The 137325-nt window shown below is 44.1% G+C and overlaps 5 protein-coding genes and 1 pseudogene across 6 annotated transcripts; all 6 read right to left on the bottom strand.

Moving 5' to 3' along the window:
- Positions 1-4283: 4283 nt before the first annotated feature.
- LOC115193587 (catechol O-methyltransferase domain-containing protein 1-like) lies at positions 4284-10923 on the bottom strand (annotated as a pseudogene).
- An 11030-nt stretch (positions 10924-21953) lies between these two features.
- LOC115193452 (mucin-2-like) lies at positions 21954-31152 on the bottom strand. Its single transcript, XM_029752140.1, has 7 exons — positions 29879-31152; positions 29489-29613; positions 27505-29001; positions 26422-27378; positions 25168-25455; positions 24215-25125; positions 21954-24088 (listed from the first exon to the last, which is right to left on the bottom strand). Exons 1-7 carry the CDS (start codon positions 30905-30907, stop codon positions 22608-22610), a joined length of 6288 nt encoding a protein of 2095 aa, XP_029608000.1. The 5' UTR covers positions 30908-31152; the 3' UTR covers positions 21954-22607.
- A 5585-nt stretch (positions 31153-36737) lies between these two features.
- LOC115193583 (catechol O-methyltransferase domain-containing protein 1) lies at positions 36738-43658 on the bottom strand. The gene is made up of 7 exons (XM_029752367.1): positions 43545-43658; positions 41410-41531; positions 38840-38945; positions 38557-38675; positions 37986-38040; positions 37766-37899; positions 36738-37038 (listed from the first exon to the last, which is right to left on the bottom strand). Exons 1-7 carry the CDS (start codon positions 43597-43599, stop codon positions 36886-36888), a joined length of 744 nt encoding a protein of 247 aa, XP_029608227.1. The 5' UTR covers positions 43600-43658; the 3' UTR covers positions 36738-36885.
- A 3004-nt stretch (positions 43659-46662) lies between these two features.
- LOC115193451 (neurofilament heavy polypeptide-like) lies at positions 46663-76564 on the bottom strand. The gene is made up of 5 exons (XM_029752139.1): positions 75391-76564; positions 75001-75125; positions 73017-74513; positions 71967-72890; positions 46663-49131 (listed from the first exon to the last, which is right to left on the bottom strand). Exons 1-5 carry the CDS (start codon positions 76417-76419, stop codon positions 47175-47177), a joined length of 5532 nt encoding a protein of 1843 aa, XP_029607999.1. The 5' UTR covers positions 76420-76564; the 3' UTR covers positions 46663-47174.
- LOC115193584 (catechol O-methyltransferase domain-containing protein 1) lies at positions 59557-66668 on the bottom strand. The gene is made up of 7 exons (XM_029752368.1): positions 66555-66668; positions 64437-64558; positions 61870-61975; positions 61587-61705; positions 61016-61070; positions 60796-60929; positions 59557-59857 (listed from the first exon to the last, which is right to left on the bottom strand). Exons 1-7 carry the CDS (start codon positions 66607-66609, stop codon positions 59705-59707), a joined length of 744 nt encoding a protein of 247 aa, XP_029608228.1. The 5' UTR covers positions 66610-66668; the 3' UTR covers positions 59557-59704.
- Positions 76565-82475: 5911 nt separating the features above from the next.
- On the bottom strand, positions 82476-91910 carry LOC115193586 (catechol O-methyltransferase domain-containing protein 1-like). 2 transcript variants are annotated; one of them, XM_029752370.1, is made up of 7 exons: positions 91841-91910; positions 89651-89772; positions 87502-87607; positions 87219-87337; positions 84986-85040; positions 84157-84290; positions 82476-82775 (listed from the first exon to the last, which is right to left on the bottom strand). In XM_029752370.1, exons 1-7 carry the CDS (start codon positions 91893-91895, stop codon positions 82623-82625), a joined length of 744 nt encoding a protein of 247 aa, XP_029608230.1. In that variant the 5' UTR covers positions 91896-91910; the 3' UTR covers positions 82476-82622. The 2 variants fall into 2 exon arrangements, with proteins under 2 accessions (XP_029608230.1, XP_029608229.1); XM_029752369.1 differs by lacking the exons at positions 82476-82775; positions 84157-84290 and adding an exon at positions 84378-84899.
- Between the last annotated feature and the right edge of the window lie 45415 nt (positions 91911-137325).

Below are 137325 nucleotides of genomic sequence, written 5' to 3'. Positions count from 1 at the left end.
ACACGTCGATCCAGAGCATCCCAAACGTGCTCAATGGTTGGCATGTCTGGTGGGTATGCAGGCCATGAAGAACTGGGACAATTTTAAATTCCAGAAATTGTGTACAGATCCTTGCGACATGGGGCCGTGCATTATCATGCTGAAACATGAGTTGATGAATGGCACGATAATGGTCCTCAGGATGTCATCAAAGTATCTCTGTGCAATCAAATTCCCATAAATTAAATGCAATTGTGTTTGTTGTAGTCCGTAGCTTATGCCTGCCCATACCATAACCACACCACCACCATGGGGCTCTCTCTCTCACTTGCCCTCACGACACCGTACACGCTGTTTGGAATCTGCCCGGTAAGGTCAGCATTTAACCACTGAAGTAGATTACGTCGCCATACTGTAGTCAGGTCAAGACCCTTGTGAGGACGACGAGCACGCAGATAAGCTTCCCTGAGACTGTTTCTGACAGTTTGTGCAGAAATTCTTCAGTTGTGCAAACCCATAGTTTCCTCAGCTGTCCGGGTGGCTGTTCTCAAACGATCCCGCTGGTGGAAAAAAAAGGATGTGGAGGTCTGGGGCTGACGTGGTTACACGTGGTCTGCGGTTGTTGGGCCAGTTGGAGGTACTGCCAAATTCTCTAAAACGATGTTGGAGGCGGCTTGCGGTAAATAACTTAACATTCACTTATCTGGCAACAGCTCTGGTAGGAGTTCCTGCAGTCAGCATGCCAATTGCACGCTCCCAAAAAACTTGAGACATCTGTGGCATTGTCGTGTGTAAGCTAAGCTGTGAATGGTCCTGGCGTACCAAGAAAAAGTGTCAAGGGAAGCCAGTTTGGATTTGGCTTCCCTCCTATCACATCACATCGAGAGCAATACATCATTGACAAAACATCTTTAATTGTTGCATCTCTGTTGTGTTGTTGTGGCTAGCTAGCTAAAATTGACCCTTTCCTAAATTAGCCATGGATGGAGATAGGGGTTTGGACTTGTGGTTTTACTTAATTCTAATACTGGTCAATGATTATAACGGTGATTCTGATCTGACCATAAATTCATACATTGTTGTGCTAGGCTGTAGCTAGATTTTTAGCCAGGTAGCCTAGGACAACAAAAATACAAGTGTGTACTGTATGATAGACTCATAATCCGTTTTGTCAACATGAAAGAAAGGATGCCATTGACGTTTCTCTACAAGTAGATTGAGTCAACATGTTTTTTCAACTTGCACGAACGTTACGCACACACGCACGCACGCACGAACGAACGAACACACACGCACGAACACACCCACACACACACACACACCCACACACACACACACACACACACACACACACACACACACACACACACACACACACACACACACACACACACACACACACACACACACACACAGAGAAATCAGAACCAGGGACAGCCACCTCATATGTAGCTTACATTGATTGGACTAAATCGTTTTTGGTATATTTTAGTTGTCACTGTATTAGATTAAGCAATGTGATTTGAGGATGTTGAAATGTTTCAGTTGAAGTGGAGCTGGAACCAATTGGCCCAGCGTCGTCCGGGTTTGTCTCATCGCGCACTAGCGACTCCTCTGGCGGGCCGGGCACAGTGCATGCTGACCAGCTCGCCAGGTATACGGTGTTTCCTCCGACACATTGGTGCGGCTGGCTTCCGGGTTGGATGTGCATTGTGTCAAGAAGCAGTGCGGCTTGGTTGGGTTATAGTGCAAACAATGCAATTATCACAACACATAGGTTGTAATATGGCTTTCTTTTCTGTTGTGATAATTGTGTTGTTTGCTCTATAACCAGTGATTTTACCAACACAACTCTGCTGTTTACACAGTCTATTGCTCGAAGGAAACTGTGCAGACACAGTGATCTGAGCTATATGATTGGCTACCGGTAGGCATATAGGCGTTATTGATTTGCTCTCTGGGCCTGTCGGATAGGTGGAGTTGTACCTTCAGACACATGAAATGGTTAAAAATGTGATCACTTTGCCTTCCCGGTGCTTGGGCTGCTGAACCAAGTGCACCTACCCCCAACAGCAACAAAAACATAGAAAAATAAAGAACCGAAGGCTTTATCCTTGGGTTTTTTACAGAATTGTTTGGTGATCGACTAGGAATGCCTTGGAGATCGACGGGTTGGTGACCACTGCTATACTTGAAATGTAGTTAGGAAATTTCAGTCAGTAAGGCTGGTCTGAATGGATCGTCATTTCATTCACCTTGTAAACTCTATTATTCACATTGCTTGCTTCCTATCTCACTAGTCAGCATAGCAGGAATTTGTATGTAGTGTTTTTATTGACACCTCATCAGGATAGCCTCACATCTCTCTTCCTCTTTACCATTAGCAAGCGGGTGGAATGTCCTTCACCTATTAACTTCCGCCAATGAGCATGGCACACTAAGGCATTTCCACCATGCATGCTGATTAACCTATGGACTCACTCGTGCAATAATCACTTCCCTTTCTGTCAACCAATGGGCATAAATCCAGGGGAATATGTCAACTCACCCCTTGTGTCTCACTTGATATTTTGGAGCAAAAGTCTTCCAAAGACCTCCCACCTCTCCACCAGCATGTAACCTGGAGAGCCGTCATCGGATCCCTCTTCTCCCAGCTGGAGGGTTTCGATGCCAGCTGTCCAGCATAGGGCAATCTGTTATCAGCATCTGGTTCTTTGGAGCATTCCTCTGAGACGAGGCCTACCCCAAAACTACCATATGGTATTCTGTTGTCATTCAGTTAAGCTGTCTGGGCTAGGGGGCAGTATTTTCACGGCCGAATGAAAAACGTACCCAATTTAAACAGGTTACTACTCTGGCCCAGAAACTAGGATATGCATATTATTAGTAGATCTGGATAGAAAACACTCTGAAGTTTCTAAAACTGTTTGAATGGTGTCTGTGAGTATAACAGAACTCATATGGCAGCAAAATCCTGAGAAAAAGTCAACCAGGAAGTGGAGGATCTGAGAATTGTAGTTCTTCTTTCTAGTCCCTTTCGAAACTACAGTATCTGTGGGGTGATGTTGCACTTCCTAAGGCTTCCATTGGCTGTCAAAAGCCTTCAGAAAGTTGTTTCAGCCTTCTCCTGTTACTGGGCAGATAATAGGAGCTCAGTTACTGAGTGGACTGCCTGTGGAATTATCGCAATTTTATGTTAAAAATACCATAAAGATTGATTTTAAACAGCGTTTGACATGCTTCTAAGTACGGTAATGGAGCATTTAGACTTTTCGTCTCTGGTACCGCGCTCGCGCATTATGCCTTTGGATAGTGCTCTGAGCGCACGAACAAAACTGAGGTATTTGGACATAAATATGTATTATTTCGAACAAAAACAACATTTCTTGTGGAAGTAGCATTCCTGGGAGTGCATTCTGATGAAGATCAGCAAAGGTAAGAGAATATTTCTAATACTAATTCTGAGTTTAGGTTGCCCCGAACTTGGCGGGTGTCTGTATAGCTCTTTGTGATGGCTGAGCTATGTACTCAGAATATTGAAAAATGTGCTTTCTCCGTAAAGCTATTTTAATATCTGACAAAGCGGTTGCATCCAGGAGTAGTCTATCTATAATTATTTAAATAACTGTTGTATATTTTGTCAACATTTATGATGAGTATTTTTGTAAATTGATGTGCACATTCACCAGACGTTTTGGTGGGAATACATTTTCTGAACATCACGCGCCAATGTAAAATGCTGTTTCTGGATATAAATATGAACTTTATCGAACAAAACATACATGTATTGTGTAACATAATGTCCTAGGAGTGTCATCTGATGAAGATCGTCAAAGGTTAGTGCTTCATTTAGCAGTGTTTTGGGTTTTATTGACACATGTCCTTGCTTGGAAAATGGCTGTGTGATTATATTTGTCTATGTACTCTCCTAACATAATCTAATGTTTTGCTTTCGCTGTAAAGCCTTTTTGAAATTGGACAATGTGGTTACATCAAGGAGAAGTGCATCTTTAAAATGGTGTAAAATAGTTGTATGTTTGAGAAAGTTGAATTATGACATTTTGTTGTTTTTGAATTTGCAGCCCTGATATGTCACTGGCTGTGTCCCGCAGGTGGGACGCTAGCGTCCCATGTAGCCCATAGAAGTTAAGCCTGTACTCAATTGAAATCGAATAAAAATGATTTTAGTCCCACCCTGAAAAAGTAAAATCTCTGCGAGTCAAAGGTAGTGATTTAGCTCTTACTGAGACAGAGGCTGACATGCTTTCGAATTTCAAGTAGAAGCTGAATCTCACTCGTACACGTACAGTACTTGTTGAAAATAACATCTATTTAGTCCAGCCCTTCATGTTTACTACATCTCAAATAAATCCCCAATAAATCACAGTGGGGTTGGAGTAAGCATGCATTAAGCATGAGTCATCACGGGTTAGTATGAGTTAGCATGGGTTATCGTTAGCGTTTGATGGCCAGGGTGAGTCCGTCGCCCACAGTGAGCATGCTCAGATCGATCCTCTGGTCCATGTGGAGTTTCTTGTTGAGCTTGTCCAGAGTCTGGGAGGTCAGGTCATCAGGAGCAGGGTCCACCCATTTACCACTCCAGAGTACCTGGGGGGAGAAGGTGGGGGGGATCAGAGATACAGGTGAGGTGTGTGAGGTGAGGACACTGTGTTAACTAACCTCCAGACAAGCTTCAATGCCATACAACTCTTCTTCTATGGCCTCCAACTGTTCTTAAATGCAAGTAAAACTAAATGCATACTCTTCAACCGATCACTGCCTGCACCTGATCGCCCGTCCAGACTCACTACTCTGGACGGTTCTGACTTAGAATATGTGGATAACTACAAATACCTAGGTGTCTGGCTAGACTGTAAACTCTCCTTCCAGACTCACATTAAGCATCTCCAATCTAGAATCGGCTTCCTATTTCGCAACAAAGCATCCTTCACTCATGCAGCCAAACATACCCTCGTAAAACTGACCATCCTACCAATCCTCGACTTCGGCGATGTCATCTACAAAATAGCCTCCAACACTCTACTCAACAAATTTGATGCAGTTTATCACAGTGCCATCCGTTTTGTCACCAAAGCCCCATATATTACCCACCACTGTGACCTGTACACTCTCGTTGGCTGCCCATCGCTTCATACTCGTCTCCAAACCCACTGGTCATCTACAAGCCTCTGCTAGGTAAAGTCCCCGCCTTGTCTCAGCTCACTGGTCACCATAGCAGCACCCACTCGTAGCACGTGCTCCAGCAGGTATATCTCACTGGTCACCCCCAAAGCCAATTCCTCCTTTGGCCGCCTATCCTTCCAGTTCTCTGCTGTCAATGACTGGAACGAACTGCAAAAATCTCTGAAGCTGGAGACTCTTACCTCCCTCACTAGATTTAAGCACCAGCTGTCAGAGCAGCTCACAGATCACTGCACCTGTACATAGCTCATCTGTAATTAGCCCATCCAATCTACCTCATCCCCATACTGTATTTATTTATCTTGCTCCTTTGCACCCCAGTATCTCTACTTGCACATTCATCTTCGGTACATCCTACCATTCCAGTGTTTAATTGCTATATTGTAATTACTTTGCCACCATGGCCTATTTATTGCCTTACCTCTCTTATCCTACCTAATTTGCACATGCTGTATATAGATTTTTCTACTGTATTCTTGACTGTATGTTTGTTTATTCCATGTGTAACTCTGTGTTGTTGTATGTGTCAAACTTCTTTGCTTTTTCTTGGCCAGGTCGCAGTTGCAAATGAGAACTTGTTCTCAACTAGCCTACCTGGTTAAATAAAGTTGAAAATAAAAAATAAATACAAAATATTTCTCTGTGTTTTATATGTAGGCCTATATTTTCATGCATCTTTACCTCAGTTAGCTTATTAGATCAAATCGATTGCATGCTGGCATTATTCAAATCGTTTTCAAAATCACGACTCGCTTGTAGGAATACAATTTTGGGCATAGGCTACTCACATTATTGATGGCAATGATGCCCCCTTGTCTCACAAGCTCAAGAGACTTCTCATAATATCTGTCATAGTTCCGTTTATCCGCATCGATGAACACAAAGTCATAGGTTCCAGCTTCCCCAGCAGCTATCAACTCATCTAGGACAAACAAAAGATCACGTTGAAAAGGATTTACCCGTTTCACAACGGAATCGTGTTTGGGTTCTTTAAAATCAGTCACCGACCCAGTGTTTTTATACACATTGAAGATGGACATTAATTTTATCCTCGACTCCAGCCTAGAAAAGAGAAAGAATGACAAGGGTAGTTAGTTACATGTCTTTCATTGTCTAGGCATTTTCTGTCACAATGGTTGACCTGTGTTGTGTACAGTAGTATTTCTACTGTTGGGGTTTGGAGGGGGCATTAAGTTCATTGTAGGGATTCTCTGCTGCTAGGCTTTGCACCTTTCGTAGACACTTTCTTCTGAGCAGACGGCCTCACTACTCCACCCACAGCACTTTGTGAAGTCTGACTGACAGATGTTAGATACTGAATATGCTGTATTGAAGCTTTTGGGGAGACAATCGATGTTTCTGAATTCCAATGAGTTGAATGGGTTTAGATGTTGTATTGGGGTTGAATACTGGACAAACAGATCTAATTCCTGTCTAGAGGAATATTGGAGCAAGTAAACTAGCTGAACGACAAGCGGAATGTTGATCTGACCTCTTTAAAGAAAGGTTTAGCAATGTTCACGTATTCGTCGTCTATTTCACATGCTACCACTTGACCCTTCTCTGGTACAACCAACGCCATGTTCAGGGTGTTGTACATCCCTGGAGAGAAGGAAAATATTAACATTAGTCTCTTCTGATATTAGAATGAGGGAAGTTAATTCAGAATTAGTGAATGTTGAAAAGATTGGCACAATGAAATATATTCCAAATAATATAGTAACATTAAATGTTTTCAGTATTAAGCTTGTTTTATCATTACATACCAATTTCAATGGTTTTGCTGGCATGGATCAGTTTGGCCAGATTTGCCATCAGTTGTGCTTGTTCACTAGCAACCAGCATGATGCTCCATGGGTCCTCAAGGGTTTTCTGCAACATGAAGGAAGGAGAATTTTTATTTTATTCAACCTTTATTTAACTAGGTAAATCAGTTAAGAACAAATTCAATGACGGCCTATCAAAAGACAAAAGGTCTCCTGCGGAGACGGGGGCTGGGATTAACGTTTTATTTATTTTTTAATTTTTTAAATATAGGACAAAACACACATCACGACAAGAGAGACACCACATCACTGCATACAGAGAGACCTAAGACAACAACATAGGAAGGCAGCAGCACATGACAACACAGCATAGTAGCAACACATCATGACAACAACATGGTAGCAACACAACATGGTAGTAGCACAAAACATGGTACAAATATTATTGGGCACAGACAACAGCACAAAGGGCAAGAAGGTAAAGACAACAATACATCACGCAAAGCATCCACAACTGTCAGTAAGAGTGTCCATGATTGAGTCTTTGAATGAAGAGATTGAGATAAAACTGTTTAGTTGCAGCTCGTTCCAGTCGCTAGCTGCAGCGAACTGAAAGACGAGCAACCCAGGGATTTGTGTGCTTTGGGGACCTTTAACAGAATGTGACTGGCAGAATGGGTGTTGTATGTGGAGGATGAGGGCTGCAGTAGATATCTCAGATAGAGGGGAGTGAGGCCTAAGAGGGTTTTATAAATAAGCATCAACCAGTGGGTCTTGCGACGGGTATACAGAGATGACCGGTTTACAGAGGAGTATAGAGTGCAGTGATGTGTCCTATAAGGAGCATTGGTGGCACATCTGATGGCCGAATGGTAAAGAACATCTAGCGAGAGCACCCTTACCTGCCGATCTAGAAATTACATCTCCATAATCTAGCATGGGTAGGATGGTCATCTGAATCAGGGTTAGTTTGGCAGCTGGGGTGAAAGAGGAGCGATTACGATAGAGGAAACAAAGTCTAGATTTAACTTTAGCCTGCAGCTTTGATTTGTGCTGAGAGAAGGACAGTGTACCGTCTTGTCATACATGACCTTTGTTTTGGAGGTGTTCAGAACAAGGTTAAGGGTTTAGAAAGCTTGTTGGACACTAAGAAAGCTTTGTTATAGAGCTTTTAACTCAAACTTTGATTTCAAACATCGACAAATAAAGACTAAAACATGACTTTTTTTATGACATAATCTAATCAAACAATGTAATTACGCCGTGTTGCTGACTGCAGCGTCTCAGCACAGTGTTTGTATAGTACTGTGATGACCTCTAGTGGTTATAGTAGCCTATTTAACTGTCATGATAATGTAGAAAACCAGTATCTTTCTGTATCTATCTGGTTTATATGTACAGTACATTCCTGCTTTTCATCTCATAAACACCCTGGTTCTCCCCAGTCTTACCAGTCCAACCCCAACCCTAGTTTCATGTCCTCATCCCAGTTCAACATTAACACTAGCCTCAACCTCAACCCTAACCCTGGCTCTAACCCAGTCCAGTCTTACCAGTCCAACCCCAACCCTAGTTTCATGTCCTCATCCCAGTTCAACCCTAACACTAGTCTCAACCTCAACCCTAACCCTGGCCCTAACCCAGTCCAGCCTTACCAGTCCAACCCTAACTCTAGTTTCATGTCCTCATCCCAGTTCAACCCTAACACTAGTCTCAACCTCAACCCTAACCCTGGCTCTAACCCAGTCCAGTCTTACCAGTCTGAGTTTGGTCATGACAGGATGTTCTCTCAGTGAGTTGTTCACGACATACTGCAGCACTGGGTCATTCTTCCCTCCACTGTGGCTCTTACCTGGCAGGGCAGATCCTATTCCTGTGCCTGACCAAAAAAACATCAGTTACAAATTTAGTTTTGCATGGTCATTTTAAAGGTCATTTTGATTGTCAGCCCCAAAGCCGTGTTCGCAGCCATGGCAAATATTGATTACAGCGTGTTCAGGATTTAGCAAGTTAACCTTTGTAAAGAATTCTTTACTGTCAACATCAGGATAAGAAATTGAAGTGCTTAAAGATGTTAAAAAGATGGATATTCTCTGAGTCTGTGCCCTCGTTTGGCCTGTAAGGAAAAAAACAGAATGGTGTGGGCTTACTGGTCAAAAACAGCTGATTTTGCCAGCTCAGCCAATGAGATGTGCATGCACTTGGATATTCAAATGATCTACCAACTCAGAGTTCCATGTGGGGACAAACTGCTCTGGCTGCCCCTGATGTCCAGCATGCAGACTTGCCTTTGCAGCTTGTAAACCACCTTGTGTGGAGGCTCTGTTTAGCCACTCTTTCTTGTTGGCTAGCAATCTATCTATGTTTGCAGCGATTGCTAGGGTACTAACTAAGTGTTTCTTAACAGCCAACTCTTATTAACCACATCATTTGAAAAAAGTGACTTTCGAGATTGTTGTTGCAATTCTGGCGTCTCATTTATAACCATTGAGTAAATTGCACACTAAAATTGGTGCATGGCATACATATGTATGTTTCGTGGCTATCTGACAGACAAAAAGTTTATGAAAGACAAAAACAAAGGCAAATAGCTGTGGACCTGTAAACAGACCGTTTGAATTCAATAGGACCTATCGTTTTGCGTTTACTTTTTCTCCAACCTACGCTGCTGCACTGAGCGAATTCTAGAACATTGTCTACTCACAGTGATGGCCATAACTTACACACTTCAATGCAAAATGTCATATGTCTGTTCACCTGTCAAATTCTACTGTATGTTATAAACCAGCTTTCTTTCTGGTGCATAGAGCAAAATACTTGAATTAATAGCATATCTAATAGGCCCAGTTAAATGAGAGATGTGCATGGTAATTGTTTGTAGTCTGTGGCTACTTCGGGAATATGAACCCATCATGGCCCAAGTAGTTTAAGAATTTATTCTGCAATGGTTCTGAAAATATGTATTATGTGTATAAATGCAATATTTTCTACTTGAGAAATGTCAAATTAGAGTATTCAGACGAAAGCTTCAGAAGTAACCTACAACCATCTGTGCCACTGTTAATAAACTGTGCTCTGGATCTGAGCTCTGGATCAGATGGTTTAGAGCAAAATAACTTGTTGATTTACTACTATGAAGTGGGTGCAATTAAATGAGATATGCGACAAATAGTATACAGTACTTGTTCTAGGTCTATGTGCTAGCAACCTGGTTAGTATGAAACCATCACAGAAAAGGTGAGGAATTTATAATGCAATGATCATGGAAATTAAATAAATAATAGCCTAGAAAATAGATGCCTATTTCTAATTATGTTAAAATGCTAACGGCAAATGATTGCATCTTATTAACTTGTTTATTGTTATGAACAAGCGTGTCCAGTATATCCCCCATATGCACAACACACTAATCTACTTGCCTGCTTGCAATGCAAAACTTCAACCACTAGAAAGTGCATACACAGTCTAAAGTTTGCTGGAAGGTGAGCACATTTTCAAGTCAAGTTCAGTTTTTATAAATTCAAACTTTTGTGTGAAATGTGTGCACGCACATTTTGGGGTATATTCTGTATGTATGTAAATGTTTTTAAATGAGGCCCCTGAGCCTAAGTCTCCCCCCTAGTCAGCAGGTACTGTAGCCTAGTGGTTAGAGCCGAAAGGTTGCTGGATCGAATCCCCGAGCTGACAAGGTCAAAATCTATCATTCTGCCCCTGAACAAGGCAGTTAACCCACTGTCCCCCGGTAGGCTGTCTTTGTAAATAAGAATTTGTTCTCAACTGACTTGCCTAGTTAAACAAAGGTTAAATAAAAACATTAGTCTCCTCTCTAATGGAAAAATTGCACAGTGAGATATTTACCTGTTAGTGCAAGAACAAGCTGAATGCAGAAATACATCTTGATGTCTGGAGCCATTTTGGAAGTGTGTCTATTCAGCTATATAGAGTGAACACCAAAGAGACTGTATTGAGGGAATGTGGGTCTACAATTTATACAGAGTGGATGGGAAAGTCCACTGGCCTCCATGTGTGTTTGTTTTGGACTATCCTTTTAGGGTGAGGGACAATATATCGACAACTCTGTATGTAGATGTTTCACAAGAACACTTTCCTCACAATGTGTTTTCCAGACACCACCCCATGATCCCCATGATGTAACAGTGGGGTTTTCAAGGTGTCAGCCATAGGGAACCACTGTTTAAAGCTCACTGTATGCAGTACAGAGGGTCAAATAATACATACAAATACTAGATGTGTAACGCAGACACTAGGAGTTAGGAAGCAAGTACAGGGGGTCAAATAATACATACAAATACTAGATGTGTAACGCAGACACTAGGTGTTAGGAAGCAAGTACAGGGGGTCAAATAATACATACAAATACTGGATGTGTAACGCAGACACTAGGAGTTAGGAAGCAAGTACAGGGGGTCAAATAATACATACAAATACTAGATGTGTAACGCAGACACTAGGAGTTAGGAAGCAAGTACAGGGGTGAATTTTAGAATAAATAGAACAATCCAAAACAAGAGTTTAGCATCTGGACATGAGAAAGATAACTAATACTGCCCGGGGAAACAGCCAAAGGGAATGATAGATATAGTGGAGGTAATCAGAAGTGATGGAGTCCAAGTGAGTCTCCTGAGGCGCATAATGATGGTGGCAGGTGTGCGTAATAATAAGTAAACTGGCGACAATGAGTGCCAGAGAGTGGGAGCAGGAGTAAACGTGACAAGATGTACCATGCATTGCCCCCCGGTGGCATAACATTGGGGTTGAGTATGAGCAACACTGTTCAGTCAAACTGGGCAGAAAGCCCAATTAAGGATCGGAACCTTTTTTCAATTTCCGGCTAAAATACCCAAATCTAACTGCCTGTAGCTCAGGACCTGAAGCAAGGATATGCATATTCTTGATACTGTGGGCGAGCGGTTTGCTGATGTCAACGTTGGAAACAGAGTGCCCCATGGTGGCGGTGGGGTTATGGTATGGGCAGGCATAAGCTATGGACAATGAACACAAATGCATTTTATCAATGGCAATTTGAATGCACAGAGATATCGTGACGAGATCAAGGAGATGTGTCGCACTGCCTGAGGCAAAAATTGGTCACACCAGGTACTGACTGGTTTTCTGATCCACACCTGTAACTTTTTTGTTAAGGTATCAAATCAAATCACATTTTATTTGTCACATGCGCCGAATACAACAAGTGCTTACTTACAAGCCCTTAACCAACAATGCCGTTTTAAGAAAATACCTACAAAAAAAGTGCTGTAGCAGAGAGACCAGTCTATGACTAGGGTGGCTGGAGTCTGACAATTTTTAGGGCCTTCCTCTTACTCTGCCTGGTATAGAGGTCCTGGATGGCAGGAAGCTTGGCCCCAGTGATATACTGGGCCGTACGCACTGCCTTCTGTAGTGCCTTGCGGTCGGAGGCCGAGCAGTTTTCATACCAGGCAGTGATGCAACACGTCAGGATGGTCTCGATGGGGCCGCTGTAAAACCTTTTGAGGATATGAGGACCCACGCCAAATCTTTTCAGTCTCCTGAGGGGTAATAGGTTTTGTCGTGCCCTCTTCAGGACTTTCTTGGTGTGCTTGGACCATGTTAGTGTAACAGGGTTGGTTATGTTTCCACTTGCCTCTAAAGCAATGTGTACTTAATGTTCAAGCATTCGTATTGGTTGGTTCAACTGATGACAATAAGGTGTGTTGTGATTGGCCCCGCTTGCAGATAGGGGGAGATCGCGAACGTCAGGTCTTCCCAGTATGAAAATGTGATGCAAGGGGTAGGTCACGTTCTGAATACTGTTTTATATTTTATATTTTACAATGTGTACAAGTTTGCTGTACGTTACTGATTTATACATGTGTGGGTATATGGTACCTGTTAGGGATTGAGGGGCTTTATGGAATGTGCTTTGGCATATGATTGCTGTAGATAAGTGTTAGCTAGCATACACCGTTGTAATGGTCACATAAGCCCACTGCTAACACAGTTGTCTTCATGCTACAGCTTTTGCCATCGACAGCCATCAGTATCATTAAGCCCTGCACAACTACCGTGCTGTTTCTCATTTAACAACAGGTATTTACACATGTTATATTTTGTATTGTATTTTTGTATTTTGTGGCCCAGTATGAAAATGTGATGCAAGGGCTTTTGCCATCGACAGCCATCAGTATCATTAAGCCCTGCACAACTACCGTGCTGTTTCTCATTTAACAACAGGAATAAATGATGCTCAACTGGGACCACTGGCTGATGTGATTTATTAGGAGAAAACACAACGCAAGGAGAGTACGATATACATCTGTTACACTGGTGCCGTGACTCGTCTTCTTGTCTTTGCCGGACGTCACGTGGAGGGATCTGAGACCCGGCTTCAAGAAGTACTGCGGTTGCTGATGCACGCCAGAGGCCTAGGTTTCGCAGTCTACACAAGTGGAATTCTCAGGGAGCTCCTGGTAGCATGAGTGAGTGGGGGGAAATATAATGTACTGGTTATTACTTGTATGTGGTGATGCTATGATTATTTAGTGATGTAATTGTGCTGTTATGCTAGTAACCTTCTGAAGCCAATTAACGTGAGGGCAACGCCATTTTCTACCACACGGTGGCGACAAATATTTATGATGGCGTTTCTTGTTACTTTTCTGTGTTGATTCTTGGTCTTGTTAGACATCTACTACTGAACGTTTGTTTTGAGTGGATTATGTTCATTTTGATTTGATAGAATTGTTCATATTGATTGTGATTTAAAAAAAATATATATATATATATTTTTTTTTGTCTAAATATTTACATAAAAAAAGAACAATTTTATTTTTATTTTATTTTAAAAATGGAAGGTTTTGGGAGAGGTAGGGGAGTTTTCATGTTTAACCCTTCACCGCCAGTGGGTAGGGGGGCAGCTATTTCTCCAGTTACTTCCACACCTCTGGCCAGGCCAACTGCACAGGCAAGTGTGCGCTTTCCACATGATTTAGAGCTACCTCAACTCAGTGCATTCGAGCCAGTTTCACCTAGTCCTAGGAAGGAGGATGTCTCTATGGATTTCCTGGCAGACATTGTTAAAAAGCAGATAGGTCACTCCATAGGTGAAAATATTGCCTCTTGTTTGGAATCAAAGGCTATGGGAGATGGGGTAGGACAGAAGGTCGATTATGTTGGTGGTACCATGGCTGGGGCCAGCTCTAGTCTAAATGTAGTGGTGAAAAATGATGTCAGGGAACCAGTGTGTTTCAGGGGGGATGGTTCAGAGAAATGCACAGTGCATGAGTGGGAGGAGACCCTGTTGGCGTACATGCAGAGGAAGGGCTATGATGGGCAGGAGAGGTCAGATGAAGTTTTGGGTAAACTGTCAGGGCGGGCACGTGACGTGGTAAGAGTGAGCCTTCGCAGTAACCCAGTTGACTTAAGCCAGGGCCCTAGACCAGTTTTTGACATTCTGAAGCGTCACTTTAGCGACACAGTCAACTCCGACATGCCCCTAGCTGATGTTTATTCTACGTTGCCGATGGAAGGGGAGACTCCATTTGACTACTGGATCAGACTGAACAGGGCCATAGAGGTGGCAGAGGACTGTTTGAAGAGGCAGAACAAGGAGCTAGACAATCCATCACGTGTTCTGACTGTCATGTTCATCAAGCACTGTCCGAACCCAGAGCTGTCATTGATATTCATGTGCAAGCCATTGCATGAGTGGACGGTTGCGGAGGTCCATGGCAGGCTGGAGGAGTACCAGAGGAAGTGCAAGGCTCCACGTCCCTTGCGGCTGGCCCCACTGGTCACCACACTGACGCAGGAAGTAAGTAGGCCAGGGTCAGCTGTTGCAAACTGTCCGGACCCCTTGCAGCAGCCCACAACTGGCTCATCCGAGGCATTGGATCGGGTGATTGGCATGCTTGAACGGGTCTTGGAGCAGAGGCCACAGCAACCTGTAGGCGGCTATGATAACCGTTTCCAGGGGAGGCCCAGGAGAAGGGTGAACCCGTCTTTGCAATGCAAAGTGTGTGGTGATGCGAATCACAGCACAATGGATCATTGTTATTCTAACCACCTATGCTTCCTCTGTTATGCAGCTGGGCACTCACGTCAAGAATGCCCTCGCACTTCATCGGTAACTCCCGTCGCTCCATCAAACAGCGACACGACACAGCGGCAGGAAAACTAGCTGGCCCGCACGGGATGGGGGGAAGTGCTGGGCCTTGTGAGGTGCCCCAATCAGTTAGTGGTGTAGATCTAGAGTCAGTATATTCAAATGTTTGTGATGAAGTCAAGTCGAACGAAAAAGTTGTTATGCAAAATACACAGAGAGTGCTCCACAACGATGAACTCTTCTATACTAGTGTGTTACTGGGGGATGTTATAGAGGTGAGCGCTATGATTGACAGCGTTTCTTTGGCATGCACATTGAGCTCAACAGTGGTGCCACGCCTTGAGAAAGCAGGTGTGCTCAAGAGTGGCTCCCTCAGTCCAACTGAAGTGGTGTTGGTTGGCTGCGGGGGGTTGAAGACCAAGCCTGTAGGTGTGTGTGAATTGAATCTGTCTGTGTATGGCAGCAGTGTCTCTGTCCCTGTTCTAGTAGTGGATGGCCAACGTGATGAGCTTATCCTGGGCAGCAACGTGATTAAACACCTCATCAGGGAGCTGAAGACGACTGGTGACTTCTGGGAGAAGATGTCATCATCTGAACACAATGGAGATGACAAACTGTTCCGTCTGCTGGCTAATGTAGAGAGATGGAAAGGGACTGAAGTGCCAGAAAGAGTGGGCACAGTAAGGCTGAAGCGGGCGGTCACATTGGAGCCTATGCAGGAACATTTAGTCTGGGGCCGGCTGTGTACGCCTCAAAATGTATCCGCAGGCAGTGCTGTCGTTATTGAGCCTACGAGGGCACGCTCAAGGCCAAAAAACATTCTAGTGGGGAGAACAGTAGCGACATTGTGGAGCGATGGCTGGGTCCCTGTCAAAGTTATCAACCCCTCACCAAAGCCAGTAACGGTGAGACGGAATGCCAAGATAGCGGATGTTTTTCCTTGCATGGCATTAGAGGACTTTGACACTGACTATATGGATGGGCCCACTGTCAAACCGGTCCCCCTGGTGCAGCAGGTACACAAAATGGATGACAATCCAGACTTTGACAATGGTAGCGGAGATAGCTTGACCGTTGACAGTACCGTCAACCCGCACAGAGTGACAAGTGAGGTGTTGCACGAGTTAGGGTTAGGTGACATTGACATTGAGTCCACTCAGTTGTCGCAACAGTGTAAGGCCAGGCTAGTTCAGCTTATAGCCCGCTACGAGTCTATCTTCTCCCGACACAAACTAGATTGCGGGAAGGCTACGGGATATGTCCATCGCATCAGACTCAGTGACACTAAGCCTTTTAGGCTACCTTACCGTAGGCTCTCCCCTAACCATTATGACAAACTCAGGCAGGCCTTGGATGAGATGGAAGAGCGAGAGATAATCAGGAAATCCAGCAGTGAGTATGCCTCCCCACTCGTCCTGGTCTGGAAGAAGTCTGGTGATCTGAGACTGTGTACAGACTTCCGATGGCTCAATGCTCGCACCGTAAAGGATGCCCACCCTCTACCTCACCAAGCTGATGCTCTGGCGGCCCTGGGTGGCAATGCCTTCTTCTCTACAATGGATTTGACCTCCGGCTACTACAATGTGGAGGTGCATGAAGACGACAAGAAGTTTACAGCCTTCACTTCTCCTTTTGGGTTATATGAATATAACCGTCTTCCACAAGGACTATGCAACAGCCCAGCTACATTCATGAGGATGATGTTGAGCATTTTTGGGGATCAAAAGTTTTCTAGCCTCCTATGCTACCTGGACGATGTGCTGGTTTTTGCCCCGACTGAAGAACTTGGATTGCAACGCTTGGAGTCAGTTTTTGAGCGTCTCAAAGCCCATAATCTGAAATTGTCTCCAAAGAAATGCCATTTCATGAAGAGGTCAGTGCGGTTCTTGGGGCATGTCATCAGTGAAGGAGGTGTGGCCACAGACCCAGAAAAAGTGACGGCTATTACAGGGATGACAGAGAAGGATCTCATGGAGGATAACACGGACGTGCCTTCCCAGGGGAAGATTCGGTCCTTTCTCGGAATGATAGTCTATTACCAGCAGTTCATTGAGGGGTGCTCCACCATCGCTAAGCCGCTGCATGGGCTGACAACGGGGACGAAGGCACCACGCCACGGGAAAGGCAAGAGGAAAAGAGGAATACATAGGAAACTCACAGCAGCAGACTGGACTGGTGAGTGCAAACAGGCCTTTAGTCAGTTGAAACAAGCTCTCCTCGATCAGGTCATGCTAGCCCACCCTGATTTTAGTAGACCTTTCTTGCTGTCTGTAGACGCATCTAGTAATGGATTAGGTGCTGTCCTTTCCCAGGTGCCAGAGGATGGGTCTGCAGCCAGACCGGTAGCATTCGCTAGCAAATCACTTACTTATGCACAGTCAAAGTATCCTGCCCATAGGTTAGAGTTTTTTGCTTTACGGTGGGCTGTCTGTGAGAAATTTAGTCATTGGCTAAGGGGCAAGCCTTTTACTGTATGGACAGACAACAACCCATTAACGTACATCCTGTCCAAGCCCAAATTGGACGCCTGTGACCAGAGATGGGTTGCTAAACTTGCTCCATTCGAGTTTGACATCAAGTACATTCCCGGTCCCAAAAATGTCATTGCTGATGCACTCAGTAGACAGCCATTTGTGCAGCCGAGTGCTCTCCACCGCATCACAAGGGTTCCATACAAGGCCTTGCTGGAAGAAGCTGCGGGAGTACGTGCTGAGAAGGTGCAAGATGTGCTCCGCTGGTCGACCCACCCATTCGACCTCGAAAGCTGCTCACCGTCAATTGAGGCAGATGCCTGTGAAATTGTCATGGACTGCCAAACCTCCTCCTATCCTTCTCCTGGTTCTCTTTCAAAGGAAGCGGTGTCAGCAGTCCTGAGGTCGCAAGGGGAGGCTGGTCTACAGAACTGTGCGCTGCTACTGCCTCAGCTCACTCAGTCACTGGTGCCGTCTGAGATGTCAGATGTGAGAGTGCTATCCCGTGACGACCTGATATCAAAGCAGCGCCAGGATGACGCTCTCGCCAGAGTTGTCTTCTACGTGGACAGGGGCCGTAGACCTTCTAGGAGGGAACGTGGCCATGAACCACTCGAGGCTCTGCGGATTCTGAAGACCTGGGAGAAGCTCACTCTGAAAATGGGTGTACTGTATCGCGTTACCAAAAGTTTGCTGTCAAAGAAGAAGACGTACCAGTATGTAGTACCCACCTCAATGAGGTCGACAGTTTTGAAGGGTGTCCATGATGAAGCCGGTCATCAGGGGCAACAGCGGACGTTGTACTTGACGAGACAGAGGTTCTTCTGGCATGGTCTGGAGTCGGATGTCAGAGAGTATGTCAAGACCTGCAAGAGGTGTGTGTTCAGTAAGGCCCCCGAGCCAGAGGCCAGAGCTCCACTGGAGAACATCATCACGACTGAGCCCCTCGAGTTGGTGTGCGTGGACTTCTGGTCTGCTGAAGACTCCAACAACAAGTCCTTGGATGTCCTGGTCGTCACTGACCATTTTACTAAGATGGCCCATGCCTTCTTGTGTCCGAACCAATCAGCTAAAGCAGTGGCCCTTCAGCTATGGAACAACATCTTCTGTGTGTATGGTTTTCCTCGTCGTATCCACTCTGACCAAGGGGCCAACTTTGAAAGTAAATTGATTGCTGAGTTGTTGAGTGCTGCAGGAGTCCAGAAGTCGCACACAACTCCCTACCATCCAATGGGGAACGGGGGAGTCGAAAGGTTCAATAGAACGCTGGGAAACATGATCAGGGCTTTACCTACAAGAGCGAAGCACAGGTGGCCCCAGAAGCTGAAGTCATTGACCTTTGCCTACAACTGTACGGTCCATGAAACCACGGGCTACGCCCCTTTCCAGTTGATGTTTGGGAGAACCCCACGTCTGCCTGTCGACATGATGTTTGGTACGGTGCTGCAAGACTCAGAGGTTGTAGACTATGACGAGTACATAAAGTCCCTGACGAGAGACCTGAGGGAGGCCATGGAGACGGTACAGGTGTCGGCAACCAAACAGCTGAAGAGGCATGCGGGCCTCTACAACAGGAAGATCAGAGGGGCTCCAGTGGAGGTCGGTGATCGGGTGCTGCTGGCGAATAAGGGTGAACGTGGAAAGAGGAAGCTGGCGGATCGTTGGGAGAACAACCTCTATATTGTTACGGAGAAGAATAGCGACATCCACATCTTCAATATACAGAACATGTCGACTGGCCAGGAGAAAACGGTCCACCGTAATCTGATAATGCCTGTAAACTTCTTGCCTCTACCTGACACTGCCTTGGAGACACCTAATATGGGAGACCGTGAGGATCCGAGTGAGGAGATGGAGGACTCATCCGTGAACGATATACCAGAAATGGACATTGGTGAGAGGACTAGTGTGTGGGTATCAGAACAGACCTCGGGGGAAGGACAGCCGGAGCACTCTGAAAAAGAAACCCCAGATGTGCTGGAAGATGGGCCACTGGCGAGGGACCCTCAGAACTCACCACATTCTGAGGGTGCCACTGGTGGCACAAGCGTGTCAGAGCTAACCTTTGGAGAAGAAATGTCCGAACCCTCTGAAGAAGAAAGGCATTCTGAAGACAGTCACAGAACAACAGTCACAGAACCCTTGACCTTGACTATCCACCGACTGTGGAAAGTGACCCACCAGTGGTGGTTGTAGGTGAACAGGTTAAACGTAATAACTCTGTTAGGCCTGTCAGGTCAGCGGCTGCTCGGGTTAAGAAACGCCCAGTGAGACTCATAGAGACTATGCAGACACAGAGGGTTTTTCATACAGAATTCATTAGAATACCTGTGTGGGTGTAGGATTAGAATCCAAGTCTGTAGCCCATTTCATTTTTTTTTTCTCATTCAAGAGACCCCATGGAGGTCATGGGTCAGAGGTCAAGTAGACCAAGGTTTTTCTGTGAGGTTCTCATTGTCACTGAGTGTACTGAACATGTAACAGGCATGTTTTCCTACGGGGTCTTTGAATTCCCCTAATTCTCTTTGGAGAATAGTCTTTGCACTGGAATATTTGGTGACATATGTATTGCAAGGTATTGCATACCTCATTTTGTTTCTTTATAGTGTGCAAGTGTAATTCAGCAGGGGAGAATGTAACAGGGTTGGTTATGTTTCCACTTGCCTCTAAAGCAATGTGTACTTAATGTTCAAGCATTCGTATTGGTTGGTTCAACTGATGACAATAAGGTGTGTTGTGATTGGCCCCGCTTGCAGATAGAGGGAGATCGCGAACGTCAGGTCTTCCCAGTATGAAAATGTGATGCAAGGGGTAGGTCACGTTCTGAATACTGTTTTATATTTTATATTTTACAATGTGTACAAGTTTGCTGTACGTTACTGATTTATACATGTGTGGGTATATGGTACCTGTTAGGGATTGAGGGGCTTTATGGAATGTGCTTTGGCATATGATTGCTGTAGATAAGTGTTAACTAGCATACACCGTTGTAATGGTCACATAAGCCCACTGCTAACACAGTTGTCTTCATGCTACAGCTTTTGCCATCGACAGCCATCAGTATCATTAAGCCCTGCACAACTTCCGTGCTGTTTCTCATTTAACAACAGGTATTTACACATGTTATATTTTGTATTGTATTTTTGTATTTTGTGGCCCAGTATGAAAATGTGATGCAAGGGCTTTTGCCATCGACAGCCATCAGTATCATTAAGCCCTGCACAACTACCGTGCTGTTTCTCATTTAACAACAGGAATAAATGATGCTCAACTGGGACCACTGGCTGATGTGATTTATTAGGAGAAAACACAACGCAAGGAGAGTACGATATACATCTGTTACATTAGTTTGTTGGTGATGTGGAAGCCAAGGAACTTGAAGCTACCCTTACCCTTCAGGAAGTCCAGGATCCAGTTGCAGAGGGAGGCGTTCAGTCCCAGGGTCCTTAGCTTAGTGATCAGCTTTGAAGGCATTATGGTGTTGAATGCTGAGCTGTAGTCAATGGATAGCGTTCTCACTGTAGGTGTTTCTTTTGTCCAGGCGTGAAAGGGCAGTGTAGAGTGCAACAGAGATTGCATCATCTGTGGATCTGTTGGTGTGGTATGCAAATTGGACTGGATCTAGGGTTTCTGGGATAATGATGTTGATGTTAGCCATGACCAACCTTTCAAAGTATTTCATGGCTACAGACGTGAGTGCCAAGGGTCGGTAATCATTTAGGCAGGTTACAATAGTGTTCGTGGGGACAGGAACTATGGTGGTCTACTTGAAACATGTTGGTAATACAGACTCAGATAGGGATAGGTTGAAAATGTCAGTGCAGACACTTGCCAGTTGGTCAGCGCGGCCTTGTTAATGTTGACCTGTTTAAAGGTCTTACTCACATCGGCTGCGGAGAGCGTGATCATACAGTCGTCAGGAACAACTGATTCTCTCATGCATGTTTCAGTGTAACTTGTCTCTAAGCGAGCATAGAAGTTATTTAGCTCATCTGGTAGGCTCGTGTGACTGGGCAGCTCTCGGCTGTGCTTCCCTTCGTAGTCTGTAATAGTTTGCGAGCCCTGCCCCACCCGATGAGCGTTGGAGCCGGTGTAGCGACCAACAGATGCATATCTGTATTCCCAGTCATGTGAAATCCATAGATTAGGGCCTAATACATTTATTTCAATTGATTGATTTCCTTATATGAACTGTAACTCAATATGTTGCATTTATATTTTTGTTCAATATAAAGGGCTCAACCATGAGTCTCTGGCATGCTTTGGGGAAATAGGATGCGGGTGAAGGGGAGATTTATTTTGAATTCAACCTAGTGCTGTTGGAATTCACCTTGCTTCTGCATAGGGGAGAAACTCTGACAAATTCTATATGTGATACCATCTTATCAGGTGAAATACAGCACAGTTTGTAAGAATAGCTGGAAACAGAAGTGCTCTTCAAATAGCATTTATTGCTCAGCACATTCAGGCATGATCAAATCACATTATCAACCGTTCTCATTATCATCCCTATGTACATTTTCATCCATTGGTCAGAAGTAAATAGATAGAGCAAAATAGAGCTTTTGATTTGTTACATTCAATATGACAGTACATCTCTCTTGCAGGAGTTCATTAATTGTGCCTCATAATCTGGGGCGCAACTTTGATTTTGGAAGTGGGGGGGACGTTATTATTATTGTAAATAAATAAAAATATCCAGTCGGATGAACACTCCAAACAGCCTACCCGACCACTCGGTGGCATCCACATGGTCCAAAAGCACACCTATGCCTCGGTTTGTAACACATTCCATGATAAAATGATATGATAAAACTGGGGGAGACATAAATACAATTTCAGAATGTGGGAGGGGGACATATTTTAAGGCGGAGCAGTTCTCATATTGCTTTAAAGGCTTGCACTAACCATGCAGTTTTACAGAAAACCTCTACTGACCTCTAAATCTAGTCATTCAAAAAATAGGTTAAGTCCCAAGTTTTAGGTTTAGCTTGCTTCTCTGCGATTGGCTCAGCAGCTTGTCCTGTTCGCAGTTTTGTCATCTTTGCTCTCTCCATCACCACCTGTAAAGCAGTTCTCGTCTATTTAAAATTGCTCTTGTTCCGTTATCTTCTCATCAACTGTCTGATCTTTCAAACCCACGGCTGATACATCCTCTTCTTTCACTGGTGATGTCTTTGTAATAGATATCTCAACATGTTCAGGTTTTAACTCAGAGGCCTTGGTCTTCACGCTCTCTGTCTTTGGGGTTCCATCTTTGGGATCTCTAACCTTCTCAGGCTCTTTGTCCATACTTTCCTCTGGTTTCTCCTGAGTTGTGTTGCTTTCTGGCACCTCCCTGTGGGAGTCCTTGCTCTCTGCAACTGCAGGAATCTGTTTCTCTGGTGGTGTGATTGTCTTAGCTTTGTCACCACTGCCCGTCGTTTCACTCTTTTCCATAGGGGTGGTCGTTGATTTTGGGGTGAGGGTTGAGTCTGGTTTAGGGGTGGTCATTGATTCTGGGGTGAAGGTTGAGTCTGGTTTAGGGGTGGTCGTTGATTCTGGGGTGAGGGTTGAGTATGGTTTAGAGGTGGTCGTTGATTCTGGGGTGAGGGTTGAGCATGGTTTAGGGGTGGTCGTTGATTCTGGGGTGAGGGTTGAGTCTGGTTTACGGGATATTTCCTCTTTAGGGTTGACTGCTGGTTCTGGTTTTGGAGAAGTTTCTACTTTAGGGGTGACTGCTGGTACTAGTTTTGGGGACGTTTCTACTTTAGGGGTGACTGCTAGTTCTGGTTTTGGGGAAGTTTCTTCTTTAGGGGTGACTGCTAGTTCTGGTTTTGGGGAAGTTTCTTCTTCAGGGGTGACTGCTAGATCTGGTTTTGGGGAAGTTTCTAATTTAGCGGTGACTGCTGGTTCTGGTTTTGGGGATGTCTCCTCTTTAGGGGCGACAGTGGGGAATGGTTTAGGGGATGTTTCTTCTTTAGAGGTTACAGTGGGGTACTGTTTAGGGGATGTCTCCTCTTTAGGGGTAGCGGTTGGTTCCTTTTGCGGTAATGTCTCCTCTTTAGGATTGACAGTTGGCTCTGGTTGCTTGGTTGTTTCTTCTTTAGGGGTGACTGCTGGTTCTGGTTTTGTGGAAGATTCTACTTTAGGGGTGACTGCTAGTTCTAGTTTTGGGGAAGTTTCTACTTTAGGGGTGACTGCTTGTTCTGGGTTTGGGGAAGTTTCTTCTTTAGGGGTGACTGCTAGTTCTGTTTTTTGGTACGTTTTTTCTTTAGGGGTGACTGCTGGTTCTGGTTTTGAGAAAGTTTCTTCTTTAAGGGTGACAGTGAGGTCTGGTTTAGGGGATGTCTCCTCTTTAGTGGTGACGGTTGGCTCCTGTTGTGGGGATGTCTCCTCTTTAGGGATGACCGTGGGGTACGGTTTAGGGGATGTCTCCTCTTTAGGAGTGACAGTTGGCTCTGGTTTTGGGGAAGTTTCTACTTTTGGGATGACTACTGTTTCTGGTTTTGGGGAAGTTTCTTCTTTAGGGGTGGGGGTTAAGAATGGTTTTGGGGAAGTTTCTTCTATAGGGGTGACTGGTACATCTGGTTTTGGGGAAGTTTCTACTTTTGGGATGACTACTGTTTCTGGTTTTGGGGAAGTTTCTTCTTTAGGGGTGGGGGTTAAGAATGGTTTTGGGGAAGTTTCTTCTATAGGGGTGACTGGTACATCTGGTTTTGGGGAAGTTTCTACTTTTGGGATGACTACTGTTTCTGGTTTTGGGGAAGTTTCTACTTTAGGAGTGACTGCTGGTACTGGTTTTGGCGACGTTTCTTCTCTAGTAGTGACTGCTAGTTCTGGTTTTGGGAAAGTTTGTTCTTTAGGGCTGACTGCTAGTTCTGGTTTTGGGGAAGTTTCTTCTTTAGGGGTGACTGCTAGTTCTGGTTTTGGGGAAGTTTGTTCTTTAGGGCTGACTGCTAGTTCTGGTTTTGGGGAAGTTTCTAATTTAGCGGTGACTGCTGGTTCTGGTTTTGGGGATGTCTCCTCTTTAGGGGCGACAGTGGGGAATGGTTTAGGGGATGTTTCTTCTTTAGAGGTTACAGTGGGGTACTGTTTAGGGGATGTCTCCTCTTTAGGGGTAGCGGTTGGTTCCTTTTGCGGTAATGACTCCTCTTTAGGATTGACAGTTGGCTCTGGTTGCTTGGTTGTTTCTTCTTTAGGGGTGACTGCTGGTTCTGGTTTTGTGGAAGATTCTACTTTAGGGGTGACTGCTAGTTCTAGTTTTGGGGAAGTTTCTACTTTAGGGGTGACTGCTTGTTCTGGGTTTGGGGAAGTTTCTTCTTTAGGGGTGACTGCTAGTTCTGTTTTTTGGTATGTTTTTTCTTTAGGGGTGACTGCTGGTTCTGGTTTTGAGAAAGTTTCTTCTTTAAGGGTGACAGTGAGGTCTGGTTTAGGGGATGTCTCCTCTTTAGTGGTGACGGTTGGCTCCTGTTGTGGGGATGTCTCCTCTTTAGGGATGACCGTGGGGTACGGTTTAGGGGATGTCTCCTCTTTAGGAGTGACAGTTGGCTCTGGTTTTGGGGAAGTTTCTACTTTTGGGATGACTACTGTTTCTGGTTTTGGGGAAGTTTCTTCTTTAGGGGTGGGGGTTAAGAATGGTTTTGGGGAAGTTTCTTCTATAGGGGTGACTGGTACATCTGGTTTTGGGGAAGTTTCTACTTTTGGGATGACTACTGTTTCTGGTTTTGGGGAAGTTTCTACTTTAGGAGTGACTGCTGGTACTGGTTTTGGCGACGTTTCTTCTCTAGTAGTGACTGCTAGTTCTGGTTTTGGGAAAGTTTGTTCTTTAGGGCTGACTGCTAGTTCTGGTTTTGGGGAAGTTTCTTCTTTAGGGGTGACTGCTAGTTCTGGTTTTGGGGAAGTTTGTTCTTCAGGGGTGACTGCTTGATCTGGTTTTGGGGAAGTTTCTAATTTAGCGGTGACTGCTGGTTCTGGTTTTGGGGATGTCTCCTCTTTAGGGGCGACAGTGGGGAATGGTTTAGGGGATGTTTCTTCTTTAGAGGTTACAGTGGGGTACTGTTTAGGGGATGTCTCCTCTTTAGGGGTAGCGGTTGGTTCCTTTTGCGGTAATGTCTCCTCTTTAGGATTGACAGTTGGCTCTGGTTGCTTGGTTGTTTCTTCTTTAGGGGTGACTGCTGGTTCTGGTTTTGTGGAAGATTCTACTTTAGGGGTGACTGCTAGTTCTAGTTTTGGGGAAGTTTCTACTTTAGGGGTGACTGCTTGTTCTGGGTTTGGGGAAGTTTCTTCTTTAGGGGTGACTGCTAGTTCTGTTTTTTGGTACGTTTTTTCTTTAGGGGTGACTGCTGGTTCTGGTTTTGAGAAAGTTTCTTCTTTAAGGGTGACAGTGAGGTCTGGTTTAGGGGATGTCTCCTCTTTAGTGGTGACGGTTGGCTCCTGTTGTGGGGATGTCTCCTCTTTAGGGTTGACCGTGGGGTACGGTTTAGGGGATGTCTCCTCTTTAGGAGTGACAGTTGGCTCTGGTTTTGGGGAAGTTTCTACTTTTGGGATGACTACTGTTTCTGGTTTTGGGGAAGTTTCTTCTTTAGGGGTGGGGGTTAAGAATGGTTTTGGGGAAGTTTCTTCTATAGGGGTGACTGGTACATCTGGTTTTGGGGAAGTTTCTACTTTTGGGATGACTACTGTTTCTGGTTTTGGGGAAGTTTCTACTTTAGGAGTGACTGCTGGTTCTGGTTTTGGCGACGTTTCTTCTCTAGTAGTGACTGCTAGTTCTGGTTTTGGGAAAGTTTGTTCTTTAGGGCTGACTGCTAGTTCTGGTTTTGGGGAAGTTTCTTCTTTAGGGGTGACTGCTAGTTCTGGTTTTGGGGAAGTTTGTTCTTCACGGGTGACTGCTTGATCTGGTTTTGGGTAAGTTTCTAATTTAGCGGTGACTGCTAACTCTGCTTTAGGGGATGTCTCCTCTTTAGGGGCAACATTGGGGAACAGTTTAGGGGATTTTTCTTCTTTAGGGGTTACAGTGGGGTAAGGTTTAGGGGATGTCTCCTCTTTAGGGGTGATGGTTGGCTCCTTTTGCGAGGATGTCTCCACTTTAGGGTTGCCAGTGGGGTACTTTTTAGGGGATGTCTCCTCTTTAGGATTGACAGTTGGCTCTGTTTGCGGGGTTGTTTCTTCTTTAGCAGTGACAGTGGGGTCTGGTTTTTGGGAAATTTCTGCTTTATTGGTGACTGCTGGATCTGATTTTGGGGAAGTTTCTTCTTTAGGGCTGACTGCTTGTTCTGGTTTTGGGGAAGTTTCTTCTTTAGTGGTGATTGCTAGTTCTGGATTTGGGGAAGATTCTACTTTAAGGGTGGCTGCTAGTTCTAGTTTTGGGGAAGTTTCTACTTTAGGGGTGACTGCTGGTTCTGGTTTTGGGGAAGTTTCTTCTTTAGGGGTGACTGCTAGTTCTAGTTTTGAGAAAGTTTCTTCTTTAGAGGTGACTGCTAGATCTGGTTTTGGGGAAGTTTCTTCTTTAGTGGTGACTGCTGGTTCTGGTTTTGGGGAAGTTTCTGCTTTAGTGGTGACTGGTAGTTCTGGTTTTGGGAAAGTTTCTTCTTTAGGGCTGACTGTTAGTTCTGGTTTTTGGAAAGTTTCTTCTTTAGGGGTGACAGGTTTGTCCGGATTAGGGGATGTCTCTTCTTTAGGGATGACGGTTGGCTCCTGTTGTGGGGATGTCTCCTCTTTAGCGGTGACAGTTTGGTCTGGTTTTGTGGTTGTTTCATCTTCAGGGGTGAATGCTTGTTCTGGTTTAGGGGATGTGTCCTCTTTATGGGCAACAGTGTGGTACGGTTTAGGGGATGTTTCGTCTTTAAGGGTAACATTAGGGTCCGGTTTAGGGGATGTCTCTTCTTTAAGGGTTACGGTTGGCTCCTGATGTGGGGATATCTCCTCATTAGGGGTGACAGATTGATCCGGTTGTGGGGATGTTTCTTCTTTAGCGGTGACAGTGGGTTCTGGTTTAGGGGATGTCTCTTCTTTATGGGTGACAGTTGGCTCTGGATACAGGGTTGTTTCTTCTTTAGGAGTCACATTGGGGTCTGATTTAGAGGATGTCTCAGATTCTTTCCCTTTTTCCTCACCCATTGAGACATCTTTTGTGACCTTTTCACTGCCATTATGTTCATTCTGCACAACACCTTTTACACTATGTTCCTTGCTGCTCACTTCTGGCTCTGTCGGACCCACCTCCTTTTTAGGAGTCTTTTGCACAGGCTCTTCTTTACACTCACTTGTTGTGCTGAGAATTCTGTCTGGCATTTTATCTCCAACTGTTTTCTCATCTTGTGTTGTTTTTACACCAGAATCATCAGGTGACTTCACCTGCTCCACTGTCTCCTTGGTTGAACTGCTCTTCAGCTCTGCAGTGATATCAGGGGATTCCATGTCCTTCTCTGTGGGCTCAGGGAGATCCTCTTCTTGTATTGTCACAGCACTCTCTGCCTCTTGAGGTTGCTCTGACTCTCTGTGCTCTTTCTGATCAGGTTTCTGCTCCAGTGTTGGGGCACTCTGCTCTGTCAGATCTACCTTTATTCTCTCTTTGATGGGACTTTCTTTTGGGCTATCTTGTTGTTGATCTGTTGGGGCACTCTCCTCTTTCAGATCTACCTCCTTCTTCTCTTTTAAAGGGCTTTGTTTTTTTCTCTCCTCTGACACCTTTTTGGGTTCTTTGGAGATGTCCTCTGTGGGGACCTGTGGTTCACCTTTTACTGAACTTTCTGACTCTGAAGTTTTGGGTTCTGTTGAGATGTCACCATTCATGGGAACCTCTGGTTGGGATTTGCCATGTTTTGGGGTGTCATCTTTTTCTAATGTCTCCTTTATCTCGCTGTCTAGCTTCTCTGTTGTGTCTAGTTTTTCCTTCTCCCCCTCACTGGTGGCCTCAGCTGATTTGACTTCACTTTGTGTATTTTCACCTCTGTCAATGTCCTCTGTCTTTTTGATTGCATCTGGCTCACCCCCCTTTTCCTCCTCTCTTTCATCATCTTCCTCCTCTCCATTTTCTCCCTCGCTTGGGCTAACTCCATCTCCATTTACCTCGACCTCTGCTGATGTTACCATCTGCTGTCTCTTAGACTCTTCCTCCTGTTCACCCTTTTCCTCCGGGGCGTCCACTTCAACATCCACTTTACCTCTATCTTTCTCTTTTTCCTCATCCACCTCTCCCCCACTCCTCTTCTCAGCTTTGTCAGTCTCTTCTCCCTGCTTCTGTCTCAATTCGTCTCCCTCTCCCCCGTCCGTCTCCTCGTAGCCTGTCTCCTCTATCTCGGACATCTCCATGTCTCTGGTGGTCTCAGTGATGATCTCCTCAACAAACTTGTACTGGGGCTCAGACCTGCGTGTGGGCCCTTCCTGCCGGGCCAGGTAAGGCAGGGTGTAGACGGGGGACTGGCGGTAGATGCAGGGCATGGAGATGTGGGTGTCAGAGATGGTGTACAGACGGGACTCCTCACCCTCCAGGAGTTTCCTATAGGGAGGCAGAGAGACGTGTTATTACCGTCATGACTATAATATGGATATGTCCCAATGAGTTAGCCTCGTAAATGCCAGACTGATCACCGCTGTGCACATCCATGTCAGCTCGTGAGAACAGTGTGTGTGGTTATGTCTGAATATCCATATCATGATTATAGTGTCATTCTGTGTTGTGATATGGTCTATGTTCATTTGATGTTAAACATGAAATCAAACTATTTCAATAAAATGTCTACTGTTTCACTTGTTCACTATGGACTGTGTTTTGTTGTAATCTCTCAACATCGCCATGACACTTTTGCACAGTTTTGTTCTAACATAGCACTAAGTTGAATCAGATGTGTTAGCGCTGGGCTAGAATAAAATGTCCACACCTCATTTATCCTCAGAAATAGATCCAGGAACACACTATAAACTATATGGTATTTTCCTCAGTCAATGATTTTATATATGGGAGAGATGGAGTTGATGTCCCTTACCTGTAAGAGAGAATCTCCACATCCAAAGCCATTTTGACATTCAGCAGGTCCTGGTACTCTCTCAGGTAGCCAGACATGTCTAGTTTAGCATTGGTCACCTCATTCTCCAGCTGCCTGATAGTGTCCTGGACAGAAAAGCACAAGTAGTGTCAATAATACTGTCAACCAGCCACTTTGGTTGGTATGACAACAAGGAGAAATGAAGGGGAGAAATAGTGTTCTACCCCTATAGGCCTATATGAGGAAATTATATTCCAATAATGATACAGTTCACATGGGGCCTATATTTGTGGCCTACACCTACAACATAGCCCTGAATGCAAATATGAATCATAAAAATGTGTATGTTTACTTACAATTGTTAGAGGTACAAAATAAACCACAGTCTACCTGGTAATGAATCATTTCCGCATAGTGACGCTCCTCCAGGTCTTGTAGTTGTTTTTCCAGGGCCTCTCTCATTCCTTTCCCACAGTCCAGTTCAATTGTTTTCCCCTGCAGGTGCCTTCTATTCTCCTGGATCTCCTGCTGGGTCGCCTTCAACGCCTCTCTGTTGCTCTCTGCCGCTTTGGTTAACTTTGCGAACTGGACACGGAAGCCCTCCTCGGCCTGCTGAAAGTCGGAGGCGGCGTGACCTTCTAACTGTGCACGGATGTCCCGGAGAGCTGCGGTGATGTCAGGTTTGCCAAAGTCATGCGCCTTGACCGTTACTTGAGCCTCTTGGATCTGGGCCACCATCTCCGATACCTCGTCCTCATGGTTCTTCTTCAAGAAGTGGATCTCGTCCACCAGAGACTGCTCTTTCTTGTCCAACTGAAGTTTGGCGAGGTATGCATCGTTGGCGTCCTTTTTCAGCACAAGGATGCCGTTTTCTGCATCCGAGCGGTCACGTGCCTCCTGCTCGTACTTGTCTCTCAAGGTGAGGAAATCTTCCTCCAGGTTCTGATGCTCTATCTCGATCTGACGCTTCTGAAGGGTGATGTCATGAACTAGGTTCCTCAGGTCCATAAGTTCCAGCTGGTGCTCCTGGGCCAGAGACGCAGGGGACTGTGCCTTTAGTTTGATTTCCTCGATTTCCCTCTCAAACAATTCATTTTGATGCTCCAAATGACGCACCTTCTCTATGAATCCTGCGAAACGGTCGTTCAGCCCATGGAGCAGTTCTTTCTCATTCATTTTCGTCAACACCCCGGTAAATGGGTTTGATAAATCGAAAAGGCTCTCCGATGATCTCGGAAATGATCCGAATTCACTCGTCAGCGTCGTCGCATATCCTCTGTTCATATCTGCGATAGTCGACTCAAAGCCAACGGTCCTGGATGCAGAGGGGGATCCGGTCAGTTTGGGTTGATAGCAGCAATACTCAGCTTGAGCTCCCCTATGCGGAGAACCCGAATGATAGTCCATTCTGTGGCTCATATTGCCTCAGTATACTAAGCTGTGCTGGTGTGCAGGCTAAGCAACCTTTTATACCCGCTCTGTCTGCTCGCGCTGCAGAATGGAACTGTCCATAGTGCTGAAAATGTATAGAATCAGCTGTAGGCTTGACTGTCTGCCAACGCGCGCGTCCTCACCTGTGTTCTCTCTCTCTCTCCGTCTCTTTCTCTCCCTCATCGTTTTGTCGCAGACATCATTGACGCATAGGAGATAATTTCACTTCAGCAATCTAGAAAGACACCTCAAAATTAAAAGTAATATGATTTCAATACATTGTCAGGTGATCAGACTGTTTTATCCATAGCTTTCGTTGTTTTGATGATTTTTTTTATATTATAGAAAGGGGTTGCAGATTCTGGTTTGGCTGAATGTGCTTGCGTTGTAATTGAACTGTATATTACTGTATATAAGAGATTGTAAAGCTACTGTAAAATAGTCAAGTAAGAATGACCCTAAGCCTAGACATAACTGCTCCCATTTCTCAGTCAAGCAGCACTTTTAAAGGGCATTTCAAACACTTTTCAACCTCATATTCATCATCTCCAGCACCAAACCAGTGAAAATTAGGTTGAAAATGGGTGGAGTTGCCCTTTAATCTCACAACGTTTTACAAATGTCTACATGAGGAAAACACATGGGTCTGCTTGGCTTGGCGGAGACAGGCTGGCTGAAAAGGGTTGGCCTGGATGTGTTCCAGTGATACAGCATTTATTTACACCTCACAGTATACGGTAGGTTGCTCATAGAAATCAATGATGTATTTCAGTGAATATGATATCAGAATATGATATTTACTCTCTTGATCAGACATGAAAACCTCTACAGAGAGAGATTAGTAAATATAAAATTTGACTGAACAATGTCTCAGCAAAGACCTTTTTTTATTTTAAAATAGTGTATCATCACTAAAATAAGCACTACATTAACTCAATGTCACTTGATAGATGTATGTTGGTTAAGGATACACAGTGATTCACATTTGTTAACACATTTCATAGCCAACGTTTTTATAATTTTGGGGTATTGTAATATGTAACCCCTAACTGCCCTCACCCCCCCCCCCCCCCCTATACAAAACAAGTGTTGAGAAAGTGCTTTTAGATCAGGTGAATGTCACTCAGTAGATACACTGACTGTACAAATCATTAGGAACACCTTCCTAATATAGCGTTGCACTCAATTCATCAGGGCATGGACTCTACAAGGTATTGAAAGCATTCCACAGGGATGCTGGCCCATGTTGATTCCAATGCTACCCACAGTTTTGTCACTGTCAAGTTGTCTGAATCTCATTTGGGTGGTGGACCATTCTTGATACGCATGGGAAACTGTTGAGCCTGAAAAACCCAACAGCATTGCAGTTCTTGACAAACTCAAACCGGTGCTCCTGGTACCTACTACCATACCCCGGTGAAAGGCACTTAAATATTTTGTCTTGCACATTCACCCTCTGCATGGCACACACACTATCCATGTCTCAATTGTCTCAAGGCTTAAAAATCCTTCTTTAACCTGTCTGCTCATCTTCATCTACACTGTTTGAAGTGGACTTAACAAGTGACATCAATAAGGGATCATAGTTTTCATGTGGATTCACCTGGTCAATCTATGTCATGGAAAGTAGAGGAGTTCCTAATGTTTTGTAAACTCAGTGTATATAGACTGAATTAAAATATAAATACAACATGCAACAATTTCAAACAAGTTACTTAGTTACAGTTCATAGAGGGAAATCAGTCAATTTAAATAAATCACTTAGGCCCTAATCTATGGATTTCACAAGACTGGGAATACAGATATGCATCTATTGGCCACAGATACCTTCAAAGAAAAGTAGGGCTGTGGATCAGAAAACCAGTCTGGTGTGACCACCATTTGCCTCATGCAGTGTGACACATCTCCTTCGCATAGAGTTGATCAGGCTGTTGATTGTGGCCTGTGGAATGTTGTCCCACTCCTCTTCAATGGCTGTGCGGAGTTGCTGGATATTGGCGCAAACTGGAACATGCTGTCGTACAAGTCGATCCAGAGCATCCCACACATGCTCAATGGTTGGCATGTCTGGTGGGTATTCAGGCCATGGAAGAACTGGGACATTTTTAGTTTCCAGAAATTGTGTACAGATCCTTGCGACATGGGGCCGTGCATTATCATGCTGAAACATGAGGTGATGAATGGCACGATATTGGGCCTCAGGATGTGTAAAAGGAATTATATATCTTTCATGATAATAATCAATAATCAATTCGCCTTGACTAATGCCCAAGGTTTGTAAGACAATGGGTTAAAATAATTAGGCAAGGACTCAGCTTTCTGCAAAAGGTATCTGTAGCTTTATTCAGAGAACGTTCTGAGGTCAGGATAACAAAACAGTCATTATATAGTTCTTGCTTTCTTACGCACATGCATTTACACACAAACTGTTGGTGACCTGTCTCCCCCACAAACTTCTCACCCTCTTTATCACTCTCCCGAGCTCGCCTGTTCCTTTCCCTCAAGATAAGAAATGCTTTGAAGCTTTCACTCCCAGGACCATCTGTCTCCTGGTGTCCCTCGTAATTGCATATACACATTCCTTTCCCTATCACATGGTTCCTGAACTTTCCAGAACTAATCAAACTTATCTATCCCTACATTGATCATTACATTGATTATTCATTAACCATTCTGTATGACTAATAATTCATCATGGTCTATTGATTCATTTACCTTTAATAGATAATTCTCTTATCAGGATGTCATCAAGGTATCTCTGTACATTCAAATTCTCGTAAATAAAATGCAATTGTGTTTGTTGTCATCCATAGCTTATGCCTGCCCATACCATAACCACACCACCACCATGGGGCTCTCTGTTTACACCGTTGACATGAGCAATCCACTTGCCCTCACGACACCGTACACTCTGTTTGCCATCTGCCCGGTACGGTTGAAACCTGGATTTATCCGTGAAGATCCCACTTCTGCAGAGTGCCAGCAGCCTTCTAAGGTGAGCATTTAACCACTGAAGTTGATTACAACGCCAGACTGCAGTCAGGTCAAGACCCTGGTGAGGACGACAAGCACGCAGATGAGCTTCCCTGAGACTGTTTCTGACAGTTTGTGCAGAAGGTCTTCGGTACCCATAGTTTCATCAGCTGTCCGGGTGGCTGGTCTCAGACGATCCCGCAGGTGAAAAAAAAAACAGATGTGCAGGTCCTGGTCTGGTGTGGTTACATGTGGTTGTCACGTCCTGACCCCTGTTAGATGTCATTTTCTATAGTAGAGTAGGTCAGGGCGTGACAGGGGGTGTTTTGGGTGGTTTTCTATGTTTTCTATTTCTATATTTAAGTTCTAGTTTTTCTGTTTCTATGTTGTTTTTTTGGGGTTGATCTCCAATTGGAGGCAGCTGGTCCTCGTTGCCTCTAATTGGAGATCATATTTAAGTTGGGGTTTTTTCTATTGTGTTTGTGGGTAGTTGTTTTCCGTTTTGTTGTCTGCTGCCTGACGGAACTGTTTTGCTGTCGTTTTAGTTTCTTTCTAAAAGTGTTTAGTTTTCATTAAAAGAATAATCATGAGCACTCAACACGACGCGCCTTGGTCCCCTTTATACGACGCACGTTACAGTGGTCTGCGGTTGTTGGAGGCAGCTTAGGGTAAACAAATTAACATTCAATTATCTGGCAACAGCTCTGGTGGACATTCCTGCAGTCAGCATGCCAATTGCACGCTCCCAAAAAACATGAGACATCTGTGGCATTGAGGTGTGTGAGCTCAACTGTGAATGGTCCTGGCGTACCAAGAAAAAGTGTCAAGGGAAGCCAGTTTGGATTTGGCTTCACTCCTATCACATCACATCGAGAGCAATACATCTTTGACAAAACAACTTGTTGTTGTGGCTAGCTAGCTAAAATTGACCCTTTCCTAAATTAGCCACGGATTGAGATAGGGGTTTGGACTTCTGGTTTTACTTAATTCTAATACTGGTCAATGATTATAACGGTGATTCTGATCTAACCATAAATTCGTACATTGTTGTGCTATACTGTAGCTAGATTTTTAGCCAGGTAGCCTAGGACAACAAAAAATACAAGTGTGAACTGTATGACAGAGTCATAGTCCGTTTTGTCAACATGAGAGGATGTCATTGACGTTTCTCTACAAGTAGATTGAGTCAACATGTTTTTTCAACTTGCACGAACGTTACGCACGCACGCGAACCCACACACACACACACACACACACACACACACACACACACACACACACACACACACACACACACACACACACACACACACACACACACACACACACACACACACACACACACACACACACACACACACAGAGAAATCAGAACCAGGGACAACCACATATTTAGCTTACATTGATTGGACTAAATCATTTTTGGTATATTTTAGTTGTCACTGTATTAGACTAAGCAATGTGATTGTGAAGTGGTGCTGGAACCAATTGACCCAGCGTCGTCCGGGTTTGGCCGGCAGGGATATCCTTGTCTCATCGCGCACTAGCGACTCCTGTGGCGGGCCGGGTGCAGTGCATGCTGTCCAGCTCGGTGTACGGTGTTTCCTCCGACACATTGGTGCGGCTGGCTTCCGGGTTGGATGTGCATTGTGTCAAGAAGCAGTGCGGCATGTTTGGGTTGTGTTTCGGAGGACGCATGGCTCTCGACCGTCGCCTCTCCCGAGTCCGTACGGGAGTTGCAGCAATGAGACAAGACAGTAACTACTACCAATTGGAAACCACGAAATTGGGAAATTGGGTGTCTTCCTATTGTCTTGGCCTTAACCCTAAATATCACGGTCTCAAGGCTTATGAACTAACAGGTTATAGTGCAAACAACGCAATTATCACAAGACATAGGTAGTAATATGGCTTTCTTTTCTGTTGTGATAATAGTGTTGTTTGCTCTATAACCAGTGATTTTACCAACACAACTCTATTGTTTACACAGTCTATGGTTCGAGGAAACTGTGCAGACAGTGATCTGAGCTATATGATTGGCTACCGGTAGGTATATAGGCGTTATTGATTTGCTCTCTGGGCCTGCCGGGTACGTGGAGTTGTACCTTCAGACACATGAAATGGTTAAAAATGTGATCACTTTGCCTTCCCGGTGCTAGGGCTGCTGAACCAAGTGCACCTAACCCCAACAGCAACAAAAACATAGAAAAATAAAGAACCAAAGGCTTTATCCTTGGGTTTTTTACAGAATTGTTTGGTGATCGACTAGGAATGCCTTGGAGATCGACCGGTTGGTGACCACTGCTCTACTTGAAATGTAGTTAGGAAAGTTTAGTCAGTAAGGCTGGTCCGAATGGATCGTCATTTCATTCACCTTGTAAACTCTATAATTCACATTGCTTGCTTCCTATCTCACTAGTCAGCATAGCAGGAATTTGTATGTAGTGTTTTTATTGACACCTCATCAGGATAGCCTCACGTCTCTCTTCCTCTTTACCATTAGCAAGCGGGTGGAATGTCCTTCACCTATTAACTTCCGCCAATGAGCATTCTCCCAGCTGGAGGGTTTCGATGCCAGCTGTCCAGCATAGGGCAATATGTTATCAGCATCTGGTTCTGTGGAGCATTCCTCTGAGACGAGGCCTACCCCAAAACTACCATATGGTATTCTGTTGTCATTCAGTTAAGCCTGTACTCAATTGAAATCTAATAAAAATGATTTTAGTCCCACCCTGAAAAAATAAAATCTCTGGGAGTCAAAGGTAGTGATTTAGCTCTTACTGAGACAGAGGCTGACATGCTTTCAAATTTCAAGTAGAAACTGAATCTCACTCGTACACGTACAGTACTTGTTGAAAATAACATATATTTATTCCAGCCCTTCATGTTTACCACATCTCAAATAAATCCCCAATAAATCACAGTGGGGTTTGGAGTAAGCATGCGTTAAGCATGAGTCATCACGGGTTAGTATGAGTTAGCATGGGTTATCGTTAGCGTTTGATGGCCAGGGTGAGTCCGTCGCCCACAGTGAGCATGCTCAGATCGATCCTCTGGTCTGTGTGGAGTTTCTTGTTGAGCTTGTCCAGAGCCTGGGAGGTCAGGTCATCAGGAGCAGGGTCCACCACTTTACCACTCCAGAGTACCTGGGGGAGAAGGTGGGGGGGATCAGAGATACAAGTGAGGTGTGCTGTGGTCAGAAGGTCAGAAAGACAGGTCAAGGAAGTGTAATTAGATAGACAGGTCAAGGAAGGGTAATTAGATAGACAGGTCAAGGAAGGGTAATCAGATAGACAGGTGATAGACAGGTCAAGGAAGGGTAATCAGATAGACAGGTGATAGACAGGTCAAGGAATGGTAATTATATAGACAGGTGATAAACAGGTCAAGGAAAGGTAATTAGATAGACAGGTGATAGACAGGAAGTGTAATTAGATAGACAGGTGATAGACAGGTCAAGGAAGGGTAATTAGATAGACAGGTGATAAACAGGTAAAGGAATGGTAATTAGATAGATAGGTGATAGACAGGTCAATGAAGGGTAATTAGGTGGACAGGTATAGACAGATCAAGGAAGGGTAATTAGGTGGACTGGTATTGGACAGGTCAGGGAAGGGTAATCAGATAGACAGATTAGAGGAGTGAGGTGAAGGGGGAGGCAGGTGGGAGACAGGTGAGGAGAGAGGCTCAGACTGAGGACAGAGGAGATAGGTTGCCATCTTTCTCTATGTTTTATATGTAGGCCTATCTTTTCATACATCTTTACCTCAGTTAGCTTATTAGATCAAATCGATTGCATGCTGGCATTATTCAAATCATTTTCAAAATCACGACTCGCTTGTAGGAATACAATTTTGGGCATAGGCTACTCACATTATCGATGGCAATGATGCCCCCTTGTCTCACAAGCTCAAGAGACTTCTCATAATATCTGTCATAGTTCCGTTTATCCGCATCGATGAACACAAAGTCATAGGTTCCAGCTTCCCCAGCAGCTATCAACTCATCTAGGACAAACAAAAGATCACGTTGAAAAGGATTGACCCGTTTCACAACGGAATCGTGTTTGGGTTCTTTAAAGTCAGTCACCTACCAAGTGTTTTTATACACATTTGAAGACGGACATTAATTTTATCCTCGACTCCGGCCTAGAAAAGAGAAAGGTAGTTAGTTACATGTCTTTCATTGTCTAGGCTTCTGTACTGTTAAGTCCATTGAGATGTTTCAATGTGCTTTAAATTACATTTTGACTTGATTTCGAGTAGATGGTTTGAGGCAGACAATAGCAACCATTTTCTGTCACAATGGTTGACCTGTGTTGTGTACAGTAGTATTTCTACTGTTGGGGTTTGGAGGGGGCATTAAGTTCATTGTAGGGATTCTCTGCTGCTAGGCTTTGCACCTTTCGTAGACACTTTCTTCTGAGCAGACGGCCTCACTACTCCACCCACAGCACTTTGTGAAGTCTGACTGACAGATGTTAGATACTGAATATGCTGTATTGAAGCTTTTGGGGAGACAATCGATGTTTCTGAATTCCAATGAGTTGAATGGGTTTAGATGTTGTATTGGGGTTGAATACTGGACAAACAGATCTAATTCCTGTCTAGAGGAATGATGGAGCAAGTAAACTAGCTGAACGACAAGCGGAATGTTGATCTGACCTCTTTAAAGAAAGGTTTAGCAATGTTCACGTATTCGTCGTCTATTTCACATGCTACCACTTGACCCTTCTCTGGTACAACCAATGCCATGTTCAGGGTGTTGTACCCTGTGTACATCCCTGGAGAGAAGGAAAATATTAACATTAGTCTCTTCTGATATTAGAATGAGGGAAGTTAATTCAGAATTAGTGAATGTTGAAAAGATTGGCACAATGAAATATATTCCAAATAATATAGTAACATTAAATGTTTTCAGTATTAAGCTTGTTTTATCATTACATACCAATTTCAATGGTTTTGCTGGCATTGATCAGTTTGGCCAGATTTGCCATCAGTTGTGCTTGTTCACTAGCAACCAGCATGATGCTCCATGGGTCCTCAAGGGTTTTCTGCAACATGAAGGAAGGAGAATTTTTATTTTATTTAACCTTTATTTAACTAGGTAAATCAGTTAAGAACAAATTCAATGACGGGGGCTGGGATTGTTTTATTTTTTTGTAGTTTTTTTAAAATATAGGACAAAACACACATCACGACAAGAGAGACAACACAACACTGCATACAGAGAGACCTAAAGACAACAACATAGGAAGGCAGCAACACATGACAACACAGCATAGTAGCAACACAACATGACAACAACATGGTAGCAACACAACATGGTAGTAGCACAAAACATGGTACAAACATTATTGGGAACAGACAACAGCACAAAGGGCAAGAAGTTAAAGACAAAAACACATCACGCAAAGCAGCCACAACTGTCAGTAAGAGTGTCCATGATTGAGTCTTTGAATGAAGAGATTGAGATAAAACTGTCTAGTTTGACTGTTTGTTGCAGCTCGTTCCAGTCGCTAGCTGCAGCGAACTGAAAGACGAGCGACCCAGGGATTTGTGTGTTTTGGGGATCTTTAACAGAATGTGACTGGCAGATTGGGTGTTGTATGTGGTGGATGAGGGCTGCAGTAGATATCTCAGATAGAGGGGAGTGAGGCCTAAGAGGGTTTTATAAATAAGCATCAACCAGTGGGTCTTGCGACGGGTATACAGAGATGACCAGTTTACAGAGGAGTATAGAGTGCAGTGATGTGTCCTATAAAGAGCATTGGTGGCACATCTGATGGCCGAATGGTAAAGAACATCTAGCGAGAGCACCCTTACCTGCCGATCTAGAAATGACATCTCCATAATCTAGCATGGGTAGGATGATCATCTGAATCGGGGTTAGTTTGGCAGCTGGGGTGAAAGAGGAGCGATTATGATAGAGGAAACCAAGTCTAGATGTAACTTTAGCCTGCAGTTGTGATTTGTGCTGAGAGAAGGACAGTGTACCGTATTGCCATACAAAGGGAAGCACAGCCGCGAGACTACAAAGGGAAGCACAGCCGCAAGCTGCCCAGTGACACGAGCCTATCGAGAGCATCCTGACCGGTTGCATCACTGCTTGGTACGGCAATTGCTCGGCTTCAGACCGCAAGGCACTTCAGAGGGTAGTGCGTACGGCCCAGTACATCACTGGGGCAAAGTTAACTGCCATCCAGGACCTCTACACCAGGCGGTGTCAGAGGAAGGCCCTAAAAATTGTCAAAGACCCCAGCCACCCCAGTCATAGACTGTTCTCTCTACTACCACATGGCAAGCGGTACCGGAGTGCCAAGTCTAGGACAAAAAGGCTTCTCAACAGTTTTTACCCCCAAGCCATAAGACTCCTGAACAGGTAACCAAATGGTTACCTGGACTATTTGCATTGTGTGCCCCCCCCCCAACCCCTCTTTTACGCTGCTGCTACTCTCTGTTCATCATATATGCATAGTCACTTTAACCATACCCACATGTACATACTACCTCAATAAGCCTGACTAACCGGTGTCTGTATATAGCATTGCTACTCTTATTTTCAAATGTCTTTTTACTGTTGTTTTATTTCTTTACTTACCTACACACACACACACACACACACACACACATATACCTTTTTTTTCTCGCACTATTGGTTAGAGCCTGTAAGTAAGCATTTCACTCTAAGGTCTACACCTGTTGTATTAGTTGCACGTGACAAATAAACTTTGATTTAATTTGATTTGACCTTTGTTTTGGAGGTGTTCAGAACAAGGTTAAGGGTTTAGAAAGCTTGTTGGACACTAAGAAAGCTTTGTTATAGAGCGTTTAACACAACATTTTAATTCAGACATTGACAAAAAAATACTAAAACATGACATTTTTATGACATAATCTAATCAAACAATGTAATTTCGCCGTGTTGCTGACTGCAGCGTCTCAGCACAGTGTTTGTATAGTACTGTGCTGACCTCTAGTGGTTATAGTAGCCTATTTAACTGTCATGATAATGTAGAAAACCAGTATCTCTCTGTATCTATCTAGTTTATATGTACAGTACATTCCTGCTTTTCATCTCATAAACACCCTGGTTCTCCCCAGTCTTACCAGTCCAATCCCAACCCTAGTTTCATGTCCTCATCCCAGTTCAACCCTAACACTAGTCTCAACCTCAACCCTAACCCTGGCTCTAACCCAGTCCAGTCTTACCAGTCCAACCCTAACCCTAGTTTCATGTCCTCATCCCAGTTCAACTCTAACACTAGTCTCAACCTCAACCCTAACCCTGGCTCTAACCCAGTCCAGTCTTACCAGTCCAACCCTAACCCTAGTTTCATGTCCTCATCCCAGTTCAACCCTAACACTAGCCTCAACCTCAACCCTAACCCTGGCTCTAACCCAGTCCAGTCTTACCAGTCCAACCCTAACTCTAGTTTCATGTCCTCATCCCAGTTCAACCCTAACACTAGTCTCAACCTCAACCCTAACCCTGGCTCTAACCCAGTCCAGTCTTACCAGTCTGAGTTTGGTCATGACAGGATGTTCTCTCAGTGAGTTGTTCACGACATACTGCAGCACTGGGTCGTTCTTCCCTCCACTGTGGCTCTTACCTGGCAGGGCAGATCCTATTCCTGTGCCTGACCAAAAAAACATCAGTTACAAATTTAGTTTTGCATGGTCATTTTAAAGGTCATTTTGATTGTCAGCCCCAAAGCCGTGTTCGCAGCCATGGCAAATATTGATTACAGCGTGTTCAGGATTTAGCAAGTTAACCTTTGTAAAGAATTCTTTACTGTCAACATCAGGATAAGAAATTGAAGTGCTTAAAGATGTTAAAAAGATGGATATTCTCTGAGTCTGTGCCCTCGTTTGGCCTGTAAGGAAAAAAACAGAATGGTGTGGGCTTACTGGTCAAAAACAGCTGATTTTGCCAGCTCAGCCAATGAGATGTGCATGCACTTGGATATTCAAATGATCTACCAACTCAGAGTTCCATGTGGGGACAAACTGCTCTGGCTGCCCCTGATGTCCAGCATGCAGACTTGCCTTTGCAGCTTGTAAACCACCTTGTGTGGAGGCTCTGTTTAGCCACTCTTTCTTGTTGGCTAGCAATCTATCTATGTTTGCAGCGATTGCTAGGGTACTAACTAAGTGTTTCTTAACAGCCAACTCTTATTAACCACATCATTTGAAAAAAGTGACTTTCGAGATAGTTGTTGCAATTCTGGCGTCTCATTTATAACCATTGAGTAAATTGCACACTAAAATTGGTGCATGGCATACATATGTATGTTTCGTGGCTATCTGACAGACAAAAAGTTTATGAAAGACAAAAACAAAGGCAAATAGCTGTGGACCTGTAAACAGACCGTTTGAATTCAATAGGACCTATCGTTTTGCGTTTACTTTTTCTCCAACCTACGCTGCTGCACTGAGCGAATTCTAGAACATTGTCTACTCACAGTGATGGCCATAACTTACACACTTCAATGAAAAATGTCATATGTCTGTTCACCTGTCAAATTCTACTGTATGTTATAAACCAGCTTTCTTTCTGGTGCATAGAGCAAAATACTTGAATTAATAGCATATCTAATAGGCCCAGTTAAATGAGAGATGCGCATGGTAATTGTTTGTAGTCTGTGGCTACTTCGGGAATATGAACCCATCATGGCCCAAGTAGTTTAAGAATTTATTCTGCAATGGTTCTGAAAATATGTATTACGTGTATAAACGCAATATTGTCTACTTGATAAATGTGAAATTAGAGTATTCAGACGTAAGCTTCTGAAGTAACCTACAACCATCTGTGCCACTGTTAATAAACTGTGCTCTGGATCTGAGCTCTGGATCAGATGGTTTAGAGCAAAATAACTTGTTGATTTACTACTATGAAGTGGGTGCAATTAAATGAGATATGCGACAAATAGTATACAGTACTTGTTCTAGGTCTATGTGCTAGCAACCTGGTGAGTATGAAGCCATCACAGAAAAGGTGAGGAATTTATTATGCAATGATCATGGAAATTAAATAAATAATAGCCTAGAAAATAGATGCCTATTTCTAATTATGTTAAAATGCTAAGATAAACTAAATAGATTTTCTCTCTTCTCACTAACGGCAAATGATTGCATCTTATTAACTTGTTTATTGTTATGAACAAGCGTGTCCAGTATATCCCCCATATGCACAACACACTAATCTACTTCCCTGCTTGCAATGCAAAACTTCAACCACTAGAAAGTGCATACACAGTCTAAAGTTTGCTGGAAGGTGAGCACATTTTCAAGTCAAGTTCAGTTTTTATAAATTCAAACTTTTGTGTGAAATGTGTGCACGCACATTTTGGGGTATATTCTGTATGTATGTAAATGTTTTTAAATGAGGCCCCTGAGCCTAAGTCTCCCCCCTAGTCAGCAGGTACTGTAGCCTAGTGGTTAGAGCCGAAAGGTTGCTGGATCGAATCCCCGAGCTGACAAGGTCAAAATCTATCATTCTGCCCCTGAACAAGGCAGTTAACCCACTGTCCCCCGGTAGGCTGTCTTTGTAAATAAGAATTTGTTCTCAACTGACTTGCCTAGTTAAACAAAGGTTAAATAAAAACATTAGTCTCCTCTCTAATGGAAAAATTGCACAGTGAGATATTTACCTGTTAGTGCAAGAACAAGCTGAATGCAGAAATACATCTTGATGTCTGGAGCCATTTTGGAAGTGTGTCTATTCAGCTATATAGAGTGAACACCAAAGAGACTGTATTGAGGGAATGTGGGTCTACAATTTATACAGAGTGGATGGGAAAGTCCACTGGCCTCCATGTGTGTTTGTTTTGGACTATCCTTTTAGGGTGAGGGACAATATATCGACAACTCTGTATGTAGATGTTTCACAAGAACACTTTCCTCACAATGTGTTTTCCAGACACCACCCCATGATCCCCATGATGTAACAGTGGGGTTTTCAAGGTGTCAGCCATAGGGAACCACTGTTTAAAGCTCACTGTATGCAGTACAGAGGGTCAAATAATACATACAAATACTAGATGTGTAACGCAGACACTAGGAGTTAGGAAGCAAGTACAGGGGGTCAAATAATACATACAAATACTAGATGTGTAACGCAGACACTAGGAGTTAGGAAGCAAGTACAGGGGGTCAAATAATACATACAAATACTAGATGTGTAACGCAGACACTAGGAGTTAGGAAGCAAATACAGGGGGTCAAATAATACATACAAATACTAGATGTGTAACGAAGACACTAGGAGTTAGGAAGCAAGTACAGGGGGTCAAATAATACATACAAATACTAGATGTGTAACGCAGACACTAGGAGTTAGGAAGCAAGTACAGGGGGTCAAATAATACATACAAATACTAGATGTGTAACGCAGACACTAGGAGTTAGGAAGCAAATACAGGGGGCAAATTTTAGAATAAATAGAACAATCCAAAACAAGAGTTTAGCATCTGGACATGAGAAAGATAACTAATACAGCCCGGGGAAACAGCCAAAGGGAATGATAGATATAGTGGAGGTAATCAGAAGTGATGGAGTCCAAGTGAGTCTCCTGAGGCGCATAATGATGGTGGCAGGTGTGCGTAATAATAAGTAAACTGGCGACAATGAGTGCCAGAGAGTGGGAGCAGGAGTAAACGTGACAAGATGTACCATGCATTGCCCCCCGGTGGCATAACATTGGGGTTGAGTATGAGCAACACTGTTCAGTCAAACTGGGCAGAAAGCCCAATTAAGGATCGGAACCTTTATTCAATTTCCGGCTAAAATACCCAAATCTAACTGCCTGTAGCTCAGGACCTGAAGCAAGGATATGCATATTCTTGATACTGTGGGCGAGCGGTTTGCTGATGTCAACGTTGGAAACAGAGTGCCCCATGGTGGCGGTGGGGTTATGGTATGGGCAGGCATAAGCTATGGACAATGAACACAAATGCATTTTATCAATGGCAATTTGAATGCACAGAGATATCGTGACGAGATCAAGGAGATGTGTCGCACTGCCTGAGGCAAAAATTGGTCACACCAGGTACTGACTGGTTTTCTGATCCACACCTGTAACTTTTTTGTTAAGGTATCAAATCAAATCACATTTTATTTGTCACATGCGCCGAATACAACAAGTGCTTACTTACAAGCCCTTAACCAACAATGCCGTTTTAAGAAAATACCTACAAAAAAAGTGCTGTAGCAGAGAGACCAGTCTATGACTAGGATGGCTGGAGTCTGACAATTTTTAGGGCCTTCCTCTGACTCCGCCTGGTATAGAGGTCCTGGATGGCAGGAAGCTTGGCCCCAGTGATATACTGGGCCGTACGCACTGCCTTCTGTAGTGCCTTGCGGTCGGAGGCCGAGCAGTTTTCATACCAGGCAGTGATGCAACACGTCAGGATGGTCTCGATGGGGCCGCTGTAAAACCTTTTGAGGATCTGAGGACCCACGCCAAATCTTTTCAGTCTCCTGAGGGGTAATAGGTTTTGTCGTGCCCTCTTCATGACTTTCTTGGTGTGCTTGGACCATGTTAGTTTGTTGGTGATGTGGAAGCCAAGGAACTTGAACCTACCCTTACCCTTCAGGAAGTCCAGGATCCAGTTGCAGAGGGAGGCGTTCAGTCCCAGGGTCCTTAGCTTAGTGATCAGCTTTGAAGGCATTATGGTGTTGAATGCTGAGCTGTAGTCAATGGATAGCGTTCTCACTGTAGGTGTTCCTTTTGTCCAGGCGTGAAAGGGCAGTGTAGAGTGCAACAGAGATTGCATCATCTGTGGATCTGTTGGTGTGGTATGCAAATTGGACTGGATCTAGGGTTTCTGGGATAATGATGTTGATGTGAACCATGACCAACCTTTCAAAGTATTTCATGGCTACAGACGTGAGTGCCAAGGGTCGGTAATCATTTAGGCAGGTTACAATAGTGTTCGTGGGGACAGGAACTATGGTGGTCTACTTGAAACATGTTGGTAATACAGACTCAGATAGGGATAGGTTGAAAATGTCAGTGCAGACACTTGCCAGTTGGTCAGCGCGGCCTTGTTAATGTTGACCTGTTTAAAGGTCTTACTCACATCGGCTGCGGAGAGCGTGATCATACAGTCGTCAGGAACAACTGATTCTCTCATGCATGTTTCAGTTTAACTTGTCTCTAAGCGAGCATAGAAGTTATTTAGCTCATCTGGTAGGCTCGTGTGACTGGGCAGCTCTCGGCTGTGCTTCCCTTCGTAGTCTGTAATAGTTTGCGAGCCCTGCCCCACCCGATGAGCGTTGGAGCCGGTGTAGTGACCAACAGATGCATATCTGTATTCCCAGTCATGTGAAATCCATAGATTAGGGCCTAATACATTTATTTCAATTGATTGATTTCCTTATATGAACTGTAACTCAATATGTTGCATTTATATTTTTGTTCAATATAAAGGGCTCAACCATGAGTCTCTGGCATGCTTTGGGGAAATAGGATGCGGGTGAAGGGGAGATTTATTTTGAATTCAACCTAGTGCTGTTGGAATTCACCTTGCTTCTGCATAGGGGAGAAACTCTGACAAATTCTATATGTGATACCATCTTATCAGGTGAAATACAGCACAGTTTGTAAGAATAGCTGCAAACAGAAGTGCTCTTCAAATAGCATTTATTGCTCAGCACATTCAGGCATGATCAAATCACATTATCAACCGTTCTCATTATCATCCCTATGTACATTTTCATCCATTGGTCAGAAGTAAATAGATAGAGCAAAATAGAGCTTTTGATTTGTTACATTCAATATGACAGTACATCTCTCTTGCAGGAGTTCATTAATTGTGCCTCATAATCTGGGGCGCAACTTTGATTTTGGAAGTGGGGGGGACGTTATTATTATTGTAAATAAATAAAAATATCCAGTCGGATGAACAATCCAAACAGCCTACCCGACCACTCGGTGGCATCCACATGGTCCAAAAGCACACCTATGCCTCGGTTTGTAACACATTCCATGATAAAATGATATGATAAAACTGGGGGAGACATAAATACAATTTCAGAATGTGGGAGGGGGACATATTTTAAGGCGGAGCAGTTCTCATATTGCTTTAAAGGCTTGCACTAACCATGCAGTTTTACAGAAAACCTCTACTGACCTCTAAATCTAGTCATTCAAAAAATAGGTTAAGTCCCAAGTTTTAGGTTTAGCTTGCTTCTCTGCGATTGGCTCAGCAGCTTGTCCTGTTCGCAGTTTTGTCATCTTTGCTCTCTCCATCACCTCCTGTAAAGCAGTTCTCGTCTATTTAAAATTGCTCTTGTTCCGTTATCTTCTCATCAACTGTCTGATCTTTCAAACCCACGGCTGATACATCCTCTTCTTTCACTGGTGATGTCTTTGTAATAGATATCTCAACATGTTCAGGTTTTAACTCAGAGGCCTTGGTCTTCACGCTCTCTGTCTTTGGGGTTCCATCTTTGGGATCTGTAACCTTCTCAGGCTCTTTGTCCATACTTTCCTCTGGTTTCTCCTGAGTTGTGTTGCTTTCTGGCACCTCCCTGTGGGAGTCCTTGCTCTCTGCAACTGCAGGAATCTGTTTCTCTGGTGGTGTGATTGTCTTAGCTTTGTCACCACTGCCCGTCGTTTCACTCTTTTCCATAGGGGTGGTCGTTGATTCTGGGGTGAGGGTTGAGTCTGGTTTAGGGGTGGTCATTGATTCTGGGGTGAAGGTTGAGTCTGGTTTAGGGGTGGTCGTTGATTCTGGGGTGAGGGTTGAGTATGGTTTAGAGGTGGTCGTTGATTCTGGGGTGAGGGTTGAGCATGGTTTAGGGGTGGTCGTTGATTCTGGGGTGAGGGTTGAGTCTGGTTTACGGGATATTTCCTCTTTAGGGTTGACTGCTGGTTCTGGTTTTGGAGAAGTTTCTACTTTAGGGGTGACTGCTGGTACTAGTTTTGGGGACGTTTCTACTTTAGGGGTGACTGCTAGTTCTGGTTTTGGGGAAGTTTCTTCTTTAGGGGTGACTGATAGTTCTGGTTTTGGGGAAGTTTCTTCTTCAGGGGTGACTGCTAGATCTGGGTTTGGGGAAGTTTCTAATTTAGCGGTGACTGCTGGTTCTGGTTTTGGGGAAGTTTTTTCTTTAGTGGTGACTGCTAGTTCTGGTTTAGGGGATGTCTCTTCTTTAGGGGCGACAGTGGGGAATGGTTTAGGGGATGTTTCTTCTTTAGAGGTTACAGTGGGGTACTGTTTAGGGGATGTCTCTTCTTTAGGGGTAGCGGTTGGTTCCTTTTGCGTTAATGTCTCCTCTTTAGGATTGACAGTTGGCTCTGGTTGCTTGGTTGTTTCTTCTTTAGGAGTGACAGTGGGTTCTGGTTTTTGGGAAATGTCTGCTTTATGGGTGACTGCTGGTTCTGATTTTGGGGAAGTTTCTTCTTTAGGGGTGACTGCTGGTTCTGGTTTTGTGGAAGATTCTACTTTAGGGGTGACTGCTAGTTCTAGTTTTGGGGAAGTTTCTACTTTAGGGGTGACTGCTTGTTCTGGGTTTGGGGAAGTTTCTTCTTTAGGGGTGACTGCTAGTTCTGTTTTTTGGTACGTTTTTTCTTTAGGGGTGACTGCTGGTTCTGGTTTTGAGAAAGTTTCTTCTTTAAGGGTGACAGTGAGGTCTGGTTTAGGGGATGTCTCCTCTTTAGTGGTGACGGTTGGCTCCTGTTGTGGGGATGTCTCCTCTTTAGGAGTGACAGTTGGCTCTGGTTTTGGGGAAGTTTCAACTTTTGGGATGACTACTGTTTCTGGTTTTGGGGAAGTTTCTTCTTTAGGGGTGGGGGTTAAGAATGGTTTTGGGGAAGTTTCTTCTATAGGGGTGACTGGTACATCTGGTTTTGGGGAAGTTTCTACTTTTGGGATGACTACTGTTTCTGGTTTTGGGGAAGTTTCTACTTTAGGAGTGACTGCTGGTACTGGTTTTGGCGACGTTTCTTCTCTAGTAGTGACTGCTAGTTCTGGTTTTGGGAAAGTTTGTTCTTTAGGGCTGACTGCTAGTTCTGGTTTTGGGGAAGTTTCTTCTTTAGGGGTGACTGCTAGTTCTGGTTTTGGGGAAGTTTGTTCTTCAGGGGTGACTGCTTGATCTGGTTTTGGGTAAGTTTCTAATTTAGCGGTGACTGCTAACTCTGCTTTAGGGGATGTCTCCTCTTTAGGGGCAACATTGGGGAACGGTTTAGGGGATTTTTCTTCTTTAGGGGTGACAGTGGGGTAAGGTTTAGGGGATGTCTCCTCTTTAGGGGTGATGGTTGGCTCCTTTTGCGAGGATGTCTCCACTTTAGGGTTGCCAGTGGGGTACTTTTTAGGGGATGTCTCCTCTTTAGGATTGACAGTTGGCTCTGTTTGCGGGGTTGTTTCTTCTTTAGCAGTGACAGTGGGGTCTGGTTTTTGGGAAATTTCTGCTTTATTGGTGACTGCTGGTTCTGATTTTGGGGAAGTTTCTTCTTTAGGGCTGACTGCTTGTTCTGGTTTTGGGGAAGTTTCTTCTTTAGTGGTGATTGCTAGTTCTGGATTTGGGGAAGATTCTACTTTAAGGGTGGCTGCTAGTTCTAGTTTTGGGGAAGTTTCTACTTTAGGGGTGACTGCTGGTTCTGGTTTTGGGGAAGTTTCTTCTTTAGGGGTGACTGCTAGTTCTAGTTTTGTGAAACTTTCTTCTTTAGAGGTGACTGCTAGATCTGGTTTTGGGGAAGTTTCTTCTTTAGTGGTGACTGCTGGTTCTGGTTTTGGGGACGTTTCTGCTTTAGTGGTGACTGGTAGTTCTGGTTTTGGGAAAGTTTCTTCTTTAGGGCTGACTGTTAGTTCTGGTTTTTGGAAAGTTTCTTCTTTAGGGGTGACAGGTTTGTCCGGATTAGGGGATGTCTCTTCTTTAGGGGTGACGGTTGGCTCCTGTTGTGGGGATGTCTCCTCTTTAGCGGTGACAGTTTGGTCTGGTTTTGTGGTTGTTTCATCTTCAGGGGTGACTGCTTGTTCTGGTTTAGGGGATGTGTCCTCTTTAGGGGCAACAGTGTGGTACGGTTTAGGGGATGTTTCATCTTTAAGGGTAACATTAGGGTCCGGTTTAGGGGATGTCTCTTCTTTAAGGGTTACGGTTGGCTCCTGTTGTGGGGATATCTCCTCTTTAGGGGTGACAGATTGATCCGGTTTTGGGGATGTTTCGTCTTTAGGAGTCACATTGGGGTCTGGTTTAGGGGATGTCTCTTCTTTATGGGTGACAGTTGGCTCTGGATACAGTGTTGTTTCTTCTTTAGGAGTCACATTGGGGTCTGATTTAGAGGATGTCTCAGATTCTTTCCCTTTTTCCTCACCCATTGAGACATCTTTTGTGACCTTTTCACTGCCATTATGTTCATTCTGCACAACACCTTTTACACTATGTTCCTTGCTGCTCACTTCTGGCTCTGTCGGACCCACCTCCTTTTTAGGAGTCTTTTGCACAGGCTCTTCTTTACACTCACTTGTTGTGCTGAGAATTCTGTCTGGCATTTTATCTCCAACTGTTTTCTCATCTTGTGTTGTTTTTACACCAGAATCATCAGGTGACTTCACCTGCTCCACTGTCTCCTTGGTTGAACTGCTCTTCAGCTCTGCAGTGATATCAGGGGATTCCATGTCCTTCTCTGTGGGCTCAGGGAGATCCTCTTCTTGTATTGTCACAGCACTCTCTGCCTCTTGAGGTTGCTCTGACTCTCTGTGCTCTTTCTGATCAGGTTTCTGCTCCAGTGTTGGGGCACTCTGCTCTGTCAGATCTACCTTTTTTCTCTCTTTGATGGGACTTTCTTTTGGGCTATCTTGTTGTTGATCTGTTGGGGCACTCTCCTCTTTCAGATCTACCTCCTTCTTCTCTTTTAAAGGGCTTTGTTTTTTTCTCTCCTCTGACACCTTTTTGGGTTCTTTGGAAATGTCCTCTGTGGGGACCTGTGGTTCACCTTTTACTGAACTTTCTGACTCTGAAGTTTTGGGTTCTGTTGAGATGTCACCATTCATGGGAACCTCTGGTTGGGATTCGCCATGTTTTGGGGTGTCATCTTTTTCTAATGTCTCCTTTATCTCGCTGTCTAGCTTCTCTGTTGTGTCTAGTTTTTCCTTCTCCCCCTCACTGGTGGCCTCAGCTGATTTGACTTCACTTTGTGTATTTTCACCTCTGTCAATGTCCTCTGTCTTTTTGATTGCATCTGGCTCACCCCCCTTTTCCTCCTCTCTTTCATCATCTTCCTCCTCTCCATTTTCTCCCTCGCTTGGGCTAACTCCATGTCCATTTACCTCGACCTCTGCTGATGTTACCATCTGCTGTCTCTTAGACTCTTCCTCCTGTTCACCCTCTTCCTCTGGGGCGTCCACTTCAACATCAACTTTACCTCTATCTTTCTCTTTCTCCTCATCTACCTCTCCCCCACTCCTCTTCTCAGCTTTGTCACTCTCTTCTCCCTGCTTCTGTCTCAATTCGTCTCCCTCTCCCCCGTCCGTCTCCTCGGAGCCTGTCTCCTCTATCTCGGACATCTCCATGTCTCTGGTGGTCTCAGTGATGATCTCCTCAACAAACTTGTACTGGGGCTCAGACCTGCGTGTGGGCCCTTCCTGCCGGGCCAGGTAAGGCAGGGTGTAGATGGGGGACTGGCGGTAGATGCAGGGCATGGAGATGTGGGTGTCAGAGATGGTGTACAGACGGGACTCCTCACCCTCCAGGAGTTTCCTATAGGGAGGCAGAGAGACGTGTTATTACCGTCATGACTATAATATGGATATGTCCCAATGTGTTAGCCTCGTAAATGCCAGACTGATCACCGCTGCGCACATCCATGTCAGCTCGTGAGAACAGTGTGTGTGGATATGTCTGAATATCCATATCATGATTATAGTGTCATTCTGTGTTGTGATATGGTCTATGTTCATTTGATGTTAAACATGAAATCAAACTATTTCAATAAAATGTCTACTGTTTCATTTGTTCACTATGGACTGTGTTTTGTTGTAATCTCTCAACATCGCCATGACACTTTTGCACAGTTTTGCTCTAACATAGCACTAAGTTGAATCAGATGTATTAGCGCTGGGCTGGAATAAAATGTCCACACCTCAGTTATCCTCAGAAATAGATCCAGGAACACACTATAAACTATATGGTATTTTCCTCAGTCAATGATTTTATATATGGGAGAGATGGAGTTGATGTCCCTTACCTGTAAGAGAGAATCTCCACATCCAAAGCCATTTTGACATTCAGCAGGTCCTGGTACTCTCTCAGGTAGCCAGACATGTCTAGTTTAGCATTGGTCACCTCATTCTCCAGCTGCCTGATAGTGTCCTGGACAGAAAAGCACAAGTAGTGTCAATAATACTGTCAACCAGCCACTTTGGTTGGTATGACAACAAGGAGAAATGAAGGGGAGAAATAGTGTTCTACCCCTATAGGCCTATATGAGGAAATTATATTCCAATAATGATACAGTTCACATGGGGCCTATATTTGTGGCCTACACCTACAACATAGCCCTGAATACAAATATGAATCATAAAAATGTGTATGTTTACTTACAATTGTTAGAGGTACAAAATAAACCACAGTCTACCTGGTAATGAATCATTTCCGCATAGTGACGCTCCTCCAGGTCTTGTAGTTGTTTTTCCAGGGCCTCTCTCATTCCTTTCCCACAGTCCAGTTCAATTGTTTTCCCCTGCAGGTGCCTTCTATTCTCCTGGATCTCCTGCTGGCTCGCCTTCAACGCCTCTCTGTTGCTCTCTGCCGCTTTGGTTAACTTTGCGAACTGGACACGGAAGCCCTCCTCGGCCTGCTGAATGTTGGAGGCGGCGTGACCTTCTAACTGTGCACGGATGTCCCGGAGAGCTGCAGTGACATCAGGTTTGCCAAAGTCATGCTCCTTGACCGTTACTTGAGACTCTTGGATCTGGGCCACCATTTCTGATGTCTCGTCCTCATGGTTCTTCTTCAGGAAGTGGATCTCGTCCACCAGAGACTGCGCTTTCTTGTCCAACTGAAGTTTGGCGAGGTATGCATCGTTGGCGTCCTTTTTCAGCACAAGGATGCCGTTTTCTGCATCCGAGCGGTCACGTGCCTCCTGCTCGTACTTGTCTCTCAAGGTGAGGAAATCTTCCTCCAGGTTCTGATGCTCTATCTCGATCTGACGCTTCTGAAGGGTGATGTCATGAACTAGGTTCCTCAGGTCCATAAGTTCCAGCTGGTGCTCCTGGGCCAGAGACGCAGGGGACTGTGCCTTTAGTTTGATTACCTCGATTTCCCTCTCAAACAATTCATTTTGATGCTCCAAATGACGCACCTTCTCTATGAATCCGGCGAAACGGTCGTTCAGCCCATGGAGCAGTTCTTTCTCATTCATTTTCGTCAACACCCCGGTAAATGGGTTTGATAAATCGAAAAGGCTCTCCGATGATCTCGGAATGGATCCGAATTCGCTCTTCAGCGTCGTCGCATATCCTCTGTTCATGTATGCGGTAGTCGACTCAAAGCCAACGGTCCTGGACGCAGAGGGGGATCCGGTCAGTTTGGGTTGATAGCAGCAATACTCAGCTTGAGCTCCCCTATGCGGAGAACCCGAATGATAGTCCATTCTGTGGCTCATATTGCCTCAGTAAACTAAGCTGTGTTGGTGTGCAGGCTAAGCAACCTTTTATACCCGCTCTGTCTGCTCGCGCTGCAGAATGGAACTGTCCATAGTGCTGAAAATGTATAGAATCAGCTGTAGGCTTGACTGTCTGCCAACGCGTGCTTCCTCACCTGTGTTCTCTCTCTCTCCGTCTCTCTCTCATCGTTTTGTCTCAGACTGCATTAACGCAAAATTACAAGTCATATGTCTTCAATACATTGTCAGGTCTTCAGACTATTGTTAAATCCATAGCTTTCCTTGTTTTGATGATTTTTTTATATTATAGAAAGGGGTTGCAGATTCTGGTTTGGCTGAATGTGCTTGCCTTGTAATTGAACTGTATATTACTGTATATTAGAGGTTGTAAAGCTAGTGTAAAATAGTCATTTAAGAATGACCCTAAGCTTAGACATAACTGCTCTCAATTCTCAGTCAAGCAGCACTTTTAAAGGGCATTTCAAACACTTTTCAACCTCATATTCATCCTCTCCAGCACCAAACCAGTGACAATTAGGTTGAAAATGGGTGGAGTTGCCCTTTAATCTCACAACGTTTTACAAATGTCTACATGAGGAAAACACATGGGTCTGCTTGGCTTGGCGGAGACAGGCTGGCTGAAAAGGGTTGGCCTGGATGTGTTCCAGTGATACAGCATTCATTTACACCTCATAGTGTACGGTAGGTTGTTCATAGAAATCATTGATGTATTTCAGTGAATAATGTGAATATGATATCAGAATATGATATTTACTCTCTTGATCAGAGATGAAAACCTCTACAGAGAGAGATTAGTAAATAGAAAATGTGACTGAACAATGTCTCAGCAAAGACCTTTTTTATTGTAAAATAGTGTATCACCACTAAAATAAGCACTACATTAACTCCATGTCATTTGATAGATGTATGTTGGTTAAGGATACACAGTGATTCACATTTCTTAACACATTTCATAAGCAACGTTTTTATAATTTTGGGGTATTGTAATATGTAACCCCTAACTGCCCTCACCCCCCCCCCCCCCCCCTATACAAAACAAGTGTTGAGAAAGTGCTTTTAGATCAGGTGAAAGTCACTCAGTAGATACACTGACTGTGCAAAACATTAGGAACACCTTCCTTATATTGCATTGCATTCAATTCATCAGGGCATGGACTCTACAAGGTATTGAAAGCATTCCACAGGGATGCCGGCCCATGTTGATTCCAATGCTACCCACAGTTGTGTCACTGTCAAGTTGTCTGAATCTCATTTGGGTGGTGGACCATTCTTGATACGTATGGGAAACTGTTGAGCGTGAAAAACCCAACAGCGTTGCAGTTCTTGACAAACTCAAACCGATGCTCCTGGTACCTACTACCATACCCCGTTGAAAGGCACTCAAATATTTTGTCTTGCCCATTCACGCTCTGCATGGCACACACACTATCCATGTCTCAATTGTCTCAAGGCTTAAAAATCCATCTTTAACCTGTCTCCTCCCCTTCATCTACACTGTTTGAAGTGGACTTAACAAGTGACATCAATAAGGGATCATAGTTTTCATGTGGATTCACCTAGTCAGTCTATGTCATGGAAAGTAGAGGAGTTCCTAATGTTTTGTAAACTCAGTGTATATAGACTGAATGAAAATATAAATGCATCATGCAACAATTTCAAACAAGTTACTTAGTTACAGTTCATAGAGGGAAATCAGTCAATTTAAATAAATCACCTAGGCCCTAATCTATGGATTTCACAAGACTGGGAATACAGATATGCATCTGTTGGCCACAGATACCTTCAAAGAAAAGTAGGGCTGTGGATCAGAAAACCAGTGTCTGGTGTGACCATCATTTGCCTCATGCAGCGTGACACATCTCCTTCGCATAGAGTTGATCAGGCTGTTGATTGTGGCCTGTGGAATGTTGTCCCACTCCTCTTCAATGGCTGTGCGGAGTTGCTGGATATTGGCGCAAACTGGAACATGCTGTCGTACAAGTCGATCCAGAGCATCCCACACATGCTCAATGGTTGGCATGTCTGGTGGGTATGCAGGCCATGGAAGAACTGGGACATTTTTAGTTTCCAGAAATTGTGTACAGATCCTTGCGACATGGGGCCGTGCATTATCATGCTGAAACATGAGGTGATGAATGGCACGATATTGGGCCTCAGGATGTGTAAAAGGAATTATATATCTTTCATGATAATAATCAATAATCAATTCGCCTTGACTAATGCCCAAGGTTTGTAAGACAACGGGTTAAAATAATTAGGCAAGGACTCAGCTTTCTGCAAAAGGTATCTGTAGCTTTATTCAGAGAACGTTCTGAGGTCAGGATAACAAAACAGTCATTATATAGTTCTTGCTTTCTTACGCACATGCATTTACACACAAACTGTTGGTGACCTGTCTCCCCCACAAACTTCTCACCCTCTTTATCACTCTCCCGAGCTCGCCTGTTCCTTTCCCTCAAGATAAGAAATGCTTTGAAGCTTTCACTCCCAGGACCTTCTGTCTCCTGGTGTCCCTCATAATTGCATATACACATTCCTTTCCCTATCACATGGTTCCTGAACTTTCCAGAACTAATCAAACTTATCTATCCCTACATTGATCATTACATTGATTATTCATTAACCATTCTGTATGACTAATAATTCATCATGGTCTATTGATTCATTTACCTTTAATAGATAATTCTCTTATCAGGATGTCATCAAGGTATCTCTGTACATTCAAATTCCCGTAAATAAAATGCAATTGTGTTTGTTGTCATCCATAGCTTATGCCTGCCCATACCATAACCACACCACCACCATGGGGCTCTCTGTTTACACCGTTGACATGAGCAATCCACTTGCCCTCACGACACCGTACACTCTGTTTGCCATCTGCCCGGTACGGTTGAAACCTGGATTTATCCGTGAAGATCCCACTTCTGCAGAGTGCCAGCAGCCTTCTAAGGTGAGCATTTAACCACTGAAGTTGATTACAACGCCAGACTGCAGTCAGGTCAAGACCCTGGTGAGGACGACAAGCACGCAGATGAGCTTCCCTGAGACTGTTTCTGACAGTTTGTGCAGAAGGTCTTCGGTACCCATAGTTTCATCAGCTGTCCGGGTGGCTGGTCTCAGACGATCCCGCAGGTGAAAAAAAACCCAGATGTGCAGGTCCTGGTCTGGTGTGGTTACATGTGGTTGTCACGTCCTGACCCCTGTTAGATGTCATTTTCTATAGTAGAGTAGGTCAGGGCGTGACAGGGGGTGTTTTGGGTGGATTTCTATGTTTTCTATTTCTATATTTAAGTTCTAGTTTTTCTGTTTCTATGTTGTTTTTTTGGGGTTGATCTCCAATTGGAGGCAGCTGGTCCTCGTTGCCTCTAATTGGAGATCATTTTTAAGTTGGGTTTTTTTCTATTGTGTTTGTGGGTAGTTGTTTTCCGTTTTGTTGTCTGCTGCCTGACGGAACTGTTTTGCTGTCGTTTTAGTTTCTTTCTAAAAGTGTTTAGTTTTCATTAAAAGAATAATCATGAGCACTCAACACGCCGCGCCTTGGTCCCCTTTATACGACGCACGTTACAGTGGTCTGCGGTTGTTGGAGGCAGCTTAGGGTAAATAAATTAACATTCAATTATCTGGCAACAGCTCTGGTGGACATTCCTGCAGTCAGCATGCCAATTGCACGCTCCCAAAAAACTTGAGACATCTGTGGCATTGAGGTGTGTGAGCTCAACTGTGAATGGTCCTGGCGTACCAAGAAAAAGTGTCAAGGGAAGCCAGTTTGGATTTGGCTTCACTCCTATCACATCACATCGAGAGCAATACATCTTTGACAAAACAACTTGTTGTTGTGGCTAGCTAGCTAAAATGTACCCTTTCCTAAATTAGCCACGGATTGAGATAGGGGTTTGGACTTCTGGTTTTACTTAATTCTAATACTGGTCAATGATTATAACGGTGATTCTGATCTAACCATAAATTCGTACATTGTTGTGCTATACTGTAGCTAGATTTTTAGCCAGGTAGCCTAGGACAACAAAAAATACAAGTGTGAACTGTATGACAGAGTCATAGTCCGTTTTGTCAACATGAGAGGATGTCATTGACGTTTCTCTACAAGTAGATTGAGTCAACATGTTTTTTCAACTTGCACGAACGTTACGCACGCACGCGAACACACACACACACACACACACACACAAACACACACACACACACACACACACACACACACACACACACACACACACACACACACACACACACACACACACACACACACACACACACACACACAGAGAAATCAGAACCAGGGACAACCACATCATATTTAGCTTACATTGATTGGACTAAATCATTTTTGGTATATTTTAGTTGTCACTGTATTAGACTAAGCAATGTGATTGTGAAGTGGTGCTGGAACCAATTGACCCAGCGTCGTCCGGGTTTGGCCGGCAGGGATATCCTTGTCTCATCGCGCACTAGCGACTCCTGTGGCGGGCCGGGTGCAGTGCATGCTGACCAGCTCGGTGTACGGTGTTTCCTCCGACACATTGGTGCGGCTGGCTTCCGGGTTGGATGTGCATTGTGTCAAGAAGCAGTGCGGCATGTTTGGGTTGTGTTTCAGAGGACGCATGGCTCTCGACCGTCGCCTCTCCCGAGTCCGTACGGGAGTTGCAGCAATGAGACAAGACAGTAACTACTACCAATTGGAAACCACGAAATTGGGGAGAAAAAAGGGGTAAAAAAAAAGCTAAGAAAAAAAAGAAATGGTGCTGGAACAGTGGAGGCAGCAACTGTTTTCTTGTGATCACTCTCGTTGGTTCTATCTATAGTTGTTTAGTAGTCCTAAAATGTCAGAAACATTGACTTGCTTGACCATGCTGTAGGTCATGTAACTAACTGTTTGTTACATGCAATATGCTTTGTGGACTTCACCGGACAGAGCTTGCTCTCCGGTTTTGTGATGAAAAAACAGTGGGGTTGAATTGATTCTGCCACTGTGTCTTCCTATTGTCTTGGCCTTAGCCCTAAATATCACGGTCTCAAGGCTTATGAACTAACAGGTTATAGTGCAAACAACGCAATTATCACAACACATAGGTAGTAATATGGATTTCATTTCTGTTGTGATAATAGTGTTGTTTGCTCTATAACCAGTGATTTTACCAACACAACTCTATTGTTTACACAGTCTATGGTTCGAGGAAACTGTGCAGACAGTGATCTGAGCTATATGATTGGCTACCGGTAGGTATATAGGCGTTATTGATTTGCTCTCTGGGCCTGCCGGGTAGGTGGAGTTGTACCTTCAGACACATGAAATGGTTAAAAATGTGATCACTTTGCCTTCCTGGTGCTAGGGCTGCTGAACCAAGTGCACCTACCCCCAACAGCAACAAAAACATAGAAAAATAAAGAACCGAAGGCTTTATCCTTGGGTTTTTTACAGAATTGTTTGGTGATCGACTAGGAATGCCTTGGAGATCGACCGGTTGGTGACCACTGCTATACTTGAAATGTAGTTAGGAAAGTTTAGTCAGTAAGGCTGGTCCGAATGGATCGTCATTTCATTCACCTTGTAAACTCTATAATTCACATTGCTTGCTTCCTATCTCACTAGTCAGCATAGCATGAATCTGTATGTTAGTGTTTTTATTGACAACTCATCAGGATAGCCTCACGTCTCTCTTCCTCTTTACCATTAGCAAGCGGGTGGAATGTCCTTCACCTATTAACTTCCGCCAATGAGCATTCTCCCAGCTGGAGGGTTTCGATGCCAGCTGTCCAGCATAGGGCAATATGTTATCAGCATCTGGTTCTGTGGAGCATTCCTCTGAGACGAGGCCTACCCCAAAACTACCATATGGTATTCTGTTGTCATTCAGTTAAGCCTGTACTCAATTGAAATCTAACATAAATGATTTTAGTCCCACCCTGAAAAAATAAAATCTCTGGGAGTCAAAGGTAGTGATTTAGCTCTTACTGAGACAGAGGCTGACATGCTTTCAAATTTCAAGTAGAAACTGAATCTCACTCGTACACGTACAGTACTTGTTGAAAATAACATATATTTATTCCAGCCCTTCATGTTTACCACATCTCAAATAAATCCCCAATAAATCACAGTGGGGTTTGGAGTAAGCATGCGTTAAGCATGAGTCATCACGGGTTAGTATGAGTTAGCATGGGTTATCGTTAGCGTTTGATGGCCAGGGTGAGTCCGTCGCCCACAGTGAGCATGCTCAGATCGATCCTCTGGTCTGTGTGGAGTTTCTTGTTGAGCTTGTCCAGAGCCTGGGAGGTCAGGTCATCAGGAGCAGGGTCCACCACTTTACCACTCCAGAGTACCTGGGGGAGAAGGTGGGGGGGATCAGAGATACAAGTGAGGTGTGCTGTGGTCAGAAGGTCAGAAAGACAGGTCAAGGAAGTGTAATTAGATAGACAGGTCAAGGAAGGGTAATTAGATAGACAGGTCAAGGAAGGGTAATCAGATAGACAGGTGATAGACAGGTCAAGGAAGGGTAATCAGATAGACAGGTGATAGACAGGTCAAGGAATGGTAATTATATAGACAGGTGATAAACAGGTCAAGGAAAGGTAATTAGATAGACAGGTGATAGACAAGAAGTGTAATTAGATAGACAGGTGATAGACAGGTCAAGGAAGGGTAATTAGATAGACAGGTCAAGGAAGGGTAATCAGATAGACAGGTGATAGACAGGTCAAGGAAGGGTAATCAGATAGACAGGTGATAGACAGGTCAAGGAATGGTAATTATATAGACAGGTGATAAACAGGTCAAGGAAAGGTAATTAGATAGACAAGTGATAGACAGGAAGTGTAATTAGATAGACAGGTGATAGACAGGTCAAGGAAGGGTAATTAGATAGACAGGTGATAAACAGGTAAAGGAATGGTAATTAGATAGATAGGTGATAGACAGGTCAATGAAGGGTAATTAGGTGGACAGGTATAGACAGATCAAGGAAGGATTATTAGGTGGACTGGTATTGGACAGGTCAGGGAAGGGTAATCAGATAGACAGATTAGAGGAGTGAGGTGAAGGGGGAGGCAGGTGGGAGACAGGTGAGGAGAGAGGCTCAGACTGAGGACAGAGGAGATAGGTTGCCATCTTTCTCTATGTTTTATATGTAGGCCTATCTTTTCATGCATCTTTACCTCAGTTAGCTTATTAGATCAAATCGATTGCATGCTGGCATTATTCAAATCATTTTCAAAATCACGACTCGCTTGTAGGAATACAATTTTGGGCATAGGCTACTCACATTATCGATGGCAATGATGCCCCCTTGTCTCACAAGCTCAAGAGACTTCTCATAATATCTGTCATAGTTCCGTTTATCCGCATCGATGAACACAAAGTCATAGGTTCCAGCTTCCCCAGCAGCTATCAACTCATCTAGGACAAACAAAAGATCACGTTGAAAAGGATTGACCCGTTTCACAACGGAATCGTGTTTGGGTTCTTTAAAGTCAGTCACCTACCAAGTGTTTTTATACACATTTGAAGACGGACATTAATTTTATCCTCGACTCCGGCCTAGAAAAGAGAAAGGTAGTTAGTTACATGTCTTTCATTGTCTAGGCTTCTGTACTGTTAAGTCCATTGAGATGTTTCAATGTGCTTTAAATTACATTTTGACTTGATTTCGAGTAGATGGTTTGAGGCAGACAATAGCAACCATTTTCTGTCACAATGGTTGACCTGTGTTGTGTACAGTAGTATTTCTACTGTTGGGGTTTGGAGGGGGCATTAAGTTCATTGTAGGGATTCTCTGCTGCTAGGCTTTGCACCTTTCGTAGACACTTTCTTCTGAGCAGACGGCCTCACTACTCCACCCACAGCACTTTGTGAAGTCTGACTGACAGATGTTAGATACTGAATATGCTGTATTGAAGCTTTTGGGGAGACAATCGATGTTTCTGAATTCCAATGAGTTGAATGGGTTTAGATGTTGTATTGGGGTTGAATACTGGACAAACAGATCTAATTCCTGTCTAGAGGAATGATGGAGCAAGTAAACTAGCTGAACGACAAGCGGAATGTTGATCTGACCTCTTTAAAGAAAGGTTTAGCAATGTTCATGTATTCGTCGTCTATTTCACATGCTACCACTTGACCCTTCTCTGGTACAACCAATGCCATGTTCAGGGTGTTGTACCCTGTGTACATCCCTGGAGAGAAGGAAAATATTAACATTAGTCTCTTCTGATATTAGAATGAGGGAAGTTAATTCAGAATTAGTGAATGTTGAAAAGATTGGCACAATGAAATATATTCCAAATAATATAGTAACATTAAATGTTTTCAGTATTAAGCTTGTTTTATCATTACATACCAATTTCAATGGTTTTGCTGGCATTGATCAGTTTGGCCAGATTTGCCATCAGTTGTGCTTGTTCACTAGCAACCAGCATGATGCTCCATGGGTCCTCAAGGGTTTTCTGCAACATGAAGGAAGGAGAATTTTTATTTTATTTAACCTTTATTTAACTAGGTAAATCAGTTAAGAACAAATTCAATGACGGGGGCTGGGATTGTTTTATTTTTTTGTAGTTTTTTTAAAATATAGGACAAAACACACATCACGACAAGAGAGACAACACAACACTGCATACAGAGAGACCTAAAGACAACAACATAGGAAGGCAGCAACACATGACAACACAGCATAGTAGCAACACAACATGACAACAACATGGTAGCAACACAACATGGTAGTAGCACAAAACATGGTACAAACATTATTGGGAACAGACAACAGCACAAAGGGCAAGAAGTTAAAGACAAAAACACATCACGCAAAGCAGCCACAACTGTCAGTAAGAGTGTCCATGATTGAGTCTTTGAATGAAGAGATTGAGATAAAACTGTCTAGTTTGACTGTTTGTTGCAGCTCGTTCCAGTCGCTAGCTGCAGCGAACTGAAAGACGAGCGACCCAGGGATTTGTGTGTTTTGGGGATCTTTAACAGAATGTGACTGGCAGATTGGGTGTTGTATGTGGTGGATGAGGGCTGCAGTAGATATCTCAGATAGAGGGGAGTGAGGCCTAAGAGGGTTTTATAAATAAGCATCAACCAGTGGGTCTTGCGACGGGTATACAGAGATGACCAGTTTACAGAGGAGTATAGAGTGCAGTGATGTGTCCTATAAAGAGCATTGGTGGCACATCTGATGGCCGAATGGTAAAGAACATCTAGCGAGAGCACCCTTACCTGCCGATCTAGAAATGACATCTCCATAATCTAGCATGGGTAGGATGATCATCTGAATCGGGGTTAGTTTGGCAGCTGGGGTGAAAGAGGAGCGATTATGATAGAGGAAACCAAGTCTAGATGTAACTTTAGCCTGCAGTTGTGATTTGTGCTGAGAGAAGGACAGTGTACCGTATTGCCATACAAAGGGAAGCACAGCCGCGAGACTACAAAGGGAAGCACAGCCGCAAGCTGCCCAGTGACACGAGCCTATCGAGAGCATCCTGACCGGTTGCATCACTGCTTGGTACGGCAATTGCTCGGCTTCAGACCGCAAGGCACTTCAGAGGGTAGTGCGTACGGCCCAGTACATCACTGGGGCAAAGTTAACTGCCATCCAGGACCTCTACACCAGGCGGTGTCAGAGGAAGGCCCTAAAAATTGTCAAAGACCCCAGCCACCCCAGTCATAGACTGTTCTCTCTACTACCACATGGCAAGCGGTACCGGAGTGCCAAGTCTAGGACAAAAAGGCTTCTCAACAGTTTTTACCCCCAAGCCATAAGACTCCTGAACAGGTAACCAAATGGTTACCTGGACTATTTGCATTGTGTGCCCCCCCCCAACCCCTCTTTTACGCTGCTGCTACTCTCTGTTCATCATATATGCATAGTCACTTTAACCATACCCACATGTACATACTACCTCAATAAGCCTGACTAACCGGTGTCTGTATATAGCATTGCTACTCTTATTTTCAAATGTCTTTTTACTGTTGTTTTATTTCTTTACTTACCTACACACACACACACACACACACACACATATACCTTTTTTTTCTCGCACTATTGGTTAGAGCCTGTAAGTAAGCATTTCACTCTAAGGTCTACACCTGTTGTATTAGTTGCACGTGACAAATAAACTTTGATTTAATTTGATTTGACCTTTGTTTTGGAGGTGTTCAGAACAAGGTTAAGGGTTTAGAAAGCTTGTTGGACACTAAGAAAGCTTTGTTATAGAGCGTTTAACACAACATTTTAATTCAGACATTGACAAAAAAATACTAAAACATGACATTTTTATGACATAATCTAATCAAACAATGTAATTTCGCCGTGTTGCTGACTGCAGCGTCTCAGCACAGTGTTTGTATAGTACTGTGCTGACCTCTAGTGGTTATAGTAGCCTATTTAACTGTCATGATAATGTAGAAAACCAGTATCTCTCTGTATCTATCTAGTTTATATGTACAGTACATTCCTGCTTTTCATCTCATAAACACCCTGGTTCTCCCCAGTCTTACCAGTCCAATCCCAACCCTAGTTTCATGTCCTCATCCCAGTTCAACCCTAACACTAGTCTCAACCTCAACCCTAACCCTGGCTCTAACCCAGTCCAGTCTTACCAGTCCAACCCTAACCCTAGTTTCATGTCCTCATCCCAGTTCAACTCTAACACTAGTCTCAACCTCAACCCTAACCCTGGCTCTAACCCAGTCCAGTCTTACCAGTCCAACCCTAACCCTAGTTTCATGTCCTCATCCCAGTTCAACCCTAACACTAGCCTCAACCTCAACCCTAACCCTGGCTCTAACCCAGTCCAGTCTTACCAGTCCAACCCTAACTCTAGTTTCATGTCCTCATCCCAGTTCAACCCTAACACTAGTCTCAACCTCAACCCTAACCCTGGCTCTAACCCAGTCCAGTCTTACCAGTCTGAGTTTGGTCATGACAGGATGTTCTCTCAGTGAGTTGTTCACGACATACTGCAGCACTGGGTCGTTCTTCCCTCCACTGTGGCTCTTACCTGGCAGGGCAGATCCTATTCCTGTGCCTGACCAAAAAAACATCAGTTACAAATTTAGTTTTGCATGGTCATTTTAAAGGTCATTTTGATTGTCAGCCCCAAAGCCGTGTTCGCAGCCATGGCAAATATTGATTACAGCGTGTTCAGGATTTAGCAAGTTAACCTTTGTAAAGAATTCTTTACTGTCAACATCAGGATAAGAAATTGAAGTGCTTAAAGATGTTAAAAAGATGGATATTCTCTGAGTCTGTGCCCTCGTTTGGCCTGTAAGGAAAAAAACAGAATGGTGTGGGCTTACTGGTCAAAAACAGCTGATTTTGCCAGCTCAGCCAATGAGATGTGCATGCACTTGGATATTCAAATGATCTACCAACTCAGAGTTCCATGTGGGGACAAACTGCTCTGGCTGCCCCTGATGTCCAGCATGCAGACTTGCCTTTGCAGCTTGTAAACCACCTTGTGTGGAGGCTCTGTTTAGCCACTCTTTCTTGTTGGCTAGCAATCTATCTATGTTTGCAGCGATTGCTAGGGTACTAACTAAGTGTTTCTTAACAGCCAACTCTTATTAACCACATCATTTGAAAAAAGTGACTTTCGAGATAGTTGTTGCAATTCTGGCGTCTCATTTATAACCATTGAGTAAATTGCACACTAAAATTGGTGCATGGCATACATATGTATGTTTCGTGGCTATCTGACAGACAAAAAGTTTATGAAAGACAAAAACAAAGGCAAATAGCTGTGGACCTGTAAACAGACCGTTTGAATTCAATAGGACCTATCGTTTTGCGTTTACTTTTTCTCCAACCTACGCTGCTGCACTGAGCGAATTCTAGAACATTGTCTACTCACAGTCACTTCAATGCAAAATGTCATATGTCTGTTCACCTGTCAAATTCTACTGTATGTTATAAACCAGCTTTCTTTCTGGTGCATAGAGCAAAATACTTGAATTAATAGCATATCTAATAGGCCCAGTTAAATGAGAGATGTGCATGTTAATTGTTTGTAGTCTGTGGCTACTTCGGGAATATGAACCCATCATGGCCCAAGTAGTTTAAGAATTTATTCTGCAATGGTTCTGAAAATATGTATTATGTGTATAAACGCAATATTGTCTACTTGATAAATGTGAAATTAGAGTATTCAGACGTAAGCTTCTGAAGTAACCTACAACCATCTGTGCCACTGTTAATAAACTGTGCTCTGGATCTGAGCTCTGGATCAGATGGTTTAGAGCAAAATAACTTGTTGATTTACTACTATGAAGTGGGTGCAATTAAATGAGATATGCGACAAATAGTATACAGTACTTGTTCTAGGTCTATGTGCTAGCAACCTGGTGAGTATGAAGCCATCACAGAAAAGGTGAGGAATTTATTATGCAATGATCATGGAAATTAAATAAATAATAGCCTAGAAAATAGATGCCTATTTCTAATTATGTTAAAATGCTAAGATAAACTAAATAGATTTTCTCTCTTCTCACTAACGGCAAATGATTGCATCTTATTAACTTGTTTATTGTTATGAACAAGCGTGTCCAGTATATCCCCCATATGCACAACACACTAATCTACTTCCCTGCTTGCAATGCAAAACTTCAACCACTAGAAAGTGCATACACAGTCTAAAGTTTGCTGGAAGGTGAGCACATTTTCAAGTCAAGTTCAGTTTTTATAAATTCAAACTTTTGTGTGAAATTGGTGCACGCACATTTTGGGGTATATTCTGTATGTATGTAAATGTTTATAAATGAGGCCCCTGAGCCTAAGTCTCCCCCCTAGTCAGCAGGTACTGTAGCCTAGTGGTTAGAGCCGAAAGGTTGCTGGATCAAATCCCCGAGCTGACAAGGTCAAAACCTATCATTCTGCCCCTGAACAAGGCAGTTAACCCACTGTCCCCCGGTAGGCTGTCATTGTAAATAAGAATTTGTTCTTAACTGACTTGCCTAGTTAAACAAAGGTTAAATAAAAACATTCGTCTCCTCTCTAATGGAAAAATTGCACAGTGAGATATTTACCTGTTAGTGCAAGAACAAGCTGAATGCAGAAATACATCTTGATGTCTGGAGCCATTTTGGAAGTGTGTCTATTCAGCTATATAGAGTGAACACCAAAGAGACTGTATTGAGGGAATGTGGGTCTACAATTTATACAGAGTGGATGGGAAAGTCCACTGGCCTCCATGTGTATTTGTTTTGAACTATCCTTTTAGGGTGAGGGACAATATATCGACCACTCTGTATGTAGATGTTTCACAAGAACACTTTCCTCACAATGTGTTTTCCAGACACCACCCCATGATCCCCATGATGTAACAGTGGAGTTTTCAAGGTGTCAGCCATGGGGAACCACTGTTTAAAGCTCACTGTATGCAGTACAGAGGGTCAAATAATACATACAAATACTAGATGTGTAACGCAGACACTAGGAGTTAGGAAGCAAGTACAGGGGGTCAAATAATCCATCCAAATACTAGATGTGTAACGCAGACACTAGGAGTTAGGAAGCAAGTACAGGGGGTCAAATAATACATACAAATACTAGATGTGTAACGCAGACACTAGGAGTTAGGAAGCAAGTACAGGGGGTCAAATAATACATACAAATACTAGATGTGTAACGCAGACACTAGGAGTTAGGAAGCAAGTACAGGGGGTCAAATAATACATACAAATACTAGATGTGTAACGCAGACACTAGGAGTTAGGAAGCAAATACAGGGGGCAAATTTTAGAATAAATAGAACAATCCAAAACAAGAGTTTAGCATCTGGACATGAGAAAGATAACTAATACTGCCCGGGGAAACAGCCAAAGGGAATGATAGATATAGTGGAGGTAATCAGAAGTGATGGAGTCCAAGTGAGTCTCCTGAGGCGCATAATGATGGTGGCAGGTGTGCGTAATAATAAGTAAACTGGCGACAATGAGTGCCAGAGAGTGGGAGCAGGAGTAAACGTGACAAGATGTACCATGCATTGCCCCCCGGTGGCATAACATTGGGGTTGAGTATGAGCAACACTGTTCAGTCAAACTGGGCAGAAAGCCCAATTAAGGATCGGAACCTTTTTTCAATTTCCGGCTAAAATACCAAAATCTAACTGCCTGTAGCTCAGGACCTGAAGCAAGGATATGCATATTCTTGATACTGTGGGCGAGCGGTTTGCTGATGTCAACGTTGGAAACAGAGTGCCCCATGGTGGCGGTGGGGTTATGGTATGGGCAGGCATAAGCTATGGACAATGAACACAAATGCATTTTATCAATGGCAATTTGAATGCACAGAGATATCGTGACGAGATCAAGGAGATGTGTCGCACTGCCTGAGGCAAAAATTGGTCACACCAGGTACTGACTGGTTTTCTGATCCACACCTGTAACTTTTTTGTTAAGGTATCAAATCAAATCACATTTTATTTGTCACATGCGCCGAATACAACAAGTGCTTACTTACAAGCCCTTAACCAACAATGCCGTTTTAAGAAAATACCTACAAAAAAAGTGCTGTAGCAGAGAGACCAGTCTATGACTAGGATGGCTGGAGTCTGACAATTTTTAGGGCCTTCCTCTGACTCCGCCTGGTATAGAGGTCCTGGATGGCAGGAAGCTTGGCCCCAGTGATATACTGGGCCGTACGCACTGCCTTCTGTAGTGCCTTGCGGTCGGAGGCCGAGCAGTTTTCATACCAGGCAGTGATGCAACACGTCAGGATGGTCTCGATGGGGCCGCTGTAAAACCTTTTGAGGATCTGAGGACCCACGCCAAATCTTTTCAGTCTCCTGAGGGGTAATAGGTTTTGTCGTGCCCTCTTCATGACTTTCTTGGTGTGCTTGGACCATGTTAGTTTGTTGGTGATGTGGAAGCCAAGGAACTTGAAGCTACCCTTACCCTTCAGGAAGTCCAGGATCCAGTTGCAGAGGGAGGCGTTCAGTCCCAGGGTCCTTAGCTTAGTGATCAGCTTTGAAGGCATTATGGTGTTGAATGCTGAGCTGTAGTCAATGGATAGTGTTCTCACTGTAGGTGTTCCTTTTGTCCAGGCGTGAAAGGGCAGTGTAGAGTGCAACAGAGATTGCATCATCTGTGGATCTGTTGGTGTGGTATGCAAATTGGACTGGATCTAGGGTTTCTGGGATAATGATGTTGATGTGAACCATGACCAACCTTTCAAAGTATTTCATGGCTACAGACGTGAGTGCCAAGGGTCGGTAATCATTTAGGCAGGTTACAATAGTGTTCGTGGGGACAGGAACTATGGTGGTCTACTTGAAACATGTTGGTAATACAGACTCAGATAGGGATAGGTTGAAAATGTCAGTGCAGACACTTGCCAGTTGGTCAGCGCGGCTTTGTTAATGTTGACCTGTTTAAAGGTCTTACTCACATCGGCTGCGGAGAGCGTGATCATACAGTCGCCAGGAACAACTGATTCTCTCATGCATGTTTCAGTGTAACTTGTCTCTAAGCGAGCATAGAAGTTATTTAGCTCGTCTGGTAGGCTCGTGTGACTGGGCAGCTCTCGGCTGTGCATCCCTTCGTAGTCTGTAATAGTTTGCGAGCCCTGCCCCACCCGATGAGCGTTGGAGCCGGTGTAGTGACCAACAGATGCATATCTGTATTCCCAGTCATGTGAAATCCATAGATTAGGGCCTAATACATTTATTTCAATTGATTGATTTCCTTATATGAACTGTAACTCAATATGTTGCATTTATATTTTTGTTCAATATAAAGGGCTCAACCATGAGTCTCTGGCATGCTTTGGGGAAATAGGATGCGGGTGAAGGGGAGATTTATTTTGAATTCAACCTAGTGCTGTTGGAATTCACCTTGCTTCTGCATAGGGGAGAAACTCTGACAAATTCTATATGTGATACCATCTTATCAGGTGAAATACAGCACAGTTTGTAAGAATAGCTGGAAACAGAAGTGCTCTTCAAATAGCATTTATTGCTCAGCACATTCAGGCATGATCAAATCACATTATCAACCATTCTCATTATCATCCCTATGTACATTTTCATCCATTGGTCAGAAGTAAATAGATAGAGCAAAATAGAGCTTTTGATTTGTTACATTCAATATGACAGTACATCTCTCTTGCAGGAGTTCATTAATTGTGCCTCATAATCTGGGGCGCAACTTTGATTTTGGAAGTGGGGGGGACGTTATTATGATTGTAAATAAATAAAAAATATCCAGTCGGATGAACACTCCAAACAGCCTACCCGACCACTCGGAGGCATCCACATGGTCCAAAAGCACACCTATGCATCGGTTTGTAACACATTCCATGATAAAATGATATGATAAAACTGGGGGAGACATAAATACAATTTCAGAATGTGGGAGGGGGACATATTTTAAGGCGGAGCAGTTCTCATATTGCTTTAAAGGCTTGCACTAACCATGCAGTTTTACAGAAAACCTCTACTGACCTCTAAATCTAGTCATTCTAAAAACAGGTTAAGTCACAAATTTTAGGTTTAGCTTGCTTCTCTGCGATTGGCTCAGCAGCTTGTCCTGTTCGCAGTTTTGTCATCTTTGCTCTCTCCATCACCTCCTGTAAAGCAGTTCTCGTCTATTTAAAATTGCTCTTGTTCCGTTATCTTCTCATCAACTGTCTGATCTTTCAAACCCACGGCTGATACATCCTCTTCTTTCACTGGTGATGTCTTTGTAATAGATATCTCAACATGTTCAGGTTTTAACTCAGAGGCCTTGGTCTTCACGCTCTCTGTCTTTGGGGTTCCATCTTTGGGATCTGTAACCTTCTCAGGCTCTTTGTCCATACTTTCTTCTGGTTTCTCCTGAGTTGTGTTGCTTTCTGGCACCTCCCTGTGGGAGTCCTTGCTCTCTGCAACTTCAGGAATCTGTTTCTCTGGTGGTGTGATTGTCTTAGCTTTGTCACCACTGCTGGTCGTTTCACTCTCTTCCATAGGGGTGGTCGTTGATTCTGGGGTGAGGGTTGAGTCTGGTTTAGGGGTGGTCGTTGATTCTGGGGTGAGGGTTGATTCTGGGGTGAGGTTTGAGTATGGTTTAGGGGTGGTCGTTGATTCTGGGGTGAGGGTTGAGCATGGTTTAGGGGTGGTCGTTGATTCTGGGGTGAGGGTTGAGTCTGGTTTACGGGATATTTCCTCTTTAGGGTTGACTGCTGGTTCTGGTTTTGGAGAAGTTTCTACTTTAGGGGTGACTGCTGGTACTAGTTTTGGGGACGTTTCTACTTTAGGGGTGACTGCTAGTTCTGGTTTTGGGGAAGTTTCTTCTTTAGGGGTGACTGCTAGTTCTGGTTTTGGGGAAGTTTCTTCTTCAGGGGTGACTGCTAGATCTGGTTTTGGGGAAGTTTCTAATTTAGCGGTGACTGCTGGTTCTGGTTTTGGGGAAGTTTTTTCTTTAGTGGTGACTGCTAGTTCTGGTTTAGGGGATGTCTCCTCTTTAGGGGCGACAGTGGGGAATGGTTTAGGGGATGTTTCTTCTTTAGAGGTTACAGTGGGGTACTGTTTAGGGGATGTCTCTTCTTTAGGGGTAGCGGTTGGTTCCTTTTGCGTTAATGTCTCCTCTTTAGGATTGACAGTTGGCTCTGGTTGCTTGGTTGTTTCTTCTTTAGGAGTGACAGTGGGTTCTGGTTTTTGGGAAATGTCTGCTTTATGGGTGACTGCTGGTTCTGATTTTGGGGAAGTTTCTTCTTTAGGGGTGACTGCTGGTTCTGGTTTTGTGGAAGATTCTACTTTAGGGGTGACTGCTAGTTCTAGTTTTGGGGAAGTTTCTACTTTAGGGGTGACTGCTTGTTCTGGGTTTGGGGAAGTTTCTTCTTTAGGGGTGACTGCTAGTTCTGTTTTTTGGTAAGTTTTTTCTTTAGGGGTGACTGCTGGTTCTGGTTTTGAGAAAGTTTCTTCTTTAAGGGTGACAGTGAGGTCTGGTTTAGGGGATGTCTCCTCTTTAGTGGTGACGGTTGGCTCCTGTTGTGGGGATGTCTCCTCTTTAGGAGTGACAGTTGGCTCTGGTTTTGGGGAAGTTTCAACTTTTGGGATGACTACTGTTTCTGGTTTTGGGGAAGTTTCTTCTTTAGGGGTGGGGGTTAAGAATGGTTTTGGGGAAGTTTCTTCTATAGGGGTGACTGGTACATCTGGTTTTGGGGAAGTTTCTACTTTTGGGATGACTACTGTTTCTGGTTTTGGGGAAGTTTCTACTTTAGGAGTGACTGCTGGTACTGGTTTTGGCGACGTTTCTTCTCTAGTAGTGACTGCTAGTTCTGGTTTTGGGAAAGTTTGTTCTTTAGGGCTGACTGCTAGTTCTGGTTTTGGGGAAGTTTCTTCTTTAGGGGTGACTGCTAGTTCTGGTTTTGGGGAAGTTTGTTCTTCAGGGGTGACTGCTTGATCTGGTTTTGGGTAAGTTTCTAATTTAGCGGTGACTGCTAACTCTGCTTTAGGGGATGTCTCCTCTTTAGGGGCAACATTGGGGAACGGTTTAGGGGATTTTTCTTCTTTAGGGGTGACAGTGGGGTAAGGTTTAGGGGATGTCTCCTCTTTAGGGGTGATGGTTGGCTCCTTTTGCGAGGATGTCTCCACTTTAGGGTTGCCAGTGGGGTACTTTTTAGGGGATGTCTCCTCTTTAGGATTGACAGTTGGCTCTGTTTGCGGGGTTGTTTCTTCTTTAGCAGTGACAGTGGGGTCTGGTTTTTGGGAAATTTCTGCTTTATTGGTGACTGCTGGTTCTGATTTTGGGGAAGTTTCTTCTTTAGGGCTGACTGCTTGTTCTGGTTTTGGGGAAGTTTCTTCTTTAGTGGTGATTGCTAGTTCTGGATTTGGGGAAGATTCTACTTTAAGGGTGGCTGCTAGTTCTAGTTTTGGGGAAGTTTCTACTTTAGGGGTGACTGCTGGTTCTGGTTTTGGGGAAGTTTCTTCTTTAGGGGTGACTGCTAGTTCTAGTTTTGTGAAACTTTCTTCTTTAGAGGTGACTGCTAGATCTGGTTTTGGGGAAGTTTCTTCTTTAGTGGTGACTGCTGGTTCTGGTTTTGGGGACGTTTCTGCTTTAGTGGTGACTGGTAGTTCTGGTTTTGGGAAAGTTTCTTCTTTAGGGCTGACTGTTAGTTCTGGTTTTTGGAAAGTTTCTTCTTTAGGGGTGACAGGTTTGTCCGGATTAGGGGATGTCTCTTCTTTAGGGGTGACGGTTGGCTCCTGTTGTGGGGATGTCTCCTCTTTAGCGGTGACAGTTTGGTCTGGTTTTGTGGTTGTTTCATCTTCAGGGGTGACTGCTTGTTCTGGTTTAGGGGATGTGTCCTCTTTAGGCGCAACAGTGTGGTACGGTTTAGGGGATGTTTCATCTTTAAGGGTAACATTAGGGTCCGGTTTAGGGGATGTCTCTTCTTTAAGGGTTACGGTTGGCTCCTGTTGTGGGGATATCTCCTCTTTAGGGGTGACAGATTGATCCGGTTTTGGGGATGTTTCGTCTTTAGGAGTCACATTGGGGTCTGGTTTAGGGGATGTCTCTTCTTTATGGGTGACAGTTGGCTCTGGATACAGGGTTGTTTCTTCTTTAGGAGTCACATTGGGGTCTGATTTAGAGGATGTCTCAGATTCTTTCCCTTTTTCCTCACCCATTGAGACATCTTTTGTGACCTTTTCACTGCCATTATGTTCATTCTGCACAACACCTTTTACACTATGTTCCTTGCTGCTCACTTCTGGCTCTGTCGGACCCACCTCCTTTTTAGGAGTCTTTTGCACAGGCTCTTCTTTACACTCACTTGTTGTGCTGAGAATTCTGTCTGGCATTTTATCTCCAACTGTTTTCTCATCTTGTGTTGTTTTTACACCAGAATCATCAGGTGACTTCACCTGCTCCACTGTCTCCTTGGTTGAACTGCTCTTCAGCTCTGCAGTGATATCAGGGGATTCCATGTCCTTCTCTGTGGGCTCAGGGAGATCCTCTTCTTGTATTGTCACAGCACTCTCTGCCTCTTGAGGTTGCTCTGACTCTCTGTGCTCTTTCTGATCAGGTTTCTGCTCCAGTGTTGGGGCACTCTGCTCTGTCAGATCTACCTTTTTTCTCTCTTTGATGGGACTTTCTTTTGGGCTATCTTGTTGTTGATCTGTTGGGGCACTCTCCTCTTTCAGATCTACCTCCTTCTTCTCTTTTAAAGGGCTTTGTTTTTTTCTCTCCTCTGACACCTTTTTGGGTTCTTTGGAGATGTCCTCTGTGGGGACCTGTGGTTCACCTTTTACTGAACTTTCTGACTCTGAAGTTTTGGGTTCTGTTGAGATGTCACCATTCATGGGAACCTCTGGTTGGGATTCGCCATGTTTTGGGGTGTCATCTTTTTCTAATGTCTCCTTTATCTCGCTGTCTAGCTTCTCTGTTGTGTCTAGTTTTTCCTTCTCCCCCTCACTGGTGGCCTCAGCTGATTTGACTTCACTTTGTGTATTTTCACCTCTGTCAATGTCCTCTGTCTTTTTGATTGCATCTGGCTCACCCCCCTTTTCCTCCTCTCTTTCATCATCTTCCTCCTCTCCATTTTCTCCCTCGCTTGGGCTAACTCCATGTCCATTTACCTCGACCTCTGCTGATGTTACCATCTGCTGTCTCTTAGACTCTTCCTCCTGTTCACCCTCTTCCTCTGGGGCGTCCACTTCAACATCAACTTTACCTCTATCTTTCTCTTTCTCCTCATCTACCTCTCCCCCACTCCTCTTCTCAGCTTTGTCACTCTCTTCTCCCTGCTTCTGTCTCAATTCGTCTCCCTCTCCCCCGTCCGTCTCCTCGGAGCCTGTCTCCTCTATCTCGGACATCTCCATGTCTCTGGTGGTCTCAGTGATGATCTCCTCAACAAACTTGTACTGGGGCTCAGACCTGCGTGTGGGCCCTTCCTGCCGGGCCAGGTAAGGCAGGGTGTAGATGGGGGACTGGGGGTAGATGCAGGGCATGGAGATGTGGGTGTCAGAGATGGTGTACAGACGGGACTCCTCACCCTCCAGGAGTTTCCTATAGGGAGGCAGAGAGACGTGTTATTACCGTCATGACTATAATATGGATATGTCCCAATGTGTTAGCCTCGTAAATGCCAGACTGATCACCGCTGCGCACATCCATGTCAGCTCGTGAGAACAGTGTGTGTGGATATGTCTGAATATCCATATCATGATTATAGTGTCATTCTGTGTTGTGATATGGTCTATGTTCATTTGATGTTAAACATGAAATCAAACTATTTCAATAAAATGTCTACTGTTTCATTTGTTCACTATGGACTGTGTTTTGTTGTAATCTCTCAACATCGCCATGACACTTTTGCACAGTTTTGCTCTAACATAGCACTAAGTTGAATCAGATGTATTAGCGCTGGGCTGGAATAAAATGTCCACACCTCAGTTATCCTCAGAAATAGATCCAGGAACACACTATAAACTATATGGTATTTTCCTCAGTCAATGATTTTATATATGGGAGAGATGGAGTTGATGTCCCTTACCTGTAAGAGAGAATCTCCACATCCAAAGCCATTTTGACATTCAGCAGGTCCTGGTACTCTCTCAGGTAGCCAGACATGTCTAGTTTAGCATTGGTCACCTCATTCTCCAGCTGCCTGATAGTGTCCTGGACAGAAAAGCACAAGTAGTGTCAATAATACTGTCAACCAGCCACTTTGGTTGGTATGACAACAAGGAGAAATGAAGGGGAGAAATAGTGTTCTACCCCTATAGGCCTATATGAGGAAATTATATTCCAATAATGATACAGTTCACATGGGGCCTATATTTGTGGCCTACACCTACAACATAGCCCTGAATACAAATATGAATCATAAAAATGTGTATGTTTACTTACAATTGTTAGAGGTACAAAATAAACCACAGTCTACCTGGTAATGAATCATTTCCGCATAGTGACGCTCCTCCAGGTCTTGTAGTTGTTTTTCCAGGGCCTCTCTCATTCCTTTCCCACAGTCCAGTTCAATTGTTTTCCCCTGCAGGTGCCTTCTATTCTCCTGGATCTCCTGCTGGCTCGCCTTCAACGCCTCTCTGTTGCTCTCTGCCGCTTTGGTTAACTTTGCGAACTGGACACGGAAGCCCTCCTCGGCCTGCTGAATGTTGGAGGCGGCGTGACCTTCTAACTGTGCACGGATGTCCCGGAGAGCTGCAGTGACATCAGGTTTGCCAAAGTCATGCGCCTTGACCGTTACTTGAGACTCTTGGATCTGGGCCACCATTTCTGATGTCTCGTCCTCATGGTTCTTCTTCAGGAAGTGGATCTCGTCCACCAGAGACTGCGCTTTCTTGTCCAACTGAAGTTTGGCGAGGTATGCATCGTTGGCGTCCTTTTTCAGCACAAGGATGCCGTTTTCTGCATCCGAGCGGTCACGTGCCTCCTGCTCGTACTTGTCTCTCAAGGTGAGGAAATCTTCCTCCAGGTTCTGATGCTCTATCTCGATCTGACGCTTCTGAAGGGTGATGTCATGAACTAGGTTCCTCAGGTCCATAAGTTCCAGCTGGTGCTCCTGGGCCAGAGACGCAGGGGACTGTGCCTTTAGTTTGATTACCTCGATTTCCCTCTCAAACAATTCATTTTGATGCTCCAAATGACGCACCTTCTCTATGAATCCGGCGAAACGGTCGTTCAGCCCATGGAGCAGTTCTTTCTCATTCATTTTCGTCAACACCCCGGTAAATGGGTTTGATAAATCGAAAAGGCTCTCCGATGATCTCGGAATGGATCCGAATTCGCTCTTCAGCGTCGTCGCATATCCTCTGTTCATGTATGCGGTAGTCGACTCAAAGCCAACGGTCCTGGACGCAGAGGGGGATCCGGTCAGTTTGGGTTGATAGCAGCAATACTCAGCTTGAGCTCCCCTATGCGGAGAACCCGAATGATAGTCCATTCTGTGGCTCATATTGCCTCAGTAAACTAAGCTGTGTTGGTGTGCAGGCTAAGCAACCTTTTATACCCGCTCTGTCTGCTCGCGCTGCAGAATGGAACTGTCCATAGTGCTGAAAATGTATAGAATCAGCTGTAGGCTTGACTGTCTGCCAACGCGTGCTTCCTCACCTGTGTTCTCTCTCTCTCCGTCTCTCTCTCATCGTTTTGTCTCAGACTGCATTAACGCAAAATTACAAGTCATATGTCTTCAATACATTGTCAGGTTTTCAGACTATTGTTAAATCCATAGCTTTCCTTGTTTTGATGATTTTTTTATATTATAGAAAGGGGTTGCAGATTCTGGTTTGGCTGAATGTGCTTGCCTTGTAATTGAACTGTATATTACTGTATATTAGAGGTTGTAAAGTTAGTGTAAAATAGTCATTTAAGAATGACCCTAAGCTTAGACATAACTGCTCTCAATTCTCAGTCAAGCAGCACTTTTAAAGGGCATTTCAAACACTTTTCAACCTCATATTCATCATCTCCAGCACCAAACCAGTGACAATTAGGTTGAAAATGGGTGGAGTTGCCCTTTAATCTCACAACGTTTTACAAATGTCTACATGAGGAAAACACATGGGTCTGCTTGGCTTGGCGGAGACAGGCTGGCTGAAAAGGGTTGGCCTGGATGTGTTCCAGTGATACAGCATTCATTTACACCTCATAGTGTACGGTAGGTTGTTCATAGAAATCATTGATGTATTTCAGTGAATAATGTGAATATGATATCAGAATATGATATTTACTCTCTTGATCAGAGATGAAAACCTCTACAGAGAGAGATTAGTAAATAGAAAATGTGACTGAACAATGTCTCAGCAAAGACCTTTTTTATTGTAAAATAGTGTATCACCACTAAAATAAGCACTACATTAACTCCATGTCACTTGATAGATGTATGTTGGTTAAGGATACACAGTGATTCACATTTCTTAACACATTTCATAAGCAACGTTTTTATAATTTTGGGGTATTGTAATATGTAACCCCTAACTGCCCTCACCCCCCCCCTATACAAAACAAGTGTTGAGAAAGTGCTTTTAGATCAGGTGAAAGTCACTCAGTAGATACACTGACTGTGCAAAACATTAGGAACACCTTCCTTATATTGCATTGCATTCAATTCATCAGGGCATGGACTCTACAAGGTATTGAAAGCATTCCACAGGGATGCCGGCCCATGTTGATTCCAATGCTACCCACAGTTGTGTCACTGTCAAGTTGTCTGAATCTCATTTGGGTGGTGGACCATTCTTGATACGTATGGGAAACTGTTGAGCGTGAAAAACCCAACAGCGTTGCAGTTCTTGACAAACTCAAACCGATGCTCCTGGTACCTACTACCATACCCCGTTGAAAGGCACTCAAATATTTTGTCTTGCCCATTCACGCTCTGCATGGCACACACACTATCCATGTCTCAATTGTCTCAAGGCTTAAAAATCCATCTTTAACCTGTCTCCTCCCCTTCATCTACACTGTTTGAAGTGGACTTAACAAGTGACATCAATAAGGGATCATAGTTTTCATGTGGATTCACCTAGTCAGTCTATGTCATGGAAAGTAGAGGAGTTCCTAATGTTTTGTAAACTCAGTGTATATAGACTGAATGAAAATATAAATGCATCATGCAACAATTTCAAACAAGTTACTTAGTTACAGTTCATAGAGGGAAATCAGTCAATTTAAATAAATCACCTAGGCCCTAATCTATGGATTTCACAAGACTGGGAATACAGATATGCATCTGTTGGCCACAGATACCTTCAAAGAAAAGTAGGGCTGTGGATCAGAAAACCAGTGTCTGGTGTGACCATCATTTGCCTCATGCAGCGTGACACATCTCCTTCGCATAGAGTTGATCAGGCTGTTGATTGTGGCCTGTGGAATGTTGTCCCACTCCTCTTCAATGGCTGTGCGGAGTTGCTGGATATTGGCGCAAACTGGAACATGCTGTCGTACAAGTCGATCCAGAGCATCCCACACATGCTCAATGGTTGGCATGTCTGGTGGGTATGCAGGCCATGGAAGAACTGGGACATTTTTAGTTTCCAGAAATTGTGTACAGATCCTTGCGACATGGGGCCGTGCATTATCATGCTGAAACATGAGGTGATGAATGGCACGATATTGGGCCTCAGGATGTGTAAAAGGAATTATATATCTTTCATGATAATAATCAATAATCAATTCGCCTTGACTAATGCCCAAGGTTTGTAAGACAACGGGTTAAAATAATTAGGCAAGGACTCAGCTTTCTGCAAAAGGTATCTGTAGCTTTATTCAGAGAACGTTCTGAGGTCAGGATAACAAAACAGTCATTATATAGTTCTTGCTTTCTTACGCACATGCATTTACACACAAACTGTTGGTGACCTGTCTCCCCCACAAACTTCTCACCCTCTTTATCACTCTCCCGAGCTCGCCTGTTCCTTTCCCTCAAGATAAGAAATGCTTTGAAGCTTTCACTCCCAGGACCTTCTGTCTCCTGGTGTCCCTCATAATTGCATATACACATTCCTTTCCCTATCACATGGTTCCTGAACTTTCCAGAACTAATCAAACTTATCTATCCCTACATTGATCATTACATTGATTATTCATTAACCATTCTGTATGACTAATAATTCATCATGGTCTATTGATTCATTTACCTTTAATAGATAATTCTCTTATCAGGATGTCATCAAGGTATCTCTGTACATTCAAATTCCCGTAAATAAAATGCAATTGTGTTTGTTGTCATCCATAGCTTATGCCTGCCCATACCATAACCACACCACCACCATGGGGCTCTCTGTTTACACCGTTGACATGAGCAATCCACTTGCCCTCACGACACCGTACACTCTGTTTGCCATCTGCCCGGTACGGTTGAAACCTGGATTTATCCGTGAAGATCCCACTTCTGCAGAGTGCCAGCAGCCTTCTAAGGTGAGCATTTAACCACTGAAGTTGATTACAACGCCAGACTGCAGTCAGGTCAAGACCCTGGTGAGGACGACAAGCACGCAGATGAGCTTCCCTGAGACTGTTTCTGACAGTTTGTGCAGAAGGTCTTCGGTACCCATAGTTTCATCAGCTGTCCGGGTGGCTGGTCTCAGACGATCCCGCAGGTGAAAAAAAAACCCAGATGTGCAGGTCCTGGTCTGGTGTGGTTACATGTGGTTGTCACGTCCTGACCCCTGTTAGATGTCATTTTCTATAGTAGAGTAGGTCAGGGCGTGACAGGGGGTGTTTTGGGTGGTTTTCTATGTTTTCTATTTCTATATTTAAGTTCTAGTTTTTCTGTTTCTATGTTGTTTTTTTGGGGTTGATCTCCAATTGGAGGCAGCTGGTCCTCGTTGCCTCTAATTGGAGATCATTTTTAAGTTGGGTTTTTTTCTATTGTGTTTGTGGGTAGTTGTTTTCCGTTTTGTTGTCTGCTGCCTGACGGAACTGTTTTGCTGTCGTTTTAGTTTCTTTCTAAAAGTGTTTAGTTTTCATTAAAAGAATAATCATGAGCACTCAACACGCCGCGCCTTGGTCCCCTTTATACGACGCACGTTACAGTGGTCTGCGGTTGTTGGAGGCAGCTTAGGGTAAATAAATTAACATTCAATTATCTGGCAACAGCTCTGGTGGACATTCCTGCAGTCAGCATGCCAATTGCACGCTCCCAAAAAACTTGAGACATCTGTGGCATTGAGGTGTGTGAGCTCAACTGTGAATGGTCCTGGCGTACCAAGAAAAAGTGTCAAGGGAAGCCAGTTTGGATTTGGCTTCACTCCTATCACATCACATCGAGAGCAATACATCTTTGACAAAACAACTTGTTGTTGTGGCTAGCTAGCTAAAATGTACCCTTTCCTAAATTAGCCACGGATTGAGATAGGGGTTTGGACTTCTGGTTTTACTTAATTCTAATACTGGTCAATGATTATAACGGTGATTCTGATCTAACCATAAATTCGTACATTGTTGTGCTATACTGTAGCTAGATTTTTAGCCAGGTAGCCTAGGACAACAAAAAATACAAGTGTGAACTGTATGACAGAGTCATAGTCCGTTTTGTCAACATGAGAGGATGTCATTGACGTTTCTCTACAAGTAGATTGAGTCAACATGTTTTTTCAACTTGCACGAACGTTACGCACGCACGCGAACGCACACACACACACACACACACACACACACACACACACACACACACACACACACACACACACACACACACACACACACACACACACACACACACACACACACACACACACACACACACACACACACACAGAGAAATCAGAACCAGGGACAGCCACATCATATTTAGCTTACATTGATTGGACTAAATCATTTTTGGTATATTTTAGTTGTCACTGTATTAGACTAAGCAATGTGATTGTGAAGTGGTGCTGGAACCAATTGACCCAGCGTCGTCCGGGTTTGGCCGGCAGGGATATCCTTGTCTCATCGCGCACTAGCGACTCCTGTGGCGGGCCGGGTGCAGTGCATGCTGACCAGCTCGGTGTACGGTGTTTCCTCCGACACATTGGTGCGGCTGGCTTCCGGGTTGGATGTGCATTGTGTCAAGAAGCAGTGCGGCATGTTTGGGTTGTGTTTCGGAGGACGCATGGCTCTCGACCGTCGCCTCTCCCGAGTCCGTACGGGAGTTGCAGCAATGAGACAAGACAGTAACTACTACCAATTGGAAACCACGAAATTGGGGAGAAAAAAGGGGTAAAAAAAAAGCTAAGAAAAAAAAGAAATGGTGCTGGAACAGTGGAGGCAGCAACTGTTTTCTTGTGATCACTCTCGTTGGTTCTATCTATAGTTGTTTAGTAGTCCGAAAATGTCAGAAACATTGACTTGCTTGACCATGCTGTAGGTCATGTAACTAACTGTTTGTTACATGCAATATGCTTTGTGGACTTCACCGGACAGAGCTTGCTCTCCGGTTTTGTGATGAAAAAACAGTGGGGTTGAATTGATTCTGCCACTGTGTCTTCCTATTGTCTTGGCCTTAGCCCTAAATATCACGGTCTCAAGGCTTATGAACTAACAGGTTATAGTGCAAACAACGCAATTATCACAACACATAGGTAGTAATATGGCTTTCATTTCTGTTGTGATAATAGTGTTGTTTGCTCTATAACCAGTGATTTTACCAACACAACTCTATTGTTTACACAGTCTATGGTTCGAGGAAACTGTGCAGACAGTGATCTGAGCTATATGATTGGCTACCGGTAGGTATATAGGCGTTACTGATTTGCTCTCTGGGCCTGCCGGGTAGGTGGAGTTGTACCTTCAGACACATGAAATGGTTAAAAATGTGATCACTTTGCCTTCCTGGTGCTAGGGCTGCTGAACCAAGTGCACCTAACCCCAACAGCAACAAAAACATAGAAAAATAAAGAACCAAAGGCTTTATCCTTGGGTTTTTTACAGAATTGTTTGGTGATCGACTAGGAATGCCTTGGAGATCGACCGGTTGGTGACCACTGCTCTACTTGAAATGTAGTTAGGAAAGTTTAGTCAGTAAGGCTGGTCCGAATGGATCGTCATTTCATACACCTTGTAAACTCTATAATTCACATTGCTTGCTTCCTATCTCACTAGTCAGCATAGCATGAATCTGTATGTTAGTGTTTTTATTGACAACTCATCAGGATAGCCTCACGTCTCTCTTCCTCTTTACCATTAGCAAGCGGGTGGAATGTCCTTCACCTATTAACTTCCGCCAATGAGCATTCTCCCAGCTGGAGGGTTTCGATGCCAGCTGTCCAGCATAGGGCAATATGTTATCAGCATCTGGTTCTGTGGAGCATTCCTCTGAGACGAGGCCTACCCCAAAACTACCATATGGTATTCTGTTGTCATTCAGTTAAGCCTGTACTCAATTGAAATCTAACATAAATGATTTTAGTCCCACCCTGAAAAAATAAATCTCTGGGAGTCAAAGGTAGTGATTTAGCTCTTACTGAGACAGAGGCTGACATGCTTTCGAATTTCAAGTAGAATCTGAATCTCACTCGTACACGTACAGTACTTGTTGAAAATAGCATCTATTTATTCCAGCCCTTCATGTTTACTACATCTCAAATAAATCCCCAATAAATCACAGTGGGTTTGGAGTAAGCATGCGTTAAGCATGAGTCATCACGGGTTAGTATGAGTTAGCATGGGTTATCGTTAGCGTTTGATGGCCAGGGTGAGTCCGTCGCCCACAGTGAGCATGCTCAGATCGATCCTCTGGTCCATGTGGAGTTTCTTGTTGAGCTTGTCCAGAGTCTGGGAGGTCAGGTCATCAGGAGCAGGGTCCACCCATTTACCACTCCAGAGTACCTGGGGGGAGAAGGTGGGGGGATCAGAGATACAGGTGAGGTGTGTGAGGTGAGGACACTGTGTTAACTAACCTCCAGACAAGCTTCAATGCCATACAACTCTTCTTCTATGGCCTCCAACTGTTCTTAAATGCAAGTAAAAGTAAATGCATACTCTTCAACCGATCACTGCCTGCACCTGATCGCCCGTCCAGACTCACTACTCTGGACGGTTCTGACTTAGAATATGTGGATAACTACAAATACCTAGGTGTCTGGCTAGAATGTAAACTCTCCTTCCAGACTCACATTAAGCATCTCCAATCTAGAATCGGCTTCCTATTTCGCAACAAAGCATCCTTCACTCATGCAGCCAAACATACCCTCGTAAAACTGACCATCCTACCAATCCTCGACTTCGGCGATGTCATCTACAAAATAGCCTCCAACACTCTACTCAACAAATTTGATGCAGTTTATCACAGTGCCATCCGTTTTGTCACCAAAGCCCCATATATTACCCACCACTGTGACCTGTACACTCTCGTTGGCTGCCCATCGCTTCATACTCGTCTCCAAACCCACTGGTCATCTACAAGCCTCTGCTAGGTAAAGTCCCCGCCTTGTCTCAGCTCACTGGTCACCATAGCAGCACCCACTCGTAGCACGTGCTCCAGCAGGTATATCTCACTGGTCACCCCCAAAGCCAATTCCTCCTTTGGCCGCCTATCCTTCCAGTTCTCTGCTGTCAATGACTGGAACGAACTGCAAAAATCTCTGAAGCTGGAGACTCTTACCTCCCTCACTAGCTTTAAGCACCAGCTGTCAGAGCAGCTCACAGATCACTGCACCTGTACATAGCTCATCTGTAATTAGCCCATCCAATCTACCTCATCCCCATACTGTATTTATTTATCTTGCTCCTTTGCACCCCAGTATCTCTACTTGCACATTCATCTTCGGTACATCCTACCATTCCAGTGTTTAATTGCTATATTGTAATTACTTTGCCACCATGGCCTATTTATTGCCTTACCTCTCTTATCCTACCTAATTTGCACATGCTGTATATAGATTTTTCTACTGTATTCTTGACTGTATGTTTGTTTATTCCATGTGTAACTCTGTGTTGTTGTATGTGTCAAACTTCTTTGCTTTTTCTTGGCCAGGTCGCAGTTGCAAATGAGAACTTGTTCTCAACTAGCCTACCTGGTTAAATAAAGTTGAAAATAAAAAATAAATACAAAATATTTCTCTGTGTTTTATATGTAGGCCTATATTTTCATGCATCTTTACCTCAGTTAGCTTATTAGATCAAATCGATTGCATGCTGGCATTATTCAAATCGTTTTCAAAATCACGACTCGCTTGTAGGAATACAATTTTGGGCATAGGCTACTCACATTATCGATGGCAATGATGCCCCCTTGTCTCACAAGCTCAAGAGACTTCTCATAATATCTGTCATAGTTCCGTTTATCCGCATCGATGAACACAAAGTCATAGGTTCCAGCTTCCCCAGCAGCTATCAACTCATCTAGGACAAACAAAAGATCACGTTGAAAAGGATTGACCCGTTTCACAACGGAATCGTGTTTGGGTTCTTTAAAATCAGTCGTTAGCGTTTGATGGCCAGGGTGAGTCCGTCGCCCACAGTGAGCATGCTCAGATCGATCCTCTGGTCTGTGTGGAGTTTCTTGTTGAGCTTGTCCAGAGCCTGGGAGGTCAGGTCATCAGGAGCAGGGTCCACCACTTTACCACTCCAGAGTACCTGGGGGGAGAAGGTGGGGGGGATCAGAGATACAGGTGAGGTGTTCTGTGGTCAGAAGGTCAGAAAGACAGGTCAAGGAATTGTAATGAGATAGACAGGTGATAAACAGGTCAAGGAATGGTAATTAGATAGACAGGTGATAGACAGGTCAATGAAGGGTAATTAGGTGGACAGGTGTAGACAGATCAAGGAAGGGTAATTAGGTGGACTGGTATTGGACAGGTTAGGGAAGGGTAATCAGATAATCAATGGCAATGAAGCCCCCTTGTCTCACAAGCTCAAGAGACTTCTCATAATATCTGTCATAGTTCCGTTTATCCGCATCGATGAACACAAAGTCATAGGTTCCAGCTTCCCCAGCAGCTATCAACTCATCTAGGACAAACAAAAGATCACGTTGAAAAGGATTGACCCGTTTCACAACGGAATCGTGTTTGGGTTCTTTAAAGTCAGTCACCTACCAAGTGTTTTTATACACATTTGAAGACGGACATTAATTTTATCCTCGACTCCGGCCTAGAAAAGAGAAAGGTAGTTAGTTACATGTCTTTCATTGTCTAGGCTTCTGTACTGTTAAGTCCATTGAGATGTTTCAATGTGCTTTAAATTACATTTTGACTTGATTTCGAGTTTAGATGGTTTGAAGCAGACAATAGCAACCATTTTCTGTCACAATGGTTGACCTGCGTTGTGTACTTCTACTGTTGGGGTTTGGAGGGGGCATTAAGTTCATTGTAGGGATTCTCTGCTGCTAGGCTTTGCACCTTTCGTAGACACTTTCTTCTGAGCAGACGGCCTCACTACTCCACCCACAGCACTTTGTGAAGTCTGACTGACAGATGTTAGATACTGAATATGCTGTATTGAAGCTTTTGGGGAGACAATCGATGTTTCTGAATTCCAATGAGTTGAATGGGTTTAGATGTTGTATTGGGGTTGAATACTGGACAAACAGATCTAAATCCTGTCTAGAGGAATGATGGAGCAAGTTGGGGATGTAACGCATTGAAAAGCCCAGGCCCAGGCCCAGACAAAATAAGTGGACATGTGTTAAAGCACTGTGCTGAACAATTGGCTGGTGTTTTTACAGACATTTTCCAATCCTCACTCGACCAGCAACATGTGCCAGTATTGTGGAAAAACTCAATAATTATACCAATTCCTAAAGCATCTAATCCCTCTGTGCTGAATGCTTACAGCCCTGTTGCCTTGACATCCTTAGTAATGAAATGACTTGAGAAAATTGTGAAAAGTCATATTCTCAGTGTCACCCAGAAGCTTCTCGACCCATTTCAGTTTGCCTATCAGTCTAGCAGAGGAGTTGATGATGCCATTCTTACCCTCCTTAACATGGTCTATAGACATCTAGAGGGTTCCAAATCCCATGTCAGGGTTCTGTTTGTTGACTTTTCTTCTGCCTTCAACACAATCCAGCCTTACATTTTGGCACAGAGACTCATTTGGGACTTCTCCTTAGATGGGGGGCTGGTTTTGTGGCTGTTGGACTTCCTGAGCCAATGCTCACAGCAAGTCACAATAGGTCACCACGTGTCAGATGTACGCAATACCAACACAGGCTCACCTCACGGATGTGTTTTGTCCCCACTCCTGTACATCTTGTACATTAATAGTTGCACTAGTTCCCATACTGACAGACACCTCGTTAAGTTCGCTGTTGACACTGCCTTGATCAGCCTGTTGCATGATGACGAGGAACATCATGGCCCGGTCCTAGATGACTTTGTAGAGTGGTGTGAGGAATCACACTTGGTCCTCAATACCAACAAGACCAAAGAGATGTGCATAGACTTCAGGAAGTGTACAACACTTAACTCTGCAACATCTATCAGAGGTCAGAATATAGAAATTGTAGAGGAAAACAAATATCTGGGTGTCCTCTTGGACAATAAGCTTCAGTGGAGTAAATGTACAGACCTGATCTACAAAAAGAGCCAACAGAGACTGTACTTTCTCAAAAAGCTGGGATATTTTAATGTAGACTGTACTATATTGACTCTGTTTTACAAATCTTTCATTGAGAGTATTTTAACTTTTTGTATTGTTTGTTGGTTTGGCAATGCCACTGTCAGTCAGAGAAATATGCTGAGAAGGATTATCACCACAGCAAGCAAGGTACTTGGAGTCAAACAGACAGGCCTGGATGAGATCTTTAAGGTCAGGGCCCTCCGTAAGGGTCACAAAATCATTTTAGACCCAAGCCACCCCTGTACCTGGACTTTGAACTACTCCCCTCTGGGCGCAGGTATAGGGCACCCCTCAGCAGGAAAAACACAACTAGACAATCATTTGTGCCAGGTGTGATATCCCTCCTAAATAGCTCGGGCTAATGTTCCTATCGACTCCGCAAGGCCAGCAGGCTAGTCTTTTGTTTTAAATGTTTTATTTCTTAATTTATTATAATTTCTTATATTTTTTATTGGTATATAATTGTCATGAAAGTTGTATTGTCAATTTTGTTTTGTATTTAAACGCCACTTTCAATGTGTACATGACACTGCAACAAAATTTCAACATGGGGACAATAAAGTCAGTAAGTAAACTAGCTGAATGACTAGCAGAAAAAATATATACTCTAAAAGTAGGCCTAGCTACTCACAGCTGTGTGGGATTTCTGATGAAAATTTAATTAATTGTAAAATGGAAATACAAACTTGGAATATGATTTGATCTGACCTCTTTAAAGAAAGGTTTAGCAATGTTCACGTATTCGTCGTCTATTTCACATGCTACCACTTGACCCTTCTCTGGTACAACCAACGCCATGTTCAGGGTGTTGTACCCCGTGTACATCCCTGGAGAGAAGGAAAATATTAACATTAGTCTCTTCTGATATTAGAATGAGGGAAGTTAATTCAGAATTAGTGAATATTGAAAAGATTGGCACAATGAAATATATTCCAAATAATATAGTAACATTAAATGTTTTCAGTATTAAGCTTGTTTTATCATTACATACCAATTTCAATGGTTTTGCTGGCATGGATCAGTTTGGCCAGATTTGCCATCAGTTGTGCTTGTTCACTAGCAACCAGCATGATGCTCCATGGGTCCTCAAGGGTTTTCTGCAACATGAAGGAAGGAGAATTTTTATTTTATTTAACCTTTATTTAACTAGGTAAATCAGTTAAGAACAAATTCAATGACGGCCTATCAAAAGGCAAAAGGCCTCCTGCGGAGACGGGGGCTGGGATTAATGTTTTATTATTTTTTTATTTTTTTTAATATAGGACAAAACACACATCACGACAAGAGAGACAACACAACACTGCATACAGAGAGACCTAAGACAACAACATAGGAAGGCAGCAACACATGACAACACAGCATAGTAGCAACACATCATGACAACAACATGGTAGCAACACAACATGGTAGTAGCACAAAACATGGTACAAACATTATTGGGCACAGACAACAGCACAAAGGGCAAGAAGGTAAAGACAACAATACATCACGCAAAGCATCCACAACTGTCAGTAAGAGTGTCCATGATGGAGTCTTTGAATGAAGAGATTGAGATAAAACTGTCTAGTTTGAGTGTTTGTTGCAGCTCGTTCCAGTCGCTAGCTGCAGCGAACTGAAAGACGAGCGACCCAGGGATTTGTGTGCTTTGGGGACCTTTAACAGAATGTGGCTGGCAGAACGGGTGTTGTATGTGGTGGATGAGGGCTGCAGTAGATATCTCAGATAGAGGGGAGTGAGGCCTAATAGGGTTTTATAAATAAGCATCAACCAGTGGGTCTTGCGACGGGTATACAGAGATGACCAGTTTACAGAGGAGTATAGAGTGCAGTGATGTGTCCTATAAAGAGCATTGGTGGCACATCTGATGGCCGAATGGTAAAGAACATCTAGCGAGAGCACCCTTACCTGCCGATCTAGAAATGACATCTCCATAATCTAGCATGGGTAGGATGGTCATCTGAATCAGGGTTAGTTTGGCAGCTGGGGTGAAAGAGGAGCGATTACGATAGAGGAAACAAAGTCTCGATTTAACTTTAGCCTGCAGCTTTGATTTGTGCTGAGAGAAGGACATTTAGCCATACTCCCAAGTACTTGTATGAGGTGACTACCTCAAGCTCTAAACCCTCAGAGCTAGTAATCACACCTCTGGGGAGAGGGGCATTTTTCTTACCACATCGACAAAAAGACTAAAACATGACTTTTTTATGACATAATCTAATCAAACAATGTAATTACGCCGTGTTGCTGACTGCAGCTTCTCAGCACAGTGTTTGTATAGTACTGTGCTGACCTCTAGTGGTTATAGTAGCCTATTTAACTTTCATGATAATGTAGAAAACCAGTATCTCTCTGTATCTATCTGGTTTGTATGTATAGTACATTCCTGCTTTTCATCTCATAAACACCCTGGTTCTCCCCAGTCTTACCAGTCCAACCCCAACCCTAGTTTCATGTCCTCATCCCAGTTCAACCCTAACACTAGCCTCAACCTCAACCCTAACCCTGGCTCTAACCCAGTCCAGTCTTACCAGTCCAACCCTAACTCTAGTTTCATGTCCTCATCCCAGTTCAACCCTAACACTAGCCTCAACCTCAACCCTAACCCTGGCTCTAACCCAGTCCAGTCTTACCAGTCCAACCCTAACCCTAGTTTCATGTCCTCATCCCAGTTCAACCCTAACACTAGTCTCAACCTCAACCCTAACCCTGGCTCTAACCCAGCCCAGTCTTACCAGTCCAACCCCAACCCTAGTTTCATGTCCTCATCCCAGTTCAACCCTAACACTAGCCTCAACCTCAACCCTAACCCTGGCTCTAACCCAGTCCAGTCTTACCAGTCCAACCCCAACCCTAGTTTCATGTCCTCATCCCAGTTCAACCCTAACACTAGTCTCAACCTCAACCCTAACCCTGGCTCTAACCCAGTCCAGTCTTACCAGTCCAACCCTAACCCTAGTTTCATGTCCTCATCCCAGTTCAACCCTAACACTAGCCTCAACCTCAACCCTAACCCTGGCTCTAACCCAGTCCAGCCTTACCAGTCCAACCCTAACTCTAGTTTCATGTCCTCATCCCAGTTCAACCCTAACACTAGCCTCAACCTCAACCCTAACCCTGGCTCTAACCCAGTCCAGTCTTACCAGTCTGAGTTTGGTCATGACAGGATGTTCTCTCAGTGAGTTGTTCACGACATACTTCAGCACTGGGTCGTTCTTCCCTCCACTGTGGCTCTTACCTGGCAGGGCAGATCCTATTCCTGTGCCTGACCAAAAAAACATCAGTTACAAATTTAGTTTTGCATGGTAACCCATCTAAACATTATTTTGATTGTCAGCCCCAAAGCCATGTTCGCAACCACAGCAAATATTGATTACAGCGGGTTCAGAATTTAGCAAGTTAACCTTTGTAAAGAATTCTTTACTGTCAACATCAGGATAAGAAATTCCAGTGCTTGAGGATGTTAAAAAACTGGATATTCCCCGAGTCTGTGTTCTTGTTTGGCCTGTAAGGAAAAAACAGAATGGTGTGGGTTTACTGGTCAAAAACAGCTGACCAACTCATAGTTCCATGTGGGGACAAGCTGCTCTGGCTGCCCCTGATGTCCAGCATCCAGACTTGCCTTTGCAGTTTGTAAACCACGTTGTGTGGAGGCTCTGTTTTTCCACTCTTTCTTGTTGGCTAGCAATCTATCTACGTTTGCCGCGATTGCTAGCGTGCTAGCTAAGTGCGTCTTAACAGCCAACTCTTATTAACCACATCATTTGAAAAAGTGACTGGCGAGATAGTTGTTGCAATCCTGGGGCCTCATTTATAACTATTGCGTAAATTGCACACTAAACTTGGTGCATGGCATACATATGTATGTTTCCTGTTTACTAATCAGGCCCGTCCTGAAACTGTGTGCGTATCAAAAAGCATTTAACCCCTGCCTGAAAATGCCCATCGTTCACCTTTTATTGTGACAATAACGCCCTTATTTCCTGTATAATTTGGAACTAGGCCAAGGCATTTTTCTAAAGGAAATAGCAATAGCAAACTTGATCAAATGTCTTTGAAGGTGACGGCAGAATGTTAAACCTTTGCAGTGGCATTTGCTGTAGGCCGTGGCTATCTGACAGAAAAAAAGTTTATGAAAGACAACAACAAATGCAAATAGCTGTGGACCTGTAAACAGACCATTTAAATTCAATAGGACCGATTGTTTTGCGTTTACTTTTTCTCCAACCTACACTGCTGCACTGAGCGAATTCTAGAACATTGTCTACTCACAGTGATGGCCATAACTTACACACTTCAATGCAAAATGTCATATGTCTGTTCACCTGTTAAATTCTACTGTATGTTATAAACCAGCTTCCTTTCTGGTGCATAGAGCAAAATACTTGAATTAATAGCATATCTAATAGGCCCAGTTAAATGAGAGATGTGCATGTTATGTGTTTGTAGTCTGTGGCTACTTCGGGAATATGAACCCATCATGGCCCAAGTAGTTTAAGAATTTATTCTGCAATGGTTCTGAAAATATGTATTATGTTTATAAATGCAATATTGTCTACTTGATAAATGTGAAATTAGAGTATTCAGACGTAAGCTTCTGAAGTAACCTACAACCATCTGTGCCACTGTTAATAAACTGTGCTCTGGATCTGAGCTCTGGATCAGATGGTTTAGAGCAAAATAGCTTGTTTATTTACTACTATGAAGTGGGTGCAATTAAACGAGATTTGGGACAAATAGTATACAGTACTTGTTCTAGGTCTATGTGCTAGTAACCTGGTGAGTGTGAAACCGTTTTGTGTGAAAACTGGTACGCGCATATTTTTGGTTATATTTTGTATGTAAGCACAGTTTATAAATGAGGCCCCTGAGCCTAAGTCTCCCCTAGTCTCTTTGTCTCTCATGGAAAAAAACAAGCTTTTGGTCATTTGCATAATTGGGTCTTTAACAAATGACAGATGGGGCTGTCTCGGCCGAAGAATGTGAGGTCCCATAACAAGAAAATCACAAGCATTTTTTTTAAACAGTCCGTTTCAAAAACTAGTTTGAAATAGGGTTTTACTGAGTGGTTTTATGAGTCAACAACATTATTTGAGCACGTTAATATGAGCTTTAAAAATTAGATTTTAATTGGACAGTTACTTTAAAATATGATTCCAACATGACAAGCTATCCTACTACCAACATATTAAATCATTATTGTGTCTCATATCCACATTGCATATCATAGATTATTTGTGGCAGCTGTAAAACAATAGTTTACTGTACTTCTAAGCAATCAATTATAATATCAGTTTGGTATGGACCACATCATTCTACAGCGTGATATTTAACTGTTAGTGCAAGAACAAGCCGAATGCAGAAATACATCTTGATATCTGAAGCCATTTTGGAAGTGTGTCTATTCAGCTATATAGAGTGAACACCAAAGAGACTGTATTGAGGGAATGTGGGTCTACAATTTATACAGAGTGGATGGGAAAGTCCACTGGCCTCCATGTGTGTTTGTTTTGAACTATCCTTTTAGGGTGAGGGACAATATATCGACCACTCTGTATGTAGATGTTTCACAAGAACACTTTCCTCACAATGTGTTTTCCAGACACCACCCCATGATCCCCATGATGTAACAGTGGAGTTTCCAAGGTGTCAGCCATAGGGAACCACTGTTTAAAGCTCACTGTATGCAGTACAGAGGGTCAAATAACACATACAAATACTAGATGTGTAACGCAGACACTAGGAGTTAGGAAGCAAGTACAGGGGGTCAAATAATACATACAAATACTAGACCTGCCATGCATTGCTCCCTGGTGACATAACATTGGGGTTGAGTATGAGCAACACTGTTCAATCAAACTGATATTAAAGAGTTAGTTAAAGAGTAAGTTCACCCTAACTGTTATGTTCCCCAGTTTCTGTGTTGTAGTTTGTATATTTGTGAGTGTGTTTCAGGTAATGGCTTCCTGAAGTTCTCCAAGCAGCTGATTGGTCGGCCCCATTACTGATTGGAGAGCTGATCCCGCCCCCTCGTCAGGACGCAGCCGTCTCCAATTACCAACCCCACCTAAAGCTTTATAAGCCAGTGTTCTGCTGCTCAGAGAGAGATGATTGCAGAGAGATATTTGCTGAGAGAGGAGGTTGATGGCAGAGGGTTATATATGTTGGTTGTTTCGCAGAAAGAGAATTGGGTATGTACTTAGTTGTTGCTGAGAAAGCTTATTATTATGTTGTAGTTTATTGCCGTAGTAGTTTATTGTCTATGCACACTAGGAAAGACCTGGGCGACCCATCCCCTGTATTTTGGTTAGTGCACCAGGTGGTGCTAGTTAAGTAGTGGGTAGGTAGGAGAGGGGGCTTTGATATATACTTTCTTTGCTTTGGTTCTGTCCAGCCCCTTTTCCCCACATTTACCGTGCGAAGGAATAAATTCCCTGTAAACGGTATTCTCTGCCTTTTTGTCATCCTTACTCACAGCTACAGTCCATACCTCTTTCACACCATGGAGAGTTGAGTTGTAGCAGGGTGTTGCGTTCCCTCTTACTAGAGGCGTACGTGACACTAACATCAACATTTCTCAGATGATTTACTATCTAAAATCGGCCCTAGTTGAGCTGAATCTATATTACATAATACATATTTCCTGTAGATGTCATTTAGTGTTTAGGCCTCAGTCCCAAATGAATTAGAAAGATTGGCACCATTACATTACAGCTAACGTTACAGCATACTGTACTTTACATCTTCCTATTTTCTGTTTGGCTGGGTTAAGACATCAGACCAATACAGTATGGTTTTAGTTTGCAAGTCAGTCACACTGTTTTGCTGCTACCTGCCTGTGTGTTTCCCTTTAACTGGCTCAGAACCTGCTGTGTCATGAAACAACAACTCTAGTTTAACTTCTAGGGGAAGGGGGGGGGGGGATTTTTCAAAACAGTTTGGGGGGGTGTGAGGTCTCCAAGGACACCAAGCTTCCTCTGTCAATTCCCTAATTATAGATGCAGGGATACAAACAAAACCTATTTGCCAACAACTACACATAAATTAATTGAGCCATGACCTGAACTGTCTTTGGAGGAGACATTCTCGTCCGAGATCTCTGAGTGTTGACTGGTACAGGGAAGGGATGCCTTGGAGTGAGCATGCACCACTGCTCAGCTCAGCTCGTCTCAGGTCTTCCCAGCGATGCCTTGTTGTTTCCCACATCCTCCTTTCTGCCCCCCCCCCCCCCCCCCCCATTGCGCCAGCCCTCTGCTTATGTGACGTTAATTGCTCCTGCTACTTGTGCCAAGAACCGACTGTTCCCTGGCACATTCCACAGACAGGACTGGGTTCCCTCAGCTGCTCTTTGTGTTTATGGAACGTGGCGATGCGTGTTGCCATGTGCAGCAGGCTTCCCCACTCCTCGCTCCTCACCAGTGATGTGGTAGAGAAAAGGTGGGTAAACTGTAAACGCCAATGGGTGTTCGAGATAAGACAAACAACGATTTTGTCAGGAGACCACATTTCAATTTCAGGGGACCCCACAAGCTTGGGAACCACTGTACTAACCTCTGTCAGCTTGCATCCTCTGTCTGTCTCCTCTGCCTCCTCCTGCATTGCAGCCTGCCTCACCACTGTCTGTCTCACTACTCACTGTAAACAAAAGTTATTCTGTTATGAAAACGTATAGTAGCATGAGGAGTCTTCACAGCCCCCTTGGCTGTCAATGCTTCACAGCGATACAACACACACGGTCACACTGTGATACACACACGTTGAAGTCGGAAGGATACATTCCACAAGCTTCCCACAATAAGTTGGTTGAATTTTGGCCCATTCCTCCTGACAGAGCTGGTGTAACTGAGTCAGGTTTGTAGGCCTCCTTGCTCGTACATGCTTTTTCAGTTCTGCCCACAAATTTTCTATAGGGTTGAGGTCAGGGCTTTGTGACGGCCACTCCAATACCTTGACTTTGTTGTCCTTAACTTCTTATGGATGGTGGCAGTATTGAGTCGCTTGGATGACTAATGTGCCCAGAGTAAACTGCCTGCTACTCACTCCCAGAAACTAAGATGCATATTATTAGTAGATTTGGATAGAAAAGACTCTGAAGTTTCTAAAACTGTTTGAATGATGTCTGTGAGTATAACAGAATTCATATGGCAAGCAAAAACCTGAGAAAAAAATCCAACCAGGATGTGACTTGTAGTTTTTCCTATCTAATCCCTGTTCAAACTACAGTGTCTGTGGGGTCATTTTGCACTTCCTAAGGCTTCCATTGGCTGTCAACAGCCTTTAGAAACTTGTTTCATCCGTCTACTGTTACTGGGCAGAGAATAGGAGCTCAGTCACTGAGTGGACTGCCTGGGAGCAGTGAGTTGTTTACTGCGCGGGCTAGTTTGGTGCGCCGCTCCTTCTTTTTCTTCTGTAATGAATACGCTATTGTCCGGTTGGAATATTATCAACGTTTTATGTTAAAAAGACCCTAAGGATTGATTGTAAACATCGTTTGACATGTTTCTACGAACGGTAGTGGAACTATTTGACTTTTTGTCTCTTGTTTTATGCTCATGTGCTATGCCTTTGGATAGTGATCTGAACGTGTAAACAAAACGGAGGTATTTGGACATAAATATGGAGTATTTCGAACAAAAATAACATTTCTTGTGGAAGTAGGAGTCCTGGGAGTGCATTCCAACAAAGATCAGCCAAGGTAAGGGAAGATTTATAATACTAATTCTGAGTTTAGTTGACTCCAGAACTTGGCGGGTAACTGTATAGCTTGCTTTGATGGCTGAGCTCTGTACTCAGAATATTGAAAAATGTGCTTTCGCCGAAAAGCTATTTTAAGATCTGACACAGCGGTTGCATTAAGGAGTAGTATATCTATAATTCTTTCAATAACTGTTGTAAATTTTATCAACATTTATGATGAGTATTTTTGTAAATTGATGTGCTCATTCACCGGGAGTTTTGGTGGGAATACATTTTCTGAACATCACGCGCCAATGTAAAATGGGGTTTATGGATATAAATATGAACTTTATCGAACAAAACATACATGTATTTTGTAACATTGAGTCCTGGGAGTGTCATCTGATGAAGATCATCAAATGTTAGTAATTATTTTAGCTGTATTTCTGGTTTTTGTAACGCCTCTCCTTGCTTGGAAAATGGCTGTGTGGTTTTTCTTGTTTAGGTGCTGTCCTAACATAATCTAATGTTTTGCATTCACCGTAAAGCCTTTTTGAAATCGGACACTGTGGTTAGATTAAGGAGAATCTTATCTTTAAAATGGTGTATAATACTTGTATGTTTGAGAAATTTGAATTGAGATTTTTGTTGTTTTGAATTTGCAGCCGTGCACTTTCACTGGCTGTCGTCATATCGATCCCGCTAACGGGATTCAAGCCATAAGAAGCCATTTTGCCACAACTTTGGAAGTATGCTTGGGGTCATTGTCCATTTGGAAGACACATTTGCGACCAAGTTTTAACTTCCTGACTGAGGTCTTGAGATGTTGCTTCAATATATTTTCCTTCCTCATAACGCCATCTATTTTGTGAAGTGCACCAGTCCCTCCTGCAGCAAAGCACCCCCACAACATGATGCTGCCACCCCCATGCTTCACGGTTGGGATGGTGTTCTTCGGCTGGCAAACCTCCCCCTTTTTCCTCCAAACATAACGATGGGCATTATGGCCAAACAGTTCTATTTTTGTTTCATCAGACCAGAGGACATTTCTCTAAAAAGTACGATCTTTGTCCCCATATGCAGTTGCAAACTGCAGTCTGGCATTTTTATGGCGGTTTTGGAGCAGTGGCTTCTTCCTTGCTGAGCGGCCTTTCAGGTTATGTCGATATAGGACTCGTTTTACTGTGGATATAGATAATTTAGTATCTGTTTTCTCCAGCATCTTCACAAGGTCCTTTGCTGTTGTTCTGGGATTGATTCGCACTTTTCGCACCAAAGTATGTTACATTTACATATTTTAGCAGACGCGACTTACAAATTGGTGCATTCACCTTATGATATCCAGTGGAACAACCACTTTACAATAGTACATCTATATATTTTTTGGGTGGGGGGGTGGGTTAGAAGGATTACTTTATCCTATCCCAGGTATTCCTTAAAGACGTGGGGTTTCAGGTGTCTCCGGAAGGTGGTGATTGACTCCGCTGTCCTGGCGTCATGAGGGAGCTTGTTCCACCATTGGGGTGCCAGAGCAGCGAACAGTTTTGACTGGGCTGAGCGGGAACTGTGCTTCCGCAGAGGTAGGGAGGTGAGCAGGCCAGAGGTGGATGAACGCAGTGCCCTTCTTTGGGTGTAGGGACTGATCAGAGCCTGAAGGTACGGAGGTGCTGTTCCCCTCACAGCTCCGTAGGCAAGCACCATGGTCTTGTAGCAGATGCGAGCTTCAACTCTAGGAGACAGAATGCATCTCCTTCCTGAGCAGTATGACTGCTGCGTGGTCCCATGGTGTATACACTTGCGTACAATTGTTTGTACAGATGAATGTGGTACCTTCAGGCGTTTGGAAATTGCTCTCAAGGATGAACCAGGCTTGTTGAAGTCTACAATTTTTTTTCTGAGGTCTTTGCTGAGATCCTTTGATTTTTCCATGATGTCAAGCAAAGAGGCACTGAGTTTGAAGGTAGGCCTTGAAATACATCCACAGGTACACCTCCAATTGACTCAAATGATGTCAATTAGCCTATCAGAAGTTTCTAAAGCCATGACATCATTTTCTGGAATTTTCCTAGCTGTTTAAAGGCACAGTCAACTTAGTGTATGTAAACTTCTGACCCACTGGAATTGTGATACAGTGAATTATAAGTGAAATAATCTGTCTGTAAACAATTGTTGGAAAAATGACTTGTGTCATGCACAAAGTAGATGTCCTAACCGACTTGCCAAAACTATAGTTTGTTAACAAGACATCTGTGGACTGGTCGAAAATTGAGTTTTAATGACTCCAACCTAAGTGTATGTAAACTTCCGACTTTATACACACACACACATACTATATAACTTCCAACTGTATACACACACTCTGTCTGTCTGTGTCTCTGTCTGTGTCTCTGTCTGTGTCTCTGTCTGTGTCTCTGTCTGTCTCTCTGTCTGTGTCTGTCTCTCTGTCTGTGTCTGTCTGTCTGTGTCTGTCTCTCTGTCTGTATCTGTCTCTCTGTCTCTCTCTCTGTCTCTCTGTCTCTCTGTCTCTCTCTCTCTGTCTGTCTGTCTGTCTGTCTGTCTGTCTGTCTGTCTGTCTGTCTGTCTGTCTGTCTGTGTCTCTGTCTGTGTCTGTGTCTCTGTCTCTGTCTCTGTCTGTGTCTCTGTCTGTGTCTCTCTCTCTCTGTCTGTCTGTCTGTCTGCCTGCGTCTCTGTCTGCCTGCGTCTCTGTCTGCCTGCGTCTCTGTCTGCCTGCGTCTCTGTCTGTCTGCCTGCGTCTCTGTCTGTCTGCCTGCGTCTCTGTCTGTCTGCCTGCGTCTCTGTCTGTCTGCCTGCGTCTCTGTCTGTCTGTGTCTCTGTCTGTCTGTGTCAGAAGTCAGAGGTGAGGGATTGCAGTGGATGAAAAAAGAAAGGACATGTACAACGTTTTAAATATGAAACAAAATAATTCAGGAGGTTCCTGTTTTGATGTCTTTAGAAGAATGTAGTGAATAGAGTGCAGTTAAAACTAATGCGCAGTAGGAGTTTTGGTGGTAGTGTAGGCCCAAACGGAATACCAGAACTTTTGAGATTGATGTTCATGATTCCTTAAACTCCCCAAGAGACCGAAGGTGTTTTGTGCCTGTGATATAATCACATTGTCTTAGAAGGTGAATCCATAAATGCAAAAATTCTAAGAAACTAGACTATGCAGGATATAGGCTACACCCCTCAAACTCAACACTGGGCCTCGAAGACCATTCCACTGCATATTTTTATTGTTCCCCTCTAATCAGGTGGGTGCAATTAACTATCATGTTGAACAGAAAACCAGGAGGCTCCGGACCTCGTAGGGTAAGAGTTGAATGCCCCTGGGCTACACTATCAGCATTGTACTGTAGACCTATAGGCCCACTGTAGGCCTATATGTATTTTTACATGCGTTGTAGTGTATTAGCAGCAATTCACCAGCAAGTGGCAATATTGTCTAGTGAATCTGCAGTTCTCCCAGAGCCAGCGATGCCTCTAGCCCTGTCTAATAATGGGAAGGACAGACTACAACTGCTATTCTATAGTTTTGAAACATGACGTGTCTTATCGGCCTTGATGAATTCAGTCAATGACATCATCAGTTCAAGTATTGGACATGCCTGTAACGGCACGCCGATGACACCATCAGTTAGAATTGTATTATGGGATGTCTGATGTATCGCTTAGTTACCGCAGTCAGTTTAGTGTTCAACGCACCACCATCCTCTCAGCAGTCAGAAAGGTCTTCATGCATGACTGCTAAGTGATGTTAATCGTAGCGGAGCAGAACGTCAAGACGATTGACAGACATTTTCTCTTCCTTTTTCTGATGGGAGTTTCAATTGACATGTTTAGAGTTGTCCTGCGTTCGTTAGCTGATGTCTCCTAACATGACAGGGCTGCTTAGAGATACCTCTACACCAGACACTGTGGGAGACGGGCTTGTTGATGTTGATTTGCTCCAACTACACTGGGTGACTGTGACTGCGCCGGACCTGGGCTGAAGCCTGTGCTTGTTCAGAGCCCGCAAAAATTGCAGAAGAATAAGTGTGCACAATGTGCACACAAGCACGTACACACATACACTGCACACTCACAAAGGACCTCTGCTTTGCATCTAGGTCATTCTCCAAGAGTTAGCTGAATTTAGATTGAGATGTAATAAAATTACTTCAAAAACATACTTTTTCAAGCATTGAAAATCTGGAATGACAGCTCTATAGAAATATAGAGGGATTAACCAATTCAATTTACAGCACAATCATCCCCCCTTTGTATTTTTAAACCCCATTGTAACAGTGATAGGGAATCTACCACAGCATAAAACCAGGTTTGAGTGGCAGGTGGGGTTGTTTTGACTTTCATCTTTTTTATTAACCTGGCATGTAAATAGATACAGATTTCAATTTCCATGGAGTCACGCGAGGAGCTGACAGACCTCGGAAACATCAAACGGTGTGCTGGGGGGCACCGGAGGCCCTGTGAAACCTCAGGTACAAGCGAGAGGTGCTGAGGTGCTAACACCTTGAGCAAGGAACCCAGGAAGACAAAATTACATTTCTTCAGAAACAATTAGTGGTCTCTCAGAATTGAAGGCAGCGACTCTTGCGGCTGTCTAATCTAACCCCCTGGCTGACTGGCAGCGCTATCGGTGTCTGTGTCAGTGACACTTGGAGGTTCTACGAGGTAGAGATAGATCTTCTATTTCTGGATATGCTGAGACTTGTCTGAATATTAAGTGTCACAGGAATATCTCATAATAACTATAGTTTTTTAGGAGAAAGGGACATATTCTCTCTCCATCAGTCTGCAAATCCTTTGTCCTGCTTGTGATATGAATTAACTCATATTGCCCCTCCAATCCTCTCCAGTCAGACTCTCTCTCTCTCTAATGATAATCTTATAACTCAGATCAATTTGCTATGGCCATTGGGCCCTCTTAATTGACTTGATTATGAGCTCTCTCAGAGAGATGGATCCTCTGGACTGGCTGAAGGGATGAATGGAGTGATGGAGAGAACAGAGAGAGGGGGGATGTCGAGAGAGAGAGCTGGAGAGAACAGCGAGAGCTGGAGATGAGAGAACATGAGAGAGATTGAGGGAACAGAGATATATATGGAGAGAACTGAGGGGGAAAGAAAGAATGGAGAGAACAGAGAGAGCGAGAGAGAGAGATGGGGGAACAGAGAGAAAGAGAGAGAAGGAAAGGATGGAGAGAGAGAGAGAGAGTGAGATGGTATTTTAATTTAATTATCAAATATACAGACCCCAAATTCAAAATGGCTACACTCAAACTCCTCAACATTGTCCTCACTGCAGGTATTTCTCCCAATATATGTAACCAAGGATTGATCACACCAATCTATAAAAATGGAGACTCATTAGACATAAATAATTACAGAGTAATTTGCATTAAGAGTAACTTGGGGAAGATTCTGTGCAGTATCATAAATAGCAGAATACTTCATTTCCTTGATGAACACAACGTCCTTAGCAGAAGCCAGATAGGATTTTTACCAAATTACTGCACAACAGACCACATTTATACCCTCCACACTCTAATTGACAAACAAGTAAACAAGAGCAAAGGCAAAGGCATTTGATTCAATTAGGCACAAAGTATTTTTTTTATAAACTAATAGAAAGTGGTATTGGAGGGAAAACATATGATGTTATTAAATCAATGTACACTAAAAACAAATGTGCGGTTAAAATTGACAACAAGCAAACAGACTTCTTCTCTCATGGGACGAGGAGTGAAACAGGGCTGCTCAATAAGTTCAACACCATTGAACATCTATATTAATAAATTGGCAAAAAGATTAGAAGAATCTGCAGCACCTGGTCTTACCCTACACAACACTGAAATCAAGTGTCTGCTGTACACAGATGACCTGGTGCTGCCGTTTCCCACTAAGGAGGCGTTACAGCAGCACCTAGATCATCTGCACAGGTTCTGTCAGACCTGGGCTCTGACATTTACCTAAAAAATGAAAAGAGGTCCGGAAATCAGGATCACAAATATAAATTCTATTTGGACACAGTTCTATTAGAACACACCAAAAACTACACGTATCTAGGACTAAATATCAGCAACACAGATATCTTTCACATGGCTGTGAACAAGTTGAGAGACAAAGCAAGAAGAGCATTCTATGCCATTAAAGGGAACATTAAAATTTAAATTCCTATTAGAATCTGGCACAACATTTTCCAATCAGTTATAGAACCAATTGCTCTATATAGCAGCGAAGTATGGGGTCCACTCTCTAATAATGAATTTACCAAATGGGACAAACATCCAGTCGAAAGTCTGCATGCTGAGTTTTACAAGAGTGTATTGTAAGTGCAAAGAAAAACTCAAAATAACGCATGCAGAGCAGAATTGGGACAATACCCCCTCCTTATTCAAATAGAAAAAAGAGCCACCAAATTTTACAACCATCTAAAAACAAGCGACCCCGAAACATTTCATCACACAGCTCTACAATGTCAAGAGATGAAACCAGAGAAGAGTCCCCTCAGCCAGCTGGTTCTGAGGCTCAGTTCACTAACCCAAACCAACCCCATAGAGCCTCAGTACTGCACTCAGAAAATCTGGCCCAACCAAATCATCACAAAGCAAAGAGAAAAATATATCACTCATCACAAAACAATCTAAGTAAATGCTACTTGGCTCTAAACAGACAGTAAATAGTGGCAGACTATCTGACCACTGTGACTGATAGAAAACTGAGGAAAACACTGACTAGGTACAGACTCAGTGTGCACAGCCTGGCTATAGAGACCGGTCATCACAGGCAAACATGGCTGCCCAGAGAGGTAGAGACAGAGCGGCATTTCCAATTACTTTGTGACATATACTCAGATCTAAACTACCGTTCAAAAGTTTGGGGTCACTTAGAAATGTCCTTGTTTTTTAAATAAAAGCAATTTTTTGGTCAATTAAAATATCAAATTGATCAGAAATACAGTATAGACATTGTTAATGTTGTAAATGACCATTGTAGCTGGAAACGGCAGATATTTTATGGAATATCTACATAGGCGTACAGAGGCTCATTATCAGCAACCATCACTCCTGTGTTTCAATGGCACGTTGTGTTAGCTAATCCAAGTTTATAATTTTAAAAGGTTAATTGATCATTAGAAAACACTTTTGCAATTATGATAGCACAGCTGAAAACTGTTGTCCTGATTTAAAGAAGCAATAAAACTGTCCTTCTTTAGACTAGTTGAGTATGCCACGAACCGTCTCAAAGCCCGTAACAAAAAGGGAGACAACGTGGAGATAAGAAATAACAAAAATAGATTTATTAACTGAGGTAACCTATATACAATTAACAATGGTGTGTGTAGTCAGTAATCAGTAGGGTAAGTGAGTGGTTGCGTGTATAGAGGTGATAATGAGGAGTGATGAAAGATGCCAAAGCAATCAAACAAAACCGTCCACAAAAAATGCCACAACCAAAGTCAAACAGTGTGTCTGCATAGAGAGAGTCTCCCCAATGAATGGGGAAGAGGTGTATTATACCGGAACACACCCGGGCCCAGGTGTGTCCCATTTCGCTGACGACCCTCCCGGCTCTGCCCACCGACATCCTAATAAGGAAAACAAGCGCAAAGAGAAAGAATACAGCAGAAAGAGTGGGAGGGTCGTCACAAGTATCTGGAGCCTCAGCAATTGTGGGTTCGATTACAGACTCAATATGGCCAGAAACAAAGACCTTTCATCTGAAACTCGTCAGTCTACTCTTGTTCTGAGAAATGAAGGCTATTCCATGAGAGAAATTGCCAAGAAACTGAAGATCTGGTACAACGCTGTGTACTACTCCCTTCACAGTACAGCGCAAACTGGCTCTAATAGTACCCCCAAAACACCAGTCTCAACGTCAATAGTGAAGAGGCGACTCCAGGATGCTGGCCTTCTAGGCAGAGTTCCTCTGTCCAGTGTCTGTGTTCTTTTGCCCATCTTAATCTTTTATTTTTATTGGCCAGTCTGAGATATGGCTTCTTTGCAACGCTGCCCAAAAGGCCAGCATCCCGTAGTCGCCTCTTCACTGTTGACGTTGAGAAAAAGGACATTCTCAGTGACCCCAAACTTTTGAACGGTAGTGTAAGAGAATCTTTCTTTACCAAAATGATCATTCAGTAAAAAGTAATTGAAACTATAAAAGATGAAGAAAAAAAATCTAGTATTTATTAGGTGAAAAGCCAAAATCTGCAGCCAAATATGTGTCCTCCTGCCACAACCTGAAGGACAGCCAGTGAAAAGTGCAATGTAATGCCTAAAACATTTCCCATTTTGTTTTGGATTTCATACCATGCCATGTGTCTTTTCAGTCATGTTGAGACTGGTCTACTACTATTGCTTTAATGTATTGTTATTCTCATTAATATTGTTTTAGTTGCTGTTAATAGCAATTCCATTTCCACTACTACGACTACTACCTCCACTACTACTACCTCCAGTACTTCAACTACTACTACTATTAATACCACTACTACTACCGCCAGTGCTACCACTACTACTGCAACTACCACCTCTACTACTACTACTACCACCACCTCTACTACTACTACTACCACCACCTCTACTACTACTACCACCACCACCTCTACTACTACTACCACCACCACCTCTACTACTACTACTACCACCACCTCTACTACTACTACTACCACCACCTCTACTACTACTACTACCACCACCTCTACTACTACTACCACCACCACCCCTACTACTACTACTACTACCACCACCTCTACTACTACTACTACCACCACCACCTCTACTACTACTACTACTACCACCACCTCTACTACTACTACTACTACCACCACCTCTACTACTACTACTACTACCACCACCTCTACTACTACTACTACCACCACCACCTCTACTACTACTACTACTACCACCACCACCTCTAGTACTACTACTACCACCACCACCACTACTACTACTACTACCACCACCACCTCTACTACTACTACTACCACCACCTCTACTACTACTACTACCACCAACTCTACTACTACTACTACTACCACCACCTCTACTACTACTACTACTACCACCACCTCTACTACTACTACTACCACCACCACCTCTAGTACTACTACTACCACCACCACCACTACTACTACTACTACCACCACCACCTCTACTACTACTACTACCACCACCTCTACTACTACTACCACCACCTCTACTACTACTACCACCACCTCTACTACTACTACCACCACCACCTCTACTACTACTACTACCACCACCTCTACTACTACTACTACTACCACCACCTCTACTACTACTACTACTACTACCACCACCTCTACTACTACTACTACCACCACCACCTCTACTACTACTACTACCACCACCACCTCTAGTACTACTACTACCACCACCACCACTACTACTACTACTACCACCACCACCTCTACTACTACTACTACCACCACCTCTACTACTACTACTACCACCACCTCTACTACTACTACTACTACCACCACCTCTACTACTACTACTACTACCACCACCTCTACTACTACTACTACTACCACCACCTCTACTACTACTACTACCACCACCTCTACTACTACTACTACTACCACCTCTACTACTACTACTACCACCACCTCTACTACTACTACTACCACCACCTCTACTACTACTACTACCACCACCTCTACTACTACTACTACTACCACCACCTCTACTACTACTACTACCACCACCTCTACTACTACTACTACTACCACCTCTACTACTACTACTACCACCACCTCTACTACTACTACTACCACCACCTCTACTACTACTACCACCACCTCTACTACTACTACCACCACCTCTACTACTACTACTACCACCTCTACTACTACTACTACCACCACCTCTACTACTACTACCACCACCACCTCTACTACTACTACTACCACCACCTCTACTACTACTACCACCACCTCTACTACTACTACTACCACCACCTCTACTACTACTACCACCACCTCTACTACTACTACCACCACCACCTCTACTACTACCACCACCTCTACTACTACTACTACCACCACCTCTACTACTACCACCACCTCTACTACTACCACCACCACCTCTACTACTACTACCACCACCTCTACTACTACTACCACCACCTCTACTACTACTACTACCACCACCTCTACTACTACTACTACTACCACCACCTCTACTACTACTACTACCACCACCTCTACTACTACTACTACCACCACCTCTACTACTACCACCACCACCTCTACTACTACTACTACTACCACCTCTACTACTACTACTACCACCACCTCTACTACTACTACTACTACCACCTCTACTACTACTACTACTACCACCCACCTACTACTACCACCTCTACTACTACCACCACCACCTCTACTACTACTACCACCACCACCTCTACTACTACCACCACCACCTCTACTACTACCACCACCACCTCTACTACTACCACCACCACCTCTACTACTACTACCACCACCTCTACTACTACTACCACCTCTACTACTACTACCACCTCTACTACTACTACCACCTCTACTACTACTACCACCTCTACTACTACTACTACCACCTCTACTACTACTACCACCTCTACCCCTCCCGACCCCTCCTGTCTCAGCCTCCAGTTTTTATGCTGCAAAAGTTTGTGTGTCGGGGGACTAGGGTCAGTCTGTTATATCTGGAGTATTTCTCATGTCTTACCCGGTATACTGCACTACTACTTCCACTACTACTACCACCACTACTACCACCACTACTACCGCTACTACTACCGCTACTACTACCACTACTACAACCACTACTACTACCGCTACTACTACTACCACAACTACCACTTCTACTACTACTACTACCACCACTTCTACTACTACCACTACTACTACCACTACCACCACCACTACTACCACTACTACAACCACTACTACTACTACTACTAATACCGCTACTACTACTACCACAACTACCGCTACTACCACTACTACTACTACCACTTCTACTACTACCACCTTTACTACTACTATTACCTCTACTACCACCACCACCACTACTACCACTGCTACTACCACCACCACCACAGGTACCACTACTACTACCACCGGTACCACTACCACCGCTACCACTACTACTGCTACTACTACCACTACTACCACCACCACCACTGCTACTACCACTTCTACTACTGCTACCACTATTACTACTACCACCGCTACCACTACTACTACCAACACTTCTACTACTGCTACCACTATTCCTACTACCACCGCTACCACTACTACTACCACCACCGCTACCACTACTACTACCACCGCTACCACTACTACCACTACTGCTACTGCTACTACTACCACCACCACCACCACTACTACTACCGCTACTACCACTGCTACTACCACCACTATTACCACTATTACTACTACCACCGCTACCACTACTACTACCACCACCGCTACCACCGCTACCACTACTACTACCACCGCTACCACTACTACTACCACCGCTACCACTACTACTACCACCGCTACCACTACTACTACCACCGCTACCACTACTACTACCACCGCTACCACCGCTACCACCGCTACTACTACTACTACCACCACCACCACCACCACCGCTACTACCATTGCTACTACCACTTCTAGTACCACTACTACTACCACCGCTACCACTACCACCGCTACTACTACTACTACTACTACTACCACTACCACCACCACCGCTACTACCATTGCTACTACCACTTCTACTACCACTACCACTGCTACCACCACTACTATTGCTACCACCACTACAACTGCTACTACCACTTCTACTACCACTATTACCACTACCACCGCTACTACTGCTACTACTACTACCACCACCGCTACTACCACTACTACCTTTGATGTTGGTCCCAAAATTGTTGTTATATGTATACTTTGACAATGTAAGTCATTTAATTTGCCATTTCAATACAGTTTACTGAATTGAATTGAGGGAGAGAAATAGAAATGGGAGGGAACAGAGAGAGAGAGAGAGAGATGGAGAGAACAGAGAGAGTGAGGGAGAGATGGAGAGAGAGACAAAAAGAAAGAGAGATCGGAAGTAACTGAGAGAGAGAGGGATGGAGGGACCACAGAGAGAGAGCGAGGGAGAGAGAGAGAGAGATACCCAACCAAATAATGAGAAAACAAAAAGATAATTACTTGACACATTGGAAAGAATTTACAAAAAAACTGAGCAAACTAGAATGCAATTTGGCCCTAAACAGAGAGTACACAGTGGCAGTGACGGACCCAACATTATGGAAATCTTTGACTATGTACAGACTCAGTGTGCATAGCCTTGCTATTGAAAGAGGCCGCCGTAGGCAGACCTGGCTCTCAAGAGAAGACAGGCTGTGTGCACACTGCCCAAAAAACGAGGTGGAAACTGCACTGTACTTCCTAAGCTTCTGACAAATCTATGGCCATATTAGAGACACATATTTCCCTCAGATTACACAAACCCACAAAGAATTCCAAAACAAATCCAATTTTGATCAACTCCCATATCTATTGGGTGAAATACAAGTGTGCAATCACAGCAGCAAGATTTGTGACCTGTTGCCACAAGAAAAGGGCAACCAGTGAAGAACAAACACCATTGTAAATAGGAACCATATTTATGTTTATTTATTTTCCCTTTTGTACTTTAACAATTTGCACATAATATGACATTTGAAATGTCTTTATTCTTTTGGAACTTTTGTGAGTGTAATATTTACTTTTCATTTTTATTATTTATTTCACTTTTACTTATTATCTACTTCACTTGCTTGGCAATGTTAACATATGTTTCCCATTAATATAAAGCCCTTTGAATTGAATTGAATTGAGAAAGAGAGATATTGATAAAGAGAATGAGAGAGATGGAGGGTACAGAGAGAGATGGAGGGAACAGAGAGAAAGAGCGAGAGAGATGGAGGGAACAGATGGCGGGGACAGAGAAAGAGAGAGAGATGGAGGGAACAGAGAGAGAGATGGAGGGAAAAGAGAGAGAGAGAGAAAGAGAGGGAACAGATAGAGAGAGAAAGAGAGGGAACAGAGAGAGAGAGAGGAAGAGAGGGAACAGAGAGAGAAAGAGGGAACAGAGAGAGAGAAAGAGGGAACAGATAGAGAGAGAAAGAGGGAACAGATAGAGAGAGAAAGAGGGAACAGATAGAGAGGGAACAGATAGAGATGGAACAGATAGAGAGGGAAAACAGATAGAGAAAACAGAGAGAAAACAGATAGAGAGAGAAAACAGATAGAGAGATAAAACAGATAGAGAGAGAAAGAGAGAGGGAACAGAGAGAGAGAAACAGATAGAGAGGAAACAGAGATAGAGAGAGAGGAAACAGATGGGGAAAGAGAGGAAACAGAGAGAGAGAGAAAGAGAGGAAACAGATAGAGAGGAAACAGAGAGAGAGAAAGAGAGGAAACAGAGAGAGAAAGAGAGGAAACAGATAGAGAGAAAGAGAGAGAAACAGAGAGAGAAAGAGAGAGAAACAGATAGAGAGAGAAAGAGGGAACAGAGAGAGAGAGAAAGAGGGAACAGAGAGAGAGAGAGAGAGAGAGAGAGAGAGAGAGAGAGAGAGAGAGAGAGAGAGAGGTGGCAGGATGGACAAAGAAAGTGAGAGAGATGGAGGGTGGAGGGAAAAGAGAGAGAGAGAGAAAGAGAGGGAACAGATAGAGAGAGAAAGAGAGGGAACAGAGAGAGAGAGAGAGAAAGAGAGGGAACAGATAGAGAGGGAACAGATAGAGGGAACAGATAGAGAGGGAACAGATAGAGGGAACAGATAGAGAGGGAACAGATAGAGAGAGAAACAGATAGAGAGAGAAAACAGAGAGAGAAACAGATAGAGAGAGAAAGAGAGGAAACAGAGAGAAACAGAGAGAAGGAACAGAGAGAGAGAAACAGATAGAGAGGAAACAGAGAGAGAAAGAGAGGAAACAGAGAGAGAGAGGAAACAGAGAGAGAGAGAGAGGAAACAGAGAGAGAGAAAGAGAGGAAACAGAGAGAGAGAGAGAGAGGAAACAGAGAGAGAGAGAGGAAACAGATAGAGAGAGAAACAGAGAGAGAAAGAGAGGAAACAGATAGAGAGAGAAAGAGAGGAAACAGATAAAGAGGAAACAGATAGAGAGAGAAAGAGAGGGAACAGATAGAGAGAGAAAGAGAGGGAACAGATAGAGAGAGAAAGAGAGGGAACAGATAGAGAGAGAAAGAGAGGGAACAGAGAGAGAAAGAGAGGGAACAGATAGAGAGTGATGGAGAGAGAACAGATAGAGAGAGAGAGAAAGAGCGAACAGAGAGAGAGAGAGAGAGAGAGAGAGAGAGAGAGAGAGAGGTGGCGGGATGGACAAAGAAAGTGAGAGAGATGGAGGGTACCATGAGAGAGAGAGATCGAAGGAACAGAGAGTGAGAGAGAGACTGACTTTTTCTCTTTCCTTAATGAAACATTCTCATTTCATTAAAACCTCACCACCACCCCCCCTTAAAATATAACACCAAAATATGTCCTGTACTGCATACATGTACCATACTCACCTTTCCCTCTACCAAACGATACAAAACAACACCACACATCACAATAACCAAAAAACCTCACCACTTCTACAACCGTATATCCAAAACATCTTCCCCAGCTATACAGACAGCCCCACCAACACACCATATCTCCTGAAACATCTCCACACTTTTTATCATTTAATACAACTCAAATTCGACCCTAAGGCGTGCAGAGACCATCCCATTAAACAATAGTAAAGGGTTTGTTATCCCCCACCTTTGACTCTGTTCCTCCTTGTTAGCCAAATAGCCAACTTTGACTAAGCAAACAGAAAATTCAACAAAACACATTTTTCCTTCTCCTTATTTGAATACCTGTACCCCATTATAAACATCCCAACAGTAAAAACCACCCCCAACCTCTCGCACAGACATTCCAACAGAGACATTAATGGCATTTACCTGGCGTACACAGCCTAAGAGACGTTATTCCTGTTTGTTGTGCCAGGACTTCCGGGGTTTTCCACCCCTCCTCTCCCAGCAGTCGCAGGTCACCCAGCCTTAGTAAACCCGCTGCCATCAGTTGCCTCTGCAGGGTGGCCGACTGAACCGATCTCAAAGGGATGGCTGGGTTGTGGAAGATAGGCTCCTCCCACACCCACAGCCCAGGCTCCACACCCCCTTCTTGTGTGGGCCTTAGCAGCTGCCAGGCCCTCAGCACTGCAGAGTAACAATCAGAGAGATCTGCTGTACTCAGCCTCTCCAGCCTCATGAGGAACAGTTGCCGGTCCAACCCTAATCTGCCAGCTCTCCTCAGTAGTGCGCATGCTGGTTCCCTCCAGCCAACATCAGTATGGTACAGCAGTCTCTGCGCCGCCTTTAGTCGGAATGCAGCCACTCTGCTCTCGAGTTCCACCAGGCCCTGTCCTCCTTCGTGGATGGTCATGTACAACACTGCCACCCTCAGCCAGTGATTGCCAGACCAGAAAAAGTCCACCAGCTTACGTTGCAGGTCTGCGAGCCAGTTTATGCCGCAGGGAAGATGCCACCAGGTTGTTGATTATCAGCACCCTCCCTCTATATGACACTTGGGACAGGAGCCACCTCCACCTGGCCAGTCTTGACACCACTGCCTGTGACAGCCCCTCCCAGTTCGAGCCCAGGTACACTCCCAACATTTTAAGCCCTTCACAACCCCACTGCAAACCCCCTGGAAGCAGAGGAGGGGCCCTATCCCCCCATACCCCACATAACAGAGCTTTGCTCTTGCCCCAGTTTACCTTAGCTGACGAAGCTCCCTCGTGCACCTTCAGACTTGTCTCTAGTGCCTGCATATCCTGCCCATCCCTGACCATAACAGAAATGTCATCTGCATACGCTGACACTGCTATGCCGGTCACCACACCCATGCCTGTCCAGCACACTCCCTGCAGTCTCCTGCGTAGCAGGCCCAAAAATGGCTCAATGGCTAGTGTATATAACTGCCCCGATAGAGGGCATCCTTGTCTAATGCCCCATCTCACCCAGACTGGCCTACTGATCCCCCCTCCGACCTTGACCATACATGATGCCCCAGCATACAACAGCTTCCCACAGCTCAAAAAACACTTCCCAAACATCACATTAAACAGATACTCATGGTCCACACATGTCCCTGATTAAGAACAAGTTGTCCGTGATTGAGCGTCCCGGTATTTGGTCCTTATGTACAATCGAGTCCAGATGGGACTTCAGTCTGTTAGATAGGACCTTGGCAAATATCTTGTAGTCCTAACAGAGCAATGCCACAGGCCTCCAGTTCTTAAGTTCACACAAGTCCCTTTTTTGGGGCAGGAGAGTCAGAGCCGCCCAACGGCAGCTCATCGGCAACTCTCCTACCCTGGTGCATTCACGCAACACGCAAAAGAAGTCCAGTCCAATTATTCCCCAGAATTCTTTATAAAACTCCACTGGGAGTCCATCGACCCCTGGTGCACAAACGGGGGACATCTCGGTAACAGAAGAATGTCCATTTCATCCCTCTGTGCCAGAGAGAGCTTATGGAGTTCTGCAAACAAGACCTGAGCACACATAGGATCACACATTTCTGCCCTATACAACTCAGTATAAAACTCCACAGTTCGCTCCCGCATCTCTCCCACCACAGAGGTCACCTGCCCATCAGACAGCCGTAGACAATGCATACCCTTGGCTTCACCGCTCTGTCTTTCCAAACCAAAGAAGGAGGAGTTGGGAGCATCCATCTCCTTGAGCATGAAGAACCTAGCTCATACAAGTGCTCCCATTGCTTTAACCTGGAAAAAAACTACCCAGGTCCCTACGTAATTCAGCTAAATTAGCCTGGAGGCCTACATTGCCTTGCCCCACCATCTCTACCTCCATATCACTAATACTACGCTCCAGTTCCCCCAAAACTCTCCTAGCCTCTGAGGATGAGAGAGCTGTATACCATTGACAGAAAAGTTGAATTTGGACTTTCCCCACAACCCACCATTGACTCAGAGACTCATACTCCTCTCTTCGCTGCCCCCACTTTCCCAAAAGGTCTGGAAACCTGAGCAAAAAGTGGCATCTTGTAAGAGCTTTACATTAAACTTCCAATAGGATGCCTGCTGGGGCCCTGGTGAAATAGACAGCCGAGCGATGGGTATGTGGTGATCCGAAAACCCCACCCGGGAGAATGGTAGTGCCCAACAGCCTATTGCTTCGATTCCTGGACATGTAAAAACGATCAAGTCGGGCTGCACTCACCCTAGCCCCAAAAACCTCCACCCATGTATACTGTCTTGTGTTGGGATGTTTAGTTCTCCAAACATCCACTAGGTCGAACTGATTAATGATGTCCCTTAACACTCCCACTGACACTGAATGAGGCTCTTCCCCATTTCTGTCTTTCGTAAAATCCACTGTACAGTTCCAGTCCCTGCCGACCACCAGCGTCTCCCCAGGCGCTACCTGTGAGAGTTCCTGTCTAAGACACCCAAATAGAACCCCCCTCTCTCTCCCTGTGTTAGGCGCATTACAAAGACAAAACCCACATTGTTAATTTCTGCTTTTACAACAAGCAGCTGTCGTGTCTTTGGCTATGCCGGATTAAGTGATATGACATGCTAACTTATAAAATTATTTCTCTGTAATTGATATTACCTGATTAAGCTAATCATGTAAATGTAATTAACTAGAAAGTCGGGGCACCACAGAAGAACGTTTATAGAGCTGTTATCCTCTGAATAAACTCTTAAAATACTTAGTAATATTTTACATCAATAGCAGTCAATCTTAACCCGTATGTTGTTTCAGTCTCATCATGAAAGTTGTAATTCTTGGTTATCTGCACGAACCCAGTCTTTACTAAAATCATCCATACATCAATTGTCTTAAAATCATTTATTTACTACACTAAGTAATTAACAGAAAACATACAAACAGTAATTATCGTCACACAGGATTGGTAGGGGAATGTGCCCTACTGGCTAACAAGCATGGCTGGTCTGTTAGACAATGGGTCATAAAACGGTAAGCTGAGAAGTTACACAGAGTTCATTAATATTAACAATTGACAATTGAAGGCTCACTCATTCGGGAACAATTGCAATATCAATATATATTTACGCTCATGTGTCGTCGGGATTCTTGTTGGAGAGTTTTGTTCTGATTGAGAGTTTGTCAGCGTTCTCTCTCTCTCTCTCGGTTAGAATGGATCGTTCAGAGCGACATTCATGAATGTCGTCATAGAATGGATGTGGTTGGTCTTCGCGTTCGATGATATAATTTACTTAGCTGCAGACTAATAATTAATATCAAAGACTTGTTCTTATTCTGTCGGTCTCGATAGTAAAAGTTAACCACGTGGTATAGTTCACTTTCAGTAGAGTACTTGGATGGTCAAACCTATGAGCCAACTCGCAATGGAGTGTAGGCCTGGTCTGTAGAAATGTAAATCAGGGGGTCTTTTATAGTACCCAGAGAACAGGCTTGTCAAATGACGCCTGGTCCTGTATGTGTCCCTGGGGGCGTGCCTATGACTGAGCTAGACTTGGTTACAGAAATATAATTCTATCACATTAACATCAGTACATAGCATCTCAATGTATTACAAATAGCTTTATCCTTAATAATACATTGTATACACCCATGTGGATTCAGTCTCATCGCTGAGGCTATCATGTAGACTGTTTTAGGGTAATATGGCTATGTTGTCTCTTCTGAGTATCACAAAATTGTACCAAGCGGATCAGTTCGTAGCTGGAGTCTTCATCAATCTTCCATATCTTCTCCAGAACACACATGTCGCTAGGTTCTCCAATTCTATGAGTTGGAAGAATTTCCTTTGTCTCTCTATGAAACATGTTGTAGTAGATTCTCCTCTTGGAATTTTTACAACCCTGGGTTGGGGGGGAAGGTAGGTTGGGTGATGGTACAAAGGGGAGGGGGTCAACTGTCCTTCCTGTACCCAAAGAGGCCAACGTCATGACACAGCCTACCCCTACACATCTCCTTTGAGGAGCAAATTTTTACAGACAGACCCGGTACAAAAAGGACTGCCACCCCTGCACTAAAATTTGTCCCATCGCTCAACACACTTGCCCATTTCCACCAGAGCCCCCAATCGACTTCATTCAACACATCACTATGTGTCTCCTGCAGAAAAAACACCTGTAAAAAATGTTTTTTTTACATATTCACACAACACACTCCTCTTTCCCGCATCTCTGGCACCATTTATATTGAGCGAGCCTACCCGAAGAGTCTCCATAAGAAGTGGGAGAAAAGCCAGCAAAGAAAGAGACCAATAGCAAAGCTCAAAAAGCCCCAGTGCCAGAAAGAAACTATACATCTAAACAGTGTCTGAAGGTAGACGCTTACGCACTATTGTGACGTACTTTCTCAACCTAAACCATTTTTCATAGCATGTTGTACTGATCTTACAAACTTTCTCAGATCAGAAAAAAAGCCTAAAGATTAACTTTTTTCCCCTTGGTCTCATTCAGGAACCTTGTCAGTTCCCTCAACGTGTACTTTGACCCCTCTGCTTGACTGGCTGTCAGCTCCGGACCCATTGAAAAGGAGTCTGAAAAACTCCTCATCATCCTCTTCCTCAGACTCACTTTACTCCTCATCTCCATCTCCCATCCTGACCACCTGCCCTTCCACTCTGGTCAGGGCCGCTCCCCCAGCACCAGGCAAAGGTTCCATGGTGCCTTTGACCACACCAGCCTCTCCCCTCCCACCTCCTTTCTTCTCCCCCTTTTTCCTTTTCCGCTTGACACCCTCATCCTCCCCCCTAGTCTCTTACGCTTCCCCACTATACTCTCCTCATCCACTAGCATAACCTGACTAGACCCAGCCTCATCTACACCACCCTCCATAGCATGACTAGACCCAGCCTCAGCTACCCCACCATCTCTAGCCTGACTAGGCCCAGCCTCATCTGCACCACCATCTCTGGCATGACTAGGCCCAGCCTCTGCTCTATGCATCTCATTGTCCCCTGCACATTGACCTCGATTTCCCCCACTGGCGTTTGTGCCCTAACCTTGTCTACGGCCTTTATGTGGGCCCGCAAAGCTCTTATGCCCCAAATCCCCACACTCAAAACACTGCACGGATAGAAAACACCCTAAAGTTTCAAAAACTGTTTGAATGGTGTCTGTGAGTATAACAGAACTCATTTGGCAGGCAAAACCCTGAGACAGATTCTGACAGGAAGTGGATACCTGATGTGTTGAATTGACTTTGAGCCTATGCCATTGAAAAACAAAGGGGGTGAGGAATATTCTGGCACTTCCTATTGCTTCCACAAGATGTCCCCAGCCTTTACAAAGTGTTTTGAGTGTTCTACAGTGAGATCTGACCGAATAAGAGCCATGGAACGTGATGGTCCATTAGACACCTGGCGCGCGATTTGATGGTGGGTACTCTCATTCCGAAACGTTTTAAAAGAAAACCCAATGGTCCGCCTTGAATTTGATTCATGTTCTGGTTAAAAAAGGCCCTAATGATTTATGCGATACAACGTTTGACATGTTTGAACGAACGGAAATATATTTTTTCCGTTCTTGAAGTGAAGTGAAGTCCGGCTGGCTTAGATCATGCGCTACAACACGGAGGTTTTTCGACATAAATGATGAGCTTTTTTGAACAAAACTACATTCGTTATGGACCTGGGACTCTTTGGAAGTGACATCTGATGAAGAGAATCAAAGGTAATGGATTATTTATATAGTATTTTAGATTTTAGATTCCTCCAACATGGCGGTTAGTCTGTATCGCGATGCGTATTTTTCTGGCGCAGTGCTCAGATTATTGCAAAGTGTGATTTCCCAGTAAGGTTAATTTTAAATCTGACAAGTCCATTGCGTTCAAGAGATGTAAATCTATAATTCTTTGAATGACAATATAATATTTTAGCAATGTTTTCTAATATTAATTAATTATTTTGTTGTCATGACTTGACTGCCGGTATTGGAGGGAAACGATTTCCTGAACATCAACGCCATAGTAAAACACTGTTTTTAGATATAAATATGAACTTGATAGAACTACAAATGCATGCATTGTCTAACATAATGTCCTAGGAGTGTCATCTGATGGAGATTGTAAAAGGTTAGTGCATAATTTTAGCTGATTGTATGGTTTTGGTGAAGCCTGTCTTTGAATCGACAATGCATTGCACACCGCTATTGTCAATGTACTCTCCTAACATAACCTAACTTTATGCTTTCCCCGTAAAACCTTTTTGAAATCGGTAAACGTGGTTAGATTAAGAAGATGTTTATCTTTCAAAGGCTGTAAGTTAGTTGTATGTTTGAGAAATTTGAATTTGTACATTTATTTGGTTTCAAATTTGCCGCTCTTGAAATGCACCTGCTGTTGATAGGGTGCGCCACGGGGGGCACGCTAACGTCCCAGGTAGCCTCAAGAAGTTAACAGTGTCCAAAGACGGACCAGAAGTATACAGAATGGTGTCGTCTGCGTAGAGGTGGATCAGAGACTCACCAGCAGCAAGAGCGACATCATTGATGTATACAGAGAAAAGAGTTGGCCCAAGAATTGAACCCTGTGGCACCCCCATAGAGACCGCCAAAGGCCCGGACAACAGGCCATCTGATTTGACATATTGAACTCTATCAGAGAAGTAGTTGGTGAACCATGCGAGGCAATTATTTGAGAAACCAAGGCTATTGAGTCTGCCGATGAGGATGTGGTGATTGACAGAGTCAAAAGCCCTGGCCAGGTCAATGAATACGGCAGCACAGTATTGTTTCTTATCGATGGCGGTTACGATATCGTTTAGGACCTTGAGCGAGGCTGAGGGGCACCCATGACCAGCTCTGAAACCAGATTGCATAGCGGAGAAGGTGCGGTGGGATTCGAAATGGTCAGTAATCTGTTTGTTGACTTGGCTTTCGAAGACCTTAATAAGGCAGGGTAGGATAGATATAGATCTGTAGCAGTTTGGGTCAAGAGTGTACCCCCCTTTGAAGAGGGGGATGACCGCAGCAGCTTTCCAATCTTTGGGAATCTCAGATGACACGAAAGAGAGGTTGAACAGGCTAGTAATAGGGGTTGCAACAATTTCGGCAGATCATTTTAGAAAGAAAGGGTCCAGATTGTCTAGCCCGGCTGATTTGTAGGGGCCCAGATTTTGCAGCTCTTTCAGAACATCAGCTGACTGGATTTGGGAGAAGGAGAAATGGGGAAGGCTTGGGCGAGTAGCTGTGAGGGGTGCAGTGCAGTTGACCGCGGTAGGGGTAGCCAGGTGGAAAGCATGGCCAGCCGTAGAAAAATGCTTATTGAAATTCTCAATTATAGTGGATTTATCGGTGGTGACAGAGTTTCCTATCCTCAGTGCAGTGGGCAGCTGGGAGGAGGTGTTCTTATTCTCCATGGACTTTACAGTGTCCCAGAAGTTTTTTCAGTTTGTGTTGCAGGAAGCTATTTTCTGCTTGAAAAAGCTAGCCTTGGCTTTTCTAACTGCCTGTGTATATTGGTTTCTAACTTCCCTGAAATGTTGCATATCACGGGGGCTGTTCGATGCTAATGCAGAACGCCACAGGATGTTTTTGTGTTGGTTAAGGGCTATATCTGTTCCTGGTTCTAAATTTCTTGAATGGGGCATGCTTATTTAAGATGGTGAGGAAGGCATTTAGAGGGCATTTAGAGGGCATTTAGAGGGCAAGTTGGTTAAGATGATATCTATGTGGGTGCCCATGTTTACGGCTTTGGGGTGGTACCTGGTAGGTTCATTGATAATTTGTGTGAAATGAGGGAATCAAACTTAGATTGTAGGATGGCTGGGGTGTTAAGCATGTCCCAGTTTAGGTCACCTAGCAGCACGAGCTCTGAAGATAGATGGGGGGCAATCAGTTCACATATGGTGTCCAGAGCACAGCTGGGGGCAGAGGGTGGTCTATAGCAGGCGGCAACGGTGAGAGACTTATTTTTAGAGAGGTGGATTTTTAAAAGTAGAAGTTCAAATTGTTTGGGTACAGGCCTGGATAGTAGGACAGAACTCTGCAGGCTATCTCTGCAGTAGATAGCAACACCGCCCCCTTTGGCCGTTCTATCTTGTCTGAAAATGTTGTCGTTAGGGATGAAGATTTCAGAGTTTTTGGTGGTCTTCCTAAGCCAGGATTCAGACACGGCTAGGACATCCGGGTTGGCAGAGTGTGCTAAAGCAGTGAATAAACAAACTTAGGGAGGAGGCTTCTAATGTTAACATGCATGAAACCAAGTCTATTACGGTTACAGAAGTCATCAAAAGATAGCGCCTTGGGAATAGGAGTGGAGCTAGGCACTGCAGGGCCTGGATTCACCTCTACATCACCAGAGGAACAGAGGAGGAGTAGGATAAGGGTGCGGCTTAAAGCTATGAAAATTGGTCGTCTATGACGTCCGGAATAGAGAGTAAAAGGAGCAGGTTTCTGGGGGCGATAAAATAGCTTCAACGTATAATGTACAGACAAAGGTATGGTAGGATGTGAATACAGTGGAGGTAAACCTAGGCATTGAGTGATGATGAGAGAGATATTGTCTCTGGAAACATAATTGAAACCAGGTGATGATATCGCATGTGTGGGTGGTGGAACTGAAAGTTTGGATAAGGTATAATGAGCAGGTCTAGAGGCTATACAGTGAAATAAGCCAATAAACACTAACCAGAACAGCAATGGACAAGGCATATTGACATTAAAGAGAGACATGCTAAAAATAATTCAAGACTGGAAGTGATGAACAACAACTCTATTCAATCAAAATAGAAAAAAGTAACTTTGCTTCTAAACTTAAGAAGTTTTGACTCTAGCTAGCTAGCTACACAACAAAAACCTAGCCAGCAGACTAACAAGCAAGACAGAAAAAATTTAGTGAGTAAACCAAAAAGGAGCACGGACTCTAACTTTAACCTCTTCCCTATAGGGGCAGTATTTTCACAGCCGGATGAAAAACGTACCCAAATTAAACTTGTTTGAGGCTTCCACAATGCAATTTGATTGAATAATATCTGGAACAGTAAGTGGTCGACCTGGTCTCATTGACTTACCTCGTGCGCGCTCACATAGGGCTAGCCATTTTTATTTTTCTTCTGTAATGAATCTGCTATTGTCCTGTTGGAATATTATTAGTTAAAAATTCTACGTTAAAAACACCCTAAAGATTGATTGTGAACATGGTTTGACATGTTTCTACAAACGTTGAGGGAACTTTATAACTTTTCGTCGACGGTGGATAGATGCATTTTGGAATGGTGATCTGGACGCGCCATCAAAACGGATTTATTTCGACATAAATTATGGTCTTTGTTTTGACAAAGCGGTTGCATAAAGAAATAGTTCATCTATACTTCTTTAATTAATTGTTATATATTTTGTCAACGTTTATGATGAGTATTTCTGTAAATTATGGTGCCCATTCACCGGAAATTTTGGGGTGAATACATTTTCTGAATGCCACGCACCAATGTAAAATGTTTTTTTTTTATATAAATATGAACTTGATGGAACAAAAAATGCATGTATTGTCTAACATAATATCCTAGGAGTGTCATCTGATGAAGATCGTCAAAGGTTAGTGCATAATTTTAGCTGGTTTTGTGCTTTTGGGAGGCTACCCTTGCTTGGAATGTGGCTGTCCTTGCTAGAAAAATGGCTGTGTTGTTGTTTTTTTGCTGTGGTGGTATCCTAACATAATCTAATGTTTTGCTTTCGCTGTAAAGCCTTTTTGAAATCGGACAACGTGGTTGGATTCAGGAGAGGTTTATCTTTCAAATGGTGTAAAATAATACAGAAAATTGAATTGTGGTATTTTAGTTGTTTTTGTATTTCGCGCCATGCGATCCCATTGGCTGTTGGCTAGGGGTTCCGCTGGCGGAACGGGGTTCCGATAGCGGAACGCCTAGATGTAAGAAGTTAAACATATCTTCTGTTTTTTTGTGTGAAGATTTGTCACTCTTTTTGCTGGTTTTCGAGCTAAATTAGAGCTAGCTAGCAATAGCAGCAGGCAAACAACATGGTTGCCATGGCAACGGGGCAGCAGAACAGAGCAGCAGCAGCAGAGTAGCAGAGCTCACAGGCACCATGTCCCCACTCCCCCTCAGCGCTGAATCCATTCTCTACCCTTCAGAGGCCAAAGATGACTCACCGAGGAAAGCTTTTAAACAGACACTACTAAAGGGGAGGCCAGAAACCCTTTTTGCAGACCTCTACAAAAACGGTGACCAGCAGACTGGCGCTCAGCAGTGTGCTTTCACTATCCATCCATAAAGAAAGAGAGAATCTGTAATGGATGGAAGCTGAAAGTCAAAGAGACAGACAACCCTGACAGCACCATGACAACAATCAACCTCTACAAGACTGGGACTGTCATGGTGCAAGGTAATCTTAGGCTGTTTGAGGAGAGAGCAGAGAGAGGACAGCACCAGTGGGTTGACCTCCCACAAGACAAACTCCACCAGCACCACCCTCACCCCTACTATCCCCACCCAAAAAGCACATCCAGCACCTCTTTTCCCACCATAGTGGAGGACACGCCCCAGGAGGAGAGCGACCCCTCTCAGTGCAGAGCAGGCTCAGGCCCTCCTCACCACCATGGCTGCCATGAGGGATGAGTTCACCAAACTGGAGGGTGGTGGTCCTGCTGAGGGAGAGTGTGAGCAAACAGCAACCAGACATCCTCACCTTAGAGGAGCTCCTAACCAAGGTGTAAACAGCAACCAGACATCCACTCCTTAGAGGAGCTCCTAACCAAGGTGTTAACATCAACCAGACATCCACACCTTAGAGGAGCTCCTAACCAAGGTGTAAACAGCAACCAGACATCCTCACCTTAGATGAGCTCCTAACCAAGGTGTAAACAGCAACCAGACATCCTCACCTTAGAGGAGCTCCTAACCAAGGTGTAAACAGCAACCATACATCCACACCTTAGAGGAGCTCCTAACCAAGGTGTAAACAGCAACCAGACATCCTCACCTTAGAGGAGCTCCTAACCAAGGTGTAAACAGCCACCAGACATCCACACCTTAGAGGAGCTCCTAACCAAGGTGTAAACAGCAACCAGACATCCTCACCTTAGAGGAGCTCCTAACCAAGGTGTTAACATCAACCAGACCTTAGAGGAGCTCCTAACCAAGGTGTTAACATCAACCAGACCTTAGAGGAGCTCCTAACCAAGGTGTTAACATCAACCAGACCTTAGAGGAGCTCCTAACCAAGGTGTAAACAGCAACCAGACATCCACTCCTTAGAGGAGCTCCTAACCAAGGTGTTAACATCAACCAGACATCCACTCCTTAGAGGAGCTCCTAACCAAGGTGTAAACAGCAACCAGACATCCTCACCTTAGAGGAGCTCCTAACCAAGGTGTAAACAGCAACCAGACATCCACACCTTAGAGGAGCTCCTAACCAAGGTGTAAACATCAACCAGACATCCTCACCTTAGAGGAGCTCCTAACCAAGGTGTTAACATCAACCAGACCTTAGAGGAGCTCCTAACCAAGGTGTTAACATCAACCAGACCTTAGAGGAGCTCCTAACCAAGGTGTAAACATCAACCAGACATCCACTCCTTAGAGGAGCTCCTAACCAAGGTGTTAACATCAACCAGACATCCACTCCTTAGAGGAGCTCCTAACCAAGGTGTAAACAGCAACCAGACATCCTCACCTTAGAGGAGCTCCTAACCAAGGTGTAAACAGCAACCAGACATCCACACCTTAGAGGAGCTCCTAACCAAGGTGTTAACATCAACCAGACCTTAGAGGAGCTCCTAACCAAGGTGTTAACATCAACCAGACCTTAGAGGAGCTCCTAACCAAGGTGTTAACATCAACCAGACCTTAGAGGAGCTCCTAACCAAGGAGTGGACAGAGCAGAACAGCAGCCTTGCAACACAGCTGAAAGAGGTTCAGCAACAGAGAGACGGATTCAAGAGAGAGCTGGCTGATCTAACAAAGGAAGTGAGAGAGCTCCAAAAAGACAGGCAGAACAGTAATAACGATCTGACCTCACTAAGAGAGGAGCTGCAGGAGAGAAAGAGAACAGAGGACAGGCTGCAGGAGAGAAAGGGAACAGAGGACAGGCTGCAGGAGAGAAAGAGAACAGAGGACAGGCTGCAGGAGAGAAAGAGAACAAAGGACAGGCTGCAGGAGAGAAAGGGAACAGAGGACAGGCTGCAGGAGAGAAAGGGAACAGAGGACAGGCTGCAGGAGAGAAAGAGAACAGAGGACAGGCTGCAGGAGAGAAAGAGAACAAAGGACAGGCTGCAGGAGAGAAAGAGAACAGAGGACAAGATGCAGGAGAGAAAGAGAACAGAGGACAGGCTGCAGGAGAGAAAGGGAACAGAGGACAGGCTGCAGGAGAGAAAGAGAACAGAGGACAGGCTGCAGGAGAGAAAGAGAACAAAGGACAGGCTGCAGGAGAGAAAGGGAACAGAGGACAGGCTGCAGGAGAGAAAGGGAACAGAGGACAGGCTGCAGGAGAGAAAGAGAACAGAGCACAGGCTGCAGGAGAGAAAGAGAACAGAGGATAGGCTGCAGGAGAGGAAGAGAACAGAGGACAAGATGCAGGAGAGAAAGAGAACAGAGGACAGGCTGCAGGAGAGAAAGAGAACAAAGGACAGGCTGCAGGAGAGAAAGAGAACAGAAGACAGGCTGCAGGAGAGAAAGGGAACAGAGGACAGGCTGCAGGAGAGAAAGAGAACAGAGGACAGGCTGCAGGAGAGAAAGAGAACAGAGGACAGGCTGCAGGAGAGAAAGAGAACAGAGGACAGGCTGCAGGAGAGAAAGAGAACAGAGGACAGGCTGGAGGAGCAGCTAGATCACCACTATATGACCTGCCCTCACACAGCAGAGGAGCTCAGCTCAACCAGCCAGGCTTCCCCAGCCCTGCCTGCTGCACCCCTCCCTCCCAGCACACAGAGCAGCCTCCCACTGACAGCGGCACCGGCACAGACCAGCCACACCCCAGCTCCAACACCCACCAGCCCACACTCTACCCCCTCCAGTCCAGAAGAAACAGACCAGCCACATCCCAGCTCCAACACCCACCAGCCCCCACTCTACCCCCTCCAGTCCAGAAGACACAGACCAGCCACACCCCAGCTCCAACACCCACCAGCCCCCACTATACCCCCTCCAGTCCAGAAGAAACAGACCAGCCACACCCCAGCTCCAACACCCACCGGCCCACACTCTACCCCCTCCAGTCCAGAAGAAACAGACCAGCCACATCCCAGCTCCAACACCCACCAGCCCACACTCTACCCCCTCCAGTCCAGAAGAAATAGACCAGCCACATCCCAGCTCCAACACCCACCAGCCCCCACTCTACCCTCTCCAGTCCAGAAGAAACAGACCAGCCACATCCCAGCTCCAACACCCACCAGCCCACACTCTACCCCCTCCAGTCCAGAAGAAACAGACCAGCCACATCCCAGCTCCAACACCCACCAGCCCACACTCTACCCCCTCCAGTTCAGAAGAAACAGACCAGCCACATCCCATCTCCAACACCCACCAGCCCCCACTCTACCCTCTCCAGTCCAGAAGAAACAGACCAGCCACATCCCAGCTCCAACACCCACCAGCCCCCCACTCTACCCCCTCCAGTCCAGAAGAAACAGACCAGCCACATCAGAGCTCCAACACCCACCAGCCCCCCCACTCTACCCCCTCCAGTCCAGAAAAAACAGACCAGCCACATCCCAGCTCCAACACCCACCAGCCCCCACTCTACCCCCTCCAGTCCAGAAGAAACAGACCAACCACACCCCAGCTCCAACACCCACCAGCCCCCACTCTACCCCCTCCAGTCCAGAAGACACAGACCAGCCACACCCCAGCTCCAACACCCACCAGCCCCCACTCTACCCCCTCCAGTCCAGAAGAAACAGACCAGCCACACCCCAGCTCCAACACCCACCAGCCCCCACTCTACCCCCTCCAGTCCAGAAGAAACAGACCAGCCACACCCCATCTCAAACACCCACCAGCCCCCCCACTCTACCCCCTCCAGTCCAGAAGAAACAGACCAGCCACATCCCATCTCAAACACCCACCAGCCCCCCCACTCTACCCCCTCCAGTCCAGAAGAAACAGACCAGCCACACCCCAGCTCCAACACCCACCAACCCCACTCTACCCCCTCCAGTCCAGAAGAAACAGACCAGCCACATCCCAGCTCCAACACCCACCAGCCCCCCCTCTACCCCCTCTAGTCCAGAAGAAACAGACCAGCCACATCCCATCTCCAACACCCACCAGCCCCCCCCCCTCTACCCCCTCCAGTCCAGAAGAAACAGACCAGCCACATCCCATCTCCAACACCCACCAGCCCCCCCCTCTACCCCCTCCAGTCCAGAAGAAACAGACCAGCCACACCCTAGCTCCAACACCCACCAACCCCACTCTACCCCCTCCAGTCCAGAAGAAACAGACCAGCCACATCCCATCTCCAACACCCACCAGCCCCCACTCTACCCCCTCCAGTCCAGAAGACACAGACCAGCCACACCCCAGCTCCAACACCCACCAGCCCCCACTCTATCCCCTCCAGTCCAGAAGACACAATGGCTGACATTGTCCTGTTGATGGACTCAAATGGGAAGTTTGTCTAAGAGAATAAACTTTTCCCTAGACACAAAACGATTAAGGTGTGGTGCCCAACAATGCAGAGTGCCATGGAGCTGCTTGATAAGGCCCAGCTCGGGTCGCCAAGCCACATAATCATACACACCAGAAGCAACGACCTGCGTGCTCAGCAGGAGAGGGTGGACACTTCACTACGGGGAGTGATTGATAAGGCCTCCGCAATCTTCCCCAACTCAAGGATAGTGGTGTCAACCTACAACCTTCTACAGAGGAAGGACTTCCACCCTGTCACAATCCAAAGAATAAACACCAGCCTCTCCCGGGACTGTGCCCTGCGACCAAATGTACACCTGGCCCACCATCAATCTGGACTGTCTCTATGACCATGTTCACCTGTATAGGGAGACAATCCCCATCCTTGCCAAGGCTCTCGAGTTATTTGCTTTAAACCGCAGGCCGACCTCTCCACCCAGGAACAGCAGCGCATCTATTGGAAAGACACCACAAAACATCGAAGTAAACTTCAAAGCTATTTGGTTCTAAACAGACAGTACATGGTGGCAGACTATCTGACCACTGTGACTGATAGAAAACGAAGGAAAACACTGACTAGGTCCAGACTCAGTGAGGACAGTCTGGCTATAGAGACCAGTCGTCATAGGCAAACATGGCTGCCCAGAGAGGACAGGCTGTGCTCACTCTGCTCCAGGGGAGAGGTAGAGACAGAGCTGCATTTCCTATTACACTGTGACAAATACTCAGACATAAGAGAATATTTCTTTCCCAAAATTATAATTCAATACAAAGAATTTGAAACTATAAAATATTAAGAAAAACACTTTTTTGACATTACATTGCACTTTTCACTGACTGTCCATCAGGTTGTGGCAGTAGGACACATATTTTCACCTAATATTTATTGGGTTCTGCCACAACCTGAGGGACAGCCAGTGAAAAGTGCAATGTGATGTCAAAAATGTTTCCCATTTAGTTTTGTTTTGGTTTTCATACCATGTCATGTGGCTTCTCAGCCATGTTGACACTGGTCTACTACCATTTCTTTAATGTATTATTATTCTCATTATTATTGTTGTTGTAGTAGCTGTTAGTGGTAATCACATTTCCACTACTACTATTATTATTGCTGTTGGTCCCACCATTTTTGTTATATGTATACTTTGACAATGTAAGTAATTTAACTTGCCATGTCAATTGAATGAGAGAGAGAGAGAGAGAGAGAGAGAGAGAGAGAGAGAGAGAGAGAGAGAGAGAGAGAGAGAGAGAGAGAGAGAGAGAGAGAGAGAGAACAGAGCGATAGAGAGAGAGAGAGAGAAAGAGAACAGAGCGATAGAGAGAGATGGAGGGAACAGAGCGATAGAGAGAGATGGAGGGAACAGAGCGATAGAGAGAGATGGAGGGAACAGAGAGAGAGAGAGAGAGGAAGGAACAGAGAGAGGAGGGAACAGAGAGAGAGATAGAGAGAGAGGAGGGAACAGAGAGAGAGAGATGGAGGGAACAGAAAGAGGAGTGAACAGAGAGAGAGATGGAGGGAACAGAGCAGGGAACAGAGAGAGAGAGGGAGAGAGGAGGGAACAGAGAGAGAGCGAGAGCTACACTTCCTAAACTCCTGCCAAATGTATGACCATATTAGAGACACATATTTCCCACAGATCTACAGACCCACAATGAGTTTGAAAACAAATCAAACATTGATAAACTCCCATATCTGTTAGGTGAAATACCACAGTGTGCAGTCACAGCAGCAAGATTTGTGTCCCGTTACCATGAGAAACAGGCAACCAGTGGAGCACAAACAACATTTTAAATACAACCTAGATTTATCTGTTTATTTCTTTTCCCTTTCATACTTGCACATTGCTGCAACACTGTACATAGCCAGTAGTATAACATTTGAAATGTCTATATTCTTTTAAAACTTTACTGAGTGTAATGTTTGCTAATGATTCACTTGTTTACTTCACTTTTGTTTATTGTCTATTCCATTTACTTTGTAAACATATGTTTCCCATGACAAACAAAGCCCTTACATTGAATTGAATTGAGAGAGAGAGAAAGGGAGAGAAAGAGAGAGAGAGAAAGAGGGGGAGAGAGAGATAGAGGGAACAGAGAAGGAGACGGAGGGGATGAACGGAGAGAGTTTCTCCAGGCTGCTCATCATGAAGGAAGAGGGACACTGGATAGGACTGCTACGAGCTCTGAGCATGTGGGATAGGAGGGTGTTGTGTGTGTGTGTGTCGGTGTGTGTGTGTGACAGAAGAGCCTCAGGAGGTGTTGGAGAAGAGTGGAGATTGTGGGACTTTAGGCGGTGAATGGAGGGTGTGTGTGTGCGTGTGTGTGTGTGTGTGTGTGTGGGGGGGGGGATATCACAGTGTCCAGTGTAATAGAGCCAGACACACAGCACATCTGAAGTTAATCCAATCATGGTACGACGCCACGCTTTCATCTGAACCAAGACACGCAGACACACAGCCATAAGTTCAAGAGCAGGCTGTATTAGCACCATGATGTCAGGGACAAGTGGTGGAGATAATTGACTTTCAACATGTTTTAAAAAGAGAGTGAGTGAGAGAGAGAGGAGAGAAAGTGATAGAGAGGGAAGAGGGATTGACAGAGAGAAAATAAGCGAGAGAGGGTGAGAGTAAGAGAGAGATGTCTTTATTATTTTGGAATGTTTACTGTTAATATTTTATTGTTTATTTCACTTTTGTTTATTATCTATTTCACTTGCTTTGGCAATGTTAACATACAGTTGAAGTCAGAAGTTTACATACACTTAGGTTGGAGTCATTAAAACTCGTTTTTCAACCACTCCACAAATTTCTTGTTAACAAACCATAGTTTTGGCAAGTCGGTTAGGACATCTACTTTGTGCATGACACAAGTCATTTTACCAACAATTGTTTACAGACAGATTATTTCACTTACTGTATCACAATTCCAGTGGGTCAGAAGTTTACATACACTAAGTTGACTGTGCCTTTAAACAGCTTGGAAAATTCCAGAAAATTATGTAATGGCTTTAAAAGCTTCTGATAGTCTAATTGATATCATTTGAGTCAATTGGAGGTGTACATGTGGATGTATTTCAAGGCCTACCTTCAAACTCAGTGCCTCTTTGCTTGAGATCATGGGAAAATCAAAAGAAATCAGCCAAGACATCAGGAAAACAATTGTAGACCTCCACAAGTCTGGTTCATCCTTGGGAGCAATTTCCAAATGCCTGAAGGTACCACTTTCATCTGTACAAACAATAGTACGCAAGTATAAACACCATGGGACCACATAGTCGCCAAACCGCTCAGAAAGGAGACGCGTTCTGTCTCCTAGAGATGAACGTACTTTGGTGTGTGAAAAGTGAAAATCAATCCTAGAACAACAGCAAAGGACCTTGTGAAGTAGCTGGAGGAAACAGGTACAAAGTATCTACAGTAGGGGGAAAAAGTATTTGATCCCCTGCTGATTTTGTATGTTTGCCCACTGACAAAGAAATTATCAGTCTATAATTATAATGGTAGGTTTATTTGAACAGTGAGAGACAGAATAACAACAAAAATATCCAGAAAAACGCATGTCAAAAATGTTATAAATTGATTTGCATTTTAATGAGGGAAATAAGTATTTGAACCCTCTGCAAAACATGACTTAGTACTTGGTGGCAAAACCCTTGTTGGCAATCACAGAGGTGGGCAAACGTACAAAATCAGCAGGGGATCAAATACTTTTTCCCCCACTGTATATCCACAGTAAAATTAGTCCTATATCGACATAACTTGAAAGGCCGCTCAGCAAGGAAGAAGCCACTGCTCCAAAACCGCCATAAAAAAAAGCCAGAATACAGTTTGCAACTGCACATGGGGACAAAGATCGTACTTTTTGGAGAAATGTCCTCTGGTCTGATGAAACAAAAATAGAACTGTTTGGCCATAATGACCATTGTTATGTTCGGAGGAAAAAGGGGGAGGCTTGCAAGCCGAAGAACACCATCCCAACCGTGAAGCATGGGGGTGGCTGCATCATGTTGTGGGGTGCTTTGCTGCAGGAGGGACTGGTGCACTTCACAAAATAGATGGCATCATGAGGTAGGGAAATTATGTGGATATATTGAAGCAACATCTCAAGACATCAGTCAGGAAGTTAAAGCTTGGTCACAAATGGGTCTTCCAAATGGACAATGACCTCAAGCATACTTCCAAAGTTGTGGCTAAATTGCTTAAGGACAACAACATCAAGGTATTGGAGTGGCCCCCAAAGCCCTGACCTCGATCCTATGGAACATTTGTGGGCAGAACTGAAAAAGTGTGTGTGAGCAAGGAGGCCTACAAACCTGACTCAGTTACTCCAGCTCTGTCAGGAGGAATGGGCCAAAATTCACCCAACGTATTGTGGGAAGCTTGTGGAAGGCTACCCGAAATGTTTGACCCAAGTTAAATACTTTAAAGACAATGCTACCAAATACTAATTGAGTGTATGTAAACTTCTGACCCACTGGGAATGTGATGAAAGAAATAAAAGCTGAAATAAATCATTCTCTCTACTATTATTCTAACATTTCACATTCTTAAAATAAAGTGATGATCCTAACTGACCTAAGACAGGGAATCTTTACTTGGATTAAATGTCAGGAATTGTGAAAAATTGAGTTTAAATGTATTTGGCTAAGGTCTATGTAAACTTCCGACTTTAATTGTATGTTTCCCATGCCAATAAAGCCCATTAAATTGAATGGAAATTGAATTTGAATTGAGAGGTCGAGAGAGAGAGAGAGGTAGAGAGAGAGAGAGAGAGAGAGAGAGAGAGAGAGAAGGGGGCCCAGCGTAGCAGCTATAAAATAAATATGTTGCTAGACAGACTCTTTTGTTTCTGTATTAAAGTGATGCTCCCAAACTTTTGTATAATTCAGCCGGAAGTTTTGAAAGTGGGTCACATAAGCCAAAACAGGTCCCTGTTTTTTGTGTACTACGTCATCCAATTGCGTACTATGTCACCCATTTCTGGAAAATATATAAATAAATATAAATATATGCAATTTGTATGATACGTTACAAATCCAATTCGTACAATATGTTACTCATTCATCCTGGACAGCATCTTTAACTCCTGGAAAAGACCAATAGTTCTCAGGCTGTATCCTTCTGTTATTTTCCATTGTAAGGAGGAAGTGCTGAGTCATAATGACATGATGTGTTTGTAGCATAGACATCCTGTTGATTCCTCCAAGCCAAGAGATGAAGGAACTCAGAGAGACTGGTTGGACACCAAAGCAAAGTTTTGTATGATGGAAGATCTGCTATACCTCTAGTCAATTTCAGATCGACAGTGCCAACAGTGAAAGTTGAAATTTAGCAGAAATTTCTGCCTTAAATGTTCACCTAAAAATGTGTTTTTTTATTTCATTTTTTTGCCACAGACTGATGGAACTGGTTGGACACCAAACCAAAGTTTTATATGATGTCAGATCTGCTAGATTAGATCTCCAGTGCATTGGGAAAGTATTCAGACTTTTTCAAAATGTTGTTACGTTACAGCCTTATTCTAAAATGGATTAAATCGTTTTTCCCCCCCCTCATCAATCTACACACAATACCCCATAATGTCAAAGCAAAATCAGGTTTTTTGAATTTTTTTACAAATGTATTAATATATATACACTGCTCAAAAAAATAAAGGGAACACTTAAACAACACAATGTAACTCCAAGTCAATCACACTTCTGTGAAATCAAACTGTCCACTTAGGAAGCAACACTGATTGACAATACATTTCACATGCTGTTGTGCAAATGGAATAGACAACAGGTGGAAATTATAGGCAATTAGCAAGACACCCCCAATAAAGGAGTGGTTCTGCAGGTGGGGACCACAGACCACTTCTCAGTTCCGATGCTTCCTGGCTGATGTTTTGGTCACTTTTGAATGCTGGCGGTGCTTTCACTCTAGTGGTAGCATGAGACGGAGTCTACAACCCACACAAGTGGCTCAGGTAGTGCAGCTCATCCAGGATGGCACATCAATGCGAGCTGTGGCAAGAAGGTTTGCTGTGTCTGTCAGCGTAGTGTCCAGAGCATGGAGGCGCTACCAGGAGACAGGCCAATACATCAGGAGACGTGACAGAGTCTGGAGACGCCGTGGAGAACGTTCTGCTGCCTGCAACATCCTCCAGCATGACCGGTTTGGCGGTGGGTCAGTCATGGTGTGGGGTGGCATTTCTTTGGGGGGCCGCACAGCCCTCCATGTGCTCGCCAGAGGTAGCCTGACTGCCATTAGGTACTGAGATGAGATCCTCAGACCCCTTGTGAGACCATATGCTGGTGCGGTTGGCCCTGGGTTCCTCCTAATGCAAGACAATGCTAGATCTCATGTGGCTGGAGTGTGTCAGCAGTTCCTGGAAGAGGAAGGCATTGATGCTATGGACTGGCCCGCCCGTTCCCCAGACCTGAATCCAATTGAGCACATCTGGGACATCATGTCTCGCTCCATCCACCAACGCCACATTGCACCACAGACTGTCCAGGAGTTAGCGGATGCTTTAGTCCAGGTCTGGGAGGAGATCCCTCAGGAGACCATGCGCCACCTCATCAGGAGCATGCCCAGGCGTTGTAGGGAGGTCATACAGGCACGTGGAGGCCACACACACTACTGAGCCTCATTTTGACTTGTTTTAAGGACATTACATCAAAGTTGGATCAGCCTGTAGTGTGGTTTTCCACTTTAATTTGAGTGTGACTCCAAATCCAGACCTCCATGGGTTGATAAATTGGATTTCCATAGATTATTTTTGTGTGATTTTGTTGTCAGCACATTCATCTATGTAAAGAAAAAAGTATTTAATAAGATTATTTCTTTCATTCAGATCTAGGATGTGTTGTTTAAGTGTTCCCTTTATTTTTTTGAGCAGTATATATATATATATATATATATATCTCATTTACATAAGTGTTCAGACCCTTCACTCAGTACTTTGTTGAAGAACCTTTGGCAGTGATTACAGCCTCGAGTCTTCTTGGGTATGACACTACACGCTTGGCACACCTGTATTTGGGGAGTTTCTCCCATTCTTCTCTGCTGTTGCTGCACAGCTGTTTTCAGGTCTCTCCAGAGATGTTTGATCGGGTTCAAGTCTGGGCTCTGGCTGGGCCACTCAAGGACTTTCAGAGACTTGTCCCGAAGCCACTCCTGCATTGTCTTGGCTGTGTGCTTAGGGTCGTTGTACTGTTGGAAGATGAACCTTTGTCTCAGTCTGAGGTCCTGAGCGCTCTGGAGCAGGTTTTAATCATTGATCCCTCTGTACTTTGCTCCATTCATCTTTCCCTCAATCCTGACTAGTCTCCCGGTCCCCGATCCTGAAAAACATCCCCACAGCATGATGCTGCCACCATCATGTTTCACCGTAGGGATGGTTCCAGGTTTCCTCCAGACGTGACGCTTGGCATTCAGGACAGAGAGTTCAGTCTTGGATTCATCAGACCAGAGAATCTTGTTTCTCATGGTCTGAGAGTCTTTAGGTGCCTTTTGAGAAACCCCAAGTGGGCTGTCATGTGCCTTTTACTGAGGAGTCGCTTCCGTCTGGCCACTCTACCATAAAGACCTGATTGTTGGAGTGATGCAGAGATGGTTGTCTTTCTGGAAGGTTCTCCCATCTCCACAGAGGAACTCTGGAGCTCTGTCAGAGTGAACATCGGGTTTTTGGGAACCTCTCCCTGACCAAGGCCCTTCTCCCCTGATTGCTCAATTTGGCTGGGCGGCCAGCTCTAAGAAGAGTCTTGGTGGTCCCAAACTTCTTCCATTTAAAAATGATGGAGGCCACTGTGTTCTTGGGGACCTTCAATGCTGCAGACATCTTTTGGTACCCTTCCCCAGATCTGTGCCCCGACACAATCCTGTCTCGGAGCGCTAAGGACAATTCCTTCAAACTCATGGCTTTTGCTCTGACATTCACTGTCAACTATGGGACCTTATATAGACAGGTGTGGGCCTTTCCAAATCATGTCCAATCAATTGAATTTACCACAGGTGGACTCCAATAAAGTTGTAGAAACATCTCAACGATCGTCAATGGAAACAGGATGCACCTGAGCTCAATTTCGAGTCTTATAGTAAAGGGTCTGAATACTTGTGTAAATAGGGTATTTCTGTTTTTATTTTTTATAAATTTGCACCATTTTCTAAAAACCTGTTTCACTTTGTCATTATTGGTATATTGTGTGTAGATTGATGAGGATCTTTTTCTAATGTAATCCATTTTAGAATAAGGCTGTAACGTCACAAAATGGGGGAAAAGTCAAGGGGTCTGAATACTTTCCGAACACACTGTATATGGGTGTGTTGTGCTTTCAATATTTGATACAACTTTTCATTGTTTCAGGTGTTAGTTGAGGTACTGCCATAATGTAAAAGTGTATCTAAATGATCAAGGAATATCTAGCTACCATTGTAGACACATCTGGGTGATACCATGCTCTGTCCCCAGTGTGTCTTAGTAGACCTTATGCTAACTGCACCACTGTGTATTCTGCTGAATCAACGGAGATAGAAACAAACCAGGTGAATATAACAAGAGAAACTGTGTGCTACAGTATTATAATATCAGGCGGGGGGGGGGGGCTGAGACGTGCTGCATATTATATAGATTCACTAACAGTAAAAAGGCCCAAAACTAATATGTGTCATATAATACTTGGAGATGCTGCCTAGTGGAGCGTTGTGCTTTTCCTTTTGAGAGGCATGAAACATATCAAATAAAATATGGATGCTCACACAGGCTCCTAAGCTTCAGTGCTCCACACATGAGCCGATGTAACATTTTAAAGGACTATTTACTCTCTTCATTTCCTGGGTGTATTTCCGAGGCGGAGGAAAAGGGAGGGAGGGGAGCGGCGGGGCTCTTTGTATGAAAACAGGGCTGAGGCTAATGTTCCATGAAGACCATGGTGAATTCATATTGATGGGAAAGCAGCCTCTGAGGCCAGGCGGCCATTACTTTTTCATAAAGCCGCCAGGAACAAGAAGTCAGTCACCTGACAGGTGCTAACGCCGCAGACGCAGAACAGAACAGAGCTGTGGAGAAGAGATGGGACACGCAAGAGAGAGACAAGGAGAGAGAGAGAAAGAGAGTGCGAGGGGGAGAGGGGGAGAGAAGAGAGAATAGAGAGAAAGAAATAGACAGGGAGATAGAGAGAGAGAGAGCACTGCGGGTTTGTCTTTTCAAAACGCTTTTCAGAACACAATCCGTCCTGCTGTGCAGTGTGCGTTGTAATGTGTGTGTTTGCTCACTGCACCCTGAATATAGCTGGAGAGGATTTCACGGCAGAGAGACTGTGCAAACACCAGAATGCATGTCAAATATGATGAGTCTTGATAGCTGTAAAACATATCCAAGGACAACTCCTCACTTATTATGTGCAGCAACGAGATGCCTGCAGCTACTTCAACTGTATCTTCCTGCATCTCCTCTCCGCTCTGACTTCTCTGCTCACACGTCAGGGCCACAAGGCCCTCTCTGGAAAGCATTGATTATTTTGGCATGAGAAAGGGAGGCGAGGTGTGATTTCTTTTGTGTTCACTCAGAAAAAATATCAGGAAAAATAGAAGCACATTGGGGAGAAATAAAGATGATGGATTTTCCGGTTGATGTTGATGTGTGTGTGTGTGTGTGTGTGTGTGTGTGTGTGTGTGTGTGTGTGTGTGTGTGTGTGTGTGTGTGTGTGTGTGTGTGTGTGTGCGAGCGAGCGAGCGAGTGAGTGAGTGTGTTAATCATATTATAATGGAAATTTATACAGTCATTTTAGGTATCATCAACAGTAAAAAACTTTTTACTGAAGCATACTGTAAATGATGGTGCATTGTGGGAAAATGTGCTGTATTTTGAATGGTCCTGTAATTCCACAGAATACAGTACCCTATCTTTGGAACGCCAAAAACATTTTGACCACTAGTGGGTGCATGGCACTGTTGTTGTAATTAACATATTTTGAGGCTTGCCGTGTAATATGCTATATTTGTTGCACTCATGAGTGAGAATGCTGTACCAATATAACTCTGATGTGGTTATAGTGCCCCATCAATTGAAAATGTATAGAGGACAGATTGGAGTGGCAGCTAGTCTTAAACCTTAAATGGTTGCCATGTCCTTTAGGTCTGTTTTGCCTTGTAGTCACCGCCAGTTTGGAAGCCTTTGTTAAGGCCTCTAGAAGGGCAAGTGATATAAAACACCAAATATTCATTAATATGCTGTAATGTGTAAACACTTTATCAAGCAGCCAGCCTGCTTTCACCAATCCCTTGTAATTACAGTAAAATACCCCTCCCCTCAATGAATTTCATTCATTCATCCATTCATGCATTCATGCATGCATTCATTCATTCATTCATTCATCCATCCATCCATTCATTAATTTATTCATTCGTTCCGATTACGGTAGCATTTACTTTTTTTTAAAACATAATACAGCCCATTTTACAGTATTGTACTATGTGTTATCACACAGTACTTGCTTTGACACCGTATTTATACTACAGTAGGTATACTGTAATATAAAATATTGAATTTTACTCACCACCGAGTTGCCTGTAAGATACTGTCAAATTCATTGCAACCCCTTTACAGTGCACAGCTCTCCTCAGAGGGCCTAGCTGCATGTCTGCCAACCTGCGGCCATGGCTGGGCTCCTTCAGTCAACTTTACTGTCTTCATCTAGGCTGACGAATGGCTGCCTTATGAGCACCTCTCCCTGCAGGCCCCCGGGGGCTCCCAGGATCACAACACTGTCCACAGCCTCCAGAGGTCATACACGCACACCAGCTGGAGAGAGGGGGGAGGGATGAGGGGAGGGAGGAATGTATGAGGCGGAACAAAGGTAGGGAAGGAGGGAGGGAGAGAGTAGAGGAGGGAAGGAAGGAGAGAGAGGGGATATGAAGGTTGGGAAAGAGGGAGGGAGAGAGAGAGGGAGAGATTAGAGGAGGGAATGAAGGCGAGAGGGAGGGAGATATGAAGGTAGGGAAAGAGGGAGGGAGAGAGAGAGGGAGAGATTAGAGGAGGGAATGAAGGCGAGAGGGAGGGAGATATGAAGGTATGAAAGGAGGATGTGTAGGAGAGGAGATAATTGAAGGAGGAAGGACGGAAGGACAGGAGAAAGGTATCAAGGTAAGAAAGGAAATACAGTTATGAAGGGAGGAAGAAAGGAGAGGTCAGAGTTATGAAGGGAGGAAGAAAGGAGAGGTCAGAGTTATGAAGGGAGGAAGAAAGGAGAGGTCAGAGTTATGAAGGGAGGAAGAAAGGAGAGGTCAGAGTTATGAAGGGAGGAAGAAAGGAGAGGTCAGAGTTATGAAGGGAGGAAGAAAGGAGAGGTCAGAGTTATTATGAAGGGAGGAAGAGAGTAGCTTTGGGAACAGATGGAAGCTAGCATAGGTACAGCATGAAAGTCCAGGTCCGGGGTACAGGTCTTCACACAGCTACCCAGCACAGAGGCTCCAGTCTGGGGAATACACACAGTCAGCCCAGCCTGGCCAAGCATACATCCATCAGACAGATATTACAGTAATCCAGAGGTGATTATATTAGACCAGGTGGCAGGGGGACAGTGGGTGTTTGTGATGGATACCTCCCTCCATCGCTCCCCTCGCTGACTTACAGCGGCCTCTCACCTCCTCTGCTTTCCTCTCATCTCTCCTCCACAGTAACATTCCACTACCGCTAACCATTTTTTGCTTATGCCGTTATTTAAATGTATTCTAAGGTAATACAAGCCGTATTTTATTCTTAATCACACTGCCCAAAGGATTGAGACGTATTTCCGCCAAAGAGAGTGCTGCAAAGTTGCCACGCTCTTATGAAAGCAATACATTACTGAGGCACTTAGGTGAGCTGAAGAGGAGCGATGGAGCTATTCTCACCGTGCTCGTGGTGCGTTTCTAAGACTGTACTAGTGTCTCTGTGGGGCCTCGACCAGCCTAACGCCATCAATTATGGCAAAGACTCTATCTTAACTTACATAAATCCTACCTTAGGGTTATTGTGAATATCATTTTTTTTGCCCCAGTTATGTTTACTATTTTGTTTTATGGTTTATATTCCTTATTAAAATGTGTGTATCTTGTTCTTCTGAGAAGGATGGGAACTGCATATACAGTTGTGCCAATAAACAGACATATATAGAGATAGATTTCAGGTACATCTTAAATGTTTAATGAGTGATGAATTCACTAGTTCAGCAGGAGGTGCACGGACAAACGCTGAGTGTTGACAGCAGTTGTTATAGTCAAATACCCATCCAGCCATCCAGCCCAGACAGAGAGAGAAAGATAAAGAGGGAGAGAGAGAGAGAGAGAGAGAGAGAGAGAGAGAGAGAGAGAGAAGGAAAGACAGAGGTGGACTATCATATGGCTAAATACAGTTCCCATATGAGGACCTGTGCTGTCTGTGTTGTGTGTTTACCTGAAAGACAGGTTAGGGTAGGGGGAATGGAAAGACATTGTTGGCAGGAACATCTTT

The sequence above is a fragment of the Salmo trutta genome, chromosome 5 (genome assembly GCF_901001165.1).
Source record: "Salmo trutta chromosome 5, fSalTru1.1, whole genome shotgun sequence".
NCBI lineage: Eukaryota > Metazoa > Chordata > Actinopteri > Salmoniformes > Salmonidae > Salmo > Salmo trutta.
Note: the sequence above shows the minus strand (reverse complement) of the source record. Positions and strands in the feature narration are given on the sequence as shown.

Coding starts and splice junctions, on each gene's coding strand:
- LOC115193452 (XM_029752140.1), bottom strand. CDS start 30,907: ATGAGCCACAGAATGGACTATCATTCGGGTTCTCCGCATAGGGGAGCT. Junction 25,456..26,421: donor GAGTTAGCAGTCACCGCTAA/ATTAGAAACTTA, acceptor AGTCACCGCTAA/ATTAGAAACTTCCCCAAAAC. Junction 24,089..24,214: donor AGAAACTTCCCCAAAACCAG/ATGTACCAGTCA, acceptor CCCCAAAACCAG/ATGTACCAGTCACCCCTATA.
- LOC115193583 (XM_029752367.1), bottom strand. CDS start 43,599: ATGGCTCCAGACATCAAGATGTATTTCTGCATTCAGCTTGTTCTTGCA. Junction 38,041..38,556: donor CTAAACCTTTCTTTAAAGAG/GTCAGATCAACA, acceptor TCTCTTTTCTAG/GCCGGAGTCGAGGATAAAAT. Junction 37,039..37,765: donor GCATCATTGCCATCGATAAT/GTGAGTAGCCTA, acceptor CTTCTCCCCCAG/GTACTCTGGAGTGGTAAAGT.
- LOC115193584 (XM_029752368.1), bottom strand. CDS start 66,609: ATGGCTCCAGACATCAAGATGTATTTCTGCATTCAGCTTGTTCTTGCA. Junction 61,071..61,586: donor CTAAACCTTTCTTTAAAGAG/GTCAGATCAACA, acceptor TCTCTTTTCTAG/GCCGGAGTCGAGGATAAAAT. Junction 59,858..60,795: donor GCATCATTGCCATCGATAAT/GTGAGTAGCCTA, acceptor CTTCTCCCCCAG/GTACTCTGGAGTGGTAAAGT.
- LOC115193451 (XM_029752139.1), bottom strand. CDS start 76,419: ATGAGCCACAGAATGGACTATCATTCGGGTTCTCCGCATAGGGGAGCT. Junction 75,126..75,390: donor CGGAAATGATTCATTACCAG/GTAGACTGTGGT, acceptor TTTTCTGTCCAG/GACACTATCAGGCAGCTGGA. Junction 74,514..75,000: donor GTGGAGATTCTCTCTTACAG/GTAAGGGACATC, acceptor GCCTCCCTATAG/GAAACTCCTGGAGGGTGAGG.
- LOC115193586 (XM_029752370.1), bottom strand. CDS start 91,895: ATGGCTTCAGATATCAAGATGTATTTCTGCATTCGGCTTGTTCTTGCA. Junction 89,773..91,840: donor GCTTGTTCTTGCACTAACAG/TTAAATATCACG, acceptor TTTTTTGGTCAG/GCACAGGAATAGGATCTGCC. Junction 84,291..84,985: donor AATGTGTATAAAAACACTTG/GTAGGTGACTGA, acceptor TGTTTGTCCTAG/ATGAGTTGATAGCTGCTGGG.